Source organism: Macaca nemestrina, chromosome 9 (assembly GCF_043159975.1).
Source record: "Macaca nemestrina isolate mMacNem1 chromosome 9, mMacNem.hap1, whole genome shotgun sequence".
Lineage (NCBI taxonomy): Eukaryota > Metazoa > Chordata > Mammalia > Primates > Cercopithecidae > Macaca > Macaca nemestrina.
In genome coordinates this window covers 83,165,527-83,281,249 of record NC_092133.1, presented here as the reverse complement: position 1 = coordinate 83,281,249, position 115,723 = coordinate 83,165,527, and the positions used below count along the sequence as shown (strand labels likewise).

General features: G+C 41.6%; 2 protein-coding genes, 1 long non-coding RNA gene, 1 other non-coding gene and 2 pseudogenes across 4 annotated transcripts; 4 read left to right on the top strand and 2 right to left on the bottom strand.

Annotated features, from left to right (window-relative positions):
• Positions 1-14,118: 14,118 nt before the first annotated feature.
• Positions 14,119-21,446, bottom strand: LOC105495975 (uncharacterized). Its single transcript, XR_011607875.1, has 4 exons — positions 20,099-21,446; positions 15,471-15,613; positions 14,621-14,742; positions 14,119-14,276 (listed from the first exon to the last, which is right to left on the bottom strand). It is a non-coding gene; the product is annotated as an uncharacterized lncRNA (long non-coding RNA).
• Positions 21,447-24,146: 2,700 nt separating this feature from the next.
• On the top strand, positions 24,147-51,638 carry LOC105495974 (glutamate dehydrogenase 1). The gene is made up of 8 exons (XM_071069850.1): positions 24,147-24,645; positions 29,630-29,685; positions 32,092-32,201; positions 35,769-35,864; positions 42,383-42,519; positions 42,608-42,745; positions 43,081-43,252; positions 51,576-51,638. Exons 2-7 carry the CDS (start codon positions 29,630-29,632, stop codon positions 43,180-43,182), a joined length of 639 nt encoding a protein of 212 aa, XP_070925951.1. The 5' UTR covers positions 24,147-24,645; the 3' UTR covers positions 43,183-43,252; positions 51,576-51,638.
• Positions 25,028-28,332, top strand: LOC105495973 (dual specificity protein phosphatase 8 pseudogene; annotated as a pseudogene).
• LOC112429226 (uncharacterized) lies at positions 27,903-29,501 on the top strand (annotated as a pseudogene).
• An 8,502-nt stretch (positions 51,639-60,140) lies between the features above and the next one.
• Positions 60,141-114,807, bottom strand: LOC105495972 (arf-GAP with GTPase, ANK repeat and PH domain-containing protein 5). The gene is given in 20 exon segments (XM_071069849.1): positions 60,141-62,411; positions 62,684-62,726; positions 70,522-70,728; positions 70,731-70,933; positions 70,936-71,049; positions 71,052-71,509; positions 71,511-72,058; positions 73,166-73,217; positions 76,569-76,604; positions 79,229-79,326; positions 85,047-85,081; positions 88,020-88,088; positions 90,572-90,640; positions 91,010-95,671; positions 97,969-98,035; positions 103,078-103,208; positions 107,189-107,331; positions 112,255-112,334; positions 113,590-113,771; positions 114,670-114,807. Coding segments are annotated over 13 exon segments (2,142 nt in total). The 5' UTR covers positions 91,251-95,671; positions 97,969-98,035; positions 103,078-103,208; positions 107,189-107,331; positions 112,255-112,334; positions 113,590-113,771; positions 114,670-114,807; the 3' UTR covers positions 60,141-62,411; positions 62,684-62,714.
• On the top strand, positions 62,703-62,806 carry LOC112429231 (U6 spliceosomal RNA). Its single transcript, XR_003021399.1, has one exon. It is a non-coding gene; the product is annotated as a U6 spliceosomal RNA (small nuclear RNA).
• Positions 114,808-115,723: the final 916 nt, after the last annotated feature.

The following is a 115,723-nucleotide window of genomic DNA, read 5'->3' as shown; positions in this document are numbered from 1 at the left end:
GGCACAATGACCTAGACCCTGGGTATGATCCCCTCAATAGAGGCAAATAGTGAATTGAGCAAGCTCACTCATGTCTGCTTACACCAGTCACTTCTGAACTGCTCAATGGCAGGCAGGGGGAATGACCTCTAGTTGGCAGATGTCCACTCACTATGACCCTGGATTGGACATATAGTTACCTTGAGTCAGGCCACTCAAGTGTGTTGGACTAATCCTTGGAGATACACTCATTAGTGACTGTTAAGGTACCTGAGTTATTAGGTGCCTGTAGACTATGCCCAGTGATATGTGCATTAGGTGCAAAAGCTCTCTAGCTGCGCTGACACTGACTGAAGCTGTGAGGTTTCACAACGACATGTCAGCCAAATACATATGTTCAGATTTACCATTTATCAAGAGGTCTTCACACTATTAATTATGCAATTATCATTCTACACACAGGCAGTAATAAAGGGAGTAAAAAACCACAGCCATGGCTCCGGAGACCAGTGTACCTCCAGAAGAGTCCAGTGGGTCCAGAAGCCCTTTGGATGCTAGTCAGAGGCTCCTTCTGGGCAGAGATCACAGCAGCAGCCAACAGGTCTGGAGAAGTCCTTAGAGTTCTCATGGACAAAGCTTCTGAAGGCATCTTAGACAAGACCTTATCTTTGCTGGTTTTATGATCCTCTGCAGATGGGTCTATTCTCATTATCTCAGCCACCTTTCACTTCCTATCAGTTCATTTCGGGTCTCTCATGATCCCAGGCAGCAGTAGTTGTTACCTTATCACTTCAGTTCATTCATATATGTTTATCTCTTTGGGGACGGGGGGACAACTTCACTGTGGACTTCATTCTACTGGAGATGAGTGACCCCATTTTAAGACAACAAGATCACAAATTAATATCACCTATCGTCAGGGCAGACAATAGCTACCACCTGGGGCTGAAAGCAGGTAACTCCATTTATTCTGAAAACATTCTGTCTTGATTATGGTGCCAGTTGCCGCGAGGGACTTCCTTTCCACCACCTGTTTTTCACAAGGTTTGAGTCTGAACTGCTAACATTCTACTGATTTCTGGGTGAAGGGACTGACTGCACCATCCTAGCCTGTCAGAGCACTTGCCCCAGTACTTCCATCTTAAGAGTTGTCCACCCTGTCCAGAACCACAGTCAATTAATCCCCTCATTTTCTCTCTTAAGAGAATAAACAGGCCAGGCGCAGTGGCTCACAACTGTAATCCCAGCACTTTGGGGGGCCGAGGCGGGTGGATCATTTGAAGTCAGGAGTTCGAGACCAGCTTCACCTACATACTGAAACCTCATCTCTACTAAAAAAAAAAAAAAAAAAAAAAATTAGCTGGGTGTGGTGGCAGGCATCTGTAATCCCAGTTACTTGGGAGGCTAAGGCAGGAGAATCACTTGAACCTGGAGGCAGAGGGTGCAGTGAGCCAAGATTGTGCCACAGCACTCCAGCCTGGGCGACAGAGCTACACTCCCTCTTAAAAGAAAAAAAAAAAAAAAAGAGAGAGAGAGAATAAACAACACATCTCACGTACACACTTTATGCCCCTCTTACCCCAAATACCAAACACACAAAAACCCAATCTGTCTCCTTCTACCTAAGCAATTTTAGATAGTCACTTTCTCATAATTACCTTAAGCTCCCTGACTTGCTGCTTGTCCTTTCTCTGGCAAAATCTCATTCCCAGATGAGCCTCCCTTTGTGTTTCCTTACTCAGCTGAACCAGAAAAAATATCAAAAAGTGGTCAGAGATATCATCATATATTCAAATTACTTACACAAAAAATTGGCCCTAAATATTTCCAGAAATCAATAAAAGTTCTTTTTCTCCAATGACATTATTTCTTCAGAAGCCCAACATGTATAACCTATTTTTTCTATGTTCTTCTAACATGTATTCAACTTCTCTCATCTGACATCTTGCGAAATCATTCAAGGAGAAAATATATCCCATTAGGCAAGAGCCGACCATATTCCCATCACCTGAGAAAATAATACGCATGGGATGCACCCACCTCCCCTTTCTCTGCCTCATCATGTCAGAAAAGGTACCCCTCATTTTGTCACAAGGCAAATCTGAGATAAAAGATTTAGATGGCCTGTAATTCCAGCACTTGGGGAGACCAATGCAGACAGATTATTTGAGTCTGAGAGTTTGAAAGAAGCCTAAGCAACTTAGGGAAACTCCATCTCTCAAACAAATACAATTAGCCTAGCATGGTGGTGTGGTGGCATGTGCCTGTAGTCCCAGCTACTCAGGGTGGGGAGCACTGAGGTGGGAGGATCACTCGAGCCTGGAAGGTTGTGGCTGCAGTGAGCTGTGATCATGCCACTGCACTCCAGCCAGGGTAACAGACAGTTCTAAAAGGATCTTCTCTGTTAAAAATAATCAAATAAACAGGTGGCCATGAGGCTGAGCTGGCTGCAGTACACCCAATTCCTCCTTAAGCAAACCAAAACTTGACTCAGTGTAAATAATAAAAGGAAACTTAAGCTTAACCAATCAGAAACCACTAACTAACATCTAACTAGAGACTTTTCACTGTAATGTTCCAAATGAGGCCACTGCTCCACTTTACTCAATCAAGTATTTTCTTTTCCTTCCACATTCATCCATTTAAAATTCTCCCCCAACCGTCCCTAAGCCTCTTTGTAGGACCTCTGAGCTGCCTGCAGTCTGGGGCTGCCTAGTTTATAAATATCTGAATGCTCACATATCTTTTCTAATGTTTCAAAGTGTCTCTGCTGTAGGAGGTTGTTTGTGGAGTGACCCGAGCGTGTACAGGAATTGAGGGCATATGAGATCGCTGCACTCTGCACTCCACTTTGCTGTACACTCAAAACTACTCTAAAATAATAATATATCTTTAAAAATCTATAACTATCATGAAGCCCTTTTCAAGTCTCCAACGGGTCAGAGCCAGTTCTATTAAAGCTCAGAAAACACTGGTTAATAAGCTAGTTCTGACCCAACTGGCAAGAAGAGGCAGGAAAGCCCCAGGCCAGGGGAGTATATTGCACATGCATGCACCAGGAAACTGGAGGAAGCTTGGAGGCCCTTTAGCCTGGTCCTGAGCCTGCTGAAACTGCAGTTACAGGCACAGATGCCTGGGGCACCAATCTGAATCTGCCAACATCCAAGGCCACATGAACACAAATGCACAGAGTCTCCTCTGCGATCAGGAGCTAAGGATGTTAGGCCATGATTGGACTAGGATGGGAGATGAACTGAGAACTACAGATTCTGTAGGCTTTTGTTGTCTCTTCCCACCCCCCAGCAACAAGTGATGAACACACACACACACACACACACACACACACACACACACACACACACCCCATAGTGACTAACAGGATCTCCCTCCAGGCGATTTGTAGAGAAGGGAGCAGAAAACATCCCAGGGGCCTTTCACAGCTACTTCCTTGAGCCCCCTTTCAGACAGTGCTGTCTAGGCCTGTCTCAGCCCAAGCACCACTACCCTGATATACAGAAGCTGGCATCCGTACCTGAAATTCAACATCAGGAAATGATCTCTTCTACCTAACACTGATGGAAATATCTCCAAGCAACAACCTTATTCGCAGGGGTGGAGTGGGGGAAGTTTCTTAAAAAGTGAGGCCTCTGCCCACCACCTAGAGAACCTAGAAATTTCCATCTACGCCACAAAGTCGAAATCACTGGCCACTGCCCCAGTGTATGGCAGATTAGAACATCTCTCCATTATATCTGGGTTTCTATTCCATTGAATGAAATGGCTTTTCTATTACAGGGACAGAATAAGGGATCAAAACGGTCTTACAACTGAACTCCAGTGTACAGTCTGCACAGATACTAGGCTTGTGCAAATATGACACAGCGAGGCCCCAGGATCCTTAAGCCAGCTGAATGTACTGAGTCTCAGGAAACAGTGAGATACATTCAGCAAAACAGTGGGCTTTATGCTGAAAGAAAACACACATCACACACATCACACACACACACACACACACACACACACACACCCTAGTGGCCAATAGGTCTTCTCACCAAAAACTTGCGATCAGGAGAGCAGAAAGCCTCCCAGAGGTCCATCACTGCACTTTCTGGAGCCCCTTATCAGATGGCCAGCTCCGGGACAGCACTGTCTTATCCTGGTCCATCCTGTCTTATCCTGGTCTTATCCGTCTTCAGTAGAGACGGGGTTTCTCCATGTTGGCGAGGCTGGTCTTGAACTCCCAGCTTCAGGTGATCCGTCCACTTCGGCCTCCCAAAGTGCTGGGATTACAGGCGGGAGCCACCACTCCCGGCCCCTTTTCGTGTCCTAACATCAGTCAACACTCATATTTTAAAATAATAACAATGAACAGCGGTACCTTAGAACAAGGGAATTATACATCTTCCTCTTGTCCTGATCCTGGTGCAGGCAGTTTGTCTATAAAATGTTACTCACAGATGAATTCATGAGAACGTTACTGTGACTTTCAAATCCATATACAAGTCAATGCTCATTCATGAATATTTCAATAAAATAAAACTAATACCAAAATAGAATCCCAGGGTTGAAGCAGTTTCAGGAAAGAGGAGTTGGCAGTATGATGTAAAATAGCAAAAAATGGTTTTTTTTAAAAAAAGCGTATATTTGTGTCTACAAGGTTTTATTTAATTATAGCATTAGATAATGTGTATATATATATATACACACACATACATATATATACACACATACACATATATAAAGCAATGGAAGTAGCATTGTTTTCATTCCAGTCTAGAATATTAAATTATGTATAATGTGGTCAGCAAAATAATGGCCCCCCAAAGATGTCCACAGATTCCTAGAACCTTACATGAAAATGGTACATCATACATGTAATTAAGGTAAAGACCTTGACATGAGGAGACTACCCTGGTGCTATGGAAGGAACGTTGTGTTCCGTCAATGTTCATGTGTTAAAATCCTAACCGTCAAGGTGATGGTATTAGGAGGTTAAGCCTTACGGGAGGCTCTGCCCTCATGACTGGGATTAACACCCTTATTAAAAGCACAAGGGATCTTGTTTGTTCCTCTCACCATGTGAAGACACAGCAAGAAGGAAGCCTCTATGAGAAAGCAGGCCTTCACCAGACACCAAAACTGCGGGCACCTTGATCTTGCACTTCTCAGCCTCCAGGACTGTGAGAAACAAAGTTCTGTTGTTTATAAGCTGCCCGGTCTAGTGCATTTCCTTATAGCAGGCTGTATGGATTAGGACAGTGGGCTCATGTGGATGAGGATGGCGTCTACATTCAGGACTAAGTAAGCACAGAGTCCTTAACAGTGGAAGAGAAGGGGGAAGGAAAGAGCCCCAGAGACATGTGGCCATAGAAGAAGGGTCCATGAGATGCAAGGTTGCTAATGGTGAGAGTGGAGAAGAGCCCAAAGCCAAAAAATGCAGGCAGACTCCAGAATGTGGAAAAGGCAAGAAAAAAAGATCCCCTAGAGCCTCTAGAGATGAAGGTAGCCTTTCCAACACCTAGATTTTAGCCCAGTGAGATCCACATCAGACTCTGACATACAGGAGTATAGATTTGTTTTATGCCCTCACAGTCCATTGTTGTAGCAACAATGGACTAGTAATGTATAAATATATATATATATACACACACACACACACACACAAAATACTCCCCCCACACACACAGAACTACATACATCCTGCCCTTCAAAACTGAAGCAGATAAACTATACGTTAGCATTAACTTAGCTGGGTGTGGTGATGCACACCTGTAGTCCCAGCTACTCAGGACGCTGAGAGGGAGGATCACTTGAGCCCAGGAGTTTAAGACCAGCCTGGGCAACACACTGAGGCCACATTTCAAAAACAAACAATAACACAACAAACCTTTGATTAAGCTCATTTCCCAAATTTGAAGAGGAGACAATTATTAGATAAAGAGGAGAAAAGAGAAAGGTAGAGCTGCTGACTTCTGTGGCGGAAGCACAGGCACAGACCCAAACATACTCCTGTCCTCCTGGCTTTCCTGTCCCTTCTCATAAGGAACACATGAACCTCTCAAACTGAAGCACGGATCACAGACCCATAGTCAGAACTCAATGCAGTTTTGTTCTATGATTTTTTATACATCCGTGTCCTTGTCTCTGCCTCCTGTTCCCAACTCCCTTATTCTAGTTAGAAAAAAATGGCTGTTACCAAATATGAGTACATCCTCATGTACTAATGCCAACTGATCACCAGCTGGTTTTCTTCTTTTACAAAGTCATAAATCTTTAGGCTTTAACGCATCTTCCAAGCAACAGAATGTTATTTTCCGGTTCATTAACACAAATTCTATATTTAAAATGAAGACTTCACAAGTTGATTTCAATAATATATTAACCAAAATAGACTGGCTATGGTTCAAACTAGCATTTTAATTAAATGTGACGATAGGTTGAGTAACCTAGCAGTACTCTAAGATGACTTTTGGTTATGGCTTTTTCCATATTATGTTTAGGCTGAGGCATCCCTAAATGATTCCATTGTAATTCCCCTTCTTAAACATGAGATTTATCCTTACAAAATAATTTATTTTCTTAAAATTACAAGCTAATTCTATAGTTCATGCATACATAATCTCACTAGATATCAGCTGTATGTGTACACACATATATATATGTATTTGTATATACACACATTACATAAATTTTTTAAAAACTTAGTAGGGTACGACCAGGAAGACAAAGAGGCTTTGTGTAATGTGATAGAAACATAATTGCAGGACAAACAACAGGCTGCTGTGAGGGTGGTATTTACCGTTGCTGCTGTAAAACTTGGAAAAACATAGATAGTGGATATTTAATCCCCATAACAGAAAATTTAGGGTGCAAAAAACTTCCCACAATTTTTACAGAGAATATCAATAGAAAGGCATTCAATGCAGGGAATACACAGTGTGACAGTATACAAAAATAAGCAGGTTGATGGTTTAGATTTATGAGACAAGAGACAGAAATAATAGATGATGTCATAATTATCCTTTTATGGAGTTACGAAAATTCTTTATTTTATATATGGTCAGGTGCTTTCAAATGTCAATGAGAAAAATATTTAAAGGAAGAATCAAATCTAAGACATGGAGAGATCTTTATAAAAATGACCTTCAGGCCAGGCACGGTGGCTCACACCTGTAATCCCAACAGTTTGGGAGGCCAAGGCGGGTGGATCACAAGGTCAGGGGATCCAGACCATCCTGGCCAACATGGTGAAACCCCGTCTCTACTAAAATATAAAGAAATAGCAGGGAGTGGTGGCATGTGTCTGTAGTCCCAACTACTCAGGAGGCTGAGGCAGGAGAATTGCTTGAACCCAGGAGGCAGAGGTTGCAGTGAACTGAGAGCACCATTGCACTCTAGCCTGGTGACAGAGCAAGACTCCATCTCAAAAAAAAAAAAAAAAAAATTACCTTCATTCTGAGAAGGTATATTCATCAACACATTCTTGAGCACAACTATACACACATGCACTTCCGCATTCACAAGCCATGCTGCGTGCACACACTGAGGCCCCTAGATTCCTTCTTTAAAGAGATGGTATCTTGGTGTGTCACCCGGGCTGGAGAGCAGTTTTAGGATCCAGCTCACTGCAGCCTCAAACTCCTGGGTTCAAGTGATCCTCCTAACTCAGGCTCCTGAGTAGCCTGAATTACAGGAATGAGCCACCATGCCCAGCCGATGTTTTCATTTTTTGTAGAGATGAAATCTTGCTGTGTTGCCCAGGCTGGTCTTGAACTCCTGGCCTCAAGGAATCCTCCTGCCTTGCCCTCCCAACATGCTGAGATTACAAGTGTGAACCATTGTGCCCAGCCACCAGATTCTTTATTAAGAAGGAAATTTGTTTGCTGACATGTAGACAATGAATTCATAAACAATAGTTCACAAATTACTAATTTACAAGTCAATATAAATCAGGTGAGTAAACACAAAAATAACAGCATAAATTAATAAACAGTTGATGACTTCAAGTTTCTTTTTTTCCTTTAAAATGTAGCTCTGACAGAGACTACTACTTGTCCATTTGCTGGAAAAGTCAGAGGTGGTTAAAATCTCAGAGGTACACTTATTAATACCTTGCTGCCTTCTGCGTAGCTTCTTCTCAGTACTTCACCAGTTGGGATTGACACCTCTCCAGCTGGGTTCAGGAGCCAGACAGGAGCACACAGAACTGGGAATCCAAAGCCATCTCTGACACTAAAAGCAATGAAAACATAAATAACCAAACACATTATCAAGAAACGAAGAAGAGATTGATATCAAGTCCAGCAAGAAGGGAAGAAAGCATTAAATCTGCCAGGCTTTCATTCTGACAAAATAATATACAACATGCATGTCTCTATCCGACATGTGTGAATAGAAAAAGAACCCAAATACCCGGTTAATTGCAAGACGAAAATGAAAAAGAACTCTTGCTTATTCACCAGTGTACAATCAAATCTGGGCTACTAAAACACTTTCATGCACTGATTCTCTCTATGCAACACATGCTTTATTGCCATTTGGAAATGGGATTTCTTGCTTTGATTTAAATACACTTCCTTTGATTTCTTACTTTAAGTATACTTTCTTAACATATTCACAGCTATATTCTCGATACAAATTTTCAGGTGTAAGTAACTACTTCTGCTTTTGATAAACAAATAGTATAACTGGTGAAATAAGGTACACACCCACGCAAAGGTGAGAGTACAAGGTAAGACTCCAGAGTCGAGTAAAACATAATGGTCAAGAAAAAAAAAGGTGAGAATAATTGGGCAGTGGGGAAATCTTGTGTGTGGAAAGAATGAATCTGGAAAACTGTTCTTCCTTAAGAGTTCAGCAGGATTTGGATGATAGAGAGCTTTGCGTACAAGGGTTCCAGTTCCACATAGCTTAGGTCTAATTTCAAAGGCAACTTCTAGTGCAACCTGTGACTCACCCTGTCCTAAAGTGCCATCTATAAAGGGTCTGGAGATAACACACAGGCAGCACTGTGAACCCCTGACAGCCCTTCCAGATAAATACCAGGTCAGTGTCTACAGCTGATGACACAGAGCAGAAGATCTGAAAAATAATACTTCTTCAGTCAACGGACTGCCAGTCACTATTATTTAGTGTAAAATACTATATTACATATGTGTAATTTTTTAAATTGCAGTGTTCTACATTGAAGCAATTAAATATAAAAACCAAATGTTTATTCAGCTTAAAAGCAACTTAGAAATACTGATGCCAGATAGAAAGATGCTTTAGCCCCAAGTCAGCTGTTTGGAAATATCACAACTAAACCAACAAAGGGATCTTGAGGCATAATAAGTGTTCACACATTTTCAGCTATACCTCTGCTTGTCTTGAATATGAAAACCTAAGCTGCAGTTATGCCACAGCACAGAATGTGTTATATTTTACATCACTGAGCCTTAGTTCACAAATGGTAAAACATAGGGAAGGTAAACTGTAAGGTTTTCTTAAGGAGCTGTTACATCCAACAGACTCATGAAAATCTTTGCCAAATGTCCCCGGTACATAGCTCCTCCCCACTGACGGGTTCAATAGGGAGAAGCTATGCACATGTCTCAATTTTCATATGCTCAATGGCAATACAGGATTCCTAGGATAAAGTAAGGGATATAAATGACACAGCACACTGAAAGGACTGTAATGTTACTTCAGAGTGTTGCAAAATATAGATCACAGATGAAAGTGTTAGTTCATTGAAGGATGTAATCATGTATATTTCATTAGTGTGTTTTAAAGTCTTATACTGCTTACGTTCTTATGTGGGAAAATATATCTTGTTTGTGCTTTATCGATGAAATGTGAACAGACAAAACTAAAAATAATTTTACAACCCAAATCACCAGATGTTAATGGCTGGTAATTCAACCAGAAATCTGAACGATAGCATCTATTTCATTGTGATACCAAATATCAGTGACGAGGAAAATTTTATTTGTGGTATTTAAGTGTAGGCCTCTGGAACAAATGACGGTTCACAGGCAGCACGCCCACTGCTGAACTGCCACGGCCTGACAGCCTGTCTTATCTGCCCAACTGCTCATTAGGTTTGGCAATCTTCAGCTGTGCCTCCAGCTTACATTTCAGCAGGTAATACACATCAGTCTGCTTTTATCATCTTCTGCAGTGAGCTTCCAACACTCCTTTAGCAGTACGGTGCCCCTGCATCTGCAATCCTCCAAACACACCTTGTATACATGCCATTATTTTTCAACTGTCAATTCAGCTTCCAACGTTGAAGGCTAGCTTAGCTTAAATAAAGCAAAAATACAAGACAGAGAATATGCAAAGTCAGTCCTGTATTGTAGGCTGACCAATCATTTACTTTTTTAACATTAAAAAAGAATACATTAACCATAGAAATTTAATATTTAAATACAGATTTCAGAGTGTATTTTGGCACGGGGCACAGGTGACAATAGAGCAGAGGATTTCTCTCCCAATTGTCTCTGACCTATCCAACCTTTGTTACAGGCTGAGTTCTCCAGCCTATAAATAAACAAGAGATAATGTGGCAACCAAGACACAGAGACATACTGAGAGTACTGCTCAGCTCTCTGCCTAGGCCTGATTCTGCTGATCCCTGACAATGAGCGCTGTGAAATTTGGAGGCAGATCAATACACACACACACAAACACACAAAAGAGATACTTCAAGGGCAAAAAGCACCAAAAATATAAAACAAAATGTCTGAAAGACCATAAGATAACTTCTGATGAAATGCTGTTTTCATTTTGCAGAAGTAAAATATTCACCACCAACCCTACAATTAGCTTAAAAATTACAGTAAGTATAGTAATTTTGGATCCCACCTCCAATTCATACCTTATCAACATGTAATAATCACACTGCATCTAAAACAAAGCTGGATAGACTTTATATGCTGAATACAACTTGTACAGTAAGAAGGTAATTTTTTGAAATACTGAGCATACAACATATGTATGCCACGCTCTACTTCACAAGTTAAAAGAAAATACAATCATTTCTATTCTCAAAATGTATTGAAATAAAATACAGAAAAGAGTATTTTAATACCCGTTAACATTAAGAGAATATATCTCTAAACCAAAGATCTTGGATCTTCTAGAAAGACAAAATCGACCTGCATATACTTGGGTAAGAAAAAAAAATTAAGAGACCAAGAAAGGAGAGAGGATGTTAGCATAGAATCATCTCCAAAAATGGCTTTCCGACACATCTGACCAGTTTTAAAGTCCATTTGTTTTTCCTCCTTTAGCATCAACAGCCTATATTACCAAGGAAATGCAAAATAATTCAATTTGTACATTAACCAGAAAATCTAGAAATGGCAATATAGTCAATGAAAATACAAAGTAATAGAAAAACGTCAAGGAATTGTTTAAGATGTTTAAGATTATATAGCGTACGGAAAAAAATGATCTGATAAACACTGGAAGAGTTAAACTTAGGCATGGTTCCCTAACACCACACTTCAAATGAATTTATAGAGAGAATAAAGGAATAATCCTTTAAAAAATATCTAATTTTAGAAAAAAAAATTGCTCAAAAGGGAAGTTAGTGTTTTTTAAATCTTTTGGAAAGCTGATTAATTTCTAAGCTAAAAACACATGATCCTTAAGAGAAATGGCTGAGTCCAGGCCCAAGGCAGAAAGAAGGCAACATGAGCCTGGATCCTCTTGTTCTGTCAGAAAGTAAGAAATGCTCAAAGACTAACAGAGACAGTTGAGAGGACACAGTAGACAGGCTGAAGGCTCCCGTGGCTGAACCTGGGACAGCACAGGCATCAGAAAGAACAATGACAGTGATGGAAAATAACCTACGGAATAAAATGCAAGTGCATTAGTCAGCAGTGATACCAAAATAAAGAGGAAAAGTGAAAGCTCTTTGTCAAAAATGCCAGGTAAAAAATGTAGGAGGAATGATAGAGGAGGAATATCCATTTTAAATCACCAGTGCCATAACTGATAGAGAAGATTATCAGGAGGCTAAAATCACTGGATAAAAGAAAACCATAAGAAGCTATTTAACATAGCACGATATATACAAGTACAAAACCATAAATTAGACAAAATGAAAAATCGTACCATAAGAGATGGATAAGTTAGAATACAGCAATTATAGGCCAGGCATAGTGGCTCACACCTGTAATCGCAGGACTTTGGGAGGCCAAGGTGGAAGGATTCCTTGAGCCCAGGAGTTCAAGACCAGCCTAGGCAACATAGTGAGAACTCGTCCCTAGAACAAAATTTAAAAAAATTAGCCAGGAGTGGTGGTGCACTCCTATAGTCCCAGTTACTTGTGAGGCTGAAGCGGGAGGATCACTTGGGCCTGGGAGTTCAAGGCTGCAGTGAGCCAAGATCACACCACTGCACTCCAGCCTGGGAGACCAAGTGAGACCTTATCCCAAAACAAAAACAAAAAAAACCACAATAACAAAAAAACACCAGTAACAACAAAATGACAACTACATAAAGACGGTATAGAAAACAAAATGTTCATAATATAGAAATAAAATTATGTATTTTAACTGTAACTATATTAGAAGAGAGTATTCTTATAGACAAGGATGACTAGAAAGATACGCAAAATGAAAACAGCCAATAATACTCTTTATGTCAAGCACTGAGGTAGGTAGTTTATGCACATTGTAACAAATTACATACTAGATTATCTCAAAACTTTTAGATAAATTTTACTGGGCATCATAAATCGATACAAAAAAACCAATGTTTTACAAACACCCACTATGTATAAAGGTATACAAATTTCTAAGCCAGGCTGAAAAATAATTCATATAAGCTATACATCAGTGGAAACCTACCCATGGGAGATAATACAACATAATCTAAATAAAACTTTCAGAGACAAGGCATGTGGCTTCTGGACAGCCACAAACTCCTTAACTCTGCTCTAGTGTTTTGGCCATGAAACGAAAGCCAAGTGGCGTCAGATCTCTTAAAAAACAAAAAAGCAACCTATGGAAGATGGCGTGGTATTTGAGGAATATTTGGGGTCTGTTGAAAAACGCATCCAGTATTTTATTTCAAGAAAAGATCCCCTCATAATGTCAGGTAAGTGAAGAGCCCTCAGAGACACATGCACACACAAAGAAAAACAAAACAACATAGAGTGAATCCCACCAAAATGTGTTATGATAGCAGAATTATGGGTGATATGATCTTCTGTAATATATCTTTTCATTAAAAATAGAAAAAAAGCAGACTCACCCTTGATTATCTATAGCCTCTGACCCAAGTGGCTTGGAATCAGAAAACAGCGTCACCCGACTTGAAGCCACCTTGGCATCAATGGTGGAGATGGTGGAGATGAGACTCTGGACCAGCTCATGGGTGGGCTCCACCTCGTCCTGTCAAGACCACCAAGAAAGGGCACATGAGGAAAGCACAAAGATCCTGGAGAGACACTGGTTTCACTCAGTTCTCAAAATTATCATTCTCAAAATTACACATTTCCTGAAAACCTTTCTTAATGCCACAAAAACCAGAGAAGAAAATCCTTACAATAAACCTTGAAATGGATCCCCATCTCCATTAAACTTTTCCAAAGTTCAGAGAGAATATAACCTGATAACCTAAACACCTAGCTAGAAAAATTCCAGTTCCAATCCTACAACAATGCTAGCTTTTCTAACATTTTAAAATAACCCTGATTTTAACCCAATAAAATTCCATTTCAGAACTAAGAAATAAATATTGGAGATCCACTTCAAAATAAAGAATGAGGAGACCATTGTGAATGAGAAAAAGAAAAAGAAAAAACCAACGCGAGCTGGCGAGCACACTGGTTTTGTAGAAACGGAGATAAGCCACGCAGGTGCCACACTGGCAGCAGGGCCCGCGCCGGGGCCACGGATCAAGGAGCCATGGAGGACAGGACTCTTCTGCTTGGTACAATGAAAACAAGGTATTCTTTTTATTCTACATATTTACAATATGCATTTGAGCCTTTATTATAAGAGAAAAATCTTCAATAAATAAAAATTGAGTATATTACATTTTTAGTTAAAAAATACATTCGGAAAGAATAATGAGAGTTCAGAGCAATGACCCCCGTCTCACCGATGCCTGAAAACCGTGGTCAACGGTTTTCAAGTCAACATAGACAGCGCCTTTGTCATACAGCACACGCCCAACTCCAGAAAGAGGCGCATAAACCAGCTGCTCCTTCTCATTTAAACAGCACTTCTTTCGTTGTTCAGGAAGAGCGCAAGGGTCTGGGAGGAAACTGATGTCACTCATGGCAAAATCTCCTATCCCTGGAAGACAGGACCCAAAAAGCCAGCTTCAGCTGACAAGAAGTCAGTGAGTATCTACTGGTGACTTGGGGGATAAAAACGATACACAGTCCAAGGGTTTAAACCATGACCCTAAAGAAGGGCATCGTGCCACACTGCAACAGTGGCCCTCTAGCTACAAGACAAGAGGTCAGAGAAGAGGGGATTCGGTAACACCTTTGCAGGCCTACTCATAGCTGGGTTACTTTTAAAACCTCCAGCAAGGCCATCTTCCCTTGTTGGGTCGTTTTTCAGTTTTCCTGAGAAATGAAGTCATCCCAAGAATCCTATGTGTAATTCTAGTACGTTCTACAACAAGAGAATACCTGCCATGTGAATTTGGCTTTTACTTTTCAAGTGTGCTCCTCTTAAATAACCATAAAGTGACACATGCCAGTCACATTTCATGCTTGTTCGGATATCCTCTGGGTTTGTCAAACCTTCCATCCTAGAAAAATAAACTCAATCATACAGCAGAAATGAATGCCAAAAGTTCCTATACCTCCTTTCATGTGTCAATGAGTCATCACACTCTTGTCCACTAAGCACGTCATTCAGAATACTAGAAAATGCAGAAACAAGGAAGCACCATTCCCCATCCAGCAGAGGAAAAGGGACAGGCACACAACTGTGTCTCTAGGCTGAAAGTGACATTCATTTCTTAAGACACCAGACAGGGAGATGACGTCCACCTGGGGTCAACAAAGAGTGAAGAACATATTCAAATAATCCGTTTCTGGAAGAGGGTAAGTCTGTGCTCTGGGATTTTTACTGTGGCTTGGATTCTGGCAGGTGGAAAAAGGGTATTCCAGGCTGAGAAAACCACAGCACAAAGAAGAGAACAAAGGAAGGAAACTGAAGGCACACATGAAGGACTCAAGCACCCGGACATGAAGGCAGCATCACTGAAAACTGAGGATGAACGTAGGATGGGGCCACATCCTGTAGCCTTAAATGTTTCCAAGTCTTCCCATTCTCCTAAACATCTCATAATTAATTTACTTCCAAAGGCACAGCATCTTTAAGCAATGATATAAGTAGACATTTTCCATCAACTATACTTCTACTCCCACTATTCAAATAGGCACAAAATAAATCCTATCACTGTTCTTTTTCTAGCCTTTTTAGCTTTGAAATATATGGCCCAGGAAGAAAAAGTTTACAATCACTTTTTACCTGTCTGCCAGGATATAAGGGTTAGAAGTTTGCCATGTGAAAGGCCTAAACTTCATAACTGTAATAAAATGGCCTAGATTGTGGATTTCTTGGTTTTGTTATTCTCCATGCATCATTCCAGAAAGGTAGAACAGTTTGGCACCCTAAACATTAAAGGAAAATTAAAAATTAAATTTCAATTAAGTTCTTGTCAAAACTGCAACAAAATAAAAGCTCTAAACAAGAACCAATCCTAAGAAGGGAGACTTCCAGCAAAACCACTGTCTTGAGGCTTCCAGAGCCTTGCTGGCTTCTTTCAGGACTTATGAGAGCCCCACAGAGGCAGACTGCTCTGCAGCCAAGCAGGGGCATCCATCTAAGTATGGTGAGGAGAGGGAGGTGAGGCCTCTGGGCACAGACACGGTTCTGTGGCCGATGGACCAGAGCAGTATGGAAAGGAAGGGGCAGTGCCTGGTCCTGTAACTGGGAGAAACTTCTGATGTACTCTATTAAGTACTAACCCCAAAACAGCCAAACACTGCCTGGTGCAGCAGGTACAGGGACAAATGAGATACACCAAGAGGCCCAGAATAAGTGCTCTCCTGGGGGAAACCTTCCAGAGACTGGGAACACATACACAATGGGGATTCAGGAGGTCAGGGACTGCGAAAATATACACAAAGGGAATTCAGGAGGCAAATCCTAGAGAGACATTAAGTAATGTCTCTTCAGTTTTTTGTTTGTTTGTTTGTTTGTTTGTTTTTTGAGATAGAGTCTCACTCTGTCACCCAAGCTGCAGTGCAGTGGCACAATCTCAGCTCATTGCACCCTCTGCCTCCCAGGTTCGAGTAATTCTCACATCTCAGCCTCCAGAGTAGCTGGGATTACAGGCATGCACCACCACACCTGACTAATTTTTGCATTTTTAGTAGAGATGGGGTTTGGCCATATTGCCCTGAGCTCTAAACTCCTGGCCTCAAGTGATCAGCCCGACTCTGCTTCCCAAAGTGCTGGGATTACAGGGAGGAGCCACTGTGCCTGCCTCTTCAGTCTGTCTTAAAAGGATTATACTATCAGTATCTAACAATTATTTCTCTTCCTACCGGGAAAACTTCTGTCCAGAACGTGTGTTTTAATCGCTTGTCTTCTTCAGTTGCTTATTATGCTTGAAGGAGTCGAGGTGGGTGAGAACTCCCATACTTTTAGGAAAGCCATGTACTTGACAGATGTTTAGAAACTCAAAGGTTTCCATTTCAGACCCAAAGCTGGCATCTATAAGTATCAGTACCTACAAACAGATCACATCATTTCTCAAAGAAACTACCAAAACAGACCACCTACACTAGCGGTTGGCAACTGGCCCACGTGCCAAATCCACCCATCACCTGTGTTTGTAACTAAAGTTTTATTGGAACACAGCCACATTAATTCATTTACATATTGTCTATGGCTGCCTGTGCACTACAACTGCAGAGCTAAGTAGCTGTAAAAGATATGATCCACAAAGCTGAAAATATTTATTATCTGGCCCTTGACAGAAAAGTCCCACTGCAGACTAAATCAAATGACTACACAGGCATCACCTAGAGAAACCACCACCCTCTGACTTGCTCTAAAAGGCAACCATAAGACAATGCCCACTAGGCTATAAACTTTCATTTTAAGAATTCTAATGCGTGAGAAGTAACTCAGAAAAGGCTGGGTCTAACCTGGCCCTTACCTAAGAAATCCTAATTTAAAGAAATGAAGTTTTCCATCATGTACTTTTAAGTCAAATAACAGGTCTCTGACATGCAAAGAATGTGAAGAAAGTGATAATCAATGAAATATATTTAATATGTACAGAAAACCAACCTCTTCTTTCAATCTCCTCATGAAAAAAAAAATCTGTTTTTTGCTGGGAAGTATGCAATGTACACCTCTATCTTGTACGTTAATTTGTATAACTCAATTGTTCAGAAATTTTTTTAATAGCTACCAGTTTAGAAATAAGTCAAAAAACAGTAAGATTATGATGAATCATAGTCTATAAGAAAATAAAAGCAGATAAGACCAATTTTTAAAATTAAGATACTTCAAAGATGCAAATTTCAGAATTGATTCCTAGAAACTTGTAGCTTTAATACTAAAGATAGTTCTGTTTTTATCCTTCCATGGATAACTAAAAATAACACAAAATGGAAACAGAAATGCCCATCTTTGATTAAACTAGGAAACATTCAAAACCCGAAACCACAGAATATATGAAGTTGGATTTGTAGGAAAGCACAGCTGCCACTGCAGACCGAGGCAGCAAGCAGAGCTCTCCAGCAACACTGGACCAGCTCAAAGAACAGGTGGAAAATCCTCACACCACATCTGATGCCACAGAGTGCCAAGGGGCAAGCAGCTGATTTTAAGGTCAGGAAGAACAGGGACCAAACAGTCCCTCAGCTGCCAATCTTTGTCATCTAAGCCAGTGTTACTCCCCTAATCCACATACACACGTACACACCCAAATCCACGTACTGTGTGTGTCTCTGCCATACTCAGGAGGCTTTGACAACCCAGAGCAGAGCAATCAACATAAGCTAGGCTAAATAAATTATGGTGCATCCATAGAATGGAATATTATCTTAAAAAAAAAAAGGAGGCAGACCTACAGTACTTACTGATTATATGCCTCCAAGATATGTTACACGAAAAAAGCAAAGCATAGAAGTGTGTGTAAAATAAGGTACCATTTGTGTTTTTAAAGGGTGGCATGTGTGTTTATATGTATCTAGAAGGATACTGCTCTGCATGGACCTGAGACACCAGCAGTTAGAGCAAGGAAAGAGAAAACGCACACTGTGTGTACCCTGCATTAGTTAGAGTGCTTTACCAAATGTGCGTGCTCCTTTTGAAAATCTGAAAAAGATTTACATAGGCATCTCTCTCAATGATGGTTAAGAGGCTGGGAAGGGGAGCAGGGAGGGAGGGACAAAGAGGGAAAGGTTAACAGGTATAAAAATACAGTTAGAATAAATTATAGTGCCCAACAGCACACTAGGGTGACTATAATTTATTATATAATTCAGAACTAAAAGAATAAATTAAAATGTTCCCAACACAAAGAAATGATAAATGTTTGAAGTGACAGGTATCTGAATTACCCTGATTTGATCATCACACATTGTATGCTTCTATCAAAATACTACACGTACCCCATAAATAGGTACAACTATTATGTATCCATAATAATAAAAATTAAAAAATGTAAAGGCATCTCTTAATATGTATGTCTTTAAAATCAGAAACTTGCTATATTTTAAATAAAAGAGAAACAAATGACTTCCATGAACTAGTCAATCATTTCAAGTATACAAGATTTAGTAATCTTTACACAACTTTACATTAATTACACTTATTTTTACTAATAGTAGCGTTACATGTTCAAAATTTGAATGTTATTTAGTTTTCTGACATTATAATGGCACAACTTTAAAATCTGTATTACTTTTTACTTTATATTTTAGGAGTCTTCCTGGGCCGAAGTATAAAATATGTAGCTCTAGAAAAAACTAAATAAAAATGAAAAAGCCAAGGTATCTGTCACCCTACACTTCCTAATCAATATGGCTTATTTTTTTGCTTTTTTTTTTTTTTTTTTTTTTTGATGGAATTTCCCTCTTGTTGCCCAGGCTGGAGTGCAATGGCAGAATCTCGACTTACCACAACCTCCGCCTCCCGGGTTGAAGCAATTCTCCTGCCTCAACCTCCTATGTAGCTGAGATTACAGGCATGCACCACCTCACCCGGCTAATTTTGTATTTTTATGAGAGACGGGGTTTCTGCATGCTGGTCAGGCTCGTCTCAAACTCCCAACCTCTGGTGATCGGCCCACCTCAGCCTCCTAAAGTGCTGGGATTACAGGCGTGAGCCACTGCGTCTGGACTTTTTTTTTTTTTTTTTTTTTTTTTGCTAATTTGTATTTTATTTTTGTTAATTTAAAAGATAGTTAATAGAATATCAGGAATAGTGAACATTATCATTTACATAAATGTAAGAGCGTGTACATTTTCCACACACTGAGTACTGTCTACATTTTCTATTAATAAACTCTGACCGCTTCTTCAGGCAATGCATGTACTTACTTATTATCATTAAGGATGAAGGTTCTAGAACCATTAGGAACAAGGGTCCCATCTTCACACAAGTTACTTAACTGCTGGGAGACTCTATTTCATCTTATGTAAACTACAGATAATACCTACTCATCTCAAGGGTGTATCAAGGGTTTATGTAAGCTAAGTTTGTAGAAAGCAGTTAGCACAGTGCCAGAAAGGGTCCAAGAAGAAATGGTACTTACTATGATATATTTGTACGTATATACGTATGCATGTTAATGAGTTCTTATTAGCTGTGTTCATTAAAGGTTTTCTCCATCCTGTCATTTGCTTTTAGATTTTGGAATACATTTCACTGTGCACGTTCCATTTGTATTATTAATATAATAACATTTATTACTATTATTATCATCATCAATTCAGTCACATCTACTGTATCCCTGATGATGACCATGATTCCTTTAATAATCATAAAACTCTCTTCCCTTCATCACAGGGTAAATAACCTATCACAACGCTGTAAGTCTCCATCAGCACCCCAGGCTGCCCCTGCTGACTAACCAGATCTGCTACTTTAGCCAGATCAACCATCATGTTAATATCACACCCACATTCAATAATGGTGAGTCTGCGCTTTTTACCTATAAGTGAAAAGATGAAATTTTTACTTTAAAAAGACCCTGAAAAAACTCTGAGCATCAACTCTAACTTTCATTTTTTAACTGCATCCAATAAAACACCATATACGTTTACAGGAGTGTACCAGAAGTTCATATTTACTGGTAAAATAAAATAAATTCTATCCTGTTTTTCTTGCTGTGTTCTAAATTTAAATAATATCAAAAGTCTACCCAGATGAATAAAAGTGCTCAAAAAGGAAAAATTCTGGCTCGACAGGCTCCATGATAACCATGATCCAGCTGTTCAGCTGCAGGACCATGTCTTCACCTCTATCAAAACTTCCCATATTCCCACTATCGCTAAAAACATCCTCAAACATAATGCAACAGAATATTCATAACGATAATCATTTCTAAATTAAGGTAATAGGAAACTGGTCAAGAAAATATAGGCTGGGCACAGTGACTCACACCTGTAGTCTCAGCACCTTGGGAGGCCAAGGCAGGTGGATCCCTTGAGCCCAGGAGTTTTGAGACCAGCTTGGGCCACGTGGGGAAACCCCATCTCTACAAAACCAAAAAAGAAAGGAAAAAAAAGAAAAATTAGCCAGGCATGGTGGCATACACTACTCAGGAGGCTAAGGTAGGAGGATTGCTTGAGCCTGGGTGCTTCAGGCTGCAGTGAGCTGTAATCACACCACTGCATTCCAGCCTGTGCCACAGAGTAAGACTCTGTCTCAAAAAAAGGAAAAGAAAATATGGATGCTCCAAAGATAAAGAAAAGACTCAATCCAACTATATTATTGCAATAATAAGAGATTTCAGATTGTACATTGCCATTCCACCACTGGAAGTTTGTTTCATCTTTCCTCAAACTTGGAAAGGTCACCATCTCCCAAAGCTGACAAATTCTCATATGAAAAAGAGAAAACATGCACTTCCACCAGGATGTGGCTTCATAAGGGCAAGCATGTGCACCTGGCACATACGAGGTACGTGCTATGTGTTAAATACATACATGTTAAATAATGTGTTCACAATGACCAGGCCTGCTAGGCCCTTCCAAGGAACATGCTTGGCAAAGCCATAGAGCAGTCAGGATAAGATATACATCACATTCTTATCTCTGGGAACGTACCCTTTTCTGAAGTTATAGCTAACTTAGTAAAAGTATAAGAGACATAACACGATATGACAAAATTTAACATGTTCCACTCAAGAAAAAAACAAACACACGCATGTCCCTCAGATGACGACAGCCACACCAACTCTGTGTCTGTGGCGGCATCTCCTACCTGACACGATCGTCACAGGGCCTCTGATCTCGGTCACCTTCTGCCGGGTGAAGTTCCAAATGAGGCATTATATCAAAGTGCTCTTTCCAACTTTGGAAGCCCCATCACCACTGCCACTATTGGTGGGGGCTCTAGTGGAGTTCAATCAACCACTGGAATATGATGCTTTTTTGTCTTCAAATCCAGAGTCCTATTCATTTAAAAAAAAAAAAAAAAGGAAAGGAAAAAGTAAACCACTTTCAAAATAGAGTAAAAGGTATCAACCTTATAAGTAGATAAATTTTTAGTACACTTATACATATGAGTAATTTAGTATATTTTATAGAGTACACCAGACAATATATAAATATAAGTAACTTGTCAATTATTAACTTCTGACGCCCCTAAAAATAATTGCTGTTGGATAAAGATGTAACAAGATGACTTCAATAGTATAGAGAGCTGAAAATTAAACACTCCTTAAATCTGTTTCATAGTTTTTTAAAAACCAAAAGATAAATACCGAGGCAGTGCATCAGAACAGATAAGAGCAGAGGCTCTGGAGTTAAATTTGGCTCTCCTACTTACTGGTTATATGATTGGAGGTCACTTGGCTTTTCTTGACCTCAGTTCTCTTCTCCATAAAAAGACGGCAAGAATGCTTCTTACTCTAGTAAGGCTTCTGGAAGCATTTAGTTGAATAATGTTTAAAGTCCACTGCTAAGAATATCACAAGGACTCACTAAATAAAGCTATGTTAGTAATAAGTATTGTAACTTTTGTATTTTATATTACAACTTTGTAAAACATATCTGGGGGGGGAAAAGCAAACCTATCACCATAGAAACAGTTTAAAGTTTAGGAACAAACAAATTCAATAAATTCTTGTATCTTGGGCAAGAAACATCAAGTGCAGATGCTGGAGGCAAGGCAGCTTCTATGGCAAACTTCTCATGTTTTGGTAAAAAGTCACACAGCATGCATCTCCATGTCCTTTGGAGCTGGACTAGACTTGTGAATCCAAATGTCACCTGTGAGAGGCTCCTACTATTTAAAAAGAATCAATGGAAGAAGCATCAGACTGTAGCTAAACATACCTGTGAAAAGATCGAGCCATCCGCACAGCAGACTGAACTGCAAAAGCTTTGGGATTTCTCTTCCAGGAATCTTTGTCTCCTAGCTGGAGATCCTGCAGATGCCGCTTCTTTTTCTTTGCAGCTTTGGGTGCATTGTTTTTCTTTCAGTGTTTCTTCCGGTCCTTAGTTTCCATAGTGGCTACTTACCAATAACAAGTAACTCTAACCTACAAGGAAGAAGGCTGGGGTAAGGAGGTGGGAGAAGCATTTTACAATCCAGGCAATACCCAGGGAAAAACATTAAATTTCATTTATTTCTTCATGAAGAGATGATGTGTTTGTTCACTGAACAAGGGTAGAAACTGCTTAACCATCCCCAATTTCACTTATCTCTGTTATGCTATAAATTAGATGAGTTACCTCTGCTAAGGTTACATTTTATGGTTAAGTTACTTTTTATTCATCTTAAGTGTCAACATCAGCAGTATCTATTTCTCCAAGGATGGAAATATTCTATATCTGTACTTTTCAGTCATTTAGCCATTAGCCACGTGTGATTACTTAAAATGTACTTAGAGAAACTGAAAAAATGAATTTTTAATTAATTTCATTCTAACTCTAAACAGTCACATGAGGCTACCACACTTGACAGCTCAGACCTAGATATCAACTAATGAAGCAGTTTCCTAACTTAAACTAAAATTTTAATAAAAAATTTAAAATGCTTTTATGAACTTCCAATATGATCACAGTATTACTTTTAGTACCTGTTGACTCTGTAAAACTCCTAAATTACAACTCATCTACATACATTTTAAAAATAGCAATATTTGTATGTGCGAGATATGACTGGTTCTAGATGATGCCTGGAGACCCCATGGACTTACAGAGACCCTTCCAGTGATTTCTGAGATACCTGGGAATCTGTGACCAATAAATTGGTAATCACTGAATTAGTGAGGTTTTTAAGGATGTCCGGCTGCATAAAATCTGACAGCTTGATTGAAAAAAAAGCGGCGCAGGGTGCCATTTCATTCAATTAAGGTCCTGTATTAATTCTGCTTAGTAAATGTTTGGGTCTATCTATGATGCGCTAGCCACTGTGCCAGTAAATGGATATAGCTATGATCTGAATTGCAGAAGAAATCCAAACTAGTATCTTCCGTGCCATGCAATAAGGGATACACTGCAAGGCTGCACAGGGTGCTACTGGAGCATAGAGGTGAGTCAGAGGCTTCCAAACAGACACACACACGAGCGGAAACAGAAAGTCTATATGTCAAGGAACACTGGCCGGGAGTTAGGAGAGCTGGGCACTAGGAATGCTTTGAAACTGAATCGCTGTGTTATTTCAGAGGTTATGTTGCTTCTCTACTATATTTTAGTTCCGAACTTGTACTAATGTCTCCCTTTTCTACTTCGTGGGAAAAGCACAATTTGGGGTCAACAGATTCCGTTCAGGTCTAAGTCCCCTGCCGGAACCACCTCGCCAGGAAACGACGTCTCCTCGACACCTTCCCTCCCAGTACCGGCTCTCTGCAGCAATTCATTCCGTCACTCTCCCAACAACCCCGGGCACACCTTCGGCAGATGCGAAATATGCTGCTCCTCAGGAGCAAAGATGACCCGGTGACCCGGGGGAGGGCCTTCCCACTCGCGATCTTCCCAGTGCCCCACAGCCAGGGACCCCACTGCCGCCTAGCCCAGCCCGCGCACCGAGCCTGTTCACAACTGCGACCCATCAGGTCCACTTGGACACCGCCGGAAACGGAAATTCACCGTCGCTCCGACTCTCCGGAGGGAAACAAAAAGGCAGAAAAAAGGGACCGGCGCCTGGACGGCTTTCAGTGGAGAGCTGGAAGAAAGACTCGTCAACAGCTGAGTGCGGGCGTAGGCGCCGTCTGCGCGGTGCGTTCCACCGGGTCCGCATCCCTCACGATTCCGCCCCATCCCGCCCTTGGAACCCGCTGCCTCAACTCCCGCGGTGGGACCCCGGAGCAGCGTACACCGTGCTCGCCTTAGTCCTTCCGAAAGGCCAGGGCAGCTGTGCGGCCTGGCGCGGGTTACTTGGTGCGGTGCAAAAAGCCAGAAGGAGACACATTTGGTCCTGGCCACCCCGGAGTCACCCAAACCAAAAGGTAAAAGAAACATAAAAAAACCTTCTGGAAAGTGTAAAAAAAAATTAATTGCAGAGTGATTTTTGTCGTGTCAAATCATAATTACTGTTAGCAGCTTTTTTAAACGTTTTATATTCATTTTTCATGGTGTTCTAACATATGAGCTGCTTCAAGTGTTTTTGGACATAGCTTGGGTGTAAAATGTAAGAAGGGCATATTTTCAATTTGTAGCTTTCTTTTTTGAAACTTACTGAAGTTTGTTCCCCTTCTTTCTCACCCACCCCAACACATTTTTTTAAAAACCACCACCAGGTATCCGTTACAGCACTGATGTGAGTGTAGATGAAGTAAAAACTTTGGCTTCTCTGATCACATACAAGTGTGCAGTGGTTGGTAAGTGATCGCCTTTCTTATGAGAACTCTGGGGAAATGTGTTTACACATATGGTTACTGTTAAGATGCTATAGAAATATACCTTATCAGAACTGATTTTTTTTAAGTCGTACTCTTTAAGACCTGCATCATTTTTCAATTAGTCTAAATTAAAATTTAGCCTTTTTTTACGTGGGGGATTTTTTAAAATAGGAGCTAACTGCATTTTAAGTCTAGATCTTTGTTTTCAATTCCTTAACACATTCTGTAAATAAGACCAAATTATAGTAGAAGGATAGTAAATAACCTATTATCTTTTAGAAGTTGTAAAGACCACTGGTTATATATGAGACCCCCGCCCCTGCCCCGGCTGCACGGGCCCCCGCCAAAGGGCCCATGGACTGCGCAGCCGAGCTGGCGCCCTGAGCGCAGCGCGGTTCCCCCGGGGCGCCCCCGAGGGGAGCGCGAACGAGGTCCGGCACCTGTGCTAGGTCACTCCCAGCGCAGGGCCACACTTGGGCCATCCGAACAGCCCCTCCTCATTTCAGGGGTCACCCTCCCCACCACCCATTGGCCCACCATGGCCGGAGACCAGCTCCCGAGGAAGGTGATGGACGCCAAGAAGCTGGCCAGCCTGCTGCGGGGCGGGCCTGGGGGGGCCTGGTCATCGATAGCCGCTCCTTACTGGAGTACAACAGCTGGCATGTGCTCAGCTCCGTCAACATCTGCTGCTCCGAGCTGGTGAAGTGGCGGCTGCAGAAGGGCAAGGTGACCACTGTGGAGTTCATCCAGCCGGCCACACGCAGCCAGGTGGAGGCCACAAAGCCACAGGACGTGGTGGTCTATGACCAGAGCACAGGGGACGCCAGCGTGCTGGCTGCATACAGCTTCCTCTCCATCCTGCTGAGCAAGCTGGACGGCTGCTTCGGGCAGCGTGGCCATCCTCGCAGGGGGCTTCGCCACCTTCTCCTCCTGCTTCCCTGGCCTCTGCCGGGGCAAGCCTGCTGCCCTGCTACCCATGAGCCTCTCCATCCCTGCCTGCCCCTGCCCAGCGTGGGCCTGACCTACATCCTGCCTCACCTCTACCTGGGCTCACCTGAACAAGGATCTGATGACGCAGAATGGAATAAGCTACGTCCTCAATGCCAGCAACTCCTGCCCCAAGCCTGACTTCATCTACCAGAGCCGCTGCATGCGGGTTCCCATCAACGACAACTACTATGAAAAGCTGCTGCCCTGGCTGGACAAGTCTGTCGACTTCATCTATAAACCCAAGCTGTCCACCTGCCAAGTCATCGTCCACTGTCTGGTCGGCATCTGCCACTGTGCAACCATCGCCATCGCCTATATCATGAAGACCATGGGCATGTCCGCCAACGACGCCTACAGGTTCATGAAGTACCGGCGTCCGTCCGTCTCGCCCAGCTTCAACTTCCTGGGCCAGCTGCTGGAGTAGGAGCGCAGCCTGAAGCTGCCGGCCGCCCCCTGGGACGATGAGGGCACCCCCTCAGGGACGCCGGAGCCTCCGCCCAGCCCTGCGGCCAGGGACCCCGCTGCCACGGCTGCCACCACCTACCTCAGAGAGCGCTACCACCAGGAGTGCGTCTCCCAGGGAGGGCTGCTCGAGCGCAGGCGGGGAGCCCCCACGCCCCCAGCCACCAGCGCGCTGCAGTAGGGCCTGCGTGGCCTGCACCTCTTCTCAGACCGCCTACAGGATACCAACAGCTTCAAGCGCTCCTTCTCGCTGTACATCAAGTTAGCGAACACCCCCAGGCTGGTCCCCCGACCCCGGCGAGGCCCCGAAACTCTGGAAGCTGCACAGCCCGTCAAGGCCGCGCTGAGCCTGCTCTTGCCCAGCCGGGGCGGCCCCAGGCCCCAGTTCCCAGTCGGCTGTCCCTTCCGTCCGCGCTCCCCAGCGCACAACCTGGGCCTGAACTTCAGCAATGAGACCCGGCAGACTCCGCTGCACGGCCTCTAGGCCCTGTCTGCACCCAGGCTGCCCGGCCCTGGCCAGCTGGCGGGCCCCGAAGCCTGGACGCCACCGCTCGACTCCCCGGGCAAGCAGTCGCCCGACAGGCCCTGGTGCTTCAGCCCCGAGGGCGCGCAGGGAGCAGGCAGAGTGCTGTTTGCGCCCTTAGGCAGGGCGGGCGCCCCGGGACCAGGGCAGGTCGCTGCCGCCGCGGGAGGCAGCGAGGACCGAGCCCCGGACGCTCTGACCGGTTGGCCCGACGAGCTGGTCCCGGCAGTTCAAGTGCCGCAGCTGCCAGATGGAGTTAGAGGAGGGCATCATGGAGGGGCGCGCGCGCGCAGCGAGGAGCTGGCTGCCCTGGGCAAGCAGGCGAGCTTCTCGGGCAGCGTGGAGGTCATCGAGGTGTCCTGACCCCTCCGCTGCCCTCGGCTCCGCCGCCCGCAGCCAGGCCCGTTACAAATATTTATTATATATAATGCAAAGAAAGGTAAACGGTTTCACTGTGGTTTTTATCGAGAAGTAAATATTTCTATTGTTTATTTATTTAAGCTGTTCATTCTGGCAATGATTTGGCAACAGTGCAGGTGGTCCTCGAGCTCTATTTTTACTGTCTGGTATTTAAACTGAAACACACGTTTCTAAGCAATACAAGGCCACCTTCAGTCGCAAGCTGGGTGCCAGGCCTGGGGCCCCTCCCAGTTCCCCCGCCCCTGGAAACACTGCTGATGTTTGCATAGGCTGCTGAGCTTTCGTGCACTTTTTACACAAGAACAAGGTAAAAAAAGGAAAAAAAAAAAAAAACACAAAAAAACGTATTTGCCACAAACTGAGCCGCAGATCCCCCCTTCTTCCGCCACCCACTTCCCCTGCTCTCTCCTTTGGGGCTCTGCACCAAAGCCATAGGTTGGGGAAGCAGGAACTGGTGTGCCCCAGAGAGATGGGACCAGCCCTCTACCAGCTCCAAGCACCAAATCTTGATGGCAGGGAGGGCACCCCGCTGCCCGTTGCTCCAGAGCTGTTCCCTCTCGGGGAAGGACAGGCATTGGGCCCCATGGTGCCAGGGTGTTCAGAGGGGCTGAGGTATAGAACAGAGTGTGTAGGGGTTTGGGGCAGGGGCTTCGGGAGCATCAGATGAGGTAGAGCCCAGGGGAGGATGGGGTGTTAATGCCCCCCACTCCTGCCAGAGCCCCAGTCCAGCCACTGAGTGGCTCAGAAAGGCCATTCCCAGAGGGCTGCGGCCCTCCCTTCTCCTTTGCCCATGCCCCCAGAGCTGCCTGCCAGGCAGGGCGGCACTACTGCAGGAGAGGAGCTTGGCCTCATGGGATCAGGCAGGAGGGGCCTGGCTAGCCAGTGCTGGCTCCATTGGGCAGGGAGCCCTGGACCGCCAGGTATGAGGAGGCGGTGGGCTTAGGGTCCTATTCCAGGTCTGTCCCCCACCTAGCAAGGCCCCAGGCAGGACTTGGAAATCAGGTGTGCACCTGCAGGCTGAGGGGCTCCATGAGCAGGTGCTGCCTCGCACAGGGAGTTCAGGTGCCAACCAAGCCCCTGTGCTTCTGGGGTAGACCTGCTTCACTTAGGGAGCGCTGCCTCAAGACAGATAAAGCCCGCTTGTTTGCCCCAACCCGCATGGGGGCCTCTCAGGAGAGAAACTCTTGTGCGCCCCTTTCCCAGGGCAGCTCTCTCTAGGCAGCATGCCAGCCCCCAAATGGTGGCTTTTGGGCCCAGGTGGGTCAGCCTGCTGCCCCTGCCCCATACCCTCTCGGGCCGTTGGGACCCCTGCCCTTCAGATGTCCTAGGGTCTAGGACTGAGCCAGCCACCCTGGGAAGAGGCCAGGGCCTTGGCAGGAGGGGCACCCAGGCAGGACCCAGACCTGAGTCCAGGAGCAGAGCCAGGGAGGCGCCCGCCCTGGCCCGGCCAGCCGCCCTCTCTGTGGTTTCTTCTATTTGTTCTTTTCACTCACAGCCCTGTGTTCCTATCATCCCTCCTTTCAGCAAAAGTCCTGTTCCCTTTCCCTCTGTCCCAACCCACTCCTGTTCCCCAACAAAATAAGCTATCATTGTTGTATTTGCAATCTATGGATTAAAGGTTGAAGTATTTATTATTATTGCTTAATTATTTTTTTTTTTTTTTTTGAGATGGAGTCTCGCTTTGTTGCCCAGGCTGGAGTGCAGTGGCCGGACCTCAGCTCACTGCAAGCTCCGCCTCCCGGGTTTATGCCATTCTCCTGCCTCAGCCTCCCCAGTAGCTGGGACTACAGGCGCCCGCTACCTCGCCCGGCTAGTTTTTTGTATTTTTAGTAGAGACGGGGTTTCACCATATTAGCCAGGATGGTCTGGATCTCCTGACCTCGTGATCCGCCCGTCTCGGCCTCCCAAAGTGCTGGGATTACAGGCTTGAGCCACCGCGCCCGGCCTGCTTAATTATTATTATGTAAAATATATATATATATATATATGAACTTGGCTAGCCAATGTTATTGAACAATTCCTGTTCAATAAAATGTTGTTTAACGTACAGTTTAGAAAACGATGGTAGGTTTATTTCTTGAACTTTCAGAAATTCAAGCTTAAAGCATCACGTTTTTCTAAAATTGTGTGGTGCTTTCTGTCATTTTACTTTTGTAAACTTTATATGGAATAGCAACCATCAGTCTTCTCTTTCAGATGTGCCATTTGGGGGTGCTAAAGCTGGTGTTAAGATCAATCCCAAGAACTATACCGTAAGTATGAAAGTGATACTTGTTTTTTGTTGTTGTTGTTTTTATTGTTTTTTTGAGACAGAGTCTTGCTCTGTCACCCAGGCTGGAGTGCAATGGTACAGTCTCGGCTTACTGCAACCTCCGCCTCCCGGCTTCAAGCAATTCTCTTGTCTCAGCCTCCCAAGTAGCTGAGACTGCAGGCATGTGCCATCATGCCCAGCTGATTTTCATATTTTTAGTAGAAATAGAGTTTTGCCATGTTGGTCAGGCTGGTCTTGAACTCCTGACCTCAGGTGATCAACCCATCTCAGACTCCCAAAGTGCTGGGATTGCAGGCATGAGCCACAATGCCCGGCCTCCTACTATTTGTTATAGGAGCTTTTGCTAAACATACAACATTTCTGAAGATACTAATCTTCGTTTGCTTGATGTTTTTGTATCTTACTATTATCTGTGTTTATATGTTCTTTGTGTACGATCTGAGTATTCTTTTCTATGATATGTAAATATTTGTCATTTATCCTTTAATTTTCAAGCAGTTTAAACCTTTCTATATATATTTTTTATCTAGAAGGCTTCTAATTTGTTTCAATAGAATATACATAATTACTTAATAGAATGCTTGCCCTATCAGTATAGTTAATAGAATGTTAATAGTTACTTAATAATAGAATGCCCTATCAGTATCAGTATAGTTAAACAAAATAAGGACGACTTAAATAGGAAATAAAGTGTATTTTTCTCTACTTTCCTTTATCAGCATTTCCTCCACCATGGACAAGTTCCTATGAAATTAAACTATAAAGGCTGGGCATGGTGGCTTGTGCTTGTAATCCCAGCATTTTTTGGAGGCTGAAGCGGGAGGATGGGAGCCTGGAAGTTCGAGACCACCCTGGGCAATATAGCAAGACCCCATCTCTAAAAAAAATGAAAACATTATCCAAGCGTGATATTGCATGCCTGTGGTCCCAACTACTAAGATGGGAGGATCACTTAAGCCTGGGAGGTCGAGGCTGCAGTGAGCTGTGATCGTGCCACTGCACTCTGGCCTGAGCAACAAAATTAGACCACATGTCAAGAAGAAAGAAAAGAAAGCTATTCAGATTCATTTTTAGGTAAAAAATGTCATGAAATGAATGTCGTGAAATAACCTAATATAGAAATACAGTAAGTATAGGTAACTCTAAAACTTGACTAGATTTGGCCTATCTTTCATAATAAAAGGCATTTGGGCCTTTGACGTGCCACATCCCCAGCACTACTGTGAACTTGTGCATCATTGCACGGAGCCTGTTAACATAAGTTAACATGAGTTAAACTACCTCCCTCACACTTTTACAGGAATACCTACTGATTCTGAGATGTGGCAAATCGAAGTTATGTTCAGCCTGTTAATAGCCTTCATAATTTTTATAAGGTCTTTCCTCTTCACCTAAATCTCAAACACACTTAACAATCTTGAATGGTTTCAGACTTTTTTCAGTCATATTTATCGCCCATATCTGCAATATCTCCAGCTTAATTGTATCAGAATTGACAAATACCTAATAATTCCAAAGGTCAAAAAGTGATTCCTTGGAATACTGAAAGAAAACACAGCTTAAACTCTAGTAATTTGATTTATTTGCTTAATGCGCAAAAGCCTCATTGACCCAGGATGCAGCTAAACTGACATCTGGGCCCAGACAGCATTGAAGCCTAGGAGGTAGGCAAAGGGAGTTTTTTCTCTCACTCCTAGGCAAACCTTCAAGTTTGATGTTATTTATCTGTTATTTCCTGACTGCCCTTTCCACAGAGAGTGTCAGATTGAGGGTCAGATCTGAGCCTGAGCCCTGATCCTGTCACATGTGTGTTTAGCATCAGCTTGTAAATTTCTGCAAAACAAAACGAAAAAAAAAAAAGAGGCTGGGATTTTGATAGGAATTGCATTGAATCTGTACACCAATTTGTGGAGTATTGCCGTCTTCCCTACCCTCCCCTTTCACCCAGGCTGGAGTACCAGGCAGCAGTCACTGCAACCTTGACCTCCTGGGCTCAAGCAATCCTCTCACCTCACCCTCCCAAGTAGCTAGAACCACAGGCATGCGCAACTGCGCCTGGCTAATTTTTTAATTTTCTGTAGAGACAAGGTCTCATCGTGTACCCCAGACTGGTCTCAAACTCCTGAGCTCAAGCAGTCTTCCCACCTCAGCTTCCCCAAATTCTGGGATTATAGGCATGAGCCACTGCACTCAACCAGTATTGCCATCTTAACTATATTAAGCCTTCCAATGCTGAATATGAGATGTCTTTCCATTTATTTAGGTCTCTGATTTCTTTCAATGATGTTTTGTAGTTCTCACTGTAGAATTCTTATGACTAAGTATTCTTTTTAATACTATTGTAAGTGACATTGATCTATGGTTTTCTTATGATGTCTTTGTCTAGTGTTTGTATCAGGACAATTCTAGCCTCATGGAATGAGTTGAGGAGTGTTCCTTCCTCTTCTGTTTTTGGAAAAGCTTTTGAAAGGTCAATGTTCACTCTCTTGTGTGAGTGTAAATATCATCTATGTAAAGCTCTGCAGGATCCTGATGTCTCCTCCCTTCTCATCCCCTTATATCTCTGTGCACCGAAATTACCCTTTCATCTCCAACTCTAGTCACATGCTGTTAGAAACGTTGCTTTTTTAAAAAAGATGAACTTCTGCCTCAGACCCATTCTCTATATAAGAATTACCTGTTAGGCCGGGCGCAGTGGCTCATGCCTGTAATCCCAGCACTTTGGGAGGCTGAGGTGGGTGGATTACCTGAGGTCAGGAGTTCGAGACCAGCCTGGCCAACATGGTGAAACCCCATCTCTACTAAAAATAGAAAAAATTAGCCAGGCATGGTGGCAGACACCTATAATCCCAGCTACTCAGGAGGCTGAGGGAGGAGAATTGCTTGAACCTGAAAGGCGGAGGTTGCAGTGAGCTGACATCATGCCATTGTACTCCAGCCTGGGCAACAAGAGTGGAACTCCATCTCAAAAAATAAAAATTAAAAAATAAATGATGTATATGTTATTCAGGAACTACTTGTAATCTGTGCATCCCTATACATTAGTTTTGTATGGAGTAGAAAACTAATAAGCCTAATAATTAATAGACTTGTGATTTTTGTTTTGGGTGGGTGAAGCTGTTTCATGTTTAGCATGTATAGACTGCTTTTAAGAAGGATTTTATCATTATATGTTTCTGATTTACAAACTGTGCTTCAGACTTGCCACTTGCCAGAGCCTTTCTCCAGTTGGAATTGTTTTTTGTTTTTTTTTTTGTTTTTCAGACAGTCTCACTCTTTCGCCAGGCTGGAGTGCAGTGGTGTGATCTCAGCTCACTGCCAACATCCACCTCCCTGGTTCAAGCAATTCTCCTGCCTCAGCCTCCCGAATAGCTGGGACTACAGGCGTACGCCACCACACCCAGCTAATTTTTGTACTTTTAGTAGAGACGGGTTTTCACCATGTCGGCCAGGATGGTCTCGATCTCTTGACCTCATGATCCGCCCACCTTGGCCTCTCAAAGTGCTGAGATTACAGGCGTGAGCCACTACGCCCAGCCAGTTTTTTGTTTTTTAAATATACTGTTTAATCAAGATGGGATCTCACTATGTTGCCCAGGCTTGTCTCAAATTCCTGGGCTCAAGCCATCCTCCTCCCTCAGCCTCCCAAAGTGCTGGGATTATAGGCATAAGCCACTGCCCTGGCCTAGTTGGAATTGTTGTTTGAGGTAACAAGCTTATTGAATCCTAAAGCAAGCATAATACCTTTGTAGATACCTGTAGAAAGATTCAGGACCAATTTGTCACTTGTACATTGGGAGAAAAGGAGTGATTAAACAAAGTTGTACTGACCTCCAGCAGAGTTATGTCACTAAAGGAATGGAAAGTGAGCAAATAGGAGCTGGAGAGCACCAGAGAGCCCTTTTATCAGTGGATGAGGCTAGAATATGGCATTAATCTTTCCAAGTGCTGTGTGGGGTTAGACTTCTCATGAAGGATAGGTTTGGGTAGGTTAGACTTCATGAGATTCTTTTTTTTAAGTCTTTTGTTGTCGTTGTTGACTTCATGAGATTTTTAAGGTGACTAAGGGAAAGGGTGCTAAGACTTAGAGTTACAGATTAGGTGGGAGGTGGAGAAGGTTAGGGTATAAAAAGCAATCCTTGACCATTTCAAACTTGTCTTATACCAGCCCTGTATCCATTACATCACAACTTGTTCAAAGAAGTTGATTATCTAGGCCTTGGGCCCCTGAGTTAAAGAAAAAACATTACAATATACCGATTCTGTCAATGAAAAAGTAAAATTCATAGTAAGAATTGGGTACAGCCCTTAGAAAGAACTTTAATTATTTTATGGGGGGACATAATAGTTTAACCTTTTTCTTTGAGACAGGGTCTTGCTCTATCACCCAGGCTGGAGTGCAGTGGCATGATCTCGGCTCACTGCAACCTCTGCCTCCAGAGTTCAAGTGATTCTCCTGCCTTAGCCTCCTGAGTAACTGGGATTACAGGCACTTGCCACCATGCCCAGTTAATTTTTGTATTTTTAGTAGAGACAGGGTTTCACCATGTTGGTCAGGCTGGTCTCGAACTCCTGACCTCGTGATCTGGCCTCCTCACCCTCCCTAAGTGCTGGGATTACAGGCGTGAGCCACAGTGCCCAGCCTAATAGTTTAACCATTTTTAAAGTTGTGTTTTACTTTTTGTAAAGATGAGTTTGTATTGTACAATTGAAGTAATATAGAAAGTTACAAACAATATATATATGGGGGCAGAGAGAAAGGGGAAGAGAAAGAAAATTGTAAGTGGGAACATGTTATACATGCTGTATGAAACCTGCCTTTTTCCATATGTATGTTCGTGATAATTCCAAGTAATTTACATGGATATAAGTTACCCTTTCTAATGGCTGTTTAGTACTTTGCATAGGTATACCATAGTTCATTTAATTGATATACAAGATAATTAGGTTGTTTTTATTTTTACTATGTTTGAGAGGAGTATTTCTGCACCTTTACAGATTTGAGTGAGCATCACTTAACATGTTTTTATCAGAGATCTTACTGTAGCCGTCAGTAGTAGTGCAGTCAGTGATTCCTGTTATTGCCTGTAAGCTAATTTGTTAGCCTAACACTTTAATTTGCTACAATCTGGGGAACTGAAAGCTAAGGGCTAAAATTTTATATGTGCTGAGTGTCGAATAATAGGTCAAAGCCACGTTCTTCCACAAGTAAAATAATATGGGGCTTAACACAATTGCTTTAGCAATGTGACTCTCTCCCCTTTTTCTCTACTTGGTAAGGAGGGCTTATACCCCCACTAAGCGGCATGTTACTGTGCTGTCTCATACATGTCAACTCCCTAACCATAATAATCCTGCTTATATAGAACACAACGGTACTGTTATCTCTAATTGCTTGTTAGTGAAATGAGGTCAAGAGAAGCTAAACTGATTATCCCCTGGTCACACTCAGAAATCCTATGGAGTGGCTTATATCTGTTGTACATAGCTAACTTCCAAACATATAGCAAGTAAATGCCAGTGGGAGAAATTATTAGGTAATGTTGTATGTGTCTAAGTTTCATAGTGAAACATTTAATGAATATTTCTATGACTTTGATTAGCTACCTAAATGAGATCTAAAGTTTTCTAGCCATGGTAACCTGGTTATTACAGAGACTTGCAAGGATCTTTGTGTTCGAGAAGAATTTTTCTTTTTTTTTTTTTTTGTTTTTTGTTTTTTGTTTTTTGAGATGGAGTCTTGCTCTGTCGCCGAGACTGGAGTACAGTGGCCGGATCTCGGCTCACTGCAAGCTCCGCCTCCCGGGTTTACGCCATTCTCCTGCCTCAGCCTCCCGAGTAGCTGGGACTACAGGCACCCGCCACCTCACCCGGCTATTTTTTTGTATTTTTTACTAGAGACGGGGTTTCACCGTGTTAGCCAGGATGGTCTCGATCTCCTGACCTCGTGATCCGCCCGTCTCGGCCTCCCAAAGTGCTGGGATTACAGGCTTGAGCCACCGCGCCCGGCCGAGAAGAATTTTTCTTAAAAACTGGTACACTGCTCTTTCCCTGTGTCCCCAGGTCCTGGCATTGATGTGCCTGCCCCAGACATGAGCACAGGTGAGCGGGAGATGTCCTGGATCGCTGATACCTATGCCAGCACCATAGGGCACTATGTGAGTACCCACCGGCAGCCCCGAGGCTTCTGCATTTGCTGTCTACAAGAATTAACAGTTTGACTGATTATATCAGAATCCCTGGGCTTTTCTCTCATTCGATCATAATCTTGATGTGCATATTATTTTATGTCTACTTGTCTGTTCTTAAATCGTAACGAACACAAATGGTGCTTTACTTATATGCTGCCCTATACTTGTCACTGGGAAAGGACACTTACTGACCAGGGCAGCCCACTCTGTATGCTAAGACACTAGAACATACATCAAGAAGCATCCAATTCTGATTTTTCCCTCAGAGGGCTTCCATTTAAAGAGGGACTAAGGCGCATAAGCAGATAAGGTATGGAAATAATGTAATACAACGGTGGAGATTATGAATTCTGAAATAAGACTTTCTAGAGGAGATATTTGGGCTAGACCTTGAAAATGGGTAGAATATGAACATTTAGAGATTTGGAGGATAAGAGGAAGAGAAACAATAGAGTTCAGATTGTCTGAAGGTAAGGCCTATTTATAAAGGTAATAGAAAGTAAGAGTGAAGGCTGGATGCAGTGGCTCGTTCTCGTAATCCCAGCACTTTGGGAGGCCAAGGCAGGTGGATCATTTGAGCCCAGGAGTTGGAGACCAGCCCAGACAACATGGGGAAACCTTGTCTCTCCAAAAAAATACAAAAATTAGCTAAGCATGGTGGTATACACCTATAATCCCAGCTACCTGGAAGGCACGCTTGAGCCTGGGAGGTTGAGGCTTCTGTGAGCCGTGGTTGCGCCACTGCACTCCAGCCTGGGCAATAGAGAGAGACCCTTTCTCAAAAAAATAAGGAAAGTAAGAATGAAGAGGTAAATGAACTAGGACAAAAACACCAAGCACCAGTGTTTGTGTTTTACGTGTAGTCAGTGGAGAAACTTTGCTGATCCTTCCTGGGGAAGAGTAGGCTGGCAGCAGTGTCCAGCTGTGCTGGCGCCAGGAGAGAACCTCCTGTGGTGTCAGCGCCTTTCCACCGAGCCCAGGAGCCAGAGGACCAGGAGAGGAGCATTGGCACATGTGAGGCGCGTGACAGAGAGACTCAGCAAAACTGGATTGGATACATGTGGAATTAAGGAAAGGGACCAGGTTGAGTCACAGAGAACCAGGAGAACCTGAGTCTGGGGACTGAGCAGAGGTAGTACCACAGAACTGAACATGAGAGGAAACATAACTCCTGTCCCTGAAAGGGGTGCAACCTTAAACAATGAAACATTTGAGGAATAGGAAGAGAAATGGAGTCAAAAAATACATTTATGCCTACTACATGCAGGGCCACGGGTAAGCAGGTATTCACTACAATTGGGACAAATTGCTGGAAGTTGTTTTGAAGCTATGAAAAAGAATAACAGGCCCAACCAGTCCTTTCAGTCCTTTCAAGGTAAGGTCAGAAAAGGCCTCCTAGGAGATACAGCCTTCTGGTCTGCACTCAGACGGGTGTGTGGGCATGGACTAGGGGAGGGGTAGTGGCAAGTGTTTGGAACAGAAGGAAGTACCTGAGGGAAGGTTCTGAAGTTCAGAAGCTGGGTGAACTTGGGAGGCTAAGGACTGACTATTGTGGCCAGAGCTGAGAAAGAGAAAGGTGGTATAAGAAAGGCCAGTAGAAACAAGGGTCAGGCCAGGTTACTGCTTGGTAGGTGACTGTGAGAACTTTGGTCTTTGTCCTGAAAACACAGGGAAACCAACAAAGAGCTGGTTTCAAGCCGGTGTGACTCAGCTAAGTGTGCATTTGAAGACTTGAGGGCAGGAGACTACTACAGGGGCCCAGACTGCAAGGGGATATGAAGAGGGAAGCAGGACATGAAGTATAGCCTCCAACTAAGAAAAATGGCACTGGAGAGAAGCAGAAAGAAGACAGCTTGAAAAGTGGCCGTTACCCAAAGAAAAGGGTTTTTGTTGTCTTTTGGCATGTGTACTGGCTGTGAGCCACAGATTCACTGGTGCAAGAGAGAGACAATGCTGCAGAGATGCAGGGTGGTAGAGGTAGTGAAGTCCCCCAGGGGAATAAAAGCCTGGGGAATTCTTTTCATAGTGAAAAGACGGGCCTTGGAGAAGAGGAAGAATGTGGAAATGGGGACATTTCCTGAGGTGATGTCATGCTGTGGCTGGGAACATGGGCAGACCACCTGAAGTCCAACCCTGGCACCTTCACCTATCAGTTCTGTGACCTGGAAGTCTCTGTGCCTCCATTTCCTCCTATGCAAAATGACAGAAATAGTGGTACCTACTTTGTGAGACTCATATAAGGATTAGATGAATAATAATCTAATGCACTTAGAACTGTACATAGCCCTTAGTAAGTACCAGAAAATAAATATCTATAGGTATTACATCAGGTAAGTTATACAACTCCCTGAAATAAAATAGGAACAATATTAGACACTTCAAACAATTGTGGTTTCAACTGCCCCTCCCAAAAAGGACAGTTTTCTACCTGTCACCTTTTTATGCTTCCTTCCCTTAGGCCTTGATTTTAAATTTCTTATCACTTAAAGAAGGAAAATTGCTCACCAGTAGAGTTCAAGGGGCCGTGCTTCACAAGACTTTATCTTGCTGTTAGCACTGAGAATGAGCTACAAATAACAACATACTGCCCACTGGTTTGCACTATTCAGTGTAGTGTCTTGCTTAAAAACAAGACCCGCTTCGACCTCCCAAAGTGCTGGGATTACAGGCGTAAGTCACCGCGCCCAGCCGGTCTCTTGTTCTTTTTAAGCAAGATACTATGTTGAATAGTGCAAACCAGTGGACGGTATGTTATTTGTAGCTCATTCTCAGTGCTAACAGCAAAAGAAGGTCTTGTGAAGCACTATCGCTTGAACTATACTGGTGAATAGTTTTCCTTAAGTGATAAGAAATCTAAAATCAAGGCCAACGGGAAGGATTCAGTTGTTTTTGTTACTCGTTTCTAGATGTCAACTGGAATGTGCCGCCCTCTTTCTCCTAGCCCCCCCTACAAGTGCAGTGTTGGTGGGAGATTGTATTCTTCTCTGGGCTTTCAGTACCATTACATATGCTGGGGAGCCTGGCAGTTGGCGCCAGGCCTGACCCCAGACAGTATTTCCTTCAGCTCCAGCATTTACACTCTCACTGTTGAAAAGCATTTGGCACTCGGTTTGCATTTCTGTATTCATGAGTGTTAATTATTCACGAAAGCAAACTGTGGGAAAACTACTAATTCTATAAAACACTTTACTGGACTGCATTTTTCGTCCTTGCTTTCATCCTTTTTGTTGGTAATTATACAAATAATATAATTCTAATTTCTCTCTGTAAAATATTTAAACAATACAGATAAAGAACAGATCACTTTTTAACTCAGCCAGGTGTAACGTTACGGATATGCTGGAAGTTAGGGGTTTGGTGGGAAGTAAGGCATTTTATTTTGTTTACATGGATAGCAAATTGCTTCAACAGGTTTATTGAGTATTTCATACTTTTGCCACTGACTTAAAATTTTATATGAATTTTCATTTTATATTAATTGCCTGTACAAAATAAGACTGTCTCTAGTTTCTCCTGCTTCACTGATGAGTTTACTGTGCAGTGTTCTGGGGCCGTGTTTATAGTATATTTGATGCCTTGGAAGGGAAACCCTCCTGAGCCCTATTCTTCTTTTTTCTAATTACACGTGTTTTTGAACAAGAATATACACACATCTTCAATTGAAAGAGGACAGAAAGATGGGTGGTGAAGACTGCTAACCCCATCTCCACTTTGCAGAGCTAACCACTGCTACCGAAGATACTCTGCTCACACAGAAGCAGAGACTCTCATCCACACATACCTTTTTTAAAATATGTCATTAAATACTTTCGTTAGTCTACTCTTAGATGAACTTCAATATCATGTTATATTAAGTATCAAGCTATATTAAAAACTTCCTTTTTAACAAGTGGCAGAAGACAACGGTGAGTCTTCCCATCCAAGAACATTGTAAAGCCTCTTCCTGTCTCAGGCTCTGTTTTGGTGACATGCTCGAGTCTTATAGTAGATTTTGAGACACTCGTGAATGAGATGTGTATGTGCCTTGATTTAGTAGAGCTTAAACACTTGTTGAAGGAATGATAGCTTTAGGCTGAGCTAGTTCTACTTTTGTGATGTTATTTGTACTTACTTGATGTTCAATCCCTACACTCTGTTTCTTCTGTCAGAAAATAGAGTCTACTTTGCCGGGCGTGGTGCCTCACGCCTGTAATCCCAGCACTTTGGGAGGCTGAGGTGGGCGGATCACCTTTGGTCAGGAATTCAAGACCAGCCTGACCAATATGGAGAAACCCCGTGTCTACTAAAATTACAAAATTAACTGGGCGTGGTGGCACATGCCTGCAATCCCAGCTACTCGAGCGGCTGAGGCAGGAGAATCGCTTGAACCCAGGAGGCAGAGGTTGCAGTGAGCCGAGATCGCGCCATTGCACTCCAGCCTGGGCAACAAGAGCAAAACTCTGTCTCAAAAAAAGAAAATATAGTCTACTTACTGTATTTTCTAGGAACAGAAAACTGAAAAGTGAGTCTTGTCTCTATTGGTAAAAATGTACCTTAAATACATTCATACACACACTCCTAATGAGCATATTTTTAATTAAATGAGAATGTGCTTTGACTTCAATTCATTATTTTCATTCAACAGAGAAATTGGACTTGACATTTCATTCTTTCAATTACTCCCTCTTACGGGATTTTTTTTTTTTTTTTTTTTTAGACGGCATCTCGCTCTGTCGCCCAGGCTGGAGTGCAGTGGCCGAATCTCAGCTCACTGCAAGCTCTGCCTCCCAGGTTTAAGCCATTCTCCTGCCTCAGCCTCCCGAGTAGCTGGGACTACAGGCGCCCACCACCTCGCCCGGCTAGTTTTTTGTATTTTTAGTAGAGACGGGGTTTCACCATGTTAGCCAGGATGGTCTCGATCTCCTGACCTCGTGGTCCACCCATCTCGGCCTCCCGAAGTGCTGGGATTACAGGCTTGAGCCACCGCACCCGGCCTCTTACGGGATATTAATGCACGTGCCTGTGTTACTGGTAAACCCGTCAGCCAAGGGGGCATCCATGGATGCATCTCTGCTACTGGCCGTAGTGTCTTCCATCATATTGAAAACTTCATCAGTGAAACTTCTTACATGATCATTTTAGGAATGACATCAGGGTTTGGAGATAAAACATTTGTTATTCAGGTAAAAAAAAAAAAAAAAATTTCCTTAATAACTGATAGACATTAAGTAAAGTTTTTAGAATTGTACTTTTAAAATTCAGTTATCTCGAATCTCTTAAATTTTAGAGTGGTGGTTTTCAGAGTAATAGATCTTTTGTTTTTTGAACCTTGGTATGATTCATGTAACTAGAACTGATTTAAGTATCTCTCAAGTACATGTGAAACTATTACCAACTATCACCAAATTCAACCAAAATATTGGTCAGTATTCAAACTTGAAATTGTATCTAGAAGGGCAAGTCTCTTAACATGATTTTCTAAGTTTTGTAAGTATATAGAAAGGTTTACACATTGACCCAAATTTGTTTGATATGGTAACATGTATTTTACTTAGGAGAATCTTAATTAAGTTGGAATTACTTTGAGATAGAAGTTGTGGCTGGGCACAGTGGCTCATGCCTGTATTCCCAGCACTTTGGGCAGCCAAGGCAGGTGGATCACTTGAGGCCAGGCGTTCGAGACCAGCCTGGCCAACATGGTGAAACCCCATCTCTACTAAAAATCGAAAAATTAGCGGGGCATGATGGCGGTGACTGTTAATCCCAGCTACTCAGGAGGCTAAGGCAGGAGAATCACTTGAACCTTGGAGGCAGAGGCTGCAGTGAGCTGAGATTGTGCCATTGCACTCCAGCCCATGTGACAGAATGAGACTCGGTCTCAAAAAAAAAAAAAAAAAAAAGTTGTATTTCTCCAAATTAGTGACATCCCTTTTCACAACATGGAACATCTGATCATCAAGGTCTGAGGACCTGGTGGTATATTTAATACCACTGCCATTTATTGATTGATTGATTGAGATGCAGTCTCGCTCTGTCCAAGCTGGAGTGCAGTGACGCGATCTCGGCTCACTGCAACTTCAATCTCCCAGGTTCAAGCGATTCTCCTGCCTCATCCTCCCAAGTAGCTGGGATTACAGGCATGGGTCACCACACCTGACTAATTTTCGTATTTTTAGTAGAGACGGGGTTTCACCATGTTGGCTGTGGCTGGTCTCGAACACCTAACCTCAAATGATCCACCTGCCTCAGCCTCCCAAAGTACTGGGATTACAAGCGTGAGCCACCATGCCCAGTCATCATATTCTTAAACAGAGAATTTTATTGTTGAAGAGAAACTAGTTAGTACATTGTGGTTTTGTTTTTTGTTTTTTTTTTTTTTTTTGGCAAAAGAATTTTGAGAATTGCTTCTAAATGAACAGAATGTGGATTTACATTGATCAAAATATGACTCTTGTTGTCTATACCAGGACTTTAATTTTTGTGTCATGGATAATTGTTCTTTACGGGGATTTGGTAACGTGGGCCAACACTCTATGAGATATTTACATCGTTTTGGTGCTAAATGTATTGCTGTTGGTGAGTCTGATGGGAGTATATGGAATCCAGATGGTATTGACCCAAAGGAACTGGAAGACTTCAAATGGGTATTAATACATTTTTATGGCATAAAAACTAAATATAAACATTTAAACTCTGGTGCAGCTATTAATTGTGATTTTCAATCAATGGCAGCAACATGGGTCCATTCTGGGCTTCCCCAAGGCAAAGCCCTATGAAGGAAACATCTTGGAGGCCGACTGTGACATACTGATCCCAGCTGCCAGTGAGAAGCAGTTGACCAAATCCAACGCACCCAGAGTCAAAGCCAAGGTGACAACATTATAGAAACTGGAACCAATATTATCAATGTGAATGACATTAGGGGGATCATAGAAGAGTCTGATTGAATTTTCTTTTTAGCAGCTTTATTGGCATATATTGCACATTCCGTACAGTTCCCCCATTTAAAGTACGTAATTTAATGAATTTTAGCTCCCTGCACAGAGTTGTGCAACCATTACCAAAAAAACGCATCTGCCTGACACTCCTGTTAAAAAGAAAAAAAAAAACCTAGATAAATAGAAAAGTGAAAGGTAGTTTTATACACTTTGCAGAGCAAAATAACCTCTATTTAATTTTAACTGAAACTGTGCTTCTCTCCACAGGCCCTTGTTCATATATGCACATCTCTTGCCCTCAGTGGAGGGGATTTGACGGTGTTGTTGGCATTTCTCTATGTTCCTGACTCTCTTGCGGATCATTGCTGAAGGTGCCAATGGGCCAACGACTCCAGAAGCGGACAAGATCTTCCTGGAGAGAAACATTAATGTTATTCCAGTAGGTCATCTATATTTATTAGGCTTTATATGTACTTAGAATCATAATTGTCTTTTGCAGGGAATTTGGAGGGAGAGAGGAATTATTAGTCTCCCAAGCTCTAGTGAATTCATCTTTATTTCATTTTTCAGAAAATATAGTAGAAGCATGGTTAATTCTAAGCCTGTCACTTTTCACTGTGATCTAAACATTTATTCCAATTTCAGGCTGTTTACTGAATGTCTTTAGCCTTCTAAGAGTCTGGTTATAGAAATGTGTGCTGTGTTAGAAACACTATTCTAACTTAAGTTCTAAGATTTTCTGTATGATTCCTAACCTTATGCATTTCAAGTGCCCCTTCTGGCTTTACTCAGAAAACTAATATGAGGCACACATGCTCAGGTTTTTTAGCAGGTACGCATGAGTCTACACCAAAAAGTTATTAGAAATTAGTGTGGGCTTGGGATGCGTTTTAAAGAACCCCCTTTACTGAAAGCGCTTAAGACATTTAACGTAACTGAAATGGGCTACCCTTAGGTAGGAGAAAGAATCCTGTCTTCTGAGAGGCCCTGTGGACGGTCCAATCCAATTGGTTGGTGGGCAAGCCATTTAGTCTGAGAACTTCTGGTAGAGAAGAGGCTCTAACCAAAGATTATTAACATTCATTGATTAATAAGCCAAACAATGATCTTTTTTTCCCTAAATAGAAAAAGCGTTAGATGGAATTGGGCGGGGTGGGGAGGAGTGTTAAATTAAGTGTGAAATTCCTGATACTAGCTAAAATATATTTGTGATAGTTGAAGTTCAGTCTACCTTGGTATTGAAGTTAAGGTCTTAGGTTCATTTTAAGCTTTTACTAAAACCATCATCTTCTAATTTCTTTGGTGTCTTATTTTTGTGTATAGGATCTCTACTTGAATGCTGGAGGAGTGACAGTATCTTACTTTGAGTGACTGAATAATCTAAATCATGTCAGCTATGGCTGTTTGACCTTCAAATATGAAAGGGATTCTAACTACCACTTGCTCAGTGAATGTTGATAATCTTGTTCTCCAAAACTCATCTTTTTTTTTTTTTTTTTTATAAAGCAGGAGTGAAAGTTTATTAAAAAACTTTTTTTAAATTATACTTTATGTTCTAGGGTACCTGTGCACAATGTGCAGGTTTGTTACAAATGTATACATGTGCCATGTTGGTGTGCTGCACCCATTAACCCGTCATTTACATTAGGTATATCTCCTAATGCTATCCCTCCCCCGTACCCCCACCTCACAATAGGCCCTGGTGTGTGATGTTCCCCTTCCTGTGTCCAAGTGGTCTTACTGTTCAATTCCTACCTATGAGAGAGAACATACGGTGTTTGGTTTTCTGTTCTTGCGATAGTTTGCTGAGAATGATGGTTTCCAGCTGCATCCATGTCCCTACAAAGGACAGGAACTCATTCCTTTTTTATGGCTGCATAGTATTCCACGGTGTATATGTGCCACATTTTCTTAATCCAGTCTGTCATTGATGGACCTTTGGGTTAGTTACAAGTCTTTGCTATTGTGAATAGTGCTGCAATAAACATACGTGTGCATGTGTCTTTATAGCAGCATGATTTATAATCCTTTGGGTATATACCCAGTAATGGGATGGCTGGGTCAAATGGTATTTCTAGTTCTAGATCCTTGAGGAATCGCCACACTGTCTTCCACAATGGTTGAACTAGTTTATAGTCCCACCAACGGTGTAAAAGTGTTCCTAATTCTCCATATCCTCTCCAGCACCTGTTGTTTCCTGACTTTTTAATGATTGCCATTCTAACTGGTGTGAGATGGTATCTCATTGTGGTTTTGATTTGCATTTTTCTGATGGCTGATCATGTGTCCATTGGCTGCATAAATGTCTTCTTTTGAGAAGTATCTGTTTATATCCTTTGCCCACTTTTTGATGGGGTTGTATGTTTTTTTTCTTGTAAATTTGTTTGAGTTCTTTGTAGGTTCTGGATATTAGCCCTTTGTCAGATGAGTAGATTGCAAAAATTTTCTCCCATTCTGTAGGTTGCCTGTTCACTCTGATGGTAGTTTCTTTTGCTGTGCAGAAGCTCTTTAGTTTAATTAGCATTGCTTTTGATGTTTTAGACATGAAGTTCTTGCCCAGGCCTATGTCCTGAATGGTATCGCCTAGGTTTACTTCTAGGGTTTTTATGGTTTTAGGTCTTAACATTTAAGTCTCTAGTCCATCTTGAATTAATTTTTGTATAAGGTGTAAGGAAGGGATCCAGTTTCAGCTTTCTACTTATGGCTAGCCAGTTTTCCCAGCACCATTTATTAAATAGGGAATCCTTTCTCCATTTCTTGTTTTTGTCAGGTTTGTCAAAGATCAGATGGTTGAAGATGTGTGGTATTATTTCTGAGGACTCTGTTCTGTTCCATTGGTCTATATCTCTGTTTTGGTACCAGTACCATGCTGTTTTGGTTACTGCAGCCTTGTAGTATAGTTTAAAGTCAGATAGTGGGATGCCTCCAGCTTTGTTCTTTTGGCTTAGGACTGTCTTGGCAATGTGGACTCTTTTTTGGTTCCATATGGACTTTAAAGTAGTTTTTTCCAATTCTGTGAAGAAAGTCATTGGTAGATTAATGGGGATTGCATTGAATCTATAAATTACCTTGGGCAATATGGCCATTTTCACAATATTGATTCTTCCTATCCATGAGCATGGAATGTTCTTCCATTTGTTTGGTGTGTAGTTTTCCTTGAAGAGGTCCTTCACGTCCCTTGTAAGTTGGATTCCTAGGTATTTTATTCTCTTTGAAGCAATGGTGAATGGGAGTTCACTCATGATTTGGCTCTCTGTTTGTCTGTTATTGGTGTATAAGAATGCTTGTGATTTTTGCACATTGATTTTGTATCTTTGCTGAAGTTGCTTATCAGCTTAAGGAGATTTTGGGCTGAGACGATGGGGTTTTCTAAATATACAATCATGTAATCTGCAAACAGGGACAATTTGACTTCCTCTTTTCCTAATTGAATACGCTTTATTTCTTTCTCTTGCCCAATTGCCCTGACCAGAACTTCCAACACTGTGTTGAATAGGAGTGGTGAGAGAGGGCATCCCTGTCTTGTGCTAGCAAAACTAATCTTTTGAGCCAGCTAAAAAAGGCTGTGAAAAGGTCCACTTAAGAAAACCTTTCCCTTTGGGTAAGAATTGAGTCCCAGAAAAGAAAATAATATTTTGTCTCATGAAACTTAGGCCAAAAATGCACAATGTCTTTCTGGATATTAACTCTCCCAGATACTTATATCCAGATTTTTATTCTGTGATGTAATGTTCACAGAATATAATCTACAAGTGAATTTTTTTTTTTTTTTTGAAAAAAAAAAAAAATTTGTCACCTAGGCTGGAGTACAGGGGCACAATCTCAGCTTACTGCAGCCTCCGACTCCCAGGTTCAAGCAATTCTCCTGCCTCACCCTCCCAAGTAACTGGGACTATGGGCATATGTTGCCACACCTGCTGAGTTTTGTATTTTTAGTAGAGATGGGGTTTCACCATGTTGGCCAGGATTGTCTTGATCTCCTGACCTTGTGATCCGCCTGCCTCAGCCTCCCAAAGTGCTGGGATTACAGCCATGAGCCACTGCACCTGGCCAATAATAATATTAATATTATTATTATACTTTATGTTCTAGGGTACATGTGCACAACATGCAGGTTTGTTACATATGTATACATGTGCCATGTTGGTGTGCTGCACCCATTAAGTCGTCATTTACATTAGGTGTATCTCCTAATGCTATCCGTCCACACAAATAATATTTTTTTAAGTGTGATTTTTAAACCCCACTGCTAATACTCATTTCTGTCTCTGGTTGCTCTTAGTAAAGGCCTATCTAGTGTCAAGAATTGTTTTTGAGACTCCTGATGAGAATACTTGTTTTTCTTTGACTAGAGTAAGCGCCACAGTTAAGAGTAGAATTTCTCATCAAGCTGAAATAAGACCAAGACCTCCTACTGAGCTTCTCTACTCAGCCCACTGTGAGAATCTGGGTGAAGTGTTCCATCTATTTCCTTTTCTTTTTCCCCCAGCATTTTCTTTTTAATAGAGCCAAGGAAAAACCCTGGTAATGGGTGTTATGGAAACAGAGCAGTGACCTAAATCCACATTTATATAGGAAATTGGTGATGTGTTTTATTCCTTCTTGACTGAGTTTTAAATGATTAACCCTTTTATGTCATTAAAACTCTATAATTCGTTTTTTGGGTTACAGTTATTGTTTGGGACTACTTTTGATTCTACTTCATTTTTTTTTTTCTGTTAGCAATATCTTGATCTCTTTGGGGTTTTGTTTTTTTTTATAGTGTCTGTTCAAGAGAGTTTAGAAAGAAAATTTGGAAAGCATGGTGGAACTATTCCCATTGTACCCAAGGCAGAGTTCCAAGACAGGATATCGGTGAGTGTGCTCACCCCACAGTTGTACTTCACACATACTCCCTGTTCTTTCCTTCAGACAGAGCTGGTTAGGCTGATTTCATTTGTAGCATAGTCTTTGTAATTAGCTTGACAGTAAGTGCGTGACATGTGTGTTTTTTACCTTCCCTTTTCATTACATTCTAAAACTGGAGTAAGAATCCTAATGACTACTAATAAATTTAAAATAAATTTGGTATTTTTCACGCACATGTTAACAGTGAAGGATTATTATGTATTTTAATTATTTTAAGCTTCAGAGAAATAGGAAGAATTGAAAAGTAAGCATTTGATTGAACTATATGAGAGTCCAGGAGTTTGAGACCAACCTGGGGAACATAGTGAGTCCCCGTCTCTACAAAAAGCAAGAAAGAACGAAAGAGGCCTGGGCACAGTGGCTCATGCCTGTAATCCCAGCACTTTGGGAGGCCGAGGCAGGCAAATCACGAAGTCAAGAGATCGAGACCATCCTGGCCAACATGGTGAAACCGTGTCTCTACTAAAAATACAAAAATTAGCCGAGTGTGGTGGCACGCACCTGTAGTCCCAGCTACTCAGGGGGCTGAGGCAGGAGAATCCTTGAACCCGGGAGATGGAGGTTGCAGTTAGCCAAGATCGTGCCACTGCACTCTAGCCTGGGCCACAGAGAGACTCTGTCCCCACCTCTCCACAAAAAGAAAAGAAAGGAGAGAGGGAGGGATGGAGGGAGGAAAACTTCTCTACCAGTAAATGATGGAAGACATGAAAAACAAAAGTCCATAGCAGAAAAGCCTGGGGAAAAAACTTAACTTCATTGTTAAAGAAATACAAATTGTAAAAGGGTTTTTTTTTAATGTATTAACAAAAACAGTGAATGGATCTTATGTTCACCATGTATGTGGTGAAACAGTTGTACTTTTATTCTAGTGACAGTGCACATTGGTGTAGCATTTTGGAAAATGTGAAATTATTAAAGTGTTCCTGCCCTTTGGTGCTATGATAATCTCCCCTCTGGGAATTTATCCTAAGCAAATAATTCAAAAGACGAGAAACCACTCCATGCACGATGATGTTACTGAAACTATGTGTAGGCCGGGCGCAGTGGCTCACACCTCTAATCCCAGCACTTTGGGAGACCAAGGCGGCTGGATCACCTGAGGTCAGGAGTTTGAGACCAGCCTGGCCAACGTGGTGAAACTCCGCCTCTACTAAAAATACTAAATTATCCGTGCATGGTGGCGCGTGTGCCTGTAGTCCCAGCTACTTGGGAGGCCGAGGCAGGAGAATCGCTTGAACCCGGGAGGTGGAGGTTGCAGTGAGCCAAGATTATGCCGCTGCACTCCAGCCTGGGCAACAAGAGCGAAACTCTGTCTCAAAAAAAAAATAAAAAAGAAACTATGTGTAGACAGTTTTTAAATTTGGTTTCATTTAAAGTCCAGGGGCAGGGAAATGGCTGAGTTATAATGTATCTTATATCATCTTAGGAAATATTCAGTCATAGTTTAAGAATATATTACAATGACTAAGTTATATCTTCAAATATTCAGTGATGGAAAATAGTTCTGAGACTATATTGCAACATGGGAAAAAGTTAAAGGTTTTGTTTTAAAGAAAGAAAAAATGCTTTAGCCATTCTAGGTACTAACCGTTCCCCTCAGTAAGCCTTCCTTTTTCCTAGAGTGATGTCTTTGTTCTGGTCCTTCTATCTGGAATACACCAGTCCCTTCCCTGCTTAAGTGTCACTGCAGTTCTGTGGCTGTCATTGAAAGTCTCCTGTGTGCCACTGTTTCATACAGAACATCCATCCCAAGTGGCTAGTAGTGCATTGGAAGGGCTTGCGCTGCTACTGCCGCTGCCAGAGGACTGTTCACACCTCCCTTTGGTCACCCCACTGCCCAGCATACGCCTTGTCAGTTAAAATAAAAGTTTTCTCCAGCTCTTTCCCTCTAGTTTCCCCCTGCCCCTGTTTGGCACTATCAGGACCCACATCATTGACCCTGCCATGTTTCCACTGTCCCTCATCCCCCAGTGCCCTCACTTCCCTTCTTAAATTCCATGCTCCATCATTACAGTCACTCCCCGGTCTTGTTTCCTTCGTCATACTCCCTTGTTAACACCTAAGCCCTGATTAAATCCCAGCAGTCTCTTCCATGCCTCTACCCTGTAGGAGGCCTGCTGGCAGTTCACGCCCTGACCACTAACCTCAAGTAGGCGCTCAGAGCTGCCCAGCAGTCATACTACTTTTCCATGTTCCATTCATTCTCCCCGTTCTCCTGGGTGATTACATCATATTTTCTCCTCTTCTTGCTGCCCTGCACTCCAGCTCATGCCCTGCTATCTGTTCACAGATAAAACTGAGGCAGCCTGGGAGCCTCCACACCTACCCAGCTCCTGGTACCTGTACCCAGTCCTGTGTCATCTCTCTTCGAATAGATCAGCTCTTTGTGCTTTCATTTCTTAGGTCCAGTTCTTGTTGTGGGCATTGGATGCTTTTTCCTCAGATACACTGCTCTAGCAAGTCTGCTCCTCTCTCCTACATCAGCAGTTTTCCCTCCTCTGAGTCATTCCCCTCAGCTTACCAAATGCTGTTTTAAAAAATGTGTAAATCTTAATCCCACTTCCCCTCCCAGTACTGCCATTTGTTTCCTGTACAGCAAACCTCCTTGGAAGCGTTGTGTATACTCAGCCTCCAATTCTTCTTTACTTGAACCTACTCCACCAAGACTATTCTTGTTAAGACAGCCAGTGACACCAGCATTGCCAAATCCAATAGCTATTTTCAGTCCTCATCTTGCTTACCTGTCAGCAGTTCTTGTCACAAATGACACTCCCACCTTGAAACAATTTCTTCTCTTAGCTTCCAGGATACCACCTTCTCCTGCTTTTCTTCCTACCTCACTGAACATTTCTTCTCTATTGCCTCTTGCTGGTAACTCTTCAACTCTCCACTCTCCTAACATTGGAAGGCCTGAGTCCCTAAACAACTTCTCTATCTAGATTGAAAACTTCAGAAACCTACTTAGCCTCGTGGTTTGAAGTCCATGTATATACAACTCTCTTCCCACTAGAATATAAAGTCTGTGAGAGCAGAATTTTGGTTTTACTCTACTCTGTCCCCTGGTACCTGGAAGAGTATGTAATCAATGTGTCCAAACTATATCAGTGACCCATTTTAATTTTTTATCGGGCATATGTGTTTTTTGGCTCTGTATGTCACCTCAAGAGTGGCAGTGAGTTAATTGTCCTTAATTTTTTAGAAAGCATTCCAAGAAAAAAATTAGGAGAGAAGCTGATTTGATGGTGGAGGCCCTGAGTCATATCCCAGCTCTAAAAATAGCCATCTGTAACCTTGGCCAGGTCTCTGATCCTTAGTTTCCTCATCAGTAAAATTAAGAAGCTGCTAAGATCTATACAGCTTTAAAAGTTGCTGGCAGTACTGAATACGCAGGCAGAATTCTACCCCCAAGCCGCTTTGGGGTTTAATGAGATTCCTTTCTGGGTTCTGGGTGGTGTCCCTGTTCTCTGGGGAGCCGAGGTGAACGCACCATGGCATGAACAGCGTAACACATTGCTCAGTGCATCTGCGTCTCCGTGAGTGGAGGGTGCTCATCTCACTCCATACCCTCATGTCTCTTAAGTCCAAAAACTGTCTTCATTGTTGTACCATAATCTTATTTCATGAGTATTTATTCGCTGTCAAATATAATAAAAATAAATTGTGGTTAACAAGCAATTTCTTCAGTAAGTGTCAAGATACTGTATCTTTGATACTGTACAGAAATGACATATCTTTGCTGAAAGACAAAAAATCTGTCTGGTCATATATTTACGTAAGAATCCTTTGTCATCTTATCCAGGGACACAAAGCAGGTCTTTGTGGTTTTGTTAAACATGTGTTCTTTTTCCTAATAGGGTGCATCTGAGAAACACGTCGTGCATTCTGGCTTGGCGTACACAATGGAGCGTTCTGCCAGGGTATGTGTGCAGATGCTGTTTGCCTTCCTGCTAGTCACATGAAGTGTAACTCAACCGTGTTATCTCAGCCGCCAGACTGTGTGCTGATAGAAAGTAGCAATCTGTTCAATGGTCCTCATTTCTGTGTAGCAAAACACATGCTTTTTCAGTCTCAGATGAGCAATTTTTTTAGAGTCTTCAAATATGTTTATGAGGCTTTGTAAAGAAATAGTAAGGCCGAGTTAGGAGGTAATGATGTTGGCAGCTAGCCTAATATCGAGTAGTTAGCCAAATTGGATGGCAGCTCAGTGCGCACTGTTACAGCTACAGGAGGCTACCTTACTGTAGAATTTGGTATAAGCAAAAGTTATTTTGACTGCTCGATCCCTACTTTAAGGCCTCAACCACAATTTGAGTCCAGTTTTCCTAATTTCTTCTTGGGTTCAGATTCTGTCTGCTTGTATTTATGATGAAGTAGCGTAAGCAGATACTGATGAAGAAGGTGGTACTTCTTAGGGCTGTTGTTTTTCTTGTTAATTTTTTATTGAGATAGGGTTTATGTGCTATAAATTCATATTTTTAAAGTATACAATTTGGCATCCTTTATTATATATACTAGCCATCACCACTATAGAATTCTAGAACATTTTCATCACCCTCTTCTTTTTTTGTTTATTTGAGATGGAGTCGCCCTGTTGCCCAGGATGGAGTACAGTGGAGCAATTTCAGTTCACTGTAACCTCCGCCTCCCAAGTTGAAGCAATTCTTGTCCCTCACTCTCCCAAGTAGCTGAGATTACAGGCGTGAGCCACCATGACCAACTAATTTTTGTTTTGTTTTTTTGTTTTGTTTTTTGAGATGGAGTCTCGCTGTGTCACCCAGCTGGAGGGCAATGGTGCGATCTCAGCTCACTGCAACCACCGCCTCTTGGGTTCAAGCAATTCTCCTGCCTCAGCCTCCTGAGTAGCTGGGATTACAGGCATCCACCCCCATGCCCGGCTAATTTTTTTGTATTTTTAGTAGAGATGGGGTTTCACCATGTTGGTCAGGCTGGTCTTGAACTCCTTACCTCCAGCAGTGATCCACTTGCCTCGGCCTCCCAAAGTGCTGGGATTACAGGCGTGAGCCACTGCACCCAGCCACCCCATTGTTAAGTCCAGAGAATTAGGCCCTCCTGCCTAGAGGTTCTGCTGCTACAGTAGTTTGTCTTTGGCTGCCCAAGTCCTGCCTTGAAACACTGAGAAGGTAACTTGGACCAGGCCTGTCTCGGCCTTGTGTGTTTTTGGCCTGGCCCCTTGAGTCAGGATCATCTTCACTGCATTTTCTCTTTCTTTTCAGCAAATTATGCGCACAGCCATGAAGTATAACCTGGGATTGGACCTGAGAACAACTGCCTATGTCAATGCCATTGAGAAAGTCTTCAAAGTGTACAATGAAGCTGGTGTGACCTTCACATAGATGGATTGTGGCTGACTTCCTCACTACCCTCTTCACCTGTAACTTCTGCAGACCTATCACAAGTTTACATGTAACCACAGAAATCCCTTTCTCTCCTGACTCAGTAATAATGGATACCATTCTCAACAAGTCAATCCAAATCAGGGGCTGGATTTGGATTGTGAAGGATTTTGGAAGTGAAGGAGAAAGAAGTTAAGGTTAGGGGATCATGTACAAGCTGAGTGTGAAAGTAGAAATCACCTACACCAGAGAGCCATTTGGGTATTTTTGCCTTTAAATAAAAAGTCTCCTCCATCTGGCTGTGCAGCCTTGCTCTGTGGCTTTTCCCAACACAATCAGTGCTATTGCTGGGGAAGGGACAGGCAAGAGCAGTCAGTTGCTTGCTTATTTCGCTCTGGACGAGTCTGGGACACGCTGTAACTTTAACACATTTAAGAAGTAGGTGTGTGGCCTTTTCAGAAGGTGGCATGGTCTTGAAGTGAGTTCTTAGTATTTTATATGCAAAATAACTGAATTTTGCAGGTTGCAAACAAATATAAAAGCTGTTTCTCTTTATGAATTTTATTATTTTAGAATAAAATAAGTACATGCTGCTGTAATAAAATTGCCTTTAATCACTTAACAAGCCTAACCTTGACTGAAATAGTGAATGCCTACAAAAATTATTAATGGAAAAAACTAATATTTTTTATTATAAAAGTGTCATTTATAGCTTATCAGTCATGTATTGTCCAGCAAACATTAAAAGCCCTGTGGATAATTAAGTTTTCTTCATACCTGCAAAGTGGTGGAGGCCATTTTCGTTAAAACTGTCAGAATTTGCTAAGTATAATTATGACACATAGTCCAAAGAATGCAGTAACCTTTTTATCATGTTACTAATTGTTCTCTTTGGAAGATCTGTGGTTGACTAATTAAACAGTAATTCAAGTAGAGTGTCCCAGAAGAAAACCACTTGGGCTCCCTGTTTGGAGTCTGGCTGGCTCTGAGCTTTGCCAATGGCCCTACTCACCTGACTTTGTGTCCTCTCCTTTTAGAGGTTTTCCATTCTGCACCCAGCGTCGCTAACAGTGGGCTGAAAACAACCTTGGGTGAGTGTTTTGTTTGGGAGTTATTTGGCCAGGGCCTTTTGAGCAGTAGTGTCCCTGTGAAGTGCTAGATACTATATGTGTAAGAATGAGCTTTTTATCTTTTTAACTATAACACCCTTGAGAAATTTCTAACTACTTTTTAACTGCATGGCTTAACCTGGTGATAAAAGCAGTTATTAAAAGTCTATATTTTCTAAAACTTATGTTTCTTCTCTTGTGTTTTTTTTACATGTGGTAGTTTCTCTTTTCCTAAGTTATAATACTGCAATTGGATTTCTGAAATGTTTATAGCGACCACGTATATAACATTTCCTTCCACTTTATTTTGAGCTGCCCAGATTTTATTCTTGAATTCTTTTTTTTTTTTTTTTTCTTTTTCGGAGCTCTACATATTCCGAGAAACTTCCCTAGTAATGAACTATAGAAATGATCTCTTAGTCTTTATTCTCGAATTATTTTGTATTTTATTAAATAATATCTATAGCTGTTCTTGAGGAAGAGGCTCCAATGTTTAAAGCCGATATACTGAAGCAACTTTTAGTGCCATTTTTCACTAAAGGAGATTTTATGTGGAATAATTTAGCCACAGAATGTAACAACTATTGAAGAGAGAATAGTAACTGTAATCAGAACTGAATTCTAGAGTTCATTCCACCAGTTACTAACTGCCAATGTGAAGCCTGACTTTCACTGGTCTTTGTCTGTGTTTCGCAGTTCCGCCTCTGCATGCTCCTGGCATTGGGTCAGTCAGATAAAAGGCCCCCAGTATATGGGCATAGTGAGCCCTTCCCCAGCCTGGTGGTGTCTATCTGTACTCTAGGTGGGCTACTAAAATGTGTAAGGGGAAAAGTGATACAAAAACCAGTTCCAGAATGTTCAAATAATGGTGGGTGGGGCAGCAGATTCAAGTCATGTGAATGTAGGATAAGTCTTAGTGGTGGCCTTTGACTATATATTGGAAGTTGGATATATATTGGATATTGGAAGTACCGTTTTTTTGCCTTGAGGGGGCAATTTTTGTTTTTTGAGAAAGGGTCTTGCTGTGTCACCCAGGCTGGAGTGTGGTGGTGTAATCACAGCTCACTGCATCCTCTACCTCCTGGGCTCAAGTAGTTCTCCTGCCTCAGCCTCCTGAGTAGCTAGGACCACAGGTATGGGCACTACATACACCTGGCTAATTGTTTTTATTTTCTGTAGACATGAGGTCTCCCTGTGTTGCCCAGGCGGGTCTCAAACTCCTGGACTCAAGTGATCCTCCTACCTTGGCCTCCAAAAGTACTGAGATTACAGGCATGAGCCACCATGCCTGGCCAATAGTAATTTTTTAAAGGTTAATGTTGAGGAGTATTGTTGATAGTGTGCTAGTTATATAAAGATGAGAGCACTAATGTCAGTAAATTTGTCTCCTGAAGCTTTTAGTTTTTAAAATTCCAGTCAATTACTCTTTTTACCTTGATATAGAAATTTTATTTTTTCAGATTTATTTACAATTTTTTTTATTTTTTTCTTTTTTTCTTTTTTTTTCTTTTTGTGACAGAGTCTCACTTTGTCGCCCAGGCTGGAGTGCAGTGGCACCATCTCGGCTCACTGCAACCTCCGCCCCCTGGGTTCAAGCAATTCTGCCTCAGCTTCCCAAGCAGCTGGGACTATAGGCGCATGTCACCACGCCCAGTTAATATTCTTGTAGTTTTAGGAGACATCGGGTTTCACCATATTGGCCAGGCCCATCTCGAGCTCCTGACCTCGTGATCCACCAACCTCAGCCTCCCAAAGTGCTGGGACTACAGTTATAAGCCATTGCGCATGACCTATTTACAGTTATTTTAAAAACTCACATGTAATAATCAAGTTACTTCTGAAACAGCCATAGATGACTTATATAGCACCTGAAGAAGACTTAACTGTTGCTTTATGATCCTCTACACCAGAGTGTATTCTAATTACCCTGATTAAGGAGATGAAAAGTAAAGGCATGATTTTTCAGTGCTTTTGGCACATTAACTAGTAGGATTGATAATTACTTTTTAATATATTTTTCCTTTTTTTTTTAAATTTAGGATTCTAGCCAAAGAGCTGATTTACTTTTTTTAAAAAAGCCTGGCATCTTAACTCACAAGCAAGTGAATTCCATATTCTCTAAACATCCCTGGCAGGCTTTCCCAGCCCTGCTGTTCAAAGCATGGCACATGAAGAAAACTACATCTGTGGGTCGGGCGCGGTGGCTCGCGCCTGTAATCCCAGCACTTTGGGAGGTCAAGGCGGGCGGATCACCTGAGGTCAGGAGTTCGAGACCAGACTGACCAACATGGAGAAACCACATCTCTACTGAAAAAAAAATACAAAATTAGCCAGGCATGGTGGCGCATGCCTGTAATCCCAGCTACTCGGGAAGCTGAGGCAGGAGAATTGCTTGAACCCAAGAGGCGGAGGTTGCAGTGAGCTGAGATTGCGCCATTGCACTCCAGCCTGAGCAACGATCAAAACTCCATCTCAAAAAAAGAAAGAGAAAGAAAGAAAGCTACATCTGTGGATATTGTACGAAAGATTTTTTTTTATTATTTTTTAATTTGTAACATAACTTTTATTGACTTGTGTTTGTACTTTTATCAAACATACTTCATTTATGTATTTAAGATGAAATCTCAGTCTGTCACCCAGGCTGGAGTACAGTGGCGCGATCTCAGCTCACTGTAACCTCCGCCTTCCAGGTTCAAGCAATTCTCCTGCCTCAGCCTCCCGTGTAGCTGGGATTACAGGCATGTGCCACCACACCCAGCTAATTTTTATATTAGTAGTAGAGACAGGGTTTCACCATGTTGGCCAGGCTGGTCTCGAACTCCTGAGCTCAACTGATCCACCTGCCTCAGCCTCCCAAAGTGTTGGTATTAAAGGCATGAGCCACCGCACCCAGCCTCAAACATACTTTACGCAATTTTTCACCTCAGCACTATTGACATTTTAGGCTATGTAATTCTTTGCTATGGGGCTCTCTCTGCCTTGTAGGATGTTTAGTAATATCCCTGGCCTCTACATATTAGATGTCAGGAAGATCCCTCAGTTATTAACAAATGTATTCAGATTGCCAAATAACCCCTGCGGAGCAAATTCATCCATTGTTGTGAACTGTGATCCAGAAAGCCAAATAGTGATACAAGGTTTATTGTTCAGAATAGCTCGTCCCCTCCAGTCCAGACACCTGCCTCCCATTTTCCACTCCCCATAGGCAACCACTTTCAGCAGTCTTAAATGTTTCATTTTTAATCTATTTAAAGCCTTTGCTCATTTTTAAATTGGGTTTTGTCCACATTATTGAGTGGTAAGGGTTCTTTATATATTCCACAGCCAGTTGTGGTGGTATAAGCCTATGGTCTCAGCTACTCAGAAGGCTGAGGCAGGAGGATCACTTGAGCCCAGAAGTTCAACACTAGTCTAGACAACATAGCAAGACCCTATCTCTAAATGAATTTTTGAAATATATATGTATTCTAGATAATTGACCTTTATCATGTATATAATTTGCAAATATTTCCTCTCGATCTATTAGTTGTCTTTGCATTTTCTTGGTAGTCTCCTTTTTAATCTTGAGAAAGCATAATTTATTTTTCCTCTGGTTGGTGTGCTTTAGGTTTTATGTAAGAAACCATTGCCTAATCCATGCAGATATATCCTTTTTTTTTTTTTTTTTTTTTTCTTTTGAGACAGTCTCTCTCTGTCATCCAGGCTGGAGTGCACTGGTGTGATGTCACAGCTCATGGCTAACTGCAGTCTCTACTCCTAGGCTCAAGTAATCCTCCCCCTTCAGCCTCCCAAGTAGCTGGGACTATAGCACCAGCTATAGTCAGCCTCACAGGTAGCTGGGAATATAGCACCAGGACTATAGCACATACTACCACAAAGCACAGCTAATTTCTGTATTTTTTGGAGAGACAAGGTCTCGCCATGTTGCGCAGGCCAGTCTTGAACTCCCAGGCTCAAGCATTCACTCACCTTGGCCTCCCAAAGTGCTGGGATTACAGGTGTGAGCCACTGTGCCTGGCCTAGAAAGACTTTTTTAAGAAACAGTGACCAAAAATATCCCACATTTGATGGGAGTTGTGAATCTACACATTCAAGATGCTCAACAAATTCAAAGCAGGATAAACTCAGAGATCCACACTGAGACACATTATAATCAAATTGTAGAAAGTTAAAGACAGAAAAGCAGCAAGAGATAAGTAATTCATCCTGTACAAGGGATCTTCAGTAAGATTAACAGTTGCTTATCAGAAATCACGGAGTACAGAAGGCAGTAGGATACTTCTTCCCCTCTCTCCCACCGATAGATGATATATTAAAAATACTGACAGGAAAAAATCAACCAAGAATCCTGTATCTGGCAAAAAATAACCTCTAAAAATGAAGGAAACATTAAGACATTCCCAAAAAAGTCAAGGGAGTTTATCACTAGTAAACTTGTGTTATAAAGAATGCTAAAGTCTCCCCATATTACTTTCAGGAAAGAAAAAAAATAGAATGCAAAAGTGGAGCTGGGGTCAGGAACGGTGGCTCACGCCTGTAATCCCAGCACTTTGGGAGGCCAAGGCAGGCGGACCACCTGAGGTCAGGAGTTCGAGATCAGCCTGGCCAACATGGTGAAACCCCATTTCTAATAAAAATACAAAAAAAATTAGCTGGGCATGGTGGCATGCACATGTAGTCCCAGCTGACTGAGGCGAAGACAGAATTGCTTGAGCCTGGGAGGCGGAGATGGCACCACTGCACTCCAGCCTGGGCGACAGAGCAAGACTACATCTCAAGAAAAAAAAAGGTGGGGAGGGATTGGGGGAGTCCAGCATAGCGGCTCACGCCTGTAATTTCAGCACCTTGGGAGGCTGAAGTGGAATCACGTGAGGCCAGGAGTCCACAACCAGCCTGGGTGACATAAGGAGACCCCATCTCTACAAAATAAAAATAACCAGGCAGGGTGGCTCAGGCCTGTGGTCCTAGCTACTCAGGAGGCTGAGACAGAAGGATTGCTTGCAGCCAGCAGCTGACTAGCCCAGACAACCAGTAAGACCCCATCTCTACAAAACATAAATTTAAAACATTAGCTGGGCATGGTGGTGTGCATCTGTAGTAGTAAAGGCTCGCTTGAGACCAGAAGTTGGAGATTACAGTGAGCTATGATGACACCACTGCACTCCAGCCTGTTTGACAGAGCAAGAACCTGTCACTAAAAAAAATAATAAATGAATAAAAATATAAGAATGCTTGGCTGGGCACAGTGGCTCATACCTGTAATCCCAGCACTTTGGGCAAATCACCTGAGGTCAAGAGTTTGAGACCAGCCTGGCCAATATGGTGAAACCCCATCTCTACTAAAAATACAAAAATTAGCCATGTATGATCGCACGGGCTTGTAATCCCAACTACTTAGAAGGCTCAGGCAGGAGAATCACTTGAACCCAGGAGGCAGAGGTTACAGTGAGCGGAGATGGTACCACTGCACTCCAGCCTGGACAACAGAGCAAGACTCAGGCTCAAAAAAAAAAAAAAAAGCTAAAGCGAGTCCTTCAGGCTAAAATGAAAGGATGCAAGATGTAACTCAGAACTATATGAAGAAATAAAGATCACTGGTGAAGGCAACTATATAGCTAAATATAAAAACTAGTATGGTTGTATTTTGGGTATATTATTCCTTTCTCCTTTATGATTTAAAAACCATGCATAAAATAATATGCATCTATGTTAATAGGCACTAATTATTTAAAGACATATTTTGTAACAATACAGGTAGGGGACAGAGAAAGGAGCAGAGTTAATGTATGCTGTTGAAGCTAAGTTGGTATCAGTCTGAACTGGACTTCGAACTCAGCATGTTAAATGAAATCTTCATAGTACCCACTAAAAAAAACTTTTAAAATATACAGAAAAGGATTTAAGAAAGGTTCAAACTATTACAGGATAAATCATTAACCAAGCACAAAAGAAGGTATTGAGGAGCAAAACACTTTATGTAGAAACTGAACAGCGTGATGACATAAGTAAGCTCGTTGGTGTGTGGGTTTTTCTGTTTTTCTTTTTTGGGGTTTGTTTGCGACGGAATCTTGCTCTGTCACTCAGGCTGGAGCGCAGTGTTTCATTCTCAGCTCACTGCAGCCTTTGCCTCCCAGGTTCAAGTGATTCTCAGCCTCCTGAGTAGCTGGGATTGCAGGCGCCCGCCACCACAGCCAGGCAGTTTTTTGCATTTTTAGTGGAGACGGGATTTCACAACATTGGCCAGGCTAGTCTCGGGTTCCTGACCTCAAGTGGTCCACCCACCTCGGCCTCCCAAAGTGCTGGGTACACTCACCGCATGAGCCACTGCGCCCAGCCTATTTTGGGTTTTTTTGAGACAGGGTCTGGCTCTGTTGCCCAGGCTGGAGAGCCGTGGCACAATCAGCTCACTACAACCTTGACCTCCGCAGGCTCAGCTGATCCACCCACCTCAGCCTCCTGAGTAGCTGGAACCACAGGTGTGCACCACCAAACCCAGGTGATTTTTCTATTTTTTGTAGAGACAGGAGTCTTGCTATGTTGCCCAGGCTGGTCTCAAACTCCTGGCCTCAAGCAGTCTGCCCAGCTCAGCATCCCAAAGTGATAGGATTACAGGCGTGAGTCCAACCATAAGCAAGTTTTTGTTTTTTGTTTTTGAGCCGGTCTCACTCTGTCCCCAGGCTGAAGAGCAGTGGTGTGATCATGGCTCACTGCAGCCTCATCTCCAGGCAGGAGCCACCGTGCCCGGTCAAGTAACTTTTTGTTTCAGTAATCACTTTAAATGTAAATAATCTCACCAATAGAAAGATCGGCAGAACTGATTTTTTTTAATGATATAATACATGATCCAAATATGCAACTTACAAAATACTCACTGTAGACCCAAAGACACAAATTGGTTGAAAGTGAAAAGATGGAAAGAGATAATCCACGCAAATAGTGACCAAAAGAGAGCTGGGGTGGCTATACTAATACCAGACAAAATAGATTTTAAGCCAAAAAATGTTACAGAAAAACATTTTATGTTGGTAAGAGAGTCAAATCATGAGAAAATTAACAATTATAAACACATGAACCAAAAAAAAGGGGGGCTCCAAAATGCACAAAGCAAACTAATAAAATTGAAGGAAGAAATAGTTTTACAATAATGGAGACTTCAATACAGGCTGGAGTGCGGTGGCTCTATCACAGCTCACTGCAGCCTCTGCCTCCCAGACTCAAGTGATTCTCCAACCTCAGCTTACCCAGTAGCTGGAACTATAGGCACACACCACCACACGCGACCAATTTGTGTATTTTTTGTGGAGATGGGGTTTCGTCATGTTGCCCAGGCTGGTCTCAAATGCCCAAGTTCAAGCAATTCTCCCACCTCAGAATCCCGAAGTGCTGGGATTACAGGCCTGACTTACTGCGCCCAGCCAATACCCCACCTTCAATAAATATAACATCTAGACAAAATCAGTAAGGAACTAGAGGAATTGAACAACACACTAAACCAACTAGACCTAACAGACATATAGAAAGCTCTCCATCTAACAAGAGCAGAATATATATTCTCAAGTGCATATGGAACATTCCCCATGATATATCATATGTTAGGCCACAAAACAATTCTCAATATATTTTAAAAGGTCAAAATTATACAAAGGGCCAGGTGTGGTGGCTCACAGCTGTAATCCCAGCACTTTGTGAGGCATAACGGCAGATCACTTGAGCCCATGAGTTCAAGACCAGCCCTGGCAACATGGTGAAACCCTGTCTCTACCAAAAAAAAATTTAAGAATTAGCCGGCTATAGTGGTGGTGAATGCCTGTAGCCCCAGCTACTCAGGAGGCTGAGGCAGGAGGATGGCATGAGCCTGGAAGGCAGAGGCTGTAGTGACCTGAGATCATACCACTACACCCCAGCCTGCAGGACAGAGTGGGGCCTGTCTCAGAAAAACAAAACAGGACAGGCTTGGTGGCTCACGCCTGTAATCCCAGCACTTTGGGAGGCCAAGGCAGGTGGATGACCTGCGGTCAGGAGTTCAAGATCAGCCTGGCCAACATGGTGAAACCCCATCTCTACTAAAAAATACAAAAAATTGGCTGGGCGTGGTGGCAAGTGCCTGTAATCCCAGCTACTTGGGAAGCTGAGTCAGGAGGATCGCTTGAATCCGGGAAGCAGACGTTGCAGTGAGCCGAGATCACGCCACGGTACTCCACCTTGAGCAACAGAGCAAGACTCTTGTCTAAAAAACAAAAAAAAACAAAACAAAACAAAATCATACAAAGTGTCTTTTCCTACAAAAGTATAATGAAGCTAGAAGTCAATAACAGGAAAACCTGGAGAATTTGCAAATAAGTGAAAGTTAAACAACATTCTTAAACGACCAGTGGCTCAAAGAAATGACTAGAGAAATTGAAATACTTTCAGATGAATTAAAATAAAATGCAAGATACCAAAATTTATGAGATGGTGTGACAGGGGTACTCAGTGAAATTTATAGCTTTAAATACTTACATTAAAAAAGAACGATCTCATGCTCACTTCGTCAGCACATATACTAAAATTGGAAAAATACAGAGATTAGCCTGGCCCCTGTGCAAGGATGACATGCAAATTTGTGAAGTATTTTATATTTGTTTTATTAAAAAAAAAAAAAAAAAGGCCAGGCACGGTAGCTCATGCCTGTAACCCCAGCACTTTGGGAGGCTGAGGTGGGCAGATCACGAGGTCAGGAGATCAAGACCATCCTGGTCAACATGGTGAAATCCCGTCTCTACTAAAATACAAAAAATTAGCTGGGCGTGGTGGCACACACCTGTAATCCCAGGTGGGCTGAGATCGCACCACTGCACTCAAGCCTGGTGACAGACTGTCTCAAAAAAAAAAGAAAAGAAAAGAAAAGAAAAGAAAAGAAAAGAAAAGAAAAGAAAAGAAAAAAAGAACGATCTCAAATTAACAACCTAACTTTACACCTAAGGGGTGTTTAATCCTTTGGTTTCCCTGGCCACATTGGAACACATTGAAAGAAGAACTGTCTTGGGCCACATACAAAATACATTAACCCTAACAATAAATGATGAACTAAAAAAAAAAAAAAAAAATTCCCAAGAAAATCTCATAATGTTTTCAGTTATTTGCAAAGTTTATGAATTTGTGTTGGGCTGCATTCAAAGCTGTCCTGAGCTTCGTGCAGGACAAGCTTGACCTAAGGTGTAAAAGAAGAGCCAACTAAACCTACAGCCAGCTTCTAAAGGAAGGAAACACTAGAGATTAGAGCAGAAGAAATAGAGAATAAAGGAAAAAGAATTGTCAAAAAGTTGGTTCATGGAAACAAAAAGCAACAAATTTGATGAGCCTTTAGTATGACTCAGAAAAAAAAAAGAGAATAGCAAATAACTAAACTCAGAAAGAAAATGGAGACATTATTACCGACCTTACAGAAATTTTAAAGATTTTTAAGACAATACTATGAAAAATTGTATTCCAACATATTAGACATCTAGATAAAATGTACAGATTCCTAGAAATACACAAATTACCAAATATGACTTAAGAAGAAATAGAAAATCTCAATAGACCTGTAACAAGTACATAGATTAATCAGTAATCAAAAATCTCCCAACACATACAGACAGAAAGTAGAACAATGAATACCAGGGGCTGGGGGCAAAGAATGGGCAGTTACTGTTTAGTGGGTACAGAGTTTCAGTATGGAATAATGAAAATGTTCTAGAGATGGATAGTGGTGATGGTTGTACAACAATATGAATATACTTAATGGTACTGAAATGTACACTTAAAAATGGTTAAAATTATAAATTTTATGTTATGTATATTTTACCACAATAAAAATGAAAAACAAAAAAACAAAAAGTCCAGGCCCTGGGGCTTCACTGATGAATTCTAACAAACACTTAAAGGAGAATTAACACTAATCCTTCACAAACCGTTCCAAAAAAATAGAAGATGAGAGAATACTTCTAATACTTTCTATGAGGCCAGTATTACCCTGATACCAAAACCAAAGATGCCTGCAAACAAAGTAAACTATAAACCTGGGGTCCAGGCACGGTGGCTCACACCTATAATCCCAGCACTTTGGGAGGCCGAAGGTGGGATGATCACGAGGTCAGGAGTTCGAGACCAGCCTGGCCAACTTGGTGAAACACCGTCTCTACTAAAAATACAAAAATTAGCCAGGTGTCATGGCGGGCGCCTATAATCCCAGCTACTAGGGAGACTGAGGCAGGAGAATCACTTGAACCTGGGAGGCGGAGGTTGCAGTGAACCAAGATCATGCCATTGCGCTACAGCCTAAGCGACAAGAGCTAAACTCCGTCTCAAAAAAAAAGAAAAAGAAAACTACACACCAATATCCTTTATGAATATAGACACAAAAATGCTGAATTAAATACTAGCAAACCAAAGCCAGCAGCTCACTAAAAGTGCTACACACCATGACCAGGTGGGACTAATCCTAGGAATGCAAGAGGAGTTCAACCTAAGAGATCAATCGATGTAATGCACCACATTAGTGAAACAAAGGGGGAAAACATATTATCATCTCAATAGATGCAGAGAAAGAAGTTGACAAAATTGAACACCCTTTCATAATAAAAACATTCAGCTAGGAATAGAAGGAATTTCTCAAAAAGAACAAAGAGCATTTATGAAAAAAATCCATAGCTAACATATTCATTGGTGAAAAATGGAAAGCGTTCCCCTTAAGCACAGGAACAAAACAAAGATTCTCACTTTCACCACTACTACTCAACATTGTACTGGAAGTCTCAGCCAAGAAAATTGGACAAGAAAAAGATATAAAAGCATCTAAATTGGAAAGGAAGAAGTGAAACTCTATTGTCAGATGACATGATTCTATATTCAGAAAATTCCATAGAATACACACACACACATATACACAAACATGAACCTACTAGCCAGGCATGGTGGCTCACACCTGCAATCCCAACATTTTGGGATGTTAACGCAGGCAGGTTGCTTGAGCCCAGGAGTTCAAGACCAGCCTGGGCAACATGGCAAAGCCCCATCTCTCAAAAAGTACAAAAACTAGCAAGGTGTGGTGGCTCACGCCTGTAGTCCCAGCTACTCAGAAGGCTGAGGTAGGAAGATCACTTGAGCCAGGAGGTGGAGGTTATGGTGAGCCAAAGATTGCACCACTGTACTCCAGCCTGGTTGACAGAGCCAGACTCTATCTCAAAAACAAACAAACAAATAAATAAACCTACTAGAGCTAATTTTAATTCAGCAAAATTGCAGGGTACAAAATCAACACACAAAAATCAGTTATGGAAATATACATGTTAAGATGGCCAACTAGATGCAGCCAGGTGCAACAGCTGCCACCGAGGGACTGATTTGACTGGTGCAGTCCTAACGGATCTTCAGAGGGAAGGCACTGAGAGTGGATGGAGGGAAGACACAGAAGCTAGGCTAAAGGGGGAGGAAGCTGGGAGGCCTGCATGGGGCTACTGCACCCAGGAACTCATTCCTAGCCCCCAATGATCTGGGGTAAAGGGTGAGTTGAACTGGCAAGGAGCAACGCTTCTTATGACCAGCCTCTGGAATCCTGGCAGGAGATCCTTTGACCACCATGGACACTGGAGTCGTAACGGAGATACGCTTAGAGAAGTGGCCAGGGCAGTAGCCAGGTGATGAACCCAGAGGGTTTGCAGCGGGAGCAGCTGTAGTGGAGCACAGCCAGGGACGGCCACCCCTCTAGACTCAACTTGCTCCCACAGGAGACTTTCGCCCTAGGGGAACCGTTGGGCCTGAACTTCGCAGGGCAGTCTTAGTCATCAGGCAGGGCTGGTACTACCTGAGCACTCCTTAGTTTGCTGGCCTCTCTCAGGGCCCACCCTGGCCATGCCTGATTGCAGGGAAGCCTTGAGCGCCCTAGGGGCCTACATCATAGCTCCAGTGCTGGTGGACCATGCCTGACATGCGAAGGGCTCCCCCGGGGCAGCCCCAGGGCCACACACCAGCCCTCACACTCCTTCCACATTGCATCTTCCCCCAGGCCCACGGAAACACCCCACATGGCTTTGCCAGCACATGTGTGCACGGGCAGGTTTTGCTTATCTTGTCCTGCCAGCCTGCGTGTATGTGTACACCCTGCCCTGAAACTGAGACACAGAGCCAACCAGCCCCAACCCCGCCCCTGCCAGTGCCCCACCCATTTGCCAGCACTACCCCAAGTGAAACTAGGCATAGAGAACAGCAGACTCTCCCCAATGCTGATGCTCCCCAGCACCCTGCTCCCATGTCAACACCACTACCACTGCAACCACACGTAGTCACCAGCAGGGGCCCCCACCATGCAAGCTGTGTTCCCTTTGCCACTGTGGTAAATGCTGGCACAGAGGCAGGCACACCAGCACCCACTAGCACCCTACTGCAGCCGTGCTGCTGCTGCCACTGCTGCTGGCACATGCAAACGAGGATGGATTCCACTGTCTCTGCACTACTAAATGCCTTGGCTGACATCACCCATTAGTGTGTAGTGACCAGCAGTCTAATGAGAGCATCTTGGCTCACCCAGTGCAGTGGATTCTTAACCTCAAGAAGACAGAACAAAGTTGGGGCTCAACACAAGTCCTCCAGAGTTTAAGCATGCAGTCCAGGAGCTGGGAACTAAGTGTTGGCTCTCTAAAATCTTCCAGAAATGAAGCCAGTTGACTGAATCCACCTTACATAACAGTGAAACCCTCAAGGTCATCAAATAGGATAAAAGGAAAAAAAATCCATCCAAAGGTCAGCAACTTCAAAGAATGAAGGAACATAACCCTGCAAAGACAAAAAAGAACCAGTGCAAGAACTCTCACAACCCAAAAAAACCAGAGTGCCTTCTTTCCTCCAAACAGCTGTACCACTTCTCCAGCAAAGGGTCTGAACCAGGCTGAGATGACTGAAATTACAGAAATAGAATTCAGAATATGGATAGGAATGAAGATGATCAAGATGCAAGAGTATGTTGAAAGCCAATCTAAGGAAGCTAAGAATCATGATAAAACAATGCAGGAGCCAACAGACAAAATAGTCAGTACAGAAAAGAATGTTGTAACCAACTTGATAGAGCTAAAAAAACACACTACAAGAATTTCATTAATAGCAGAATAGACCAAGTGGGAAAGTATCTCAGGGGTTGAAGACTGGCTTTCTGAAAGAAGACAGGCAGACAAAAATGAAGAAAATAAAATACAAAGGAAGGAACAAAACCTCTGAGAAATATGGGATTATGTAAAGAGACCAGATCTATGACTCATTGGTGTCCCTGAAAGAGATGAAGAGAGTATAAGCAATGTGGGAAATATATTCCAGGATATCATTTATGAGAACTTCCCTGACCTAGCTAGAGAGACTGACATTCAAATTCAGGAAATGCAGAGAACGCTAGTAAGATATTTCACAAGAAGATCATCCCCAAAACACATACTCATTAGATTCTCCAAACTCAAAATGAAAAAAAAAAAAAAATGCTAAAGACAGCTAGAGAGGTCACCTACAAAAGGAACCCCATCAGGCTAACCGTGGACCTCTCAGTAGAATGCCTACAAGCCAGGAGAGATTGGTGGTCTATCTTCAACATTCTTAATAAAAAGAAATTCCAACCAAGAATTTCATATCCAGCCAAATTAAGCTCCATAAGTGAATGAGGAATAAGATCCTTTTCAGACAAGCAAATGCTGAGAGAATTTGTTATAACAAGACCTGCCTTACAAAAGCTCCTGAAGGAAGCACCAAATGTGAAAGGGAAAGACCATACCAGCCACTGCAAAAACATACTGAAGTATGCAGACCCATGATACTATAAAGCAACCACACAAAGAAGACTACATAATAACCAGCTAACATCATGACAAGATCAAATCCACACATATCAATACTAACCTTGAATGTAAATGGGCTAAATGCCCCAATTAAAAGGTACACCATGGCAATCTGGATAAAGATTTAAGACTCATTGGTATGGTGTCTTCAAGAGACTCATCTCACATGCAATGACACCCATAGGATCAAAATAAAGAGATGGAGAAAAATCTACTAAGCAAATGGAAAACAGAAAAAAATCAGGGGTTGCAATCTAAATTTCAGACAAAACAAACTTTACAAACCAACAAAGATCAAAAAACACAAAGAACAGCATTACATAATGGTAAAGTGTTCAATTGAACAAGAAAACTTAACGACTCTAAATATTAATATTTATGCATCCAAAACGGGAGCACCCAGATTCATAAAACAAGTTCTTACAGACCCTCAAAGAGACTTCGACTCCCACAAAATAGTAGTGGGAGATTTTAACATCTCACTGACAGTATTAGATAGATCACTGGGGCAGAAAATTAACAATGATATTCAGGACTTGAACTCAGCACTGGATCAAATGAACTTGACAGACATCTACAGAACTCTTTTCACTAAAATAACAGAATATACATTTTCATCACCACATAGCACGTACTCCAAAATCAGTCACAGAATAATACAGGAAATACTCCTCAGAAAATGCAAAAGAAGTGAAATCATAATGACCAATCTCTCAGCCCATAGTGCAATCAAATTAGAAATCGAGACCAAGAAATTCACTCAAAATCATATAATTACATGGAAATCGAATAACCTGCTCCTAAATGACTTTTGGATAAATAATGAACTTAAGGTCAAAATTAAGAAGTTCTTTGAAACTCATGAGAAAAAAGATACAACATACCAGAATCTCTGGGACACAATCAAGGTGGTGTCAAGATGGAAATTGACAGCACTAAATACCCACATCAAAAAGTTAGAAATATCTCAATGTAACAACCTAACATCACAACTAAAATAACAAAGGAACCAAGAGAAAACCAGCCCCAAAGCCAGCAGAAGACAATAAATAACCAAAATCAGAGCTGAACTGAAGGAAATTAAAACACAAAAGTATTCAAAAGATCAATGAATCCAGGAGTTGGCTTTTTGAAAAAAATCAATAAAATAGAAAGACTGCTAGCTAGACCAATAAGAGAGAAAATCCATATAAACACAATCAGAAACAATGGAGGAGAAATATTTCTCCAAAGAAATACAAATAACCATCGGAGAATATTATGACTACCTCTATGCACACACAAGAAAATCTAAAAGAAATGGATAAATTCCTGAACACATACACCCTCCCAAAACTGAGCCAGGAAAAAACTGAATCCCTGAACAGACCAATAGTGAATGAGTTCTGAAACTGAATCAGTAACAAATAGGCTACCAAAAAAAAAAAGCCCAAGACCAGACAGATTTACAGCTGAATTCTACCAGAAGTACAAAGAAGAGCTAGTACCATTCCTGCTGAAACTATTCCAAAAAATTGAGGAGGAGGGACTCTTTCTCCTTCAAAACTCACTCTGTGAGGCCAGCATCATCCTGATACCAAAACCTGGCAGAGATACAACAAAAAAAGGAAACTTCTGGCAAATATCCTCGATGAACATCAATGCAAAAATTCTCAACAAAACTCAGCAAACTGAATCCAGCAGCACATCAAAAAGTTTGTCCATCACAGTTAAGTAGGCTTTATCCTTGGGATGCAAGGTTGGTTCAACATACACAAATCAATGAATGTGATCTGTCACATAACGAGAACTAAAGACAAAAACCACATGATTATCTCAATAGATGCAGAAAAGGCTTCTGATAAAAATCAACATCCAACCATGCGCAGTGGCTCAAGCCTGTAATCCCAGCACTTTGGGAGGCCGAGGCGGGTGGATCACAAGGTCAGGAGATCAAGACCATCCTGGCTAACATGGTAAAACCCCATCTCTACTAAAAATACAAAAAACTAGCCAGGCATGGTGGTAGGCGCCTGTAGTCCTAGCTACTTGGGAGGCTGAGGCAGGAGAATGGCGTGAAACCAAGAGGCAGACCTTGCAGTGAGCCGAGATCATGCCACTGCGCTCCAGCCTGGGTGACAGAGCGAGACACCATCTAAAAAAAAAAAAAAAGAGAGAGGTGCCATGTGTACAAAAATCAATGCACAGTTATGAACTTTTTTTGAAATATATTTTGACACATCTTATCTAAATACAAAATACAGAAGCCTGTGTTACTCAGGCATGTGGCCCAGGAGGGCCTGAGACTAACACACACACTAAGCAAAAGAACATAAAATTTATCTTACAGTGGGAAAAACCAACATTTTGTGTATTTACTTATTTTACAAAATGTACTCAAAATGCTATTATTAGCTGAATTTGTGATTTCATTTGAATTTCCGAGTTATTCTTATTTATTTTTCCCATTTTGTTTTTGCACCAAGGAGACTGCAGTCAAATAAAATTAAACAGATACTACACGCGCTCGTCGGGGCAGCAGTACTGCAGCAGTAGGTTGATGGACTCCTGGCTGGAGGCCTGCCGGGCGTAGGCCAGCGCTGTGTTCCCGTGGGCATCTCCAGCCATGACATCCACCCCGTACCAGATCAGGAGGTGCACCAGGACCACATTCCCCTTGCGGCAGGCCAGATGGAGCGCCTTGCAGCTGTCTCCCTCCCCACAGGTCTCAAGTTCACCTCCTCCCGGGAGCCATGTGCCAGCAGCAGGAGGGCTGGCCGCAGGTCCTCATCAGCGGTGGCCTGCAGCAGGTGCTGGCCCAGGGACAGCTCCGTGGAGGGTAATGGAGCCAGGAAGAGCTTCTGTTCATATTTGGCACGGATCCACCATTCCTTCTCTTCCCTTGTGGAATCTACTGAGGGTTTCGTCCGCCCCGGCTGCTCTCTTGCCAGATGCTGTTGGCTAGCTCATTGCCAATAGATGACAAAACCTGCATGAGCTCGACTGGCCAGTCATCCAAGTCCAGAGATCGGACTCGGGAAAGGTGGGTGCAAGATTACGGTGGATCCCTGAGCATTCAATACACATGAGGACTCCCAAGTTCAAACTGGCCCAGTTAGGATTCTGGGTCTCACAGTCCACACAGTGGGAGTTCCCACACATGTTTCAGATGGACTGCAGGGCCATGGCCTCGCTCTGGCTCATCAGCCGGAACTTGCTTTTGCTGCTCTCGCATGACTGCAGGCTGGCCAGGATCTGACTCTCAATGGCTTGGACCCAGGCATCCCGCTCCTCATACGTTGTGGCTTCAAAGTGCCACGTTTGGCCAGTGAGGGACACAATGATAAACTTTTCTTCTTGTTCTTCAGCAGTGCTGGACAGGCCATCGTCTTTCAACCTGTTGGTGCTTTTCTTCCTTCGATGTTTCTTTTTGTTGGCATGAGGAGAGTGGGGCGGATTGAGCTTGGGGCTGGTGGTGCTGGAGATATTGGGGCTGGAGCATATGGAGTCTGGTGTCTGAATTGGCTGAGGTACTTAGACTGTTCATGTCCTTGAATAGGCCATTGCTTTTAGAGCTGGAGATAGGTGCGCAGGCCAATGTGGCTAGGGGTAGCCTCTTTCCTGGGACTTTGATGGTAGATGTCCAAAGGTCAATCTCTTTTTTATGAATGTTCTTCAGGTAATCACCTAAGCTTGAATAATAGGTGAGCACGCCATTGTCACAGAGGGTGACATATTTCTTTTTCCATTTCTTCAGCCATTTCCCACTTAGCTTTAAGAGCATGCCCTGTTTAATGGGGATGGCTCTGCCGCTCCCGATGGTGTCAGCATGACTGTCCGGGGCTTTCTTCTCTTTGTCTGGGTGACTCCCTTTCTCAGATGTGAACAGCTTGGACCAGCGCTTGGACTGCTTGCAAACGGGCATGGGTGTGTTGGCAGTGGGAGGAACATTGATCTGAAGGTCCTCCTGGCTGGTGCTGGGAGTCGATGGAATGGAGGAGGAATAGTTACTAAAACTCCCACCTCCATATCTTGTCTGGGTAATGTGTATGGTGGAAACCTGTGTGGAACAGAAGGAGGAATGGCTTCGAAAATTGGGTAGTGACTTGCAGGGTCCTATGACAGCTCACAGTTACCTTTTAAAAAGATACATTTTCTGGGCCAGGCTTGGTGGCTCACACCTGTAATCCCAGCACTTAGGGAGGCCAAGGTGGGTGGATCACGAGGTCAGGAGTTCAAGACCATCCTGGCCAACATGGTGAAACCTTGTCTTTACTGAGAAAGAAACAAAGAGAAAGAAGAAAAGAAAGAAAGAAAGAAAGAAAGAAAGAAAGAAAGAAAGAAAGAAAGAAAGAAAGAAAGAAAGAAAGAAAGAAAGAAAGAAAGAAAGAAAGAAAGAAAGAAAGAAAGGAAAGAAAGGAAAGAAAGGAAAGAAAGGAAAGAAAGGAAAGAAAGGAAAGAAAGGAAAGAAAGGAAAGAAAGGAAAGAAAGGAAAGAAAGGAAAGAAAGGAAAGAAAGGAAAGAAAGGAAAGAAAGGAAAGAAAGGAAAGAAAGGAAAGAAAGGAAAGAAAGGAAAGAAAGGAAAGAAAGGAAAGAAAGGAAAGAAAGGAAAGAAAGGAAAGAAAGGAAAGAAAGAAAGAAAGGAAAGAAAGGAAAGAAAGGAAAGAAAGGAAAGAAAGGAAAGAAAGGAAAGAAAGGAAAGAAAGGAAAGGAAAGAAAGGAAAGAAAGAAAGAAAGAAAGAAAGAAAGAAAGAAAGAAAGAAAGAAAGAAAGAAAGAAAGAAAGAAAGAAAGAAAGAGAAAGAAAGAGCTGGGCATGGTGGCACATGCCTGTAATCCCAGCTACTCGAGAGGTTGAGGCAGGAGAATTGATTGAACAGGGACCTGGGAGACAGAGCCTGCAGTGAGCCGAGATCATGCGATTGCACTCCAGCCTGGGCTACAGAAAGAAGATACATTTTCTGTTATTTGGATAGTATATTTACTCATATTAGCTCACTAAACAGAGCTGCAGATCAGTTCTTATTCCAGCACATTCTTTTTACAACACTTAAGATGACTAAATACCACCTGAAATGGGGAAGATTTAAAAAAGATGCCTTTGACTTCAGCATGAAACAGATACAAGTGTATGATGAAAATACAACCGCAATAAAAGTGTCACTTACCGTAAATGAGTATAACCGTTCATCAAATAGGCTCAAATATCTATCTGCATCTCTATAAAATAAGAATGTGCATTACTTCAAAAACGGTTAATATCTTAGTATAATATCTGTTTAGTAAAATACTGCCTCCTGTGTGCTTTGGTGTTTACTTCACCAAAGCAGTTTTTATGAATTCTTCTGGATCCTGACTTGCAGAGCGTTTCCTGATTTCTTCTTTCTCGGCACTTCATGTCCTGTACTGTGAAGTCTTTTATATGATAACCAGTCAGAAATGCCCGTAAGTATTGACTCTCCCTAACAGGCAATGGCAACAAACCAAATATATTTTCACTCTTCTAACCACACACTGAAACACAAGAATGTTTTACAAAGCAGTAGTGATGAACTTTAATAAATGTAAACGTGATTCAGATTTCCTAGCTTCCTTTCTCTTTAGTTCTCTGTAGTATACTCTCATGATGTATTTATGTGTTTTCTGTTGTTTGAATTAAAAACTCATCTGCCTTTTTAAGAGGCCGGTCTTTGATGAACTTTAAACTTTGTAAAACTAATGCATTGTGCCTACGTGATAAACCAGTGGTTTTCCAAATGTGCTCTGTGGACCTCTCAGGATCCCCAAGACCCTTTCCAGAAGGGCTAAGAGGTCAACCCTGTTTTTTTTGTTTGTTTGTTTTGTTTTGTTTGAGACCGAGTTTCACTCTTGTTGCCCAGGCCGGAGTGCAATGGCGCAATCTCAGCTCATGGCAACCTCCGCTTCCAGGGTTCAAGTGATTCTCCCACTTCAGCCTCCTGAGTAGCTGGGATTACAGGCGCCCGCCACCACGCCCCGCTAATTTTTGTATTTTCAGTAGAGATGTGGTTTCACTATGTTGGCCAGGCTGGTCTTGAACTCCTGACCTCAGGTGATCCACTCGCCTCGGCCTCCCGAAGTGCTAAGATTACAGGCCTGAGCCACACTGTGCCTGGCCGACACTGTTCTGAATCATACTAACTAAACCTGAGAAAGCTGAATAAAAATTAAAGAATTTGTAAAACTAATACAAAGTTATTGCCTGCTTTTTCGTTGACACTTGCCATGACTGTATAAAAGCAAAAGTGGGTAAACTGCTGGTTTCTCAGCATAAATCAAGGCAGTGGTACCAATTACATTAGTCATTCTATTATTTACTGTCCCCTACAGTTAAAAAAGACAGCCTGAATTACTTAAGAATGTTCTTGATGAGGCAGTAAAAATTAATGTTGTTATTAAATCTTGACATGTCTCTTTAATATTCTGAATAAGTGGAAAGTTAACAAGAAGCGCTTCTGCTGACTGCAGTACAGTTGTTTTCTGTTTTATGTTTTTTTAAATAATTAATGATTTAATTGTGAACTGAACGATCACTTTTTCACAGAACATCGTTTTTATTTAAAAATACAACTGGGTCAGTGCAGTGGCTCATGCCTGTAAAATCTCAGCACTTTGGGAGGCCAAAGCAGGCAGAAGGCTTGAGCTCCAGCCTAGGCAACGTAACAAAACCCTGTCTCTACCAAAAGTACAAAAACAGCCTGGCGTGGTGCCACACATCTGTGGTCCCAGCTACACAGGAGCCTGAGGTGAGAGGATTGCTTGAGCTGAGATCATGCCAAAGCACTCCAGCCAAGTGACAGAATGAGACTCGGTCTAAAAAAAAAGTGCAACTATCATTCTCAAAAATAAATGAAGTGAGACGTTGTCACTTCAAGGAAAATAAGTATTTGTTCCCAATGATGAAATTTAAGCTTTCCTGAGGACTTTGAAAAATTTGTTCCTTCTACTATAGGTTTGACAGCTTTTCAATACTTAAAGGCATTTTAAAGTAAGATTGGTGGTTAAACTAAAAATGATTTTTGACATAATAAAACACAAACCAATATATTCCAAGTAACTAATACATAATATTATAAATGAAAGTATGGGGTGAAAGATTCATTTACTGTGCAAGAAAGATCAATGAGTACTGATGGAATAAAGTTATTAATATGGAAAATGCCACCGTAACTAATTTAAGAAACTAGCACTTGTGAAGTTTTGATTTAGTATTAAAGAATACCCCCAACTGTCTGCAAACTTTAAAAATACACTTTTTATCAGCTACACGGTTGCATGAGGTTAGGTCATCTTATTGCTTCTTTTTTTCCTTTTTTGAGATGGAGTCTCCCTCTGTCTCCCAGGCTGGGGTACAATGGCGAGATCTCGGCTCACTGCAACCTCCGCCTCCCAGGTTCATGTGATTCTCCGGCCTCAGCCTCCCAAGTAGCTGGGACTACAGGCATGCACCACCACGCCCAGCTATTTTTTGTGCTTTCAGTAGAGGCAGGTTTCACTATGTTGGTTGGGCTGGTCTCAAACTCCTGACCTCAAGTGATTCGCCTACCTTGGCCTCCCAAAGTGGTGGGATTGCAGGTGTGAACTACCACACCGGGCTTTATTTTATTTTATTTTATTTTATTTTATTTTATTTTATTTATTTTATTTTATTTTATTTTATTTTTTGAGGCAGACTCTTGCTCTGCCTCCCAGGCTGGAGTACAGTGGCGTCATCTCAGCTCACTGCAACCTCCGCCTCCCAGGTTCAAGCAGTTCTCTTGCCTCAGCCTCCAGAGTAGCTGGGACTACAGGTGTGCACCACCACGCCCGGCTAAGTTTTTGTATTTTCAGTAGAGATGGGGTTTCACCATGTTAGCCGGGATGGTCTTGATCTCCTGACCTTGTTATCCACCCACCTCGGCTTCCCAAAGTGCTGGGATTACAGGCATGAGCCACCGTGCCTGGCCTCTTATTGCTTCTTTAAAGCAAATTCCAAAGAAAGATCTAGAGAATCCAGTTGTCTCCTATTAAGCTCAACATGAGAGACTTTAAATAGTATAAATACATGACACACTTCTTACTCAACTTTTTGTTGTAGAAAAGTTACTTTTTGAATGAAAAATGTCTGTTAAAAATATTGTTCTCAAGGAATATTTTCTGTTGTCACAACCTGGGCCATGGGTTACTACTGACATCTAGTTGGTAGTGGCCATGAAAGCTGCCAAACTCTCTGCAATGCACAGGACAGTCCTCACAACAAAGCGTTATCTAGCTCATAATATCAACAGTGGTAAGGCTGTGAAATCTAAACTAAAAATAGATTTTGAAAAAAAAAACTCTGTTATATTTCTACCACAATAAATATCAATATAATCAATATAAACACTCTCGGAGATTCTCAATCATTTAAGAATTAAAAGAGTCTTAAGGAACAAAGAAAACACAAATAATTTGCTTCAATATTTTAGCAGGCACAATACAGCTTATGATGTCTAGAGCTGTGACCTAACACTGAGCTTGATATCTTGCAAAGTAATTAGCTAGAATAACAAGACAGGTTTCGAAAAGGCTCACCTTTGCGTGATATCATGATGTATCTCCAAGGTCACTCTGTGGAAGGAAAAACAATTCATAACAATAGATGTTATCATTTGTTAGGCCTGAAGACACTTTTTAAAACGGGGGCAGAGGAAACTCTCCTAGCGGCCCTGAAATTCAAATTTTCTAGTTCAGAACAGCACCATAAGGGCACTTTGTTTCATTTCTTGGTTTTTTGCAAAAATATGAGAACAAAAATGTGAGGCAATATGCTGTTAGAAGACACGTTTCTGTTGACGATTATAATATATAAATAATAACAGATTTCCCTGTTATATGCTCTTCTACCTGCAAAGCCTGTCGTCCCATGCGATTTATTTTATGTAGTTATTTATTTTTGACTTAGAGTCTCGCTCTGTTGCTCAGATTGGAGTGCAGTGGTGCGATCTTGGCTCACCACAACCTCCACCTCCCAGGTTCAAGTGATTCTCATGCCTCAGCCTCCCAAGTAGCTGGGATTACACATTTGTACCACTATGCCTAGGTAATTTTTTTTTTTTTTTTTTTGAAATAGAGTTTCGCTCTTGTTGCCCAGGCTGGAGTGCAATGGTGCTGATCTGGGCTCACCACAACCTCTTCCTCTCAGGTTCAAGCAATTCTCCTGCCTCAGCCTCCCGAGTATTTGGGATTACAGCAATGCGCAACCGCACCCAGCTAATTTTGTAGAATGAGGCTCAAAACAACTGAGGGAAGGAAAAATCTCAATTTTAGTTAATAGGTCTACACAATATTAGCACTTTTTGAAAAGCCTGTAACATTAGCATGTAAGATGGATATGTCTACAGTGCTTCAAGTAGTTTTCATCTCTGAAATAATTTCACAATCACAGAATTTAAAGTTACATGCTGGAAAGGACCAATGACCTTACATGACATTTAATTCAACACTCATTTTACAGATCAGGGAAACAAACCTTAAAAACTGACTTGCCCAAGGTCCCACCAAATAGGAGCAGTTTCTCGTCCTAAACTCAAATGAAGCCGTGGCTCTCAAACTTTGCTGCACATTAAAATCACCTGAGAAGCTTTAATAATGGCCTCATCTTCAACATGAGACATTTTAATTTAATTACTATTGGATATGACTTTGGTCATCAAGGTCGTTGGTAAAAGTTTCCCAGGTGATTTCAATGTGTAGCAAAGTTTGGAATGATAGAGCTGGGGTGAAAATCAGAATCTTCTGGGATGCCTTTCTCCACATAAAGATGTCTCACATGCATCTCTATTTTCCTAAAAGGCTTCTCAGTGCCTAGAGATAGAGGGAAAGTGGAGATGGGAAGATACATGTGTTTGCAGACATGTATTTTGAAAAAAAAAAAAAAAAAACCTTGCATAAGTGATCTCAGTGAGTTCCACCTATCCCACTGACAACAGTGCACTACTGACTCATGATAAACATTTTTCAAAATCTTTTCTTGAAGCCAATTTGCCCTATTAATTTGCTCAATAAAACTTTATTTAACCAATAGTGAATATACCAAATGATTATTTCTCAAACTTGCTGATGGCAAATTAAAACTGACTTTACTTTCAAAAGTAGACTTCTACAAAGTAGAATAATGAGAAAAAAAGCATGAAATTTGTTTGAGCAAGATTAATCTTCAAAGCTACTTTTGAATTGTATGCTAACACATCAAAATCTTTTGAACTCAAAAGAAGCCAGGGACTCTAGGTAAAGCAGTTTTGGTGTATGTGTGCTCAAAGATTTAAGAGACTCGGCTGACTACAGACATTTAGTGATTACTCAATAGGTCCCAAAGCTCAGGACTTGAGACAGAGTTTGAGTCCAGTTTTTGCTGAAACACAATTTCATCACAACTATTGTTAAAAGGGAGGGAGGAAAGTGACATTATTATGAGTGTAAACTTGCCATTTTTAATGGCAGTAAAAGTTACTGCCAATTGAATTCGCTAAAAAGGCTAGTGCATTTGAAACAAAATTGTTTATAAGCTAGTTATGTTTACAGAATGAATAGTAAAATTAAAGACATTAATATTCTAAATGAGCACTTTCCAAACTGTGTTCTAATAAATTAGCACTTTCCAAACTGTGTTCTAAAAATCAACACTCCTATCCCAAGGAGATGATAATAATGTGCACTGGACAGCCCCTATGTAGCTGGTGCTGGTGTTGGTTGTTCCTTTTAAAATAAGCTTCATCTCAGGGTGATCTCAAAGCGCATCTTTGTGGCCCACGAGGTGCTCATGCACAATAGGAGAAATTCTAATGCAGATACACTGTGGTGCCAGAAGAGGAAAAGCTGTTCCTTCTTCCCAGGCTAATGTCCAAAGTAGTGCACACTGATTTAGGCCTATAATGCATTGAAAAACTAAGTTTTCACAAAAAACATTCAATAAAGGGAACCTATCCTTCTCACTGTGCTCAACATTGTCTAAAGGCAAACAGGCATCAAAAAGATACACTGTTTCTGGGATTGCTTCTCTGCTAACTGATTTTTTCCTTCCACCAGGAAGTCTAAAATTAAAAGATAAATTGATACTTAATATTTAGAATCTGGATATCAATAATATATAGTTGATTCTAATTTCTTAAAGTAATTATGGAAGAGGACAACCAAATGGCTGAAATAATTTTAGAATAAAGGAATCTGTCCCTTGGCAGGATAGTTGTACTCACGATATTACTGTCATTGTAAGATAAGGCTGGCTGGCTGTGCTGTCAAGGAGTATTGTCAAACATGAGCTGTATTGTTGACTGAAACGCACAGTAGATACCTGAAGGGGAAGGGAAATATAAGTTACACTTATCAAAGTTTTCTTTGTTAAAATATGAAATGACAAAGCACTAAGATATTTCTTACACTCCATGAACTGCCTGAGTGCGGTATCGTGCACTCTACAGAAAACCCATTGGAGGCTCTTAACTTCCAGAGACGATGTTTAAGATACGGGTTATAAAATGCTGCCCTTAATATGGTACCTGTCATCAAACCTAACAAGGATTTTATGAATTCCCTTTAAAAATCATGAGAAAAGTTTAAAATAAGATTTCATTGTTTTTTTCTACAGCAATATAAAGCAGCTGAGAATTTCTATTTCTATGATTTATTTACTATGATAAAATGTAATGCATTAAATAATACTGGTACAAGAGCATTTTATTGCAGTGAATACAAGACTAATGCATTTACTAAATTACTCATCCTAAATGTATTATTTCAGGCGATATTGTGACAAAACAAGTGTTTCAGATTCAGAGGCTCTGTGTGCCAGGGCTGCTAGGCCACCAACAAGTGAGGAAGCCATAGGTTTCTCTAGTCCTATTTTCTTATGTGGAAGATAAAAAGAGTATCACTTAAATATTCTCTCACACCCTGAAAACACATGACAACTTAAAAAATTTAACTTTCACTTCATGTTTAAATAAGACTGCCATGACATGACTCAAATGAGACTCTCAGAGAATATTTTCCATTCATTTCAAAACTTGATCCATTTCATTCTATAAATCATCTGACCTGCACCTAGTCATTTTCCTGCTCTAGCCCTGCTCTCTGCCTAGAATACTGCTTTTCTCTTTCCTTGTTTCAGCAAGCTCGACTCCATCTACCCTCTTGGATCTCTTTGTTGGCAGCCACACCAGTACATGTCTTTTTGTACACTAGTTAGTTGAAGTCACCACTGCTAACAAGATACAAATTCTTGCAGAGTGTTCCCCTCATGAGAAAGTATGCCTCTCCATAACAGTAAGGGAGGGCCCCTACTCTTCCTATCTCCAGCTGCTGAGCATAGAATTTTGAGTAAATCCAAAACTTTGACAAGTGTTTGACAATTTGGTTATCATTTGGAAGATAAATCTTACTACATTCAATTACAGCAAAAACATTACTAACAGTTTACTATTTATAGGTATTATTTAAGGTAGTCACAAAATAGAAACAAATAATCTAACGTCAGTCAGCATAAATTAGAGCATGAAATTTTACGCTCTTTAACAATAAATGGAAGGGGTTACTTAATAGTTTTAAGGTTTAATGCCAAAAACTAGAAAATAATAGTACCTAGTAACTTAGTAAGTAAAAAAAAGCCTTACCATCAAAGGTCCAGTACCTGTTGGACGCCGAGGCCGACCCACTGATTTCTTCCACTGTACCTGCTGCCTCTCATTTTAACCCATTAAAAATACTAATGTTGTTTTCCTTGTAGAGGTCTTTCACCTCCGTGGTTAGGTCTATTCCTAAGTATTTTATTTTATTTTATTTTGCAGGTATCATAAAGGGGTTGAGTTTTTGGTTTGATTCTAAGCTTGGTTGCTGTTGGGGTATAACATAGCTACTGATTTGTGTACATTAATTTTGTCTCCTGAAACTTTCCTGAATTCATTTAACAGTTCCAGAAGCTTTTGGGAAGAGTCTTTAGGGTTTCCTAGGTATATGATCATATCATCAGCAAACAGCAACAGTCTGACTTCCTCTTTACCGATCTGGATGCCTTTTATTGCTTTGTCTTGTGTGATTGCTCTGACTAGGCCTTCCAGTACTATGTTGAATAGAAGTGATGAGAGTGACTGCTGCAAACCTTAGTTACATCCTAGGAAAAAGAATACTTCCTAAAATAAAACTAAGGTATCATCCTTACCCTTCTCTTTGTCTCATCCAGAAATATGATGGGGGGAATTACCTGCCCTAACCCCTTCCTCAAGAAATATATTACTGTACTCTGGAATTTAGACAAAACCTTAAATCTCCAGGCTTTTTAAAGCACAAAATATAAATAAAAGCTGGGAAAGTAAACCAAAATTCTTCAGATTGTTCCTCATGAATATCCCCCTTCCTCTGCAATTCCCCAGAGTGGTAACGGATGGGTAGAGGCAGCTCAGGTGAATTACCCAGCTTGCTTCTCAAGTCATTCCTCCTCCTCCTCTCAAAGGCTGAAGGCAGGGCCTTTCCAGTCCTCACGACCTGCCCTTCACCTAGTCCCTCCTGACCTAGGGATGGAGGCTTTGAGTCCCACAGTGTGGTGATACAGAGCACTAGTTGTCACTGCCTGGCTTTATTTAAAGGAAATGCAGTAGGCTTCCTCTGTAGAGCTCTGAAAAGGTTGACTACATAGAGGTCTTCTATGTTTTTACTTGGTGAAGTATTTCTCACATCTTTTGTTATCAGAGTACCATTCCAATCTCTTGCAGTTGTGTGGAAAATTGTTTTGTAATGAAAGATCTTCACTGGGGGATTGAGCAGCATTTAGTAATGTCTATGTTTGTAAAAATACAATAAAACAAAAAAATAAGTGGTGAGAGTGGGCATCCTTGTCTTGTTCCAGTTCTCAGGGGAAATGCTTTCAAATTTTCCCCATTCAGTATTATGTTGGCTGTGGGTTTGTCATGGATGGCTATTACATTGAGATATGACCCTTGTATGCCGATCTTGCTGAGGGTTTTAATCATAGAAGGATGCTGCATTCTGTCAAATGTTTTTTCTATGTCTGTTGAGATGATCATGTGATTTTTTGTTTTTAATTCTGTTTATGTGGTGTATCACATTCATTGACTTGTGTATGTTAATCCATCCCTGCATCCCTGGTATGAAACCCATTTGATCATGGTGGATTATTATTATTATTATTATTTTGAGATGGAGTCTTGCTCTGTCACCCAGGCTGGAATGTGCAGTGGTATAATCTTGACTCACTGCAACCTCCACCTCCCAGGTTCAAGCGATTCTCCTGCCTCAGCCTCCTCAGTAGCTGTGATTACAGGCACGCACCACCATACCCAGCTAATTTTTGTATTTTTAGTAGAGACAGGGTTTCACCATGTTGGCCAGGCTAGTCTTAAACTCCTGACGTCCTGATCCACCTGCCTCGGCCTCCTAAAGTGCTGGGATTACAGGCGGGAGCTACCGCGCCAGGTTGGATTATTTTTTTGATATGCCGTTCGAACTACAAACCATAGTTGAAAGAAATCATGGACACAAACAAATGGAAAGACATCCCATGCTCATGAATCGGTAGAATGAATATTGTGAAAAGGACCATACTGCCAAAAGCAATCACAAATTCAACACAATTCCCATCCCAAACCATATATCCCAGGTTTAGGCCATGGTATCTCTGAGCCAGAAAAACCTCACACTGAGCGCTATCAGTTAACAGAAGTCCTGCTTCCAAATAAAGCAGACCAGGGACCACCACACATTGGAGGGAAGCCTCCAACAAAAGAGATCAAAACAACAGAAAAAAAGGAATTCATGAGACCAGTCAAAATCAGGAGCAAAACTTAAAAAAAAATCTTAAAATACTCTCAAAAATATAAAATTCAATAAAAATGTAGAGGATAAAATGACAGAATATCCCAGAAATGGAATAAAAAGACAAACTGAAAAAAACAGAAGGGGAAAAATTAAAAACCAATGTCTGTATAGTGGTCTAAGCAGCCTAGCATCTGAATAACAAGACTATCGATAAAAAAGTAACGGAACATAAAAAAATTCTCAAGAAGAGATAGTCTGCAGGTTTAGTAGCCTCAATAAAATGAGAAGATCCCCACCAAGCTGTGACTGTTTTTTTTGTTTTGTTTTGTTTTTTTGAGATGGAGTCTCACTCTATTGTCCAGGCTGGAGTGCAGTGGAGCAATCTGGGCTCACTGCAACCTCCGCCTCCTCGGTTCAAGTGATTCTCCTGCCTCAGTCTCCCAAGTAGTTGGGACTACAGGCGCACGCCACCACTCCTCGTTAGTTTTTGTATTTTTAGTAGAGATGGGGTTTCACCGTATTGGCCAGACTTGTCTCGAACTCCTGTCCTTGTGATCCACCCACCACAGCCTCCCAAAGTGCTGGGATTACGGGCATGAGCCACTGTGCCTGGCTCCCACCAAGCTGTTATTATAAAATTTCAGAACCTCAGAGATAGAAAAGATCCTAAAAAGTTTCCACAGCTACCTAAAACTTGGGTGTAAATAGTGTATCACACACTGGCAATAGATTCAAGAACAACATTGTAATGAGAGCACAACTGCAAAATGTCTTCAGAAACATAAAATTTAGATTCAACCTAGAGGTGTGCTCTCTATCAAAGGAGGGATTTTAAGATTGGCCAGCTCTCTAAACATCTCCACCCAGGACAATGTGTTGAAGTACAAATAGAGAGGATAACAGGACAGTAGGAAACACAGAATCAGGGACTCAGGGACAGAATCAGGGACTCAGATGATCCCACACAAGAGAGCAGTTATGTGAGATCCCAAAAGACTTTAAGGAGATAGCACTGAAAAGCAGACATCGAGCATATCTAGGGAAAGCCACTCTATATTGAGCTAGGATGACAAAAGGCCAAAGAAAGTTGCCCTTCTACAAAGAAAAAAAGGAACAAATGTGTTTTCACAGACAGAAAATATCTTTGAAAGGCATGTGATAAATGCTACAATACTTAGGGGAAAAACAGCTGTTAGAAAATAAGCAAACGAATAGTCAGAAAATTAACTTCATGCTGAAAAATAATGGATGTGAAAGCAAACAGACCACCCAGAGGCTACTTATTATATTTGGATGGATAAACTAACATCGGCTAGGGAAAAAGAGAAGATCCAGGAGAATTGCAGAAGTGCTCAGATTTGAGAACTGTTTCAGAGACAGGATGAAGGACATGTAATGCAGAGGCACAGTGAAAACACCATATGACTTAGCAGTGAGTAATATTTGCAGAGTCATAATCATGTAAATATTACTGATTTAATGAAAAAGTGTGCTACAATTGGAAGAAACAGAGGGACATAAGACCATGGTGTAGGAACATAAGACCATGGTGTAGCGAGGAAGGTATGCTTTCACCTGCTGTGATAGAAAATCAGTAGACAGTGCTGGCATTAACTTATTCTATTTTTGTTATTTCATTAAAAATAAGATTAAATATTTAAGGCAGTTTTGGGGGTTTTTTTTGTTTTTTTTGGTTTTTTTGTTTTTTTTTTTGAGACAGAGATTCACTCTCTCGCCCAGGCTGGAGCACAATGGCACCATCTCGGCTCACTGCAACCTCTGCCTCCCACGTTCAAGTGATTCTCCTGCGTCAGCCTCCTGAGCAGCTGAGATTACAGGCATGCGCCACCACACCTGGCTAATTTTGTATTTTTGGTAGAGACAGAATTTCACCATGTTGGTCACGGTTGTCTCGAACTCCTGACCTCAGATGATCTGTCCACCTTGGCCTCCTAAAGTGCTGGGATTACAGGCGTGAGCTACCATGCCCAGCCTTAAGGCAGATCTTTTTACCACAACCAGACTATTGAAATGTAACTTAAATATCAGACATCCTTAAAAGGTGGACACACTAAAGACTTTTCTAGATAAATTTAATACTTAGGAAAATAGAAGAGATTCAGAAAATCCACAAAAAGAGGTCCATGCTACCACCACTGGGTCCACATTGTAATTTAAAGAAATCAAGAGAGACAACTTTTATGTCAAACTATCAATTTCGTAACTATTTGACTGTTTACTTACATGGTTTGTACAATTGCTTCTTCTTATTTCTACAACTAAGAATAAAAAAAAAAATGGTCACTTCTGATACGAATACCATAAAATAAAAGTAGTTGTTAACATCTTAGTGATTACTCCTATGTAAAATGAGACAAAATTCCATTTAAAGAAACTATTTTCAATAATTTGTAATTTTTTTTTTTTTTTTTTTTTTTTTTTTTTGAGACGGAGTCTCGCTCTGTCGCCCAGGCTGGAGTGCAGTGGCCAGATCTCAGCTCACTGCAAGCTCCGCCTCCCGGGTTCCTGCCATTCTCCTGCCTCAGCCTCCCGAGTAGCTGGGACCACAGGCGCCACCACCTCGCCCGGCTAATTTTTTTTTGTGTTTTTAGTAGAGATGGGGTTTCGCCATGTTAGCCAGGATGGTCTCGATCTCCTGACCTTGTGATCCACCCGTCTCGGCCTCCCAAAGTGCTGGGATTACAGGCTTGAGCCACCACGCCCGGCCATAATTTGTAATTTAAATTATCTGGCACGATTAATGTCGTAAAGTCAAATCTAAAATTTTAGCTTTTCATCTACTTTACCTTTTGTTTCTATTACCTACAAATGAAGGAATCCTCATGTACAAAAGAAAAGGGCAAAAAAATTAGGCCAGATGAAAATCTTAGCTAATAAAAAAGTTTAACTGTTGCATATATAATCCATGATCCATTAGTATTCTCTCACTCGGTATTTACACATAGCTTACTTTAATTATCAGAAGCTAAGAGCTAACAGCTCTAAGAACTACTTCCTGACCAGGCACCTATCTCTAGATGCAACAGAATCCCCGTAAGCATCTTGAACCACACTTAGTGGTTACCTACTAATATGCCACTAAAAACAAAACAAAACAAAAAAGGGGTCTTTACACAACTCAAAAGTAATGTATCCTAATTTTTTTTTTTTTTTCAGATGGAGTCTCACTCTATAACCTAGGCTGGAGTGCAGTGGTGGGATCTCAGCTCACTGCAATCTCTCTGACTCCCGGGTTCAAGCGATTCTCCAGCCTCAGTCTCCCAACAAGCTGGGACTACAGGCACATGCCACCATGCCTAGCTAATTTTTCTTTCTTTCTTTTTTTTTTTTTTTTTGTATTTTTAGCAGAGAGGAGGTTACACTGCATTAGCCAGGATGGTCTTGATCTCCTAACCTCATGATCCACCCACTTCGGCCTCCCAAAGAGCTGGGATTACAGGTGTAAGCCACAGAACCTTTCGCAAATTTTAATTGTAAAATGAGTATACAAACCTAATTGGACATAGTGTCTGCAGCACAAAAAAATCACTTTTGTTTTTCTAAAAAAAGGCCAGAATAATAAAAGCCTCAAGAGGGACTTGGGTCATGCTTTGTTTCCTACACTGCCTCTGCCTTTGATGCTGGAAGGGCCTTGTAGGCAAAAGTTCCTACCACTGAAGAGTGAGGGACATGGAATAGCTTTTCTTTTACCGCTTCCATGCTCTCTAGGTGAGAGAAGCCTATGGCTCTGGAAGGAGCTGGGAAATACAATTCTGGTACGTTTTAGATATATTCCCCCTCCAAATCTCATGGTAACATGTGACCCTTAATTTTGGAGACAGGGCCTAGTGGGAGGTGTTTGGGTAATGTCGGGGGATTCCCAATGAATGGCTTGGTCCCACCCTCATGGTAACAAGCAAATTCTCCTTTTGGTAGTTTAAAAGAGTGTGGTACTGGCCAGGTGCGGTGGCTCGAGCCTGTAATCCCAGCACTTTGGGAAGCTGAAGCGGGCGGATCACCTGAGGTCAGGAGTTTGAGACCAGCCTGGCCACCGTGGTGAAACTCTGTCTATACCAAAAATATATGGTGCCCGCCTATAGTCCCAACTACTCGGGAGGCTGAGGCTGGAGAATTGCTTGAACCTGGGAGGTAGAGGTTGTAGTGAGCCAAGATCACTCCATTGCACTCCCACCTGGGCAACAGAGCGAGACTCCATTTCAAAAAAAAAAAAAAAAGAGTGTGGTACCTTCCCTCTTCCCCTCTCTCCTCCCTCTTTACCATGTGGAAAAACCTGCTTCCCCTCTGCCTTCTATCATGATTGTAAGCTTGCTGAGGCCCTCTCCAGAAGCAGATGTTGAAGCCATGTTTGTACAGCCTGAAGATCTACGAGCCAATTAAACCTCTTTTTGTTATAAATTACCCAGCCTTAGGTATCTCTTTATAGTAATGTAAAAAATGAACACAAATTCTAATCAGAAATAACTGACTCAAGATGGGCAAAGTCTACTCAAACTATAAAAACAAAGGTTACAAACTCCCATGTTTTACTGTGCTGCATTACTTCGCATATTATTATAGAACCTTCACTTGTATTCTTGCTGTTTAAGTCAACTGGAAAACTTGCTTGTGCGTGGCTTTTTAGCAAATACATGAGGATTTAACGATAACTTTAAGGAAAATAAGCAGGAGTAGGGCATGTTTAAATTGACATTACATCAAATGAAAAGGTTAATAACTTAAAAGTTTTGAGTAGCACAAACTTGGATGTGGTAAATGAATGTGGTCAGAGGACTGTGTGAGAGGAGACGCAAATCACAGATTCAATTCCTGATAATAAACAACTATGTTTGTAATTTGTTTAAAAGAAAACCAAGCTGAAGCCTAAGTTCTGTCATTCATCTTTAAAATGTACTCTTTGGAGCAAGAAAAAAGGGGCCAAGAATTATGAATAAAGAGAAATCCATGACTCCTCCATCACATGACAAATTAATTATGTTGATAAAAAGATGGCAAAAATGTATAAACAAAAAGTTTAGATGTTTTCACTAACAAGATAACTAAAGGAAAATATATCACATGTTAAAATAAGACAAGTGAATATGTGAAAAGTTGAAAAATTTAAACCAATATGAGTTTTTCTAAATACTTCCTATAATACACCTGATCAAACAAGAGTTTTTACTCTTTCTCTTGGTAGAAAAAACAATGTTGTCTCACCATCTGTTTGAGAGTTCCTCTGGAATATTGTGCTTGCCTCTGGATTGGCAGAAGGGTTAAAATCCAAAGCTATATGTATAGAGGGAGAAAAGAAAAAAGATGCAATCATTTATTAAAATTTATCAACTCGTTTACTCAACTGCTGCATTTAGGCTCTTTCACTACTTTTACTTTTATTCTTATCCATTGAAATGAATGTATAGACATAAGATAGAGCCAGGCAAGGTGGAACATGCTTGTAGTCCTAGCTACTCAGAAGGCTGAGATGGGAAAATCACTTGAACCCAGGTCAGGAATTTGAAGCCAGCATGAGTAACATAGTCACACCCACCTTTATTCAAAAAAAAGAAGAAGAAGAGAAGAAGAGAAGAAGAAAGAAGAAAGAAAGAAAGAAAGAAAGAAAGAAGAAGAAGAAGAAGAAGAAGAAGAAGAAGAAGAAGAAGAAGAAGAAGAAGAAGAAGAAGAAGAAGAGGAGGAGGAGGAGGAGGAGGAGGAAGAGGAAGAAGAAGGGGAAGAAGAGGAAGAAGAGGAGGAAGAAGAAGAAGAAGAAGAAGAGGTAAATGTTGGCTTTGAGTTGTGTAAAATCAACTTTGCATAAAATAAATCAAGATGGCAGTAAGTTTTAAAAGACAGGTCTATTTTATAGGCAAAGTATAAGATGTATTCTAGAGTTTTTTAAATTTTTTAAAAGTAAATTCAGCATATCTGTCACTTCCATGTCATTCTGAGGATATAGAACCTTAGTTCTGTTGAGTAGCTGTCTTCCACAGTCATGTGATATCTCTAAGTCTTCATTTCTTCATTAGCAATACATAGGGAGAATATACACAGGCCTTATTTATACTGGAAAGGGCCAAGTGAAACATACATAAACTGTGTTGTAATCCTAAAGAATGACAATAAAGAGCCATTTTGGGGCTCTCATCCGACACTACCCAGCTACTAACTGGTGTGTAACATCACTCAGAGGTTTCCTTACATCAGCGAGCAGAGTGTAAGTTTACACAAGTACTTACATGCTTTGTGTATAAAGGTATAATCAATTAATTCACATAATATATTTGTTTATTCTAAAGCAATCCTTAAATATCTTGAAAAGTGAGGATAGTACTTCCAAGTTACAAAGTCACACTCATCATGAGTCTTAATTATCCTACTTTTTAAAAACTTAAAAGCCCAACCAAAGTTTAAATAGAAGAGCTACAAGACATTTCCTCTACAGGAATGAAATCTCTGGCATTTAAATGAAACCAATAAGCCAACTGGATTTAATTTCGTTGTGATGTAATGTTTTCCAAGAAAATTTTAGTTTTTATTCAAGAACTATATTACTACCCAGAATTACTTTTACTTAGATTCATCTCTTCGCAAAATTTTAGAGGCAAATCAACTAATTGTTTTCTCTTTTCTACCACCACCCATCCCCTGCCTCTCCCATAAGGATAGAGACTGAAAAACTCCAACTTTCTTTTTTTCTTTTTTTTTTTTGTGAGATGGGGTCTTGCTCTGTCACCCAGGCTGGAGTGCATTGGCGTGATCTCTGCTCACTGCAACCTCTGCCTCCCGGGTTCAAGCAATTCTCCTGCCTCAGTCTCAAGAGTAGCAGGAACTACAAGCATGCGCCACCACGCCCAGCTAATTTTTGTATTTTTTTAGTAGACAAGGGATTTCAGCATGTTGGCCAGGCTGGTCTCGAACTCCTGACCTCAGGTGATCCACCTGCCTCGGCCTCCCAAAATGGTGGTATTACAGGCGTAAGCCACCATGCCTGGGCAAAACTCCAATTTTCTTATCTTTGAACAAGATGCTATTGTCAGGAGGGGAAAGGACAAAGGGGAAGCCATGGCAACAATCACTCTTTACAGGGAAGGTCAGAGATTTTAACCTGCAATTTTTATATTACACATTAAAAGTCTACATTGATGTTTCATGTCTTTTGAAAGTTTTGACCATGAACCTCACCTATCTTTTAGAACAAGGAGGTAAATAAAATCTGTTAAGTCACCAGAATAAATCTGGAGACACATTTTGTGTTAAAGTAAGAATTTTAAAGTCATCAGAGCCTCATGGGCAAACTTCTTTGACAAACCCTACCCGCCCCGACACACACACAGCCATTTCTCTGCCTCCCTGGTTGTGACATTTTGCACCTTTCACAATTATTTTAAACACCCTCTTTCCCCCCACTTCTGTGTTCAAATTACAGTTAGAAGAAACTCAGCAGCCTCTATCAAGGTGACTTACAGCAGCCCATTAAGAATACCATACAGCCTCTCCCATGGCAACCTCCATTCTGATTTTAAACAAGAAATCCCCAAATATCTGAATATGAACTGTGCTGAGATTTAGCTACTTTAACAAAGCAAACAATTAGGCACTTACCTGGTTCCTTCACTTAGGTACCATCTGGATAGGTACAAAGAAAAAATAAGATGGGTACTGGAAAGTTGGGATATTTGAGTTTTTATTGAGAAAAGGAAGAGAATAGTCCAAAGAAGCCTCAGCAAAGTCCCACAGGATAATAAATAGAGCTACAGACAATGTTGTCTCACCATCTGTTTGAGAGTTCCTCTGGAATATTGTGCTTGCCTCTGGATTGGCAGAAGGGTTAAACTCCAGAGCTATATGTATAGAGGGAGAAAAGAAAAAAAGATGTAATCATTTGTAAAAATTGATCAACTCATTTATTCGACTGCTGCTTATTCGACAAGAAGAGCCATAAATAAATGGTCCCATGGCAGCCTGGGAGAAAGATGAGAGAGCAAGCACTGAGCGATTGGGAGGGGAGGCGAAAAGAAACTGCTGGACTTGGTGGGGAAAGACTAAGGGGTGGGAATGCAAGGCAGAGCCAGCTTGTGCTCCTGGCCAGCCCCGGGAAAGCTGGCTACAGGCAGAAAGGAGCTCGAAGTGGGCGATGCCTCCCAGGGGACCTTGGGGACAGCAGCAGCCAGAGGCAAGCAGAAGGCAGATGGCACCCGTCACCTCCTTACCTTCAGGCATCTCCCAGTCATGGATGTGGTGCATGTGGAGGTCCTCACTAACTTCGACAGTCACTGCAGCAGGCTGCATAGCAGCAGCCATGGGTGCCCCTGCCATCCTGTCCCCAGCTCCTGCCATCTTGTCCCCAGCTCCTGCCTCATAGATCTCAGATTCAGAGGGACACACGGACCCCTGTTGCTGGTCAAACTCAGGGTCACTGGGGCGCACACAACAGGTCAGTATGTTCCCCATGGGACACCTCTACTGTCTGCCACCACCTGGGCCTCTGCTCACAGCTTTGGCCACGCACTCCTGCTATCCTAGGCCGAGGCTATGCTGCACTTGCAGAGATGGTCTTGTCTGCTGCTCGCCTGCCCACCTCACAGGCCGGCCGTGGCCCCAGCCCCGGCCGCGACTGCGGGCCAAGGCCCGCACCCTGCCGCCTCCCCTGAGTTGACTTGTCTGGGAGGGTGAAGACCAGCCGCTTATTTAATAGGCTGTGAACCCAACAAGCGCTGAGAGACACAACAACTGCCTGAAGAGAGAACAGACGGAGCTCCTCCTCCTTCTGTAGTCACCTACAGACTGAAGCCCACTGGCCCAGGTGGGAGCCCAGGCATGTGGCACACAATGCCCTACCCCACACTTCACAATGCCCTCCCCGACAGTTCACAGTGCCCCACCCTGGCTGCCACCCCTCCCCAACAGCTCAGAATGCCCCTGCCTGGGCTGCCCCGCCCTGTGGCTTATGAGGCTGCTGCTCTCCTGGCCCCTCGTGCAGTGCCAGTGGGACTAAGGTTTTCATCCATCACCAGCTTCCTGAGCTTTTTAGTCCTAAGAAAAGCACAGGGTAGTTCATTGCTTGAAGCCATCTTCCTCTATGAGTTCTACACAAAGCCTCACTAGAGTGGGTCCCATTAGCAACCAAGCTGAACAACTTTTATTTGCTGACTGAATGTAGATACACCTGAATGGCTGACTGCTTTTGTAACAAAACACTCCTCTCCTGTCTTCCAATGAGTGGTCGTTTTTGTCTGCAAATTGACCACAGCAATCCCTGGGGCCCTAGCTCTATTCTCAGTAAAGAGTTACGGCTGTGTGTCTTGAATGACACCTTAGGACCCATCCTGCCTCCACCTCCTTCTCCATAAAATAGAAACCTAACTTGTCCCTCCAAGCTCTGAAATGCTGAAACTTACCAACTCCCTTTTCTCCCCACTATTTCTTCCTTCCATGGCAGAGACTTTCAGATTTTCTTTCTTCTACTAACAAAGCACTATGCATGATTTTGTCATACAAAATTGAGAGCCATAAAGTGGGTTACCACCATCCTAATTCAATAAAGATAATACTCGACATCTGGCAAGTAGTGTGTGCTTGACAGTGTCCCCACTGTGCTATGCTCACTTAACCCTCAGAAACAATCTCATTTTACAGATTTTACAGAAAAACTTGAGATGGAGAAGGTAAGTAATCTCCTCAAGTAACCTCACATGACTGCTAAGGGTGGGGCCACAATTTGATCCCAGGTAGTCTGAATCCCCCAGTTCTTCAAGTATGATTATCAGAAATTATATCAGTCTGTTTTCACACTGATAGAAAGAAATACCTGAGACTGGGCAATTTATAAAGGAAAGAGGTTTGATTGACTCACAGTTTCACATGGCTGGGGAGGCCTCAGGAAATTTATAAACATGGCAGAAGGAGAACCAGGTCCAACTAACATGGTGGCCGCACAGAGAGTGTGAGCATGTGAAGGAGCAACTGTCAAACATGTATAAAACCATCAGATCTCAGCTGGATACAGTGGCTCACACCCATAACCCTAGCACTTTGGGAAGCCAAGGTGGGTGGATTGACTGAGGTCAGGAGTTCGAGACCAGCCTAGATAACGTAGTGAAATCCCATCTCTTACTAAAAATACAAAAATTAGCTGAGTGTGCTGGTGCATGCCTGTAATCCCAGTTACTCAGAAGGCCAAAAGCAGGAGAATCGCTGGAATCCAGGAGGCAGAGGCTGCAGTGAGCCAAGATGGCGCCATGGCACTCCAGCCTGGGCGAGAGAGCAAGACTCAATCCCAAAAACCAAACAAAACAAAACAAAACAAAATCCTGTAAGATCTCATGAGGACTCACTGAATACCACAAGAACAGCATGAGAAAAACTGTCCCCATGATCCAGTCACCTCCCCCCAGGCCCCTCCCTGGACACATGAGGATTATGGGGATTATAATTCATGCTGAGATTTGGGTGGGGACACGGCCAAACCATATCAGAAAGTAAAGGTAGAAGTCAAGCTTGGATGGCAAGTGACACTGTAGATTACTATTCTTTTTTTGTTTTTTATTTTTGAGACGAAGTTTTGCTCTTATTGCCCAACAAATTTTTGTTTTTCTAATTTCATGTTCAGATTGTGTCTTGCAGATGTACAGAAATACAATTAATAAATGGTTCTATTAACCCTTTATGCTTCAACCTTGCTGAACCCTCTTTTTTTTTTTTTTTTTTTTTTTTTTTTTTTTTTTAGATGGAGTTTCATTCTTGTCGCCCAGGCTGGAGTGCAGTGGCGCAATCTTGGCTCACCCCAACCTCCACCTCCTGGGCTCAAGTTATCCTCCTGCCTCAGCCTCCCGAGTAACTGGGATTACAGTCATGCGCCACCATGCCTGGTTAATTTTGTATTTTTAGGAGAGATGGGGTTTCACCATGTTGGCCAGGCTGGTCTCAAACTCCTGACCTCAGGTGATCTGCCTGCCTCAGCCTCCCAAAGTGTTAGGATTACAGGCGGGAGCCATCACTCCTGGCCCCATTTTGTGTTTTAACATCAGTCAACCCTCATATTTTAAAATAATAACAATGAATGGCGGTACTTTAGAACAAGGGAATTATATATCTTCCTCTTGTCCTGATCCTGGTGCAGACATTTTGCCTATAAAATGTTACTCACAGATGAATTCATGAGAACATTATTGTGACTTTCAAATCCATATACAAGTCAATGCTCATTCATGAATATTTCAATAAAATAAAACTAATAGCAAAATAGAATCCCAGGGTTGAAGCAGTTTCAAGAAAAAGGAGTTGGCAATATGAAGTAAAATAGCAAAAAAAACGGTTTTTTTTTTTTTTTTAAAAAAAGGGTATATTTGTGTCTACAAGTTTTTTTAATTATAGCATTAGATAATGTATATATGTTATATATATACATACATAAATATACACACATACACATATATAAAGCAATGGAAGTGCCATTGTTTTCACACTAGTCTAGAATATTAAAATATATGTATAACGTGGTCAGCAAAATAATGGCCCTTCAAAGATGTCCACAGATTCCTAGAACCTTACATGAAAACGGTACGTCATACATATGATTAAGGTAAAGACCTTGACATGAGGAGACTACCCTGGTGCTATGGAAGGAACATTGTGTTCCGTCAATGTTCCTGTGTTAAAATCCTAACCCTCAAGGTGATGGTATTAGGAGGTTAAGCCTTACGGGAGACTCTGCCCTCATGACTGGGATTAGCATCCTTATTAAAAGCACAAGGGAGCTTGTTTGTTCCTCTCACCATGTGAAGACACAGCAAGAAGGAAGCCTCTATGAGAAAGCAGACCTTCTCCAGACACCAAAACTGCCGGCACCTTGATCTTGCACTTCTCAGCCTCCAGGACTGTGAGAAACAAAGTTCTGTTGTTTATAAGCTGCCCGGTCTAGTGCATTTCCTTGTAGCAGGCTGTATGGATTAGGACAGTGGGCTCATGTGGATGAGGATGGCGTCTCCATTCAGGACTAAGTAAGCACAGAGTCCTTAACAGTGGAAGGAAGGGGGAAGGAAAGAGCCCCAGAGACATGTGGCCATAGAAGAAGGGTCCATGAGATGCAAGGTTGCTAATGGTGAGAGTGGAGAAGAGCCCAAAGCCAAAAAATGCAGGCAGACTCCAGAATGTGGAAAAGGCGAGAAAAAAGATTCTCCCCTAGAGCCTCTAGAGATGAAGGTAGCCTTTCCACCGCCTAGATTTTAGCCCAGGGACATCCACATCAGACTCTGACATACAGGAGTGTAATCAATTTATTTTATACCCTGACATGGTAGTAGTTTGTTGTAGTAGCAATGGACTAGTAATAAATAAATATATATATATACACACACAAATATATATTAGCCGGGTGTGGTGGCGTGTGCCTGTAGTCCCAGCTACGCGGGAGGCTGAGGCAGGAGAATTGCTTGAACTTGGGAGGCAGAGGTTGCAGTGAACCAAGATAGTGCCACTGTACTCCAGCCTGGCGACAGAGCAAGACTCCACCTCACATTACCTTCATTCTGAGAAGGTATAATCATCAATGCATTCTTGAGCACAACTATGCACACATGCACTTCTGCATTCACAAGCCATGCTGCGTGCACACACTGAGGCCCCCAGATTCCTTTTTTGAAGAGATGGTGTCCTGGGGGGTGTGCGTGTGTGTGTGTACATATACACACGCACTACCCACACATACACACAGAACTACATACATCCTGCCCTTCAAAACTGAAGCAGATAAACTATACGTTAGCATTAACTTAGCTGGGTGTGGTGGTGCACGCCTGTAGTCCCAGCTACTCAGGAGGCCGAGAGGGAGGATCACTTGAGCCCAGGAGTTTAAGACCAGCCTGGGCAACACACTGAGGCCACATTTCAAAAACAAACAAACAATAACACAACAAACCTTTGATTAAACTCATTTCCCAAATTTGAAGAGGAGACAATTATTAGATAAAGAAGAGAAAAGAGAAAGGTAGAGCTGCTGACTTCTGTGGTGGAAGCACAGGCACAGACCCAAAAATACTCCTGTCCTCCTGGCTTTCCTGTCCCTTCTCATAAGGAACACATGAACCTCTCAAACTGAAGCACGGATCACAGATCCATACTCAGAACTCAATGCAGTTTTGTTCTATGATTTTTTATACATGTCCTTGTTTCTGCTTCCCGTTCCCAACTCCCTTATCCTAGTTAGAGAAAAAATGGCTATTACCAAATATAAGTACATCCTCATGTACTAATGCCAACTGATCACCAGCTGGTTTTCTTCTTTTACAAAGTCATAAATCTTTAGGCTTTAACACGTCTTCCACGCAACAGAATGTTATTTTCCAGTTCATTAACACAAATTCTATATTTAAAATGAAGACTTCACAAGTTGATTTCAATAATATATTAACCAAACTAGACTGGCCATGGTTCAAACTGACATTTTAATTAAATGTGATGATAGGTTGAGTAACCTAGCAGTACTCTAACATGACTTTTGGTTATGGCTTTTTCCATATTATGTTTAGGCTGAGGCATCCCTAAATGATTCAATTGTAATTCTCCTTCTTAAACATGAGATTTATCCTCACAAAATAATTTATTTTCTTAAAATTACAAGCTAATTCTATAGTTCATGCCTGCATAATCTCACTAGATATCAGCTGTATGTGTACACACATACATATAGGTATTTGTATATACACACATTACATAATATTTTTTAAAACTTATTAGGGTACAACCACAAAGACAAAGAGGCTTCGTGTAATGTGATGGAAACACAATTGCAGGACAAACAACAGGCTGCTGTGAGGGCTGTATTTACCGTTGCTGCTGTAAAACTTAGAAAAACATGGATAGTGGATATTTAATCCCCATAACAGAAAATTTAGCATGCAGAAAACTTCCCATAATTTTTACAGAGAATATCAACAGAAAGGCATTCAATGCAGGGAATACACAGTGTGATAGTATACAAAAATAAGCAGGTTGATGGTTTAGATTTATGAGACAAGAGACAGAAATAATAGATGATGTCATAATTATCCTTTTTGGAGTTAGGAAAATTCTTCATTTTATATATGGTCAGGTGCTTTCAAATGTCAATGAGAAAAATATTTAAAGGAAGACTCAAATCTGAGATGTGGAGAGATCTTTACAGAAGTGACCTTCAGGCCAGGCACAGTGGCTCACACCTGTAATCCCAGCACTTTGGGAGGCAGAGGCAGGCGGATCACGAGGTCAGGGGATCGAGACCATCCTGGCCAATGTGGTAAATGCCATCTCTACTAAAATACAAAAAATTAGCCAGGTGTGGTGGCGTGTGCCTGTAGTTCCAGCTACTCAGGAGGCTGGGGCAGGAGAATCGCTTGAACTCAGGAGGCAAAGGTTGTAGTGAACCGAGATAGTGCCACTGTATTCCAGCCTGGCAACAGAGCAAGACTCCACCTCACATTATCTTCATTCTGAGAAGGTATAATCATCAACACATTCTTGAGCACAACTATGCACACATGCACTTCCGCATTCACAAGCCATGCTGCGTGCACACACTGAGGCCCCTAGATTCCTTTTTTGAAGAGATGGTGTCTTGGTGTGTCACCCAGGCTGGAGAGCAGTTTTAGGATCACAGCTCACTGCAGCCTCAAACTCCTGGGTTCAAGTGATCCTCCTACCTCAGGCTCCTGAGTAACCTGAACTACAGGAATGAGCCACCATGCCCAGCCAATGTTTTCATTTTTTTGTAGAGATGAAATCTTGCTATGTTGCCCAGGCTGGTCTTGAACTCCTGGCCTCACGGAATCCTCCTGCCTGGCTCTCCCAACATGCTGAGATTACAGGTATGAACCATTGTGCCCAGCCACCAGATTCTTTATTGAGAAGAAAATTTGTTTGCTGACATGTAGGCAATGAATTCATAAATAATAGGTCACAAATTACTAATTTACAAGTCAATATAATGAGTTGAGTAAACACAAAATAACAGCATAAATTAATAAACAGTTGATAACTTCAGAGTTTCTTTTTTTTCTTTAAAATGCAGCTCTGACAGAGACTGCTACTTGTCCATTCGATGGAACAGTCAGAGGTGGTTAAAATCTCATAGGTACACTTATTAATACCTTGCTGCCTTTTGTGTAGCTTCCTCTCAGTACTTCACCAGACTCACCTCTCCAGCTGGGTTCAGGAGCCAGACAGGAGCACACAGAACTGGGAATCCAAAGCCATCTCTGACACTAAAAGCAATGAAAACATAACTAATCAAACATATTATCAAGAAGTGAAGAAGAGATTGATATCAAGTCCAGCAAGAAGGGAAGAAAGCATTAAATCTGCCAGGCTTTCATTCTGACAAAATAATTTACAACATGCATGTCTCTATCTGACATGTGTGAATAGAAAAAGAACCCAAATACCCGGTTAATTGCAAGATGAAAACGAAAAAGAACTCTTGCTTATTCACCAGTGTACAATCAAATCTGGGCTACTAAAACACTTTCATGCACTGATTCTCTCTATGCAACACACGCTTTATTGCCATTTGGAAATGGGATTTCTTGCTTTGATTTAAATACACTTCCTTTGATTTCTTACTTTAAGTATACTTTCTTAACATATTCCCAGCTATATTCTCGGTATAAATTTTCAGGTGTAAGTAACTACTTCTGCTTTTGATAAACAGATAGTATAATTGGTGAAATAGGTACACTCCCATGCAAAGGTGAGAGTACAAGGTAAGACTCCAGAGTCCAGTAAAATATAACAGTCAAGAAAAAAAAAAAAGTGAGAGTAATTGGGCAGTGGGGAAATCTTGTGTGTGGAAAGAATGAATCTGGAAAACTGTTCTTCCCTAAGACTTCAGCAGGATTTGGATGGTAGAGAGCTTTGTGTACAAGGGTTCCAGTTCCACACAGTTCAGGTCTAATTTCAAAGGCAACTTCTAGTGCAACCTGTGACTCACCCTGTCCTAAAGTGCCATCTATAAAGGGTCTGGAGATAACACACAGGCAGCACTGTGAACCCCTGACAGCCCTTCCAGATAAATACCAGGTCAGTGTCTACAGCTGATGACACAGAGCAGAAGATCTGAAAAATAATACTTCTTCAGTCAACGGACTGCCAGTCACTATTATTTAGTGTAAAATACTATATTACATATACATATACAATACTAAATTACATACTACGTATCTGTGATTTTTTTTTAATTGCGGTGTTTCACATTGAAGCAATGAAATATAAAAACCAAACGTTTATTAAGCTTAAAGGCAACTTAGAAATACTGATGCCAGATGGAAAGATGCTTTAGCCCCAAGTCAGCTGTTTGGAAATGTCACAACTAAACCAACAAAGGGATCTTGAGGCATAATAAGCGTTCATACCTTTCCAACTATACTTGTGCTTGTCTTGAATATGAAAACCTAAGCTGCAGTTATGCCACAGCACAGAATGTGTTATGTTTTACATCACTGAGCCTTAGTTCACAAATGGTAAAACACAGGGAAGGTAAACTGTAAGGTTTTTCTTAAGGAGCTGTTATATCCAACAGACTCATGAAAATCTTTGCCAAATGTCCCCGGTACATAGCTCCTCCCCACTGATGGGCTCAACAGGGAGAAGTTATGCACATGTCTCAATTTTCATATGCTCATTGGCAATACAGGATTCCTAGGATAAAGTAAGGGATATAAATGACACAGCACACTGAAAAGACTGTAATGTTACTTCAGAGGGTTGCAAAATAAAGATCACAGATGAAAGTTTTAGTTCATTGAGGGATGTAATCATGTATATTTCATTAGTGTGTTTTAAAGTCTTATACTGCTTACGTTCTTATGTGGGAAAATATATCTTGTTTGTGCTTTATCGATGAAATGTGAACAGACAAAACTAAAAATAATTTTACAACCCAAATCACCAGATGTTAATGGCTGGTAATTCAACCGGAAATCTGAAAGACAGTATCTGTTTCATTGCGATACCAAATATCAGTGACAAGGAAAATTTTATTTGTGGTATTTAAGTGTAGGCCTCTGGAACAAATGACTTGGTTCACAGGCAGCACGCCCACTGCTGAACTGCCACGGCCTGACAGCCTGTCTTATCTGCCAAACTGCTCATTAGGTTTGGCAATCTTCACCTGTGCCTCCAGCTTACATTTCAGCAAGTAATACACATCAGTCTGCTTTTATCGTCTTCTGCAGTGAGCTTCCAACACTCCTTTAGCAGTACGGTGCCCCTGCATCTGCAATCCTCCAAACACACCTTGTATACGTGTCATTATTTTTCGACTCAATTCAGCTTCCAGCTTTGGAGGCTAGCTTAGCTTAAATAAAGCAAAAATACAAGACAGAGAATATGCAAAGTAAGTCCTGCATTGTAAATATTAAGTGGGCTGACCAATCATTTACTTTTTTAACATTAAAAAAGAATACATTCACCATACAAATTTAATATTTAAATATGGATTTCAGAATGTATTTTGGCATGGGGCACAGGGGACAATAGAGCAGAGGATTCCTCTCCCAATTGTCTCTGACCTATCCAACCTTTGTTAGGTCAGAGAGTTCTCCAATTTATTAATAAACAACAGAGATAATGTGGCAACCAAGACACAGAGACATACTGAGAGTACTGCTCAGCTCTCTGCCTAGGCCTGATTCTGCTGATCCCTGACAATGAGCGCTGTGAAATTTCGAGGCAGATCAATACACACACGCACAAACACACAAAGGAGATACTTCATGGGCAAAAAGCACCAAAGATATAAAACAAAATGTCTGAAAGACCATCAAACAACTTCTGATGAAATGCTGTTTACATTTTGCAGGAGCAAAATATTCACCACCAAACCTACAATTAGCTTAAAAATTACAATAAGTACAGTAATTTTGGATCCCACCTCCAATTCATACCTTATCAACATGTAATAATCACACTGCATCTAAAACAAAGCTGGATAGACTTTATATGCCAAATACAACTTGTACAGTAAGAAGGTAATTTTTTGAAATACTGTGAATACAACATTTGTATGCCATGCTCTACCTCACAAGTTAAAAGAAAATACAATCATTTCTACTCTCAGAACGTACTGAAGTAAAATACAGAAAAGGGTATTCTAATACCAATTAACATTAAGAGAACATATCTCTAAACCAAAGATCTTGGATCTTCTAGAAAGACAAAATCAACCTGTATATACTTGGGTAAGAAAAAAAAATTAAGAGCTCAAGAAAGGAGAGAGGATGTTAGCATAGAATCATCTCCAAAAATGGCTTTCTGATGCATCTGACCAGTTTTGAAGTCCATTTGTTTTTCCTCCTTTAGCATCAACAGCCGATATTACCAAGGAAATGCAAAATAATTCAATTTGTACATTAACCAGCTAATCTAGAAATGGCAATATAGTCAATGAAAATACAGAGAAATAGAAAAATGCCAAGGAATTGTTTAAGATGTTTAAGATGACATAGCATAGGGAAAAAGTGATCTGATAAACACTGGAAGAGTTAATAAGCAAACTCATGCATGGTTCCCTAACACCACACTTCAAAAGAACTTACAGCGAGAATAAAGGAATAACCCTTTTTAAAAAAATCTAATTTTAGAAAACAATTGCTCAACAGGGAAGTTAGTGTTTTGTAGATCTTTTGGAAAGCTGATTAATTTCTAAGCTAAAAACACATGATCCTTAAGAGAAATGGCTGAGTCCAGGCCCAAGGCAGGAAGAGGGCAAAATGAGCCTGGATTCTCTTGTTCTGTCAGAAAGTAAGAAATGCTAAAGACTAACAGAGACAGTTGAGAGGACACAGGATACAGGCTGAAGGCTCCCATGGCCAAATCTGGGACAGCATAGACATCAGAAAGAACGACGACAGTGATGGAAAATAACCCATAGAATAAAACGCAAGTGCATTAGTCAGCAGTGAGACCGAAATAAAGAGGAGAAGTGAAAGCTCTTTGTTAAAAATGCCAGGTAACAAACGTAGGAGGAATGACACAGGAAGAACATTCAATTTAAGTCACCAGTGCCATAAATGATAGAGAAGATCATAAGGAGGCTAAAATCACTGGATAAAAGAAAACTATACAGAGCTATTTAACACAGCACGATATACAAAAGTATGAAAACCTAAATTAGAAAAAAAGAAAAATCATACCATAAGAGATGGCCAAGTTTGAATACAGCAATAATAGGCCAGACACAGTGGCTCACACCTGTAATCCCAGGACTTTGGGAGGCCAACATGGGAGAATAGCTTGAGCCCAGGAGTTCGAGACCAGCCTGGGCAGCACAGAACTAATCTCTAGAAAAAAAGAAAAAAATCAGTCGGAGTGATGGTGCACTCCTGTAGTCCCAGCTACTTGCAGGGTTGAAGTGGGAGGATCACTTGAGCCTGGGAGTTCCAGGCTGCAATGAGCCAAGATCACGCCACTGCACTCCAGCCTAGGAGACAAAGCAAGACCTTCTCTCAAAAAAAAAAAAAAAAACACCAATAATAACAAAATATGACTACATAAAGACTATAAAGACTGTATAGAAAAAGGAAATGCTGAGAATACAGAAATAAAATTACGTATTTTAACTGTAACTATATTAGAAGAGGGTAGGCTTGTAGACAAGGATGACTAGAAGGATATGCAAAAATGAAAGTACCTAATAACACTCATTATGTCAGTCACTGCAGTAGGTAGTTTATGCACATTGTAACAAACTACATACTAGATTATCTCAAATTTTTCAGATAAATTTTACTGGGAGTCATAAATCACTACAACAAAACCAATGTTTTGCAAACATCCACTATGGTATACAAATTCCTAACCCAGGCTGAAAAATAATTCACATAAGCCACATATCAGTGTAAACCTACCCATGAGATAATACAACATAATCTAAATAAAACTTTCAGAGACAAGGCATGTGGCTTCTGGACAGCCACAAACTCCCTGACTCTGCTCTAGTGTTTCGGCCACCAAAAAAAAGCCAAGTGGCCTCAGGTCTCCTAAAAAACAAAAAAGCAACCAATGGAAGATGGCGTGGTATTTGAGGAATATTTGGGGTCTGTTGAAAAATGCATCCTGTATTTTATTTCAAGAAAAGACTCCCTCGTAATGTCAGGTAAGTGAAGAGCCCTCAGAGACACATGCACACACAAAGAAAAACAAAAAACAGAATGAATCCCAACAAAATGTGTTATGATGGCAGAATTACGGGTGATAAAATCTTCCATAATATATCTTTTAATTAAAAATAGGAAAAAAGCATACTTACCCATGATTATCTATATTCTCTGACCCAAGTGGCTTGGAACCAGAAAATAGCATCACTCGACTTGAAGCCATCTTGGTGGAGTGAGTGGAGAAGAAAGTCTGGACCAGCTCATGGGTGGGCCCCACCTCGTCCTGTCAAGACCATCAAGAAAGGGCACATGAGGAAAGCACAAAGATCCTGGAGAGACACTGGTTTCATGCAGTTTCTCAAAATTATCTTAGACACATTTCCCGAGAACCTTTCTTAATGCCTCAAAAAGCAGAGAAGAGACCGGGCACAGTGGTTCACGACTATAATCCCAGCACTCTGGGAGGCCAAGGTGGGTGGATCACAAGGTCAGGAGGTCGAGACCATCCTGGTTAACAAGGTGTAACCTCATCTCTACTAAAAATGCAAAAAAATTATCCAAATGTGGTGGTGCGCGCCTGTAGTCTCAGTTACTCAGGAGGCTGAGGCAGAAGAATGGTGTGAACTCGGGAGGTGGAGCTTGCAATGAGCAGAGATCACGCCACTGCACTCCTGCCTGGGCAACAGAGCGAGACTCCGTCTCAAAAAAAAAAAAAAAAAAAGAAGCAAAGAAAATCCTTACAACAAAGCTTGAAATGGACCCCCATCTCCATTAAACTTTTCCAAAGTTCAGGGAGTATATAACCTGATAACCTGAACACCTAAGTAGAAAAACCTCAGTTCCAGTGCTACAACAATGCTAGTTTTTCTAACATTTTAAAATAACCCTGATTTTAACCCAATAAAATTCCACTTCAGAACAAGATATAAACGTTTGAAATCCACTTTAAAATACAGAATGAGGAGACCACTGAGAATGAGAAAAAGACCACCAAGAGCTGGAAAGCACGCTGATTTTGTAGAAATGGAGATGGGCCGTGCAGGTGCCACACTGGCAGCAGGGCCCGTGCTGGGGCCACAGAACAAAGAGGCATGGAGGACAGGACTCTTCTGCTTGGTACAATGAAAACAAGGTATTCTTTTTATTCTACATATTTACAATATGCATTTGAGCCTTTATTATAAGTACAAGAGAGAAATCTTCAATAAATAAAAGCTGCGTACATTACTATTTGTGATGAAAAAATTGATTCAGAAAGAATAATGAGAGTTCAGAGCAATGACTCCCGTCTCACTGATGCCTGAAAACCGTGGCTGCCACCAAGGTCAACATTGACAGCGCGTTTGTCATACAGCACTCGCCCAACTCCAGAAAGAGGCGCATAAACCAGCTTCTCCTTATTTAAACAGTGCTTCTTTCGTTGTTCAGGAAGAGCACAAGGTTCTGGGAGGAAACTGACGTCACTCATGGCAAAATCTCCTACCCTAGAAGACAGGACCCAAAAAGCCAGCTTCAGCAGACAAGAAGTCAGTAAGTATCTACCGTTGACTAGGGGTTAAAAACGATCCACAGTCCAAACTAGTTCAACTATTGTGGAACACAGTGTGGCGATTCCTCAAGGATCTAGAACTAGAAATACCATTTGACCCAGCCATCCCATTACTGGGTATATACCCAGAGGATTATAAATCATGCTGCTGTAAAGACACATACACACGCATGTTTATTGCAGCACTATTCACAACAGCAAAGACTTGGAACCAACTCAAATGTCCATCAGTGATAGACTGGATTAAGAAAATGTGACACAGGCCGGGCATGATGGCTCACACCTGTAATCCCAGCACTTTGGGAGGCCAAGGCAGGTGGATCACGAGGTCAGGAGATCGAGACCATCCTGGCTAACATGGTGAAACCCCGTCTCTACTAAAAATACAAAAAAAAAAAAAAGAATTAGCTAGGTGTGGTGGCGAGCGCCTGCAGTCCCAGCTACTCATGAGGCTGAGGCAGGAGACTGGCGTGAATCCGGGAGGTGGAGCTTGCAGTGAGCCAAGATTGTGCCACTGCACTCCAGCCTGGGCGACAGAATGAGACTCTGTGAAGAAAAGAAAAAGAAAGGAAAGAAAGGAAAGGAAAGGAGAGGAAAGGAGAGGAGAGGAGGGGAGGGGAGGGGAGGGGAGGACAGGACAGGGGAGGGGAGGGGAGGACAGGACAGGACAGGACAGGACAGGACAGGAAAGGACAGGACAGGACAGGACAGGACAGGACAGGACAGGACAGGACAGGACAGGAAAGGAAAGGAAAGGAAAGGAAAGGAAGAAAAGAAAACAAAAAAAGAAAAGAAAAGAAAGAAGTAAGGAAGGAATGAAGGAAGGAACGAAGGAAGGAAGGAAGGGAGGGAGGGAAGGAAGGAAAGAGAAAGAAAGGAGAGAGAGAGAGAAAGAGAGAGGGAGAGAAAGAGAGAGAAAGAGAGAAAGAAGGAAGGAAGGAAGGAAAAAGAAAGAAAGAAAGGAAAGAAAAGAAAAAAGAAAAGAAAGAAAAAGAAAGAAAGAGAAAGAAAGAGAAAGAAAGAAAAGAAAGAAAAGAAAGAAAGAAAGAAAGAAAGAAAGAAAGAAAGAAAGAAAGAAAGAAAGAAAGAAAGAAAGAAAGAAAAGAAAGAGAAAGAAAGAAAGAAAGAAAGAAAGAAAGAAAGAAAGAAAGAAAGAAAGAAAGAAAGAAAGAAAGAAAGAAAGAAAATGTGGCACATGTACACCATGGAATACTATGCAGCCATAAAAAAGGATGAGTTCATGTCCTTTGTAGGGACATGGATGAACCTGGAAACCATCATTCTGAGCAAACTATCACAAGGACAGAAAACCAAACACTGCATGTTCTCACTCATAGGTGGGAATTGAACAATGAGAACACTTGGACACAGGGTAGGGACCATCGCACACCGGGGCCTGTTGTGGGGTAGGGGGAGGGGAAAGGGATAGCAGCACACCAACATGGCACATGTATACATATGTAACAAACCTGCATGTTGTGCACATGTACCCTAGAACTTAAAGTATAATAATAATAATAATAATAAAAGAAACATCCAAATGTATGCTTTCTAAAGAGCATGACTGATGGGGTCAGTCACCACCACCAACAACAAAAAAAGATCAACAGTCCAAGGGCTTAAGCCATGACCCTAAAGAAGGGCATCATGCCATACTGGAATAGTATCCCTCTAGCTTCAAGACAAGAGGTCAGAGAAGAGGGGATTCGGTAACACCTCTGCAGGCCTACACACAGCTGGCTTACTTTTAAAACCTCCAGCAAGGCCATCTTCCCTTGTTTGGTCATTTTTCAGTTTTCCTGAGAAATGAAGCCATCCTAAGAATCTTATGTGTAATTCTAGTATGTTCTACAACAAGAGAATAGCTGCCATGTGAATTTGGTTTTTACTTTTCAAGTGTGCTCCTCTTAAATAACCATAAAGTAACACCTGCCAGTCACATTCCATGCTTGTTCGGATATCCTCTGGGTTTGTCAAATCTTCCATCCTAGAAAACTAAACTCAATCATACAGCAGAAATGAATGGCAAAAGTTCCTCTACCTCCTTTCATGTGTCAATGACTCATCACACTCTTGTCCACTAAGCATGTCGTTTAGAAAACTAGAAAATGCAGAAATAAGGAAGCACCATTCACCATCCAACAGCGGAAAGGGGACAGGCACACAATTGCGTCTCTACGCTGAAAGTGACATTTATTCCGGAAGACACCAGACAGGGAGATGACGTCCACCTGGGGTCAGTGAAGAGTGAAGAACATATTCAGAAAATCCCTTTCTGGAAGAGGGTGAGCCTGTGCTCTGGGATTTTTACTGTGGTTTGGATTCTGGCAGGTGGAGAAAGGGTATTCCAGGCTGAGAAAACCACAGCACAAAGAAGAGAACAAAGGAAGGAAACTGAAGGCACACACGAGGACTCAAGCACCCGGGCACAAAGGCAGCATCACTGAAAACTGAGGCTGAGCATAGGATGGGGCCACATCCTGTAGGCTTAAATGTTTCCAAGTCTTCCCATTCTCCTAAACATCTCATAATTAATTTACTTCCAAAGGCACAGCATCTTTAAGCAATGATATAAGTAGACATTTTCCATCAACTACACTTCTACCCCCACTATTCAAATAGGCACAAAATAAATCCTATCACTGTTCTTTTTCTAGCCTTTTTAGCTTTGAAATATATGGCCCAGGAAGAAAAAGTTTATAATCACTTTTTACCTGTCTGCCAGGATATAAGGGTGAGAAGTTTGCCATGTGAAAGGCCTAAACTTCATAACTGTAATAAAATGGCCCAGATTGTGGATTTCTTGGTTTTGTTATTCTCCATGCATCATTCCAGAAAGGTAGAACAGTTTGGCACCCTAAACATTAAAGGAAAATTAAAAATTAAATTTCAATTAAGTTCTTGTCAAAACTGCAACAAAATAAAAGCTCTAAACAAGAAGCAATCCTAAGAAGGGAGACTTCCAGCAAAGCCACTGTCCTGAGGCTTCCAGAGCCTTGCTGGCTTCTTTCAGGACTTATTAGAACCCCACAGAGGCAGACTGCTCTGCAGCCGAGCAGGGGCATCCATCTAAGTATGGTGAGGAGAGGGAGGTGAGACCGCTGAGCACAGACACGGTTCTGTGGCCGATGGACCAGAGCAGTATGGAAAGGAAGGGGCAGTGCCTGGTCCTGTAACTGGGAGAAACTTCTGATGTATTCTATTAAGTACTAACCCCAAAACAGCCAAACACTGCCTGGTGCAGCAGGTACAGGGACAAATGAGATACACCAAGAGGCCCAGAATAAGCGCTCTCTTGAGGGAAACCTTCCAGAGACTGTGAACACAAACACAATGGGGATTCAGGAGGTCAGGGACTGCGAACACATACACAATGGGAATTTAGGAGGCAAATCCTAGAGAGACATTAAGTAATGTCTCTTCAGTTTTTTGTTTGTTTCTTTGTTTTTTGAGATAGAGTCTCACTCTGTCACCCAAGCTGCAGTGCAGTGGCACAATCTCAGCTCATTGCACGCTCTGCCTTCCAGGTTCGAGTAATTCTCACATCTCAGCCTCCAGAGTAGCTGGGATTACAGGCATGCACCACCACACCTGACTAATTTTTGCATTTTTAGTAGAGACGGGGTTTGGCCATATTGCCCTGAGCTCTAAACTCCTGGCCTCAAGTGATCAGCCCGACTCTGCTTCCCAAAGTGCTGGGATTACAGGGAGGAGCCACTGTGCCTGCCTCTTCAGTCTGTCTTAAAAGGATTATACTATCAGTATCTAACAATTATTTCTCTTCCTACCAGGAAAACTTCTGTCCAGAACATGTGTTTTAATCGCTTGTCTTCTTCAGTTGCTTATTATGCTTGAAGGAGTCGAGATGGGTGAGAACTCCCATACTTTTAGGAAACCCATGTACTTGACAGATGTTTAGAAACTCAAAGGTTTCCATTTCAAACCCAAAGCTGGCATCTATAAGCATCAGTACCTACAAGCAGAACACATTATTTCTCAAAGAAACTACCAAAACAGACCACCTACACTAGCGGTTGGCAACTGGCCCACGTGCCAAATCCACCCATCACCTGTGTTTGTAACTAAAGTTTTATTGGAACACGGCCACATTAATTCATTTACATATTGTCTATGGCTGCCTGGGCACTACAACTGCAGAGCTAAGTAGCTGTAAAAGACATGATCCACAAAGCCGAAAATATTTAGTATCTGGCCCTTGACAGAGAAGTCCCACTGCAGACTAAATCAAATGACTACACAGACATCACCCAGAGAAACCACCACCCTCTGACTTGCTCTAAAAGGCAACCATAAGACAATGCCCACTAGGATATAAACTTTCATTTTAAGAATTCTAATGCATGAGAAGTAACTCAGAAAAGGCTGGGTCTCACCTGGCCCTTACGTAAGAAATCCTAATTGAAAGAAATGAAGTTTTCTGTAAGGTATTTTTAAGCCAAATAACAGGTCTCTGACATCCAAAGAATGGGAAGAAAGTGATAATCAATGAAATATATTAAATAGGTACAGAAAATCAACCTCTTCTTTCAATCACTTCATAGAAAAAAAAAATCTGTTTTTTGCCGGGAAGTATGCAGTGGAAACCTCTTATCTTACATGTTAATTTCTATAACTCAATTGCTCAGAATTTTTTTTTTTTTTTTTTTTTTTTTTTTGAGACGGAGTCTTGCTCTGTAGCCCAGGCTGGAGGCAGTGGCGCGATCTCAGCTCACTGCAAGCTCCAACTCCTGGGTTCACGCCATTCTCCTGCCTCAGCCTCCCGAGTAGCTAGGACTATAGGTGCCCGCCACCACACCCGGCTAATTTTTTTTTGCATTTTTAGTAGAGACGGGGTTTCACCGTGTTAGCCAAGATGGTCTCGATCTCCTGACCTCATGATCCGCCCGCCTCCACCTCCCAAAGTGCTGGGATTACAGGCGTGAGCCACCGCGCCCGGCATAGAAATTTTTTTAAATAGCTACCAGTTTAGAATTAAGTCAAAAAACAGTAAGATTATGATGAATGGTAGTCTATAAGAAAATATAAGCAGATAAGACCAATTTTTTAAATTTAAGACACTTCAAAGATGCAAAATAATTTCAGAATTGATTCCTGGAAACTTCTAGGTTTAATTTTAAAGACATTTCTATTCCTATATTTCCATAGATAACTAAAAATAACACAAAATGGAAACAGAAATGCCCACCTTTGATTAAACTAGGAAACATTCAAAATCCAAAACCACAGAATATATGAAGTTGGGCTTGCAGGAAAGCACAGCTGCCACTGCAGACCGAGGCAGCAAGCAGAGCTCTCCAGCAACACTGGACCAGCTCAAAGAACAGGTGGAAAATCCTCACACCACATCTGATGCCACAGAGTGCCAAGGGGTAAGCAGTTGGTTGTAGGGTCAGGAAGAACAGGGACCAAACAGTCCCTCAGCTGCCAATCTTTGTCATCTAAACCAGTGTTACTCCCCTAATCCACACACTCACGTACAGACCCAAATCCATGTATTGTGTGTGTCTCTGCCATACTCAGGAGGCTCTGACGACCCAGAGCAGAGCAATCAACATAAGTTAGGCTAAATAAATTATGGTGCATCCATAGAATGGAATATTGCATTAAAAAGGAGGAGGCAGAGCTACAGTACTTACTGATTATATACCTCCAAGATATATTACATGAAAAAAGCAAAGCATAGAAGAGTGTGTAAAATAAGCTACCATTTGTGTTTTTAAAGGGTGGCATGTGTGTTTATATGTATCTGGAAGGATACTGCTCTGCAGGGCCCTGAGAGACCAGCGGTTAGAGCAAGGAAAGAGAAAACGCGCATTGTGTGTACCCTGCATTAGTTAAGAGTGCTTTACCAAATGTGTGTGCTCCTTTTGAAAATCTTAAAAAGATTCACATAGGCATCTCTCTCAATGATGGTTAAGAGGCTGGGAAAGGGAGCAGGGAGGGAGGGACAAAGAGGGAAAGGTTAACAGGTACAAAAATACAGTTAGAGTAAATTCCAGTGTCCAACAGCACAATAGGGTGACTATAATTTATTATATAATTCGGAATGACTAAAAGAATGAAATTGAAATGTTCCTAAAACAAAGAAATGATAAATGTTTGAAGTGATGGATATCCTAATTACCCTGATTTGATCATCACACACTGTATGCTTCTATCAAAATACCACATGTACCCCATAAATATTATATATCCATAATAATGAAAAACAAAAAAGTAAAGGCATATCTCTTAATATGTATGTCTTTAAAATTAGAAACTTGCTTCATTTTAAATAAAAGAGAAACAAATGACCTCTATGAACTATTTCAAGTACACATGATTTATACACAACTTTATGTTAATAATAACACTTATTTTTACTAATAGTAGCATTACGGGTTCAAAATTCGAATGTTATTTAGTTTTCTGACATTACAATGGCACAACTTTAAAATCTGTATTACTTTTCACTTTATATTTTAGGGTTCTTCCTGGGCCAAAGGATAAAATCTGTAGCTCTAGAAAAAAACTAAATAAAAGGCTGGGCGCAGTGGCTCAAGCCTGTAATCCCAGCGTGTTGGGAGGTTAAGGCGGGTGGATCACCTGAGGTCAGGGGTTCAAGACCAGCCTGGCCAACATGGTGAAACCCTGTCTGCAATTAAAACAAAACAAAACAAAAAATACATAAAAATGAAAAAAACAAGGTATCTGTCACCCCACACTTCCTAATCAATATGGCGTATTTTTTTGCTAATTCTTTTTTTTTTTTGACGGAGTTTTGCTCTTGTTGCCCAGGCTGGAGTGCAATGGCACGATCTCAGCTCACCACAATCTCTGCCTCTCAGGTTCAAGCAATTCTCCTGCCTCAGCCTCCTAAGTAGCTGGGATTACATGCATGTGCCACCTCACCTGGCTAATTTTGTATTTTTAGTAGAGACAGGGCTTCACCATGTTGGTCAGGGTGGTCTCGAACTCCCGACCTCAGGTGATCTGCCCACTTCAGCCTCCCAAAGTGCTGGGATTACTAAAGTTGTGGGCCACTGCACCCGGACTTTTTTTTTTTTTTTTGCCAATTTGTGTTTTATTTTTGCTAAATTAAAAAATAGTTAATAAAATATCAGAAATAGTGAACATTATCATTTCTATAAATGCAAGAGCATGTATGTTTTTCACACACTGAGTACTATCCAGATTTTCTACTGATAAACTCTGACCACTTCTTCAGGCAATTCATGTACTTACTTTAGCGTTATCATTAAGGATGAAGGTTCTAGAACCATCAGGAACAAAGGGTCCATCTTCACACAAGTTACTTAACTGCTGGGAGGCTCTATTTCATCTTATGTAAACTATAGATAATACCTACTCACCTGAAGTGTATATCAAGGGTTTATGTAAGCTAAATTTGTAGAAAGCAGTTAGCACAGTGCCAGGAAGGGTCTAAGAAGAAATGGTACTTACTATGATATATTTGTACGTATATATGTATGCATGTTAATATGCTGTTATTAGCTGTGTTCATTAAAGATTTTCTCTATCCTGTGATTTGCTTTTAGATTTTGGAATACATTTCATTGTGCACATTCCATTTGTATTACTAATATAACAACATTTATTACTATTATTATCATCATCAATTCAGTCACATCTACTATATCCCTGAAGATGACCATAATTCCTTTAATAATCATAAAACTCTCTTCCCTTCACGGGGTAAATAACCTATCACAACACTGTAAGTCTCCATCAGCACCCCAGGCTGCCCCTGCTGACTTACCAGATCTGCTGCTTTAGCCAGATCAATCATCATGTTAATATCACACCCACATTCAATAATGGCAAGTCTGTGCTTTTTACCTGTAAGTGAAAAGATGAAAATTTTACTTTAAAAAGACCCTGAAAAAACTCTAAGCTTCAACTCTAACTTTCATTTTTAACTGCATCCAGTAAAACACCATATACATTTACAGGAGTGTACCAGAAGTTCATTTTTATAGGCAAAAACTGGTAAAATAAAATAAATTCCATCCTGTTTTTCTTGCTGTATTCTAAATTTAAATAATATCAAAAGTCTACCCAGATGAATAAAAGTGCTTGAACAGGGAAAATTCTGACTGCACAGGCTCCATGATAAGCATGATCCTGCTGTTCAGTTCCAGGTGTCTTCACCTCTATCAAAACTTCCCACATTCCCACTATCGCTAAAAACTTCCTCAAACATAATATAACAGAATATTCAAAATGATAATTATGTCTAAATTAAGGTAAAAAGAAAACGGTCAAGAAAATATGAACTGGGCACAGTGGCTCACGCCTGTAGTCCCAGCACCTTGGGAGGCCAAGGCAGACGAATCCCTTGAGCCCAGGAATTTTGAGACCACCCTGTGCCACATGGGAAAACCCCATCTCTACAAAAAGAAAAAAAAAAAACAAAAATTAGCCAGGCGTGGTGGCATACACTACTCAGGAGGCTAAAGTAGGAGGATTGCTTGATACTAGGAAGTTGAGGCTGCAATGAGCTGTAATCACACCACTGTACTCCAGCCTGTGCTACAGAGTAAGACTCTGTCTCGAAAAAAGGAAAAGAAAATATGGTTGCGCCAAAGATAAAGAAAAGCCTCAATCCAACTATATTATTGCAATAACAAGAGATTTCAGAGTGCGCATTGCCATTCTACCACTGGAAGTTTGTTTCACCTTCCCTCAAACTTGGAAACGTCACCATCTCCCAAAGCTGACAAATTCTCATGGGAAAAAGAGAAAAGGCCCACTTCCACCAGCATGTGGCTTCATAAGGGCAAGCACGTGCACCTGGCACATAGGAGGTACTTGCTCTCTGTTAAATGATGTGTTCACAGTGACCAGGCCTGCTAGGCCCTTCCAAGGAACATGCTTGGCAAAGCCATAGAGCAGTCAGGATAAGATACGTATCACATCCTTATCTCTGGGAACTTACCCTTTTCTGAAGTTATAACTAACTTAGTAAAAGTATAAGAGAGGTAACATGATATAAAATAGTTAACATGTTCCACTCAAGAAAACAACAAACACACGCATGTCCGTCAGATGACAACAGTCACGCCAACTCTGTGTCTGTGGCAGCATCTCCTACCTGACACGATCGTCACAGGGCCTCTGATCTTGGTCAACTTCTGCCGGGCGAAGTTCCGAATGAGGCATTATATCAAAGTGCTCTTTCCAACTTTGGAGGCCCCATCACCACTGCCACTATTGGTGGGGGCTCTAGTGGAGTTTGATCAACCACTGGAATATGACGCTTTTTGTCTTCAAATCCTGACTCGTAGTCATTAAAAAAAAAGTAAACTCATTTTCAAAATAGAGTGAAAGGCATCACCCTTATAAGTAGACTTTTTTTAGTAGACTTATAGATATGAGTACTTTAGTATATTTCATAGAGAGTACAAAACAATATGTAAATATAATTAACCTGTCAATTATTAACTTAACTACTGGCCCCCATCCAAATAATTGCTGTTCAATAAAGATGTAACAAGATGACTTCAATAGTATAGAGAGTTGAAAATTAAACACTCCTTAAACCTGACTGCTTTATGAGTGATTTTAATAGTTTTTTTTAAAAACCAAAAGGTAAATACCGAGGCAGTGCATCAAAACAGATAAGAGCAGAGGCTCTGGAGTTAAATTTGGCTCTCCTACTTACTAGTTATATATGATTGGAGGTAACTCGTTTTCTTGACCTCAGTTTTCCTGTCTATAAAATGAGAGCAAGAATGATTCCTACTCTGGTAAGGCTGCTGGAAGGATTTAGTTGAATAATGTTTAAAGTACACTGCTAAGAATATCACAAGGACTCACTAAATAAAGCTATGTTAGTATTAAATATTGTAACTTTTGTATTTCATATTACAACTTTGTAAAACATATCTGGGTGGGGGAAAGCACACTTATCACCATAGAAACAGTTTAAAGTTTAGGAAAAAACAAATTCTATAAATTCTTGTATCTTGGGCAAGAAACACCAACCAGTGTGCAGATGCTGGAGGCAAGGCAGCTTCTATGGGAAGTCTCAGTTTTAGTGAAAGCCACACAGCATGCATCTGCATGTCCTTTGGAGTGGGACTAAACTCGTAAATCCAAATGTCACCTGTGAGAGGCTCCTAGTATTTAAAAAGAATCAATGGAAGAAGCATCAGACTGTAGCTAACCATACCTGTGAAAGGATCGAGCCATCTGCACAGCAGACTGAACTGCAAAGGCTTTGGGATTTCTCTTCCGGGCATCTTCTTCATCTCCTAGCTGGAGATCCTGCAGATGCCGCTTCTCTTTCTTTTCAGCTTTGGGCCCACTGTTTTTCTTTCTGTAAAATTTCTTTCTGTGTTTCTTCTGGTCTTTAGTCTCCATAGTGGCTATTTACCAATAACAAGTAACTCTAACCTACAAGGAAGAAGGTTGGGGTGAGAAGGTGGGAGAAGCATTTTACAATCCAGGCAATACCCAAGGAAAAACAGTAAATTTCATGTATTTCATTATGAAGAGATGACATATATGTTGATTCTTTAAGATTTTCTGCATAGACAATCATGTCATCCGTGAGCAAAGGCAGTTTTATTTGTTCCTTTCTCATCTCTATTGTTTCTTTCTTACCTTTTATTTTCTTTTCTTATCACATTTGCTAGAACTTCCAGTATGATACTAAATAGGCGTGGTGAGGGTGACACTCTTTCCTTGTTTTAAATCTTAGAGGAAAGGCATCTAGCTTCTCACCATGAAGTACGATGTTAGCTGCAGGGTGGTGGTTGTAGCTATTCTTTATCCAGTTAAGGAAATTCCCCTCTATTCCAAGTTTGCTGAGAGTTTTCATCAGGAGTGGGTGCTGGATATCACATACTTTTCATTTATTGATATGACCACATGATTTTTCTTCTTCGATATGATGGATTACATTTATTGATTTTCAAATGTTGAACTAGCTTCACATACCTGGAATAAATCTCTCTTGTTGTGATTTATAATTCTTTTTATACAATAGTTCATTCAATTTGCATACACACACACACACACACACACACACACACATATATATATATATATATATTTTTTTTTTTTTTTGAGATGGAGTCTTGCCCTGTCACCCAGGCTAGAGTACAGTGGTGTGATCTTGGTTCACTACAACCTCCGCCTCTCGGGTTCAAATGATTCTCCTGCCTCAGCCTCTCAAGTAGCTGAGATTATAGGCACCCGCCACTGTGCTGGGCTAATTTCTG

Coding starts and splice junctions, on each gene's coding strand:
- LOC105495974 (XM_071069850.1), top strand. CDS start 29,630: ATGTGCCATTTGGGGGTGCTAAAGCTGGTGTTAAGATCAATCCCAAGA. Junction 29,686..32,091: donor TCAATCCCAAGAACTATACC/GTAAGTATGAAA, acceptor GTCTTTGTCTAG/TGTTTGTATCAGGACAATTC. Junction 42,746..43,080: donor CACCCAGAGTCAAAGCCAAG/GTGACAACATTA, acceptor TTCTCTCCACAG/GCCCTTGTTCATATATGCAC.